Raw genomic sequence first — 144,179 nt, 5'->3', positions numbered from 1 at the left:
AAGCTGTCGTCTCTGATGGACATATATATGTATATATATATATATAAATATATAAAATGTCACTTGTCAAGTTTTTAGTCACTAATAAAGTTTAAAAAACCTTTAAATTTTTCAAATAAAAAAAACTACTGTAGAACAGAGCCCAGATCAACAGTTACTTTAATGCTGTCCTCCCTGGTTTAGTGAGTAGGTTTATTATTGATTTTACGTCTTCATTTCTTTTAACAAACTGAGTTCTAATGAAATTTTGCAACTAATTTTTCTTTCTTTCTTGATCTTCGATTTTAAAATATTTTATGTTTTCATGCTTATGTTTATTTAATGTCACATTTTAAATTGGATATTTTCTGATGAGGCATGGCGTTATGGAATTAATCTGATATTGGATCTACAATTAAATGTTGGGCATACGGGCACCCTGCGGGGGTGTCAAGAGGTCTGAGCCAGCTTCAGGCTGTGACTTGACACAGAAAAGATTCAATGTGTGGATCTAAATCCTTGAGAAGATGTTCTGAGATGAATCGAATAATTAAAGGTTCATTTCAGTTAAGACAAGATCAGTACTGATTCTGTGTCGGGCGGGACAGTAAGACTCTGATTATTTAGAATAATTCCTCCTAATTTAAATAAATAATAAGACCCCACACTATTTACTACGTACGTTAAGTTACATAGGTACAGAGAGAGAGAGAGAGATAGAGAGAGAAGATCAAACATAACTGGCCGCGTATAAAACTGTAATGTTTGAAGTGTTTGCTGTATGTTTTTTGTTGATTGTTACTGTTCTGGTTTTTGTTTTTAACTCAGTAAAACACTTTGAATTGCTCTTTGTATGAATGGAGCTTTATAAAGAAACTTGCCTTGCCTTGATTTATGTAAAATAAAGTGTCTGATCATCAGTCTGGTATCAAACTCATAAAACAGTAAACACCATGTACTCTCTTTGACAACTGCCCTCAGCCTCCCCCCTCGGAGTCATATCTACACAAACATCTGACAAGAAGAACAAGTCAGTGCCAACTCTCCCTGCATGCTCCTTCACGTCTCTGGGTCAGACGCCCTTGTGCATAGATATGCGAGTGGAGCAGACGGGTGCGCAGTTTGTTTATTTTGCCTCCTCCCACCGAGAGTTATGCAAGAGCACACGGTTGTGCAACTCTAGATAGACTTGAGTGTCGAGACCCTTGCCAGCCCTACCGGACTAATTATAGTCACATTTTAGATGGCAGCGGGCATGGCGATGGAAATATCCTGCCCTGGTTTTTCCATCCACAACACAGCTGACCCTGCCGTGTAAAAACACTGACACTGGAGCAGAGCGAGGATTATCAACGCTGAGAGATTATTTTTAAAAGGCTGCAACAGCAACAAGCTCTGTGAACAACTCTTTACGAAGCTTGCTTACATACTCATAGACACGTAATGGATTTAGTTATAACTGAAGCAGATCTGTATCTCCTGCTGTTGTACATCAATAAGCTAACCCTCACAGTCAAAGAATGACCTTTGTACAGAACAGCAGCACTGTTGTTTCTTTTCGCCTTGCATGTTTTGTGCAGCACTGTCTCTTTCCCCCTCATGACACTTTAAAGTGACTTAATATAACTCTTTGTGAGTTTTCATTCACTTTCTGCATGGAGAAAAATCAAACGCTTAATTGTGGGAAAACACAGGAAGCCTTGTGGGAACATTTATTTCTGCAGCTTGCAAGTCCTTCTGCTATGATGAGCTGCCTCGCTTAATCCACTAAGCAGCCTAAACTGGCAGCCGGGGGCCGCTCCAGCCACACTCAGCCATCATGCAGTGTCGCTGTATGTGTTTATCTGTGCATGCACATATAGTACGTGCCAATAACAATTCAGTCTCTGAAATAGAGCGGTGAGAGGACACCGTGCTGTGCGTCACTCTAGGTCACAACCAGTACTGGAGGCTCAGTTGCAGCGCCCACACTGAGAACCTTACGCTCAGACTCAGGCTTAACTCAAACTACCCACAGGCTTTTATGTAACTACACTGACACTGAAGCTGAAGGCCTTACATAACCCAAACAACGCTGGAATATTTGAACAAACTCGATGCAAAAACATGAACTATTAGTTAGGTATTACCTCTGAAGTGGAGGCTTTCTGTTTGGTGGTCTGTTATTGCAACGTTGCATAACATGCAAGTCCTCATTTGCTCCACTACCCTTGTTTATGAGCAGTGTCAGTGACCTCTGAACCAGACACACCCCTGAAATACTCTCTCCTACTCTGAAGGTATCGCAGCAGATAAGAGATAATCTGCACAGTGTATGGAAAAAGTTCAGCTTTGAGGAAATGTCTTACAGAATGTGCGAACCACTCGTACGGCTCTTTAAACTTCAACTTGTGTTGCAGTTCCTGTTAAACCACTAAGCCTGCATTGCTGAAATAGAAACAGTAATGTTTTCACGCACCTCCCCTCTGCAACCTGCATGCAATCCCCCCACCCAACCTCGGCTAATGCTGTGTTTGTGTTTATCTATGCAAAACCCTGGTGACGACTGTGTCAGTCAGCTGCAAACACTGCATACAAGAAACCTGCAAAGCCTCAGTTTCCCCCTGATATGAAAGCTTCTGTTTGTTCTGTTTAAAATGTAGCAGCATGTATTTGAGAAGGGAGCTCAGGTGTTAAGGTTGCAACATAAGCTGTGACCGTTACCTGCCAAGGATGCGAGACTCTCCCATTTCAACACACAGCCGGGAGTTGAGGGCTTCAAAGCTGGAGTTTTCCAACAGTTTCATCGCGATCTATAATGAGAAAAAAACAGAGAAACATGAAGTCAATTTGGACGCATATGTAGTTTGTCTATTTACTTTTTTTTAACATCTTATCTGTTTTATATATTATTTTGTACCATGCTGATCAAATCTGAAAAGTTACAACAACCTCATTCTGCAAAAAAACAGCCACTGACTCTTTGTGCACATTTAAGGAAGTAGGTCAAACAAATATTACCACATGCAAAAGTAATGGATACTATGTTTAAAATATATCATAGAAATATGCTTCTCAGTTTAATGTCTTTAAATACCTTATAAAATAATACTGAAACTCTATGTGAAGATACTGTAACTACTGCTTGTCATGTTTACATTACATGTACTTGTGTCATGTTATTTTTTTAACCCCTACAATCCTCTTTGAAGATATATCACTGGTGGACTTATCAGAGACTATAAAAAGCATGATTTGTGTTCTCTTTGGAAAATCTTATAAACACACATCCAAGTAAATGAAAGTGAAACCAAATTTCTGTGCAATTAAGTCATGGAAACTGTCATCAATCTTATCCTTTCATTTTCATTCTCTGTCTTGGATGTGAACCTGTGAAATGTACATACTGCCAAAATAATGTAAATCTCCTATAATCACTTTGCACTAGTGTACTGTATAGTCTAATGTATACAATAACCATAATCATAGTCTGTACTTTTAGCAATAGTCACTCATGTAGATACATATTATATTATAATAATAATAATAATATGTTCTTAATGTTTTGAAGTGTGGAAAAATAGTAACATTTTGTATTTATTTTTATTGTATTTTGAGTTCAGGTTAACACAAAGGCTTCTAGTGGTTGTCAATTTTCTACTCCACACTGACAGCAGGCATGTGATGTTAATGTTAAAATGTGTTTTATGTTTCTGAAAAATAAATATTAGATCTTCCCGAGGAAATATTACATTCACTCTTGTGATTCTTTTTTTTTTTTGTTTTTTTTTTGTTTTTTTCCCCGGGATGTAAAACCATGTTATATTTTATTTGTCTTTTAATGGGTCATGGGGTAACGCAGGTGGGGTTATAACAATGTTGTAGAGTTGGCTGTGGTCAGGGGCATCAACAGGAATTCTGGGCCCCCTGAAAAGATATATCAGTGGGCCCCATCACCACAGCCAACCTTACAAAATATAACATTGCTGCTATGATACTTTTATCTTGTTAATTTGCATTAAACAAAAGTATATGCTTAAAACTATCCTGGTTAACTGACACAAATCTAAGCTACAGAAATTAACAACATGAGAAAACTATAAACCGTCCAGTAGAGACTGAAACAATTCATCATTCATAACTCTGTATATTCTGTATTATTCATTTAATTTACTGCTAAAGCACTTCTGGTTAGATGCAATCTATGTCATTGCTTGTACCTGTGACATGCCCACTGACAATACATTGAATCTAATGTAAACTTGTACCCTTGTGTACATTTGGCTTATATGAAAATATAATGACAAGTGTTATTGCTAAATAATAAGGTCAGTAAATAAAAACAACATGATTATGGGGCTACAGCGCCCCGTGAGGGACATTTTTAAGCCAAAACACAATCCGCTTTTCTGCCCCTCCCCCACCCCGAGTTGACAAATCGTCTTCCTGGTTCAGTACATCGATAATAACGTTACACAATTCACTCACCGAGCAGTTCTTTCACCACTGGTACACAATAAATGGTTCCAACGTCAATCCGTGGACTGTAAACACTCGTTTAGTCGACCTAACTGGTAACTTGGTGAAGCTTAAAGATGAACGACCCGCTTTGTTGTTGACCAGCTAACGGAGGGCTAACTAGCTCCTGTCTCTAACTCACAGCTGAGCGATTAATGCGTACTCAAACTTAAGCATCTTCCACAAGAACTCGGTCGAGGATGAGTTATTCTGAGGCCTTTCAAATTTATAGAAAAACTGCTCTTCCCGATTAAATGCGATGAGATTAAATCCAAAGACTGTTGGCGTCCGTCGGAGTCTGTCTGCAGCGGCATCCCTTTCGACCTGATTTCACAAACAGCTTGGATTCGGATAATCAAGTCGCTCGTTTCTAAGCGACTCGATCGGGAAGTAGCAACTAACGAGCTACCAAGAGTAAAAATTCACGGAATGTTTCTAGCTTCCAGCAAAAAACGTCAATTTCCTCAGCAACGCATCTATTCACATCAAAACAACGGGATCTACTGTACGGGGAAGCCCAGCCCCCTTTGCTTTATACTGCCCTACAAGAAGCACACGCCCACTTTCAGTAAAGCCCTTTCCTGATTGGCTGTTCGTCATGTCAGTTTAAACGACAACTAATGTGATTGGTTAATACTCGCTCGATCAGTACCATGGTGAAAGATATGTCAAATATCTCGACTGGGTGTCAAAACCTTAGATTGAAACAAGACCAGCAGACCCAGAGCCGTGTTAACAGTGTCTTAAGTCATATTTGCTATCTTCTTAGGTTCTCTATTTTATGAAGTTACTTAAAAAAAAAAAACATGAATAATTTTAAGCTTTAATTTTAATTTTAATAAATTTTAAGCCTGAAAATACAATTTTACAAAAAAAACCCCAAATCAATCAGTTCCATTGGCAAACACTGAAACATCTTACTTAATGTGCAAAAAGGAGTAGGAAGAAGTTAAATTTTATCTAATCTTACCCCTTTATTCACTATTTTCTGGCATTATACAAGTGCATTCCCACAAAACAAATTTTCATATTTACATGTGCACTCTGGCTTAGGCTAAATTGAACTTATTTCATGTCTTTAAAAGTACTTCTTTACCTTTCTTTGTACAGATAGTATTTTTAGTTTTATTTAGAATTTTTGGATGTGTTTAGGTTTCTATATGTATTGCCCTTACTGTCTTGTTGTATCCTTACTGTCATGTTAAGTACCAGTGTTCCATTCACCATGTCAAATTCCTTGTGTGCAAGCTCACTTGCCAATAAAGCTTTCTTGAATCTTGAATCGTATCTTCATATTTTCTCCTACAATCAAAAGCAAACCCCTCATGATTCAACACACTTGTCTTCATCCTTGTACCTCATGAAAATTACTTCTTTATACCTCTTCCTGATCTGGATTATGTTCTTGCACTGCCAGTTTCACCTGCCAGGATCAATTTGAATAATAACCTTGTGTTAACACATGACATTTCTGGATTTTATTTGTGTAGTTTTGAACTTTGCAATAATCTTGTGTTTACAGTGTGCTGACCTCTTTATAGCTCATTCACTTTTATAGCTCAACAATTTTTATAAGGTTTAGCATCGTCTCAATACTAAGTGATAGCATACTGGTCTTTTGAAATAGTAGCTTAAAAAATTAGGTGAAACTTGTCACTACATACCATCACCACTGTTTGCTTTTATCAAGCTATACATGAAATATTATTTGAGATATTGGCCAAATGGCTAAATTAAAAGAGTATCAGCCTCCATCGTGTTTTTTAAAAGCAAAAGTAAAAAAAAGGTGTTTTATTGACAGATAATAATGACACACTTATGTACAGTCAGAATATTGAAAACATCAGTTGCTGATGAATCAGGTTTGCGTGATATATTCAGAAACGTCCTCCAGGCCTGTGCTCTCATTGTCCAGGTATTCCAGGATCACATTTCCACCATTGTACAGTGGAGTGTCTGGGTGAGCCAGCAGCAGGAGTAGGGTGTCATCCATCTGGAGAGCTTCACCTGTCAGAGGGTGACACAACCGCAGCTTCTGCAGATGCAGACAAGAGACAAAATGAAGACGTGTTTTTCAGAAATATCTAAATGCTCACAACTTCTGAATATTTGAAGAAAACTTGGCTTGTTAGATAAGTAAATACAACAGCCATGTTTGTTATATGTAAAATAAGTTCATTCAGGGAAGTGGTCATTTATGTGGAAACAGGGATTATTGTGAGAGAAGATGGTAAAATCAGGGAAATTAATACAATGTTGAGTGGTTTTGTGTTCGATTCATGTACCTCCTCCTATATTTTTCACATCTGTTGCATCAAGTCTTTCGTTTCCTTTAATCTCTCTCATTTTGCTTTTGTTTAGTTGCACAGTTTTACTTTTACTTTTTCTATTTTAAGCCACGGTGAACATGCTGATACAACATGTACCATACTTCTTTCTGAGGATTCAAATGATAGACCTAGTTTCCCCAAGTCTGGTATCAGAACTGTGTCTGCAGCAATGGTCTCTTATCTTTGAATGTCGTTGTTTTTAGTGTACCTTGTTATAACTGCCTCCTAGTTAACGGCTCCTTCTGCAACAAACGTTGTGCTTGTAAATTGTACTTCGGTTCTCTGTGTATCTGTGTCTGTAACTTTGTGTTTTTTGCTGCTGACTGTCTTGGCCAGGTCACCCTTGGAAAAGAGATCTTTGATCTCAATGGGACCAACCTGGTTAAATAAAGGTTGAATAAATAAATAAATCTATTAGTTGCAGTCTGCTATACCAAAATAACAGACAGTAGCAAGCTGTTATTGTCCAATCAGAGTCAAGTATTCATGCAGAATCTGAATATCAGCATAATATACACTTATTAACACTGTCTGGATAAACAGAAATTTAGTTTTTGCACTGATTTAAATAAAAAAAAGAAACAGCTGTTTGGCCCACTTTTTAAACTTACTGCATTATGATGATATAGGGCTTCTTTTTTCTGACTGTCAACCATCAGTGACAGATGATAGTATCATTATTTGGCTACAGCCTAGTTCATACTAAACAACTGCATGTTTTTAAAGTTATACTTTTTGGCCATTTGCACCTTTATTAGAGGGGTGACGACAGTGGATAGAGCTGGAAACAGGCAGAGAGAGTGGGGGAGTGACCTGTGGGAAAGTGGCCGCAGGCTGAAATTGAACCTGGGCCAACCGCGATTCAGCCAATCGGCCAAATCGTGCACCCAATAACTGCATGTTTAATGTGCATGAAAAGGTTAAAATGGGCCTAGATGTGGAGGAAACAGATGTGTTGTCAGAAAAATAGTTTCTCTAGAAACAAGAAAAGGTGACTTAGAGGTGGTGAAGGGAATACATTTAGTAGATATTTTACCTTAGCTGTGAGTATGTTATTGTTGTTCTTCAGGCTAGCTAGAGAGGCTGCATAATCCACCACTTTGCCCACACTCCATTTGGAGCAGAAGAACATGGGTTTGCTGGAGTCTTTGGATTCTTTAGGAAGGTACACCTGAAAATAACTTCTTTCTGTCTGGAAAGCAAAAACAAAAGAGAGGAGGTGGTCAGCTAGACAAAATCAAATATCAACTGATACACCAGGGTACAGTGAATACCAATAAGTGTCATTATTTGGTGAATCATGCTACCTGTGAATAAAATAAAGGCAGCTGAATTCTTACCTGAGGCAGTCCCTTATCTCCTGCAGCATGCAGCTTTAGTTTCATTAATGCTACCTTCGCAGCAGTTGCACTGTTCTTTGCTCCCTTGCGTCCTTTACTTTTCGATTTGTCCTTTGACTCTGGTTGGTAACAAGTGTACAAACATAATGCAAGTGTTAAAATGATGAGGAATAAAAACAGACATGAATAAGTTATGACAAAGAGGACAGCATCAACATGAATACTGAACCCAAGTGGACAAATATGGGACAACAGAAGTGCCAGATAACCAGTCTTCTATACTATAACTAACCAACAATCTTCTGAACCAGCTCCTTGGTGGCTGCCATTCGAGGCTTTTGGACTTCCAATTTCTCACACTTGTGATCATCTTGATGACGGTGGCTGTTAAGCAAAGTCAAGAGAAATTTGATGTATTAAAACAAGAAGGAGAGGAAGTGATACTAATATAATGAAAAAATCACTCCTTCTGTATTAAGTCTATGAACAAGAATGTCAATACAATATATGTTGCTATTGAACATGTTAATAAAAAGATTAAAATCTATTAACTTACGCCAAACAGAAATGTTTTTCACACTGTGGACAAATTACTGGTAACAATTCTTTCCCCTTGCAGTCTTGAAACGAGCATGGATAACTTGTGCTGCCCCCCTCTGTCCTGGGTTCCCTTTTCACAGGCTCCTAAACAAAATGAAAGGAGAAAACAAACTTACCCAGAATCTAAGTTACAGGACAAAGTAGTAAACTCATCAGAAAAGGAAATAAGGGAATCAATATTACATGCCTCTGAACACGAATGGGCCTCTCTGTTTCTGTGCTCAAGGCTGCAAAAGACAAAGAGAAAGTACATTTATGATAAGCTTTATTTGACTATAAGTAAATGCATGATAATACATTTACTTTATTATATTTCAGTGATGAACATTCGATAATTTACTCCAATGCCATCACCTGATAGCTGGAACTACAAGAGCCAGCCTGGTACTGATCTACATCATAGCACAACAAGAACCTAAGATTTTTACCTTGACCTTAATAGGGATGCACCACTTGAGAAAACATCATGACATTGTGTTTTATTTACGTATCTTTTTATTATTGTTGCTTATTTTGTTTTTGTTGTTTTAAATTCCCCCATCAGGAGCCGGATTACAAATAATTCTTTATTAAAAAAAATATATAGAACATTTATGAAGCCATTCAGGCCATGATAACACTGTCTTTCAATGAGTACAAAATGGAATCACACAGATTTGAAAGACAGCCTTTAATTTATCATTCTAAAATATATAAAAACAATTATTTAAAGAACTGTTTCAAAAGCCTCTTAAGCTGGCTTAACAATTACTAACTCAATGAGAAGCACTCTTCAATATTCTCAGCAGAAACAAGGGCTTTTTGAAAACATGAATGCTGTTTTATTAAACTTCAATAACATGCACAAGTCCTGCAAAAGCTGTATAATTTAAAAAAAAAGTATGATTAATGGATAATTACAGCCATGATTAGGGTTTTCATGCAGCTCATCTTGTTCTTCATACACAATATGTTTTTGTTTAAAAAAGTAAACACTTAACAGTTCCTAAAAATATGAGCCCTACTGTTTTCCATCATTAAATTGGTATGAGGGAACAGATTTGTATCAGTAATCAGTGAATGCCCAGTTATTCTGAGATAGGTATTTGTTAACAAGGTTGATACAGCCACTTAATTGATACATCCCTTGGTATTAATTCAACCTAAACTAACATTCATATTTGATAAGCACAGCTTTGACTGATTAAAATACTGTTACCAATATATGTACTGCTCAAAGTTTCTGTATATTTGAGTATATCTACTTCATAATGATAAGTTACTGATGGGAATATTTTCTCTGTCTTTAGAAAGATGGTGAATCTTACCAGAAAACACCGCTGCAGGTGTCACAAACAAATGGAAGGAAATCTAAATGTGAAATAAGGACATTGAATTAGTTACAGTAGTGCTAAGTAGCACAACAATTCAGAAACACAGACAACAAATTTTTATCCAATTAAAAGTGCCTAAACATGTTCTGTTGTGCTCATAAGTTTACATACCCTGGCAGATTTATTTTTATTTTTTTATAACTTTATTTTTCAAGTGTTACACCAATGTGACATACAACAAGGTAATCCCCTTGTACACAACAGTTACAAAGTAGACCACCTAAACAGAAAAACAAAAAAAGAAACAAGACAGATTAATCAAGCATACAGATAAACAGATTTAAAGTTTTGTACTGACAATTACACACACAAAAAATCCATAAACTTTTTTATCATACTCCATCCTTTCTCAGGGTTCCCACTCTTTTCCAGAGATCATTTTCCAGGACATTTTTATTGATGATCAAGCTGGTATGACAGTCTAAATTTAGTTCCTAAATAGTCTAATATGTTCCTCTCAGTGGAAGTCTACATTGAAAGACATGTAGTCTAGGAGTCTAGGAGTTTCTGTGCAGCTGTGTCGCTCTTTTCGTTCTGTTTGTTTTCACTATAGGGAGTTTGCACTCCTATTAGCTAGAGCAGGGGTTCTCAAACTTTTTGGAGCCAGGGACCCCTTACAGGTGAGAAAATTGTCCATGGCCCCCTCATAATAGTAACACAAATTAAGCACATTAGTGATGTGTCATGATCAAAAGCTGCGGCTCTGAGAGCCGATGCTTTATAGTGAATCAGAAGAGCTGGCTCACATCGAGAGAGAGCCGGCTCCCAGTTTTTTCCTTTCGTTTTTTTCTCACAGTGCTCAGCCCCAGCTCTGCTCACAGCAGAACTTTGTGTTGATTGGTCAGCTTGGCAGCCATGCAGCCAAATCACATGTGAGGATATAGGATACAGGTGATGGAGGGGAGGCTGTGTATCGTGGCTTCATCTGTTCCTTCCAAGAGAGTCTTCTTGAAGACCGGGCAAATATTCACTGAGAGGAGAAATCAGATCAGCCCATCCAAGCTGAGGCATCAGATTTTTCTCAATGCCTACCTGAGGACATTAATAATGTTTGCTCCAGTTTGATTCTGGTTCTGTTTGCTTGAGTTCGGTTCTGGTTCTGGTTCTGGTTCGGTTCTGGTTAAGTTCTGGTTCGGTTCTGGTTCGGTTCTGGTTCGGTTCTTGTACGGGTCTGGTTCGGTTTGGTTCTTGTTCGGTTCTGGTTAAGTTCTTGTACGGTTCTGGCACGGTTCTGGTTCGGTGCGGTTCTGGTTCGGTTCTACTTCGGGTTAAGTTCTGGTTCAGTTCTGGTTCGATTCTGGTTCGGTTCTGGTTCGGTTCTGGTTCGGTTCTTGTGTGGTTCTGGCACAGTTCTGATTCGGTTCGGTTCTGGTTCGGTTCTGGTTTAGTTCTGGTTCGGTTCTGGTTTGGTTCTGGCACAGTTCTGGCTCGGTTTGATTCGGTTCTGGTTCAGTTCTGGTACGTTCTGGTTCGGGTCTGGTTCGGTTCTGGTGCTGTTTGCTTGAGTTCGGTTCGGTTCTGGTTAAGTTCTGGTTCGGTTCTGGTTTGGTTCTGGTTCGGTTCTGGTTCGGTTCTTGTACGGTTCTGGCACGGTTCTGGTTCGGTTTGGTTCTTGTTCAGTTCTGGTTAAGTTCTAGTTAAGATCTGGTTCAGTTCTGGTTCGGCTCTGGTTCGGTTCTTGTACGGTTCTGGCACGGTTCTGTTTCGGTTCGGTGAGGTTCTGGTTCGGTTCGGTTCTGGTTCGGGTTCAGTTCTGGTTAAGTTCTGGTTCGATTCTGGTTCGGTTCTGATTTAGTTCTGGTTTAGTTTGGTTCGGTTCTGGTTCGGTTCTGGCACGGTTCTGGTTCGGTTCGCTTCGGTTCTGGTTCAGTTCTGGTACGTTCTGGTTCGGGTCTGGTTCGGTTCTGGTGCTGTTTGCTTGAGTTTGGTTCTGGTTCTGTTTGCATGAGTTTGGTTCTGGTTGTGTTTGCTTGAGTTTGGTTCTGGTTCTGTTTACTTAAGTTTAGTTCTGGTTAACCCTAACCCTAATCCGAACCCTAACCCTAATCCTAACCCTAACCCTAACCCTAATCCTAACCCTAACCCTAACCCTAACCCTAATCCTAACCCTAACCCTAATCCTAACCCTAACCCTAATCCTAACCCTAACCCTAATCCTAACCCTAATCTGAACCCTAACCTTAACCCTAATCCTAATCCTAACCCTAACCCTAACCCTAATCCTAACCCTAATCCTAACCCTAATCTGAACCCTAACCTTAACCCTAATCCTAACCCTAACCCTAATCCTAACCCTAACCCTAACCCTAATCCTAACCCTAACCCTAATCCTAACCCTAACCCTAATCCTAACCCTAACCCTAACCCTAACCCTAATCCTAACCCTAACCCTAATCCTAACCCTAATCTGAACCCTAACCTTAACCCTAATCTAAACCCTAACCCTAACCCCAACCCTAACCCTAACCCTAACCCTAACCCTAATCCTAACCCTAACCCTAATCTGAACCCTAACCCTAATCCTAATCTGAACCCTAACCCTAACCCTAAAATGAACCCTAACCCTAACCCTAACTTAACCCTAACTTGAACCCTAACCCTAACCCTAACCCTAATCCTAACCCTAATCCTAACCCTAACCCTAACCCTAATCCTAACCCTAACCCTAACCCCAACCCTAATTCCTAACCCTAATCCTAACCCTAATCCTAACCCTAACCCTAATCCTAACCCTAACCCTAACCCTAACCCCAACCCTAATCCTAACCCTAATCCTAACCCTAATCTGAACCCTTACGCTAATCCTAACCCTAACCCTAATCTGAATGCTAACCCTAACCCTAAACCTAATCCTAACCCTAATCCTAACCCTAATCTGAACCCTAACCCTAACCCTAACCCCTAACCCTAACCCTAACCCTAACACCCTAACCCTAACCCCAACCCCAACCCCAACCCCAACCCTAACCCTAACCCTAACCCTAACCCCAACCCCTAACCCTAACCCTAACCCTAACCCTAACCCTAATCACAACCCTAACCCTATCCCTAACCCTAACCCTAACCCTAACCCTAATCCTAACCCCAACCCTAACCCTAACCCTAATCCTAACCCTAACCCCAATCCTAACCCTAACCCTATCCCTTATCACAACCCTAACCCTAATCACAACCCTAACCCTATCACTAACCCTAATCCTAACCCTAACCCTAACCCTAACCCTAATCACAACCCTAACCCTAACCCTAATCCTAACCCTAATCACAATCCTAACCCTAATCCTAACCCTAATCTGAACCCTAACCTTAACCCTAATCCTAACCCTAACCCTAATCCTAACCCTAACCCTAACCCTAATCCTAACCCTAACCCTAACCCTAATCCTAACCCTAACCCTAATCCTAACCCTAACCCTAATCCTAACCCTAACCCTAACCCTAACCCTAACCCTAACCCTAATCCTAACCCTAATCTGAACCCTAACCTTAACCCTAATCTAAACCCTAACCCTAACCCCAACCCTAACCCTAACCCTAATCCTAACCCTAACCCTAATCTGAACCCTAACCCTAATCCTAATCTGAACCCTAACCCTAACCCTAAAATGAACCCTAACCCTAACCCTAACTTAACCCTAACCCTAATCCTAACCCCAACCCTAACCCTAACCCTAATCCTAACCCTAACCCCAATCCTAACCCTAACCCTATCCCTTATCACAACCCTAACCCTAATCACAACCCTAACCCTATCACTAACCCTAATCCTAACCCTAACCCTAACCCTAACCCTAATCCTAACCCTAATCACAACCCTAACCCTAACCCTAATCCTAACCCTAACCCTAACCCTAACCCTAATCCTAACCCTAATCCTAACCCTAACCCTAACCCTAACCCTAACCCTAACCCCAACCCTAATTCCTAACCCTAACCCTAACCCTAATCCTAACCCTAATCCTAACCCTAACCCTAACCCTAACCCCAACCCTAATCCTAACCCTAATCCTAACCCTAATCTGAACCCTTACGCTAATCCTAATCCTAACCCTAACCCTAATCTGAATGCTAACCCTAACCCTAAACCTAATCCTAACCCTAATCCTAACCCTAATCTGAACCCTAACCCTAACCCTAACCCCTAACCCTAACCCTAACCCTAACCCTAACACCCTAACCCTAACCCCAACCCCAACCCCAACCCTAACCCTAACCCTAACCCTAACCCTAACCCTAATCACAACCCTAACCCTATCCCTAACCCTAACCCTAACCCTAATCCTAACCCCAACCCTAACCCTAACCCTAATCCTAACCCTAACCCCAATCCTAACCCTAACCCTATCCCTTATCACAACCCTAACCCTAATCACAACCCTAACCCTATCACTAACCCTAATCCTAACCCTAACCCTAACCCTAATCCTAACCCTAATCACAACCCTAACCCTAACCCTAATCCTAACCCTAATCACAACCCTAACCCTAGGATCAGGGTGAGAATGGTTTTGTAACAGAAATGCACAAAATTGGGCAATTATAAGGCTGCTCATAAAAACACGGTACGCTAAAGGGTGTTTCAACACAAACCATTAGTTTTTTCAAAGTTAAGGTAAAATATACGGCAACAAAAGGTCCTAAATTAAGTCGAAAGAGCCGGCTCTTCTTTGGGAGCTGAGTTAAAAGAGACGGCTCTCTGAAAAGAGCTGAACTTCCCATCACTAAAGCACATGCTTACTACCATTTGCACTCTTCGTTTCCCGTGGAACTATTTGTATTGTAAAACGTATCAATGTAAATACTTCAGACCTGTACCATAGTGATAAACAGATAACAATTTGAATCAAGTAAATACCACTTGTGTACTTTAAAACAGAGGGTCATTTCATTACATGTGGACTCAACATGACAGCATTTATACTTTTCAAGTAATTGATCTTAAACGCTTTCAGAAAATTAACAGTAGCAAGACTCACATATCCCTGCGAGCCACCAAATGGTATCATAACAATGGTGTATGCTGTTTTGTAATGACAGCACAATTTTATAATTTATTAGAAATTTATTCAAATTGTTTCACAGGCCCCCACGCTATGGTTCACGGACCCCCAGGGGTCCCAGGACCTCACTTTGAGAACAACTGAGCTAGAGTACGGTAATTGAGCTCTCAGCCTGCAGAGAAAGTTGTGAGGCACAGACCCCCAAGCTCTCTGCCCGACTCCACTGGTCACACTATAACTTAAATATAAGACTCTTTGAATCAATAGAGCACTCTACAAGGTTAATGTACCATAAAACATAAACAACACACAGCCATGTTGGAATAATTTTCCAGGACTATATGTGCTTTTCCAGGACATATTACTTTTTCTCCCATTTTCCATGTGTTTTCCAGTACTGGAAAACTGGTCAACTGTTTTCCAGGTTTTCCAGGTTTTCCAGGACGCGTGGGAACCCTGCTTTCTATTGTTCATCCCCACATGCAGTACCTCAACTGAGGGGCATAGCATGAGATAAGTAAATGGAAAAATATAGATAAATAAACAGAAAGCAACAACAAAAAACAAACAAACAGAAAAAAAAAAAACTTTTTTTTCACTCTTTCTTTCTTTGTTAAACCAGGTAAGAGACTTATTGAGATTTAAAACCTCTTTTTCAAGAGTGACCAGGCCAAGATGGCAGCACTCATGGTTAATGGTTGGGTGAAGCCATTTATTGTCGAACAACTGTGCTTACTCTTTTTATTTCATAATGACAACAGAAACTACCCAAGAAATCATCAATTCTGCAAGGGTATGTAGACTTATGAGCACAACTGTATAATGCGTTAAAAAAGGTGAAAGTTAAGGTAGACAGAAGTCGAACAACAGTTACTGCGTTGTATAAAATAATGATGATTCTTCTAATAATAATTTACAGCTGGACAGAATATGACAGCTCATGTGCTGAGAACTACTATTCACATTTTCCTTACAATGATATGCGCTACATAGAACATTTTTAATTCAATACAGTAACTGGAAACTGATGTCGGACACAGTAAAAAATAACAAGTTAGCAGGTAACACTTTAGATGACAGCGAGGATGCTTTTTAAGTTGAATTTTGCTAACGTCAGCGAGCTAGCTGGTTGGCTAGCAGTGCTAAAGAGTGCTCGGCTTAATAACAGAATCAAACTCGGCTTAATATTTCTCTTTTCTTTGTGGTTCGGATGGAAACATAAACTGACCGTTCTGGCTGCAGGAGTCAATCTGACAGTGCTTCCCAATGTCGAATTCTGCCATTAGAAATCCGAGTGTCTGAAGCATGAACTGTATGAAACTGGTGAAGTTGTCAACACGAACTTTGACCCCGGAAGTGACGTCAGATGGCCGATATTTTTCCTTTTTTTGTTCGTTCGCTTTTTTTTTTTAAGTTATAATTTCAACAAAACCTAACCAACAGATGAAATAGAGAATCAAGGTCAAACATTTTTATTTGAATTCTTTAAATATATTTAGCATATTATTAAAACATAACACAATTATAAAGGGGGGTTAGGGGAAGTGCAGCGTTATTTTAATTATTTTAATTATTATTTTAATCATCGCTTTAATATTTATTTATCTTATTTAATTATTTATGTATCTATTTATTTCTTGTATTCTTCTGATCTTGTTAACGCTACCTTATTTGTATTAACTTTTCTTTCCACTACTACTTGGCTCACTCAAGCCATCAGGTCTGCTGAGTCTGTTGATAGCTTCAGAAAATTACTCATAACACATTTGTCTACTCAGACCTTCATGGAACCTCCCCTCTACTCTGTCTATTGCTTTGTTTGTCTGATTAATTCTGCATATGTGTTTTGTTTCTATCTTGCTTGTTTTATTGTTTTGTGCCTGTGAAGCACTTTGTAACCGAGCGTTTTAAAAGTGCTATATAAATAAATGTTTACTTACTTTTTTTATACTTACTTATTTTATCAATTTTACTGTATTAATTGTATTTTATTTTTAAGTATTTTATTTATAATCATGCCTTTTATAATTTTACCATTGCTGTTGTTTCCTGTCTCTCTTTTATTCTGTGAATCACTTTGGGCTTCATGTTTTTATTATTTTAATGCATTGATTTTATTTTACTTTTAAGCATTTTATTCATTATCATGCCTTTTATCATTTTACCATTGCTGTTGTTTTCTGTCTCTGTTATTCTGTGAAGCACTTTGGGCTGCATGTTTTTATGTATGAAAGGTGCTATATAAATAAAGTTGAGTTGAATAGTTGGTTATCTAACTTCAGCCGAAAATATGTGACAGTGAAAGGCGGGAGTCAAGTGTCACTACGTCACGCAGGTGTGCTGAAAGGTGCGTTCACTGGCTGTTTTGAATTGAAAGCACAAAGCCGTCGAACAGGAACTTCTGCTCATTACACACCCGCCTGGTGAATAGCTGTAAAGTTGTCCCCGCAGCCTTGGAGAGTCGGTGCGTACTTTAGTGACCTACGCAGTTTCCACCTAAAACTGCACCAAAATGAGCAAAATTTCAAAGTTATTCAAGGGCAGCTCCAGCTCGAGCTCTTCGAGCTCGTCTAAGTCCAAACACCATAAGTCACGAGGAGGACCTTCGGCCCAGGAGGCCATCCACAAACTTCGGGAAACGGAAGAAATGCTGACAAAGAAACAAGACTACCTGGAGAAGAAGATCGAGCAGGAACTAATGACCGCCAAGAAACATGGAACCAAAAACAAGCGAGGTATGAGTTTCTGTTCGTCTGGAAATAAATCTGTGCGTGTAGATTTGGTATTATTTGTAGTATGTTTTAATCATATGCACCTTACTTTCAATTGTATGGAAGAGGATTAGGGCCACTGAAAATAAAAAATTTAGGTCCAATATATTTTTTTATGTTTTAGTTCTGAGAAAAAAGTCAGAATTCTGAGATTAAAGTCAGAATTCTGACTTTTTTCTCAGACTAATAATAAAATATATTTGAATTTTATTTATTTATTTTTCCAGTGGCCCTAATCCTCCTCCATACAATTTGATCTTTTAAACAGTTTATTTATTATAAGGAAAATATCACATTAAAACCCTTCAGAATTATGATAGAGAAAATATAAATTCTCTGAGGCATCTGAACCTACAGCCACACATACAGCCCTGTGTGATCACTGGCCTGTCTGTGGTTGTTCTTTAAAGTAGTGATGTTTTTCAAGTTCTATTGCTTCAGCAAGTGTAACAAGTTTGTTACAATTGAGCCAACACTGTTTATACAGGCCGTCAGTGTCCTAACACACAACAAAAGCATTTAATCAAAAAGTGTTCCTCCTCTTGTTAGAGACATTTTGTGTTTGGTGTGTTTCTCTCATGAAACCCTGAAGTGCTGCATAGCTTGTTGAATCACCTCAGCCTATAAATAAACATTGTCTTGTTAGTAGGAGGAACCTTGTGTCTTTTAGTTTGTCAACGCCCAACTTTAAAAGTTCTTAATCACATAGCAACAGGTGGAAGTGGAGGAAACGTGTGAAAGTATCAGAGGGTTAAAGACTCTTCTCCCATCTTTCTGTGTCAGCTGCCCTGCAGGCCCTGAAGAGGAAGAAGCGTTGCGAGCAGCAGCTCACCCAGATCGATGGCACACTCTCCACCATCGAGTTTCAGAGGGAAGCTTTGGAGAACTCGCACACCAACACGGAGGTCCTGAAGAACATGGGCTTTGCTGCCAAGGCCATGAAGAAAGTCCATGAAAACATGTAAGAGGATGGCTTTCTACTAAAAGTTCTGGCATATTTCTGTTTATGTACCTTAAATATAAGTGACATTTCATAGAAAACCTAATGAACTGGTACAGAAATTCATTTAAAAGTCATTTTGTATTATACTTTCTTGACTGAACCAAATTTTTCTTGAATTTAAATCATTAATGTTTATTTAATAAAGGGGGAGTCTTTTTAGATATTTTTTTTTGAACTCTGATTTCTGTCTCCTCCCTCTTTTAGGGACATTGACAAGATAGATGACCTGATGCAGGACATCAATGAGCAACAGGATGTTGCCAGAGAGATCAGCGATGCAATCTCCGGACCTTTCGGGGAGACATTTGATGAGGTTGATAACTTCATTAACTCTCTCTGTCTGCCAACTATTTATCATTTCTGTGTCAACTTACTTTTTGGCAACACTGTCTGTACGTTCTGTGTATCACCTGGTAATCGATATCCAGCTCTACTGGGACTGGAGGGTTGACAAAAATGCATTGGGCAACACTAAATCCTGTGTCCTCTTGTGTTTGAAGGATGAGCTGATGGCAGAGCTGGAAGAGCTGGAGCAAGAGGAGCTTGAAGACAATATGATGAGTATGGGCGGATTACCCAGCGTGCCGAGCTCCAGAATGCCCTCTGCGCCATCCGGTCATCGTGCAAGTAAGTTCAACACGTATGAAAGACAACACATATGAAATTCCTTTTTGTCAAATGCATTACAGTCTCAAGAAAGATGGGGCAAGTTTGTTACATCAACATATTGTCATTGTAAAGCACTGATGAGATGCTTCTGTCTTTCACAGCTACCAAGAAGAGGGTTGAAGAAGATGACGACATGAAAATGCTGGCATCGTGGGGCACTTAACTTCACTAACAGAGCTTCTTGTTTAGTGAAAGACACACACTCAGAAAGAACTTAATGTTTTTTAAGCTTTTTGTATTAATTTGAAGGTTTCTAGGGAAAATGAAGATAGTTATAGTTAAATATGTTTGTGCTTCTCGTATCATAATGCCACTTTACAGGTTATATTTATCAAGAAATAAAAATGTTTAAGTGAAGGGACCCACAAAGTGCGTTTTACATGTTCTCATACTTCTTTCATGTTAATTTCTACTTTTCTTTCATTACGGTTGTCTTTCTTACTGAGCCCGTACAGAGGCTTAATGAAGAAATAAAGATATGACTGTATTGTTTTAACACACTGTACAGAATGCTCAACTGTATGTAATGTAGATGTAAATAAAGCCTTAATTTGCATATATACTGTAAATAAACTTAAAATAACATCAATTAAAAAAAGTCCCCTACATATTGTCAAATAGAATTTTCTTGATTATTCATTTAGCATCCTGTTTCTGGTATGTAGGCTTGTTGCACCTGGGATTGGAGTTTCAAAATGAACCACCATGTTCTTTGTTTCTATAATATTGATGTGAGTGGTAGGTATCATGTCTGCTTGTTTTTTGTTGTTGTTTTTAATCAGCAGTTTATACAACAAGATTGAGACAAAAAAACAAGATTTCCTCTTCAGTCATCGTTTTTTTAAGGAAATAATAACATACTAAAATATGTGGGAGATAATGTGTGTACACAAAATATTAAAATATTAGGGAGGGACGAGAAAAGAAAGAAGTTAACAAGATTTGGGAAGAAAAGACATTGATGGTTACCTAAAGGGGCGTCACCAGGAATTCTGGGCCCCCTGAAAAGATATATTAGTGGGCCCCGTCACCACAGCCAACCCTACACAATATGACATTGCTGCTATAATACTGGTTTATTTGCATTAAACAAAAATAAATGCTTAAATCTAACCTGGTTAACTGACTGTATAAAATATGGACGTAGTATCCGTGACATCATCTGTTCCTGAGAGCTGTTTTGAAGCAAATCGACGGCAGCAGCCATATTGGAAATGTGGAACTCAACCAGGCAGAGTGTGACGTAGTGTGAGCCTCCTAGCCAATAGCTATGTGTTCCCGACCTGGAGTCACGTCAGTCATGTCCTTATTTGGGCAAAACTGGTAATCTTAATATCTTCTGAACAGTCACGTTAGAAAAAAATTCACCCCCCGTACAGTGTGTGCCATTAGAGAGATTAGCTTCATAGGGCCAAGCCGTTTTTTAAACCAGGCTGTAAACATGTTTATTAATGCTGCAAAGATTGTCTTTTTCCCATTCATGTCTATGTGGTTTCCGGTGTTTCTGCAGCCAGCTTCAAGCAGATTTTCGATGTATTGCAGTTTATAGCACTTCCACATTGGCTTCATTGTTTGAGACCGGAGGTTGCCGCTTGTATAGAACACAGTAGTATAGTATATAGGGATGCACTGATGTTATGCCAGTTTGTTCTCAGCCAGTCCTCGCCCTTCTCAGTCTCTTTTGTCATGGTTGAATGTGTCCCTCTGGCAACACCTTTGGCCCCAGCCGGGGCCCCCCAGTAAAATTAGTCTAGAACCGCCACTGCCCCCCCAGTCAGTCATCTATCTGTGGGAGCCGTTCCTGCGGTTCCGGAAGTCGCCATCGCCTGGCAGTTGCTTTTTTAGACAAAGAATCAGAAATTGCAAAAATGTACATCAGATCCCTAGAATGACATCTACATATCCCCTGATTAAGATGGTAAACTGCAACTGTAGATCCACGTACCTTTACTAGATGTTCTTTTTAGTTATGTTTTTTTTATTTAATGTTTTATTTTGAAGGAGTTTACCGGAAACAACGTCATGAAACTTCTGCTAGCTTGTCCCTTCTGTCACCAGGTAGGAGGAAGTCCTTGTCCGCCCAAAGACATATTAAAACTTAATAAAAACCTGGATCAGGATTGAAACTTAATATGGACTCGAATAGAGCACTTCCAACGACAGGTGAGAGTTAACTTTATCATCTTTATAAATTCTGGTTCACCTGATAAAACTCAAACAACTTTCATCTCTGCGAAATCGAGATAGCGAAGTTAGCAAACAGTGTTTCCAGGCTAAACACTGCCCACAAACCCGGAATCTGACACGTTTCACTGCTTTACTCTGTAACAAGGAAGCTCAGTAATATCAGGAGTTCTTCTGGATCATTATTTCATTGTTATTATCGAGTTATAGTGCAGATATTACCATTAAGATATGACTTGTAACCGCTTTAATGAGTTGCATCATTAGCAATGCGGGCCAACCTTAAAGTAAAAAGTTAGGAAAGTCTCATTATAAACACCTGTTTTATGACCTTATTCTAATTTAAAAAATGAATTAATTACACCACTATAACACTTGATTTGAGTCCCATTTAAAAAAAAAGGAATGAACTTAAAATCACAAGCTTGACTTCTTAAAGTATGAGTCATTTCATGAAGTATAAAGGCCTTCCTCTTTCTTTTATCCTGAAGTTTAGTTCTCAACTTGTTAAAACAAGAGCATTTTACATTTTATACGCAGCTGATAATATTCAACAGACTACTCAACTCAACTTTATTTATGTAGCACCTTTCATACATAAAAACATGCAGCCCAAAGTGCTTCACAGAATAACAGAGAGAAGGAAAACAACAGCAATGGTAAAATGATAAAAGGCATGAATATAAATAAAATACTTAAATAAATCAGTACAGTAAAATTAATAAAATAAGTAATAGTGGAAAGAAAAGTTGAAAATAAGGTAGCATTAACAAGATCAGATGAATACAAGAAATAAATAGATTAATAAATAATTAAATAAGATAAATAAATGTTAAAGCAATGATTCAAATAATACTAATTCAAAGAATAACAAATAATAATGCAGTCCAGGGCTAAAATTAAATTACTCCAAATTAAAAGCTAGATAATAATAATAATAATACTTTATTTATATAGCACTTTTCAATTCAGGTAACAAAGTGCTTCACAGTGGGCAATAAAAACAAGAAGAAGTGCAAAGCAAAATGGAGCGATAAAAAATAAAATGAAATAAAAACTAAAAAGCATGCAAGCTTATAAAAGAGACCCTTAAAACCAGAGTTATAATTAAATACAATCACTCAATATAAGCTTTTCTGTAAAAATGTGTCTTGAGTAATGGCCTAAAAAAAGGGACTGATTATGCAAGTCTGATCTCCTAGATCCCTTCAGACTACATGTTGTATGAAGGGAAATTTAAAGTGTTTAAGGAGGACACTACAGCCTGTACCTACAATGTAATAAACACACTTAATGATAGTAGTTGGAGAAGAAGAAGAGAGAAAATGCAAAATAAAAGCATTAGGGATGACGGTATTATGAGAGAGTTCTCTGTTAAGCTTGAACATAAACTGGATAACTTACACCCTTTTAAAAAGTAGAGAAAAAGTTGTACTGTGAACCCAAGATCAAGAATCGTATCCAATGGCGAGTTGAGTGTATCGTTACATCCTATTCATAGGGGACATTTGCATCTACCTCTGTGAAAGCATTCTTTGATCTGTCAGCCTATCTCACCCTTCATCTGCTAGTTTAGTTTCACCTTCGTCCAAAGATCACCCGGCAGTGATCCCAAGTTTGGTGTTAACTGAAACGCAAATCAAACATGTTAATTGACTGTAAACATGTTTGTTTACATTGTGTATTTACTCTGACAGCAACTGAAGGTGCCTCTGGATCCGAAGAAGAGACCAAGAAGAAAGCAGCAGCAGCCGCAGCAGCAGCCAAGGCAGCCAATCGTTTGCCTGAGATCCGGCTGGTGGTGCTGGGCTGGAGGTGGCCCGGGAAGAGCCTGACAGGAAACACCATCATTGGCCGTGAGGAGTTTCGCTTGGAGCGAGCGGCCGAGTTCTGCGTTAAAAGACAGACTGAAGTGGAGGAGCGGCAGGTAACTGTGGTGGACACTCCAGGCTGGTTCTCCGCCCAGGATACACCACCCTCCTATAAACAAGAGATAGTGAGGGGGGCTTCTCTTTGCCCTCCAGGTCCACATGCCTTCCTGCTGGTCATCCCAGTGGGAATGTTCACAGAGGTGGACCGTGCTCGAATTGAGGAGCACGTAAGCCTCTTTGGTGAGCGAGTGTGGAAGCACACCATTGTGGTTTTCAGCTGGGCCGAGGTGTTGAGGACCATCTCAATTGAGAGATACATCCGCAGAGAGGGCAAGGATTTGCAGTGGGTGCTGGAAAAGTGTAAGCGAAGATACTTTGTCATTAACAACTGCATATTTGGGGAGCACCCCCAGGTGGGACGCTTGCTGGAGAAAATAGAAAAGCTGGTGGCAGAGGAAGGAGGCTTCTACAACCCAGAGGAGGTGGAGAAAGAGAAGAAACCTGTGGATGAGAATCAGAATCAAGCCAGAGAGGGGCGGGAGCTGGGGGCAAGACCCAAACAGAACTCTGGACTGGGTTTGTCTAAAGCAATGGAGGTGGACTCGCTTTCCAGTGAGTAATGTGTTTGTCTTGGTTCATGAGGAAGTTAAAAATAAGTGAAAGAATGTTATGTTGTCTTTTTTTAGACTTAAATGTAGCTAAAAATAACAGTTCTATGAGAACAGTTGACTTCTTAAATACTCACTTGAGGGGGGATCACATGTAGTGATGAACTGGGACGATCATCTGACTCTGCACTGCAAAAAAAGGGTAGCTTAAATATAGCGTAAAAAAACTTATTTCAAGGTGAAGATTTCTTAAAAGTAGTGCAATTATCTGTCCATGCAGCGAGTTAATTCTACTTGACAAGAAATCTTAAAATGAGATTGTTAAATCTAGAAATAAGCAGGCTCTGAAAAGTATTAAAAAGGGTTGAAATAAATAGAATATGCTGATTTTTAGCTCAAACTACTTGAAAACAAACTTCCTACAGCACAGTTATAACTGAAATGTACTGAATATAAGCAACGAAAGTCTCATTTTTTTTTTTTTGTATACTTAATTTGAGCAAATTAAGGCCTGGGGACAAGAAAAACACCAATTTAAGTAAAAAAATGACTTACTTTTAGAAAACTATGATTACTCTGTTTCTTGATATAAGCTGGCTCATCTTAAAATAAACCCTAATCCATCTTAAAACTAAAACTAAAATCTTTAAACCAGCTCTTATTCTTAGAATATACCTCTTAAATGTTTCTACAGAAACCATAACAGCAAGCCAGATTACTGGAACATTTAATAAATGTCAGGATTAACAACATATAACATCAACAACACTATTAAAAGGGCCTCAGGGTTGATGCATACTTCAAGACATTTAAAACAGTCTTTAGAGCCAAACCAAAACTAATATATCACCATACAGCAGAACTATGAACAATCAATAAGACACAAGCTGAACTGTGTCTTGAATAGATGCCTTATGTGTAATTCTTAAATCAAGCAACTTGAAGTTGTTACTCAATGTTGAAACAAGTTTTGTTTTGATGAGACTTTAGGGGAGACAGCCAATGTAGCTTAACTTAACAGTCATTCACTCAATTTAAGATTCCCAGACTAATTGAGACAAAAAAGACATGCTCATAATCAATTTAAGATTCAACCAAAGATTAAAAACAAGTAAAGAACTCTAAAAACAAGGTCATTCATCTAACATGTCTCAATCTAAGAATTAAAATCTTGGCAAGTGCCAAATTGTTTGTAGTGTGTAGTTTACCTCAATCCAGCTTAAATTAGTCCTTCATTTTGGACCAGCTTCTCACATCTTTTTTTTAATTTTTAAATTTTTTAAAGTTATATTTTTGGCCTTTTTGCCTTTTATTTTATAGGACAGCTGAAGAGAGACAGGAAATGTGGGGAGTAGAGAGTGGGGGAAGACATGCAGGAAATGGTCAACCAGCCGGGAATCGAACCAGTGACCCCTGTGATGAGGGCTGTAGCCTCTGTACGTGGGGCGCTTAGACCGCGAGGTCACCAGTGCCCCTTCTCACATCTTTTTTTAGCACCCGGCGTTTCCCGCCTTGCTTTTAAATCGAACAAAAGCTTCAAGCAGACAAACAGCCATGTAAACAAATCACAGACATAAACTGCAAAGTCACTATGACAAATGTGTTTGCAAACACTTGATATTTCCATGTTTCTGAGTCTCCACAAACTCCTGGGAGAAGTACCTGTCCCAGTACTCATCCCTTTGCTCTGGTGGTTACAGCAGCTTAGTGCTGCCTTTCTCTGAGTTGGAAGTGACAGCTTGTTGCTGGAAACAACACCAGGAAACGGGTGAGAGGGAATCAAAACAGAAGCTGCTGTGGGCTGTAGAACCAAAAGAGTGAGTTAAAGCTGCAGCAGCACTCAAAATCACTTCTACTTCTACTGCAGAGACAGATTGTGAAGTTGTGAGACTTTCACTGTGATTAAACCATTCACTCATAATATCCTCAAACACAGATAATCCCCCTCAAACACAGATAATCCACAGTGAGTATGAAAACAGTGGTAATTAGCCGTCACTCGTGATAGCAAACAGGCTTAAGAATGAAAGTAAACCTTTTCTCTCTCTTTTTTTTTTTTAAATGTATTTATTAGTTTATTTGACAGGGGCCATGCAAAACAAAAACCGTCAAGCAAGAGTTAGCTATAAGCTAATTTTCATCTATGGTCCCTGGGCAGGAAGATGTAAAATAATGTACAATCCAAATGATACAAAACATACTAGCATTTAAAACAATACATAGGCTACTCAACAGTCTATCCCTTATAAAAACACATTTAAAATTGCATTTAATTGTCTCTAGTTTGATGCATTCAGATGATCACATGATTGTTTTTCCTTGAGCCATAATTTCAGTTCACTTTTAAAAACACTGAGGCTTGTACAGTCTCTAATGTGAGTTGGGATTGAGTTCCATTTTCCTGCTGCTCTGACTGAAAATGCAGACTGTCCAAATGCAGTCTTTCTAAGTTTAGTTGAACAGTCTCCTCTTGCTGATGCCCTGGTCTCCTTAAGATTGTTCCTGCAGAGTAACACACATTGTTTAGGTGGTGGTGAGCCCTGATCATTAATTAGTTTATACATCAGACACATATCTGCATAACAAAGAACACCTTAACACCGCTGTAACAACATGTATCACAGTATTTAGCATGCATACATGCGAATTAAGAATGACCTGGTAATAATATTATGCTTCCTTCTAGACTAACAAGACCCTCCTGCTGACGGCCCCCTCTGTATGCCACCTAAAGGAACCTCTGTACTGACGGCAATGCATGGAATCTGACAAGAAACAAAAAAAAGGGCAATTACCAGAAATTTGCTGAATGTAAAAAAAAGTGATTAATTTTATTTATTTTTTAAATCAGACATGTTAATGAGTGTTTTTGGTTGTGTGCCTTTATGATGCTGTTTCTTTTCACTGTAATGATATTTGAGGCGTTTTCTTTTCATGCTGTCCAAAACGACCCTTTTGTAAGAAATGATATTTTCTCAGCTTTCTGACAGTGTTGTGATGGTTGTTTGTTGGAACAGATTTAATGTAAACTTTAGTAAGAGAGTAAAAGCTGTTACACAGGTAGCCGTTGTTTTTTAGCCCAGTGTGTCCACTCCTTAGTCATAGGCCTCTGACAGAGATGCACTACTAAACTGTTATGATGTTCTGTCAGTGACTTTTCAGGGAATTGCTTTTATGATAATTCCCATTTGTTGTGACCAAACTGTAAATGCTCCTTTCATGTTGTATTGCTTATCACACTTTGAGTGTACAGTCATAAAGCACTGAAAAATAATTTGATTTTCTCTGTGACTGACTTCATAAAATGACTTTCAGCTTAAATGGACCTCTGGAATGTTTGTATGAGAATAGACACTGACCAGCCATAACATTATGACCACCTGCCTAATATTATATACAGTAGGTCCTCCTCTTGGCACCAAAACGGCCCTGACCCCTCAAGGCCCTGTGTGTTCTGTAAGCTTCGGCCGCTCATGACCCGGTCACGGATTCACTGGCTTTCCTTACTTGGACCACTTTTGGAAGGTATGACTTCTGCATACAGGTAACACCACACAAGAGCTGCTAAGTTGAAGCCGTCTCAATTGTCTACCCATCACAATATGGCCCTCGTTTAAGTCCCTCACATCCTTACCCTTGCCCATATTTCCCTGCTTCCAACACATCAGCTTAAAAGACAAAATGTTTTCTTGCAGCCTTACATATCTCTGCCACTGTAACAAGATGATCAATGTAATTCACTTAATCTGTCCGTGGTGGTCAAAATGTTCTGGCTGATGAGTGCATTTTGTGTACTAGGATGTAGAGCAACAATGACTTGTTGATCAACTATTTATACAATCCATAAAACATCTGTATCTCTAAAAAAAAGGATAATCAGCTTTTCCTTGTTTAAACATCATAATTAAATATGTTTCAACATTTCTTCTTTAGCTTTTAGACACTGGTATATATGAAGAGTTCATTTGCAAAAACAGACAACTCACTTTTTAAAAAATGTCAAAATGTTTCAAAAAACATTTTTTCTAATACTAGCTTTAGGTATTATCAATCAACTGAAGTTGGGTGGCTTTGATTATGTCAAATAACATGACTAATTGAAGCATCTTAAAAATGTAAATATTAAATATGTATACTCAGAAGAAATATGTTTTTTGAAATTTTCAAAAAACAGAGTTATCTGTTTTTGCAAATTAACTCTTCATATGTATTTGTACCACTTCTTTACATTTATGTCATCATGAGTTATTGTTTACAAGTACACTCCAATATGACTCCATATGAGGACATGACATTCTGGCTTTCCTGAGACACAATAAGAAATTCTGCACAACTCAGACCCCTTGGCCTCACTCATGGACACTTGAACTGCCACCTTGTGGTCAAAAGAGCAAATTAAACTGATTAGTGTTCATTCAAGATGGTGGCAAAATCAGCTCTTCTTAAATACAGTTGGAGGGGCTCCAAGGAGAGCATTTGGGAACCACTAACCTCCCTGACTGACTGATCTATAATCCATCTGCTGGACTGACTGACTAACTGATACCCTACCCAGTGACTGATACCCAACCTGACTGACAGACACCAAACCTGACTGACTGATACCCTACCTGAATAACTGGCTGCTCCTTTAGCAAAACAAAGGGGACATTCAGTAGATAATTGTGATTGTTTACTTTTCTAGTTGCGCAAAGCACTGGTCAAAAACGTATTCAGCAGACACACAAGATAATGCAGAGATGTGTTGGATTTTTTTTTTAGGCCAATCATGTTTAGGCATTAAAACAAACCCGTATTATTTCTGAAAACTACAATTCCTTCTTTTTTTTCCACAGCAATTGTTTTATAATATGTTACACATTGATGACTCTTTTGTGTTATACAGTAACTAAAACTGATTTTCAAGGTATGAGGATATCATTTTTGTGGAAACTACTTCCTGTTTAACGAAAATGTTCAGGTTTTATACTTATTAGTTTAGCATTAGGAAATTAAAAACAGACAAAAGCTCGGGTCTCAGGAGCTTAACTGTTTTTGACAAGAAGCTCTGAAAGTTGTGTCGTCCTTGACATTCAGCACAATGCAAGACACACCTAGTCTCATGACTGTAAAACAGTTGTGCTGTACGGTGAAATGAACAGCTCTTCTGTTAGCAGACAGCTGAGACTCAAATAGATCATTTGCAGGAGTAGGGTCACATGCAACAGTGTTTTTATAGGTCAGATGAATCAGGTAGTGTTCCACCGACAATAACATTTACACTGTAAGTGGATATTGGTGTATGACCCAGTTGAATGACCTAACTCATGTCTTTCTCAGGGGCGTATCTGAATGTGGCCAGGGGTGACCAGGGACCCCCTTAAAATCTGATTGCTGCCCCCCCCCAAAAAAAATCCTAAACAATGATTGGGCATTTGTCTTGTCAGAGGAAGTACTTAAGTTTAATAAACTATTTAGGCTGTGTTGCAACCAAGCATGCCGGATACGGCCCTGGTGGTGAGGCTTTCAGCAGTGTGACTGCCCCCTGGTGGCTGGCTGCAGTATAGGTCAAAAAATCTGTCTCGCAGTCAAACTTTAAAAAATAAATACACGTTGTACGAATGTTTCTCACATCCGTATTCTGTGGTTATATGTAGTTAGTATTTGACTGTTTTGTGTCCAAGGCCTCTTTTTTCTGAAAAGTTTATTTTTCGTTAGTTATTAGAGTTTAAAAACTGGGTTTTACTTCCTGGTTTCCTTTGATTCACAGCCGCCGTAGAACGAAACTTCAAAGGGCACACAGCGTCTTGTGACGTTACGCTGTAGGGCAGAGCTTATTACAAAGGCTTCACAGGCTCTGGCTGCACAATGGCTGCGCCCAGGAGAGGGATTTTTTGGCTTCAGAACTGTTCAACGGGAAGAGGCGGAGCAACACTGTCCATTTTTATTTACAGTCTATGGTTGCAACAGGTGTTGGTGAGAGTCCAGTAAAAAAGTGATTAACACATTAATGTGTTAATCACACTCCCCTTTTTTCCAGAAAGGAATTCTGAATGTTTGTTTATTTCTGACAGTTTTAGTTATCTTATTGCAGTTATAACAAAACAAAAGAAAAGCGTAGTAGAAAACTTTCAGAGCCATTTGGGTCCCCCCTCCCCAATTGGGCCCTAGGTAGTCAGTCTCACTTTTCCCCCCATTAGGACCAGTGGTGGACAGTAACAGGGTACATTTACCTGAGTACTGTACTTAAGTAAATTTTTTGAGTATCTGTACTTTACTTGAGTATTATTTTTTTGGTGGAACTTATTACTTTTACTCCACTACATTCAGATGACAATCATTGTACTTTTGTACTCCACTACATTTCTATCAGTGCTCTAGTTACTCACTACTTTTGCTTTGAAGTCAGCTCCTGAATGTCCTTCTCTTTTCTGAAATCTGATCCTTAAGACAGTAAAATGTGTTTGTGTAGTTCTGTTTGTCTCAGTGGTTTAGTCTTACTTGTATATCGTGCGTCTCCACGGTTGAACGTGGAGCAAACACAGAGCAAATTTCACTCAGATCAGGCTGGTCATTTAGAGGTGGTAATGATGGCTATAATTCTCCACCTGATCTCCCACGGCCATACCTTCAGCTGGTGTTAGAGGTTTTTGAAATGAAGAATGATACCTTTCTTTTGAAATGTTCCCCTTGTTTCTGCACAAACATACAAAAATTCACAGTCCAACCTGAGAAATTGTGTTGAGCTATGTAACATTTGTTTTATTCCAGATGAACATTTCAAACTAAGTTGTCTGTGCTTGGAGTGACTTCGTGTCTGTTTTTATTCCATGGTATAGTTTTTAGAGATTTCAAGTAATGGTTTCTAAATAAACATAATGTAACAGAATGTACTCCTATGGATTCTTGACTGCACTTATGTATTGTGAAAATACAATGTTTTGAGAGTTTTTAAAAAGTACTTCAGGACTTTACTCAAGTAATAATTTGACAGAGCAACTTTCATTTGTATTGGAGTAATATTTGACCTGGAGGATCTATACTTTGACTTAAGTAATGAGGCTGTAGACTTTGTCCACCACTGACTGCGACGCCCCTGCTTTGAGGTATCTTCCTTGTCTACCTTCAAGGTCGTCTAATCGATCTCTGCACAGCTCTGTTGCTCTGGCATCTTTATTTATCAGCCTTGCCTGGCCCTGAAGCGCAGGCTGCTGCCACTCTACCTCTGCTGTCGGCGCTAGCTAGCTTTGAATCAGCTGTATGCTTTCAGTAATGCCTTCCAACATCTCTCTACCTCAGTGACAATCCAGGCAGTGATAACACCACGCACCTGCTAAAGGCCATGGGTCTGCCACAGAGCTCCTTTCTGACGGACGGGGGGACTAACTATGGATATCATGTGCACGGGGTGAGTTCCTGCAAGGTTACAACACAGACCTGACTGTCCCTCACATTTCAGCCTGGGGTTAATGGCTAATTTACTTACTAACCATGCTTTCACTTGATAGTTATTGTTTTTTCACTTATTGCAGAAGAGACTTACATGCTAGTTTGTGACTGTCATGTCATTCTTAAAGTGTAGTATACGTCGTGGTCAGCTGTAATGGTGCACGCCCATGATGAGGTGGCATTTGGCACGCACCCAAGCTGTATATCATCACTTAAGGCTGTGGCTGTCTCTATCCTGAATCAGAAACTTACAGAATTAATTATAAAGTTATATGTAGTCCCATTCATGCTGCTGTGGTGGTGCAGGAATCTCGCTTTGAGGAACCCCAAATTCTGGACTCTGCAATGTCTTTACTTGAACACTAGAGGGCGACGACACACTCACTTTAACACCAAATCAACTTGTTTTTGTTTTTATATTTCAGATTCAAGAGGACTCCCCTGCTCTGAGAGCTGGGCTGGAGCCTTTCTTTGACTTCATTCTCTCCATTGGAAATACAAGACTTGTGAGTAGAGTCCCATGATGCTTTTGTTGAAGTTAGTTTTACACTAACAATAAGCAGAAGTGGAAATATCACTGAACATGACAATATAAGATAAGATAAGATAAGATATACTTTATTTGATCTCCCATTGGGGGAAATTCTTTTGTTACAGCAGTTTATTACACAGGGCAGGGGAATCAAACAATGTACTCACATATTTAAAAATATAATAAAAATAATAATGATAAAATAAAATAGAATCAAATATAAATAGAATCAAATACAATATGGCAAATATTACAGATATATACACACTATATAAGAAAAGACAAGATAAGATGAGATAGTCCTTTACTCGTCCCACAACTGGGAAATTCAAGTGTCACAGTAACAAAGTAGACAGTGAAAGAAAATAAATATATAAAGCAAACAAGAGCCTATAAAGTAACACTTATTAAAAAGTTAGTAGCAATTCAAATTCAAATTCAAATTAAAGAGGTAAAACATAAGCATAGCTACAACATATATATATTATTGGTTATATTATTGGTTATATAGTCTGACCACTGCAGGAAGAAAAGACCTGTGGTGTATATATATATGTATATATATATACACCGCAGGTCTTTTATATATGTACACTTATATCTGATGAATAGATGGTGATGTAAGTTATTGCACAGATAAAATTGCACCAGGTTATAAAAAAAACATACACAGTATGAAGAATCAGTGCGATTCAAAAGGAAGATTGGTAGAATAGTTTGTCGGTGTGAATCATAAACAGTGACCTGGCAAGACAGAGACATATTGCCAAGTCACACAGTAACTGCCATGTAGTGAAAAGAAGATGATAACAGATAATTAGCGGGTAATTAAAGGGACATTGCGGTGCTGGTGTTAAATAGTCTGATTGCAGACGGGATGAAGGACTTGTGGTAGCGCTCCGTCCTGCAGGATGGGAGTCTTATAGGTATGTCAACATAGGTATGTATTGAATGCAGAACCGGCCCTAAACGACTTGGTGCCCTAGGCAAGATTTCAACTGATGCCCCTTGTGTTGTAGACAACTCCACCAACAATCACATCACATATACACTTAAAGAAAACTGACATACTGCTTTATGTTTTACAGGTTTTCTTTCTTTTAAAATAAAAATAACCTCAAAAAGAACATTGATAAAGTGTGATAACCCTGATATTTAGCAGGAACTAAATTACACAATTTCAAAATATTTATTCAGTCATTATATAACAATAACTTTCAAAGTACAGACACTTTCAACAAAGCAACAGTAATGTATTAAGTGATGACTGAAAAGGATGAATCAAATGCTTATTTAAGCCTAGCCTACATTTTCTATCTAATTAAGCTTCCAAAGTGTAAAACAAACAAAATAAAAACAGTAAATCATGAAAATAACCTTCAAAAACTGCTTTGCAAACAATTAAAAAAACAAACAAAAGTGAAACACAAGCCTTTAAAATGATACTGGCACCATTTTAACCCAGCAATTTAACCCCAAATTATAGTATAAAAAAATATTATTTTTCCTATTAACTTCAAATTTTCTTCCTCACTCATTTAGGGTGCAAGATATTCTTTAACTATTATGTCTTTACAGTAATTAAATAAAAAGAGGAATAATGTTGTTTAGAATTAGTATTTTAAAGTCCCAGAATGTGAACAGTAGACCAAAGTTTCAAAATGTAATCAGATTTATTCAGTGAACCAGTTTGTCATTCCTTTTTTAGGTGTGTGATATTTTGAAAAATGTGAATTTGTTGCAATGAAGATGGAGAAGATGTTATCATCTCAGCTGTACCTTTTAAAACGATTTTTATGACTTTAAAACAATATTTTGTGGGAAAACAAACATTAACTCCTCTGTTTTGTCTTGGTCCTGACTCGCTTTTGATTCCCTTTTTTCTCTGATATGACTCAGTTTATCTTTTTAACACTGTCTTATATTGATGGTTGCTTCTGTGCCATGTTTTTACCACAAAACCAGTTCAACAAAACAATCCCCCCCCCCCCCCCCCCCCCCCCCCCCCCACAATGACAATGAGACATCAGGCCTGAGTTGCAGCCCAAACATAGAAAAGTGACCACACTGCCCGCTATGATCTCATTTCATATTTTCTTACATGACAGCTGTTTCCAGATCTCTCTCTGTCACAGCTGAAACAGTCCACAAATCTCTATTCCTCTAGAACAAAGAGAGCGACTTGCTGAAAGACCTGCTCAAAGCCAATATGGAGAAAGCAGTCAAACTGGAAGTGTACAACTCTAAAACCCAGCGGGTGAGGGAGCTGGAGGTCACGCCCAGTAACATGTGGGGCGGTCAGGGTCTGCTGGGTGCGAGTGTCCGGTTCTGCAGTTTTGAGGGAGCCAATGAGAATGTTTGGCATGTCTTGGTAAGTCACATGTAGCCTGAATGTTGGCTACTCTTCAACTTTTAAGGTTTATAAAGAAGTTACTGGCAGATTTGAGACAGTAGCCAGCTTCATTTGATTTTGTACTTTCTTTTAAGTTTAATCCATTTAAAGAGGCACATGCATAGCAGTCTATGTTATTACAGGGACATTTGTTAGGAGTTTATTAAGTTTTATAAAAGTCATATTCATGTAGGGGTTGTGGCACCAAACTGGCAAGATTTGATGTGTCCTCCTTGTACTTAAAATCTAATTGAACAGCATAATTTGGGCTGATTTAATCCATTCAGTGTACAAATAAATGTAATCTCTTTCAGGATGTTGAATCCAGTTCTCCCGCAGCTCTGGCCGGCCTTAATGCTCACAGTGACTTCATTGTGGGAGCTGACCAGGTGTTACAAGATGTAAGCTGCCCTGTTTTTCTTATCTGTAAAGTAATGTATTGAAAGTATAACAGAAGGATATCTTGTATGACTCTTTTTCCCTTATGTGTGACTCCTGCAGTCTGAGGATTTCTTCTCCTTGATTGAAGTCAACGAGGGCAAACCCCTGAAGCTGCTGGTGTACAACACGCAGACTGACCAGTGCAGAGAGGTGGTGGTGACTCCAAATGGAGCGTGGGGAGGAGAGGGAAGGTAGGTGTTTCAGTACTTCACCTGAATATGAACAGGCTCATGAAAAATTCATCGTAATACCCTTGTTGCATTTGTGTTATAAATTAGTTTAGGCTGTGGCATTGGCTATGGCTACTTGCACAGAATCCCGACTCGTCTGGCTCAACCCAGCACCCCCGAAAAGACAGCTCAGCAATCGCCTGTGATTCTTCACGACAGTGAAGAGCCGGTTCCAAGTGAACAGACCGAGGTGCATATCATTACATCTCTTGTATGAAATGTTCTTTGGCAGAGACTTCTGTTGACACAATTTTTTTTTTACTCCAAACACATTTTCTGTTTTCAGGTGCCTTCAGCAGCTGAGCTCAGCCCGTCCAGCGCCAGTGAAATAGATTTGAATCAAATCAAAGAAGCTGAGCAGGGCTTGTGTGAAACCTCAACCACACAGCCAGACGTAGACTTGGATAGACTAGGTAACATCATCTAATTTAAGATGGACAAATTTGTTCTCTGCTCCTGATTCAGTTGTCCCACTCTGTCTGTCAACACAGAATAAAATACACATTTGTCTTTTTGTGAATTACAGATCTCTCCAACATACCCGAAACTAAGTCTCCAGATTTGTCAGACATCGACATGGGCCAGATCTCCATGTTTGCTAATCATGGAGATGACTCTTGTGATCAGAGTAGCCTGGGTAAGTACCTCTAAAGCATCTAAAAGCGACAGATTGTGCACCTAAGTGACACATTTATATATTTTTAATAGGGATAGACTGATTATCGACCGGGCCAATTATCAGCGCCGATATTCGTCCTTTTGACGCATATCAGCATCTGCCTTTTTTTAAAATCCGACGGCTGATAAGAGATCAATTTAAAACTGGGTTATTTTGGCACTGATGCAGCCGCACCTCTCTGTCTGCTGTCACTACTCTGTCTCCAGCATTGTCCCACTCACAACACCATCTGATTGGTTACACACAGAGCAAGGGTACGGGTAGCAGTCAATCAGCCAATGAGAAACTGGAAATGGAACGCAGGGCTACCGTTTTTGCAGACGGTCTCATTTCTGCCACATGATTTAGCGAATTTTGACAGATTCCGACCCGAGCACTCACTTCTGTTTAGGTGTACGCTCTACTTGGAGTACTTTACTTTGCCACCAGAAAGTCAGTTTCGTTTTTGCACTATTTACGGTTGCAACACAGACGTGCTCTTCCGCCTGCGGTGCACTGATCAGTTTGGAATCTTTCAAAATTCACTAAATCACTTGGCAGAAATGACACAGTCTGCAGAAACCGTAGCCTAGGTTGCGTTCCGTTGCGTTCTGCAGTTTCTCATTACAGGAGACGAGCTGAGCGGCATCCGTTGTGGCCCCTACAATTACTTGTGATTTAAAACTCATACAACCCTACTTCAAAAAAACTGAAATATCCCCATAAAACAAAGATAAGTGAAAGATTAATATTTCAGTTATATTGACATTTTGGAAAACTGTATTTACTGTAGAAAACTTTAGAGAGCTATTTATTTGTTTAAGTTTTCATTTAAGTTTATAAGACATGCTGGGAGCTCACCGCACTTTTTGTTAGAATTTTAAAACAATATTTTCTAAGATAAAAAACAACCTTTAACATGTTGCAAATCTGAAAGGCTGTTTAATAAACATATGCTTAAAGGTATTTAAACAAAGTTAAGTGTTTGAGTTTGTATTATTCAAAATTTTGACTCCAATATTTTCCCTTTTACTACAAATGAATATCGGCTCCAAATATCGGTTATCGGCCTCCTTGACTACTAATAATCGGTATCGGTATCGGCCCTAAAAAATCATATCGGTCTATCTCTAATTTTTAATGTCATTCTGCTTGAAAAGAAAAGAAAAGCAGTCAAGTCTTCTTTCAGTTATCTCTTTTTTCTCCTAATATTTCTATTCCAGTCACATGAAAGAAGTGTCCCACATGAATCAGTGCAATTCAATAATTCAATTGCACTTGTGTATGTAACTGTTTTTTTACAGAAACCTCATCGGTTGACCAAAGACCACCGTCTCCAGAGAGAGAAGAAGAATCAGAGACCCAGGAGGCAGAGCAGGGAGGTGTAAGTGACACGATCACTACCACTTCTCCAAGCACAGAAACAGCGAGCAACCTCGTAGGCCTTGAAGATGCCACAGAGAACCCGAGTGACTCGAGCATCCCGGTGTCGCAGGATACTATTTCTGAGCCTGCCAGCTCTGCCGGTGTTGTCGATGACACGCCAGAGACTGCAGAGGCACAAAGCTAAGAACACAGCAGTACCACAGCATATGTGAGCAGTTAAGACTCATAACGGATTATTGTTGCATTAGATAGGATGTAGAGCACATTCTGATAGAGAGCACTTCCATCATGATCGTACGCTTCATAACTGGAATGTTTTTATTTTAGTTTCAGAGTTTTGTTTGTATTCAGGTACCATCCCTGCATGCTTGATTGCACATTGAAGGAAGCTCATATGTTAAACTTGAAAAGAGGCAGGTAGTTCTGAGCTGAATGTATACTAACGTTTATGCATATTGAATGTAAAGCAGGATGAAGCCTTAGCTGAGTGTTCGCTGCTGTTAAAAGTCATCCTAGTTTGCACTAAAAGCCAAAGGTAGGAATCATGTTATGTCTTCTGCTCTTGCCTTTATCACCTGCTAATGATTAAACACTGTAAGAAGAAGAAAGTTAGAGCTGGACTTCATACAAATCCATCATGAGGATTGTTTATTTACACTTGGGGTTTGGGGTTTGTTTTTATTAGATAAGTTCGCAGAAAGAAAATGTTAAAGAGCTTTTTTCCTTTAATCTCAGGCAGTTAACCCTTTCAGCCTCTTTGCCTTATGTCTCATTTTAATACTGTCATAAATTATATTTTCTATTGGTGTTAATGGGTGAGCTGTGTGTGATACTGCTCTCTGATTACTTTCTGTTCAGTCTATATCTGTACATTTTAATTAGATTTATGTTTTAGATTTTTATTGTTGGACGAGATTATTCAAATATTTATAAAAGAATACAAATGTTGAAGACAAACCTGAAGCTGTGTAATCTTTTTTAAGATAAGATTTATGTCTGTTATGCCCGTCTGTGAGTAACTATTTGATATAGAATGTATCTATCTATCTATCTATCTATCTATCTATCTATCTATCTATCTATCTATCTATCTATCTATCTATCTATCTATCTATCTATCTATCTATCTATCTATCTATCTATCATTCTATCTATCTATCTATCTATCTATCATTCTATCTATCTATCTATCTATCTATCTATCTATCTATCTATCTATCTATCTATCTATCTATCTATCTATCTATCTATCTATCTATCTATCTATCATTCTGTATGTATGAAACTTAGAAAAAGAAAGAGAAAGATACATGTACAGTTGTGCTCATAAGTTTACATACCCTTGCAGAATTTGTGATTTATTTTGGCCATTTTTCAGAGAATATGAATGATAAGAGAAAAAACAAATTTCACTCATGGTTAGTGATTGGGTGAAACAAATTTTTTATCAAACAACTGTGTTTATTTTTTTCATATCATAAAGACAACAGAAACTACTGAAGAAACCATAAATTCTGCCAGGGTATGTTAACTTGTGAGCACAACTGTATATCTAAGTGCATGTGTGTAAATATATATATATGGGTGTATATCTACATGTATATCCATAACAACATACATATCTATATATCTTTCTATCTATATATGTATGTGCACATACAAATCTATGTATATAAATATATATATGTATATGTTTATACAACTCTATATAAATATATATGTGTATGCATATGTGTATATAAATGGGTGTGTATATCTATATTTATATCTATAACTATACATATAGATCTATCTATATATATATGTAAATATATGTATGTATATATATGCGTGTATATATATGCGTGTATATGTATATCCATGTGTATATATATGCATATTTATATATATATACAAATCTACATAAATATATTTGTATATATATAGATATATATATACACAGACAGAGAGAGAAAGAGATATAGATTGCTTATATGTGTGTATTTGTTTGCCTCAAACATCTAAGTATTGATGTAATTATATATGTGTACACATGTATTCTCATTTACTATGTTTGTTTGTAGAAATGGGACTTCTTGTGTTCAGACAGCAGGTGTCAGTAAACACCTCATTATACATCGAGTCACTTTTGTTCCATTCTAAATTCAAATTTCCTCTTGATTCGGTTTGTTGTATTAATCCATGAATGTATCGGGACATGAAAGGTCTCTGTGCAGTTCATTACAAAGACATCTTCTCTCAGAAGTGTTGAGTAAAGTATGTGATTTGTTTGATATGTTTAGCAGAGCAGGAGAAGCTGTTAGTGAGAGAAAGTTAACGACACTGATGCCTCTGAACCGTTCATTTCTAATGCTGCTTATACTCAGCTTGAGCTGGAAAATCCCTTTCCAAAAACAGAAGGAAGTAGGGCACATCAAATATTAACAATCAGAAATTTCCCTTTTTAGAAATGATATTGATGATACCCAGAAAATGGGAGAAAATAAAAATCTGAGGGAAGCTCCAGTGGCAGAGAGGGAGTATACCTCAATTATTAACCAGGGCCCTCCGCGGAGTGGGGGGGATGGGCGTGAAAGGAAAGACTGTGGGGGAAGAAAGATGTGAGGGAGATGCATTTGTCTGTATTCACCACAGAGTGAGTGCTGCTCTTCCAGAAGCCTTATGCTGACACACCTGTGTGTGCGTGTGTCAAATGAGAGATTGTGTAAGGCTCTGCTTCTTCCTGTGCACAGAATTAACAGAGGCAGGGTTCTGCCTAGGCTTGTCAAATCAACATAGGGATTGATTGAGGGATTTTTATGATTTCTTGGGGGTATGGTTTTTGGTTGCCTCTGTGTTTGCTTTGCCACATGGTAGCTTTACCCGAAGAAGAAGCAGCCTTAGCAGAGGCCAGCAGCTGGGTGCAAAGGAGGAGCCAAGAGGTGAAGTGTAGAGGGGGCCACCTCCGGACGTAACATGCCTCGCCTTCATTTTCTTCCTTTCTGAGGCTGTTTCAAAAGACACTGTGACGCAGCCGAACCCACTTGTCAGCTTAGCTTTATCTCAGCCCCCGAGAGGCTCAGCTCACAGGCACCAGCATAGTGCCCGTTGCCTCAGCGTGTCGTTGCGGCATGACAAATCGTGAAATAGAATAACTACAGAGGAGGCGGGGGGTTGTGGATGGATGGGAAGGGGTGAAAAAAGGTATAGAGATAAGATAGGGCTTGATGTTGGCCACACAGCTCCACACAGAACTGCATCCTGCTTTTATTGGCTGATTGGTGTATGACATTTGTACAGAGTAAATGCGGCAGTCAACTGATATGTTTATGGCATGTCGGTGAGAAATACACCACCACTAGCTTCATATATGTTGGCAGATTTCCCCACTAGACTCTGAGACTTCTTTTCCCTGCTTCTGTCACCTTCCCTCCCCACTCACAGATTTCTTGGTGTAAAGTATCCTATATTTAGAAGTGCTGGAAACTGTATTTGCATACAGGTTTCACACTGTTCTGTGCACATGGAGCCTGTGAATAATCTCAGTAAGTGCCTGTCTGTGTTATACCACCAATGTAATACAAGCTGTAATTACATTCATTCATGAGACAGGACTGACTCTCTGGGGAACTTGAATTTATTAGTAAGCTGTTTCTATCATCTGTACTTTACTGTATTTTTTCTCAGTATACTCTAAAATTGTTGTTGTGTAGTTGTTAAAAGAAGCTGTAGTTGGGAAAGATGGGATCAACGGTGAATTATCTCATTTTGTAGTGATGACTATCTCCAACAAAAAGCATGGAAGCCCTATATGGAGACACCAAGAGTCCACAGCTCATGGCTCAGAGAAGCTGTACGAAGGCAAAGTGATGCTTTTATCTAAATGCAAACATCAGCATGTTACCAGGTTCACAACAAGGGCGGCTAATGTATGTGCCGAGAGTTAAATGTACTCGGTATCCTCGTCATGTGACACATAAAGAAGAACTTTCTCAGGATTATGCTCTCAAAGATGTGATTTCCCCTGATAGTGTTCTGTTTATGTTTCACTAAGAAAAAAATAACTACAGCTTACAGCCTGCTGATTTTATGACCCTTGAGACGCGAGGGCGATTCAACCTGACTTTGAATCGGTATTCCTTCATTCTTTTTGCATTTGAATAGAAAAAAAGCCAAAGACCCCACAACAACAAGGCTAACATGCTTATACCTGTCGGGTATGATGGCATTTTCTAGTGTTGTAGTACTCAAGACCAGTCTTGGTCTCAAGGCCGCTTATTTCAGGTCTTGGTCTCGTCTTGGAATCTAAAGCGTTTTCACACGGTCTTGTCTCGGACTGGGCGGACTCCATATTTAATATCAAGACTGGTCAAAACTACCACTGATGCTCTCTGTGTCCCTGTCATTACTGTCATTAGAGAAAAAACTAAACTTAAGGAGTCAAAAGAAACACAACAAAGACTAAACCAAACCTTGTTTGTTGCTGTCAATAGTATTCCAAGCAAACTTAAATAAAATAAACAGAAGTCTTTAAGTCCCCAGACTACACCTTACCCCAGCACTAAAAGGTTCCTGTGCCCCCATTGTTGTCTGCGTTTCCACCGCGGGCTGAAGTCCCGGGTAGATTGTGCAAATCAGGCCAGTGACGTATGGAGAAAAAAAATGATGTTGAATAATAATTTAAAATCTTAATAAAAAACTAAACTAGCATGCATTCCCAGGAACTCCCTCTGTGTTTCAACAACTGTGTTACGTTCAGCCGAAAGTCCCAGGACCTTTGAAAAGTACTAACCCCCAAGCAGGGGCTTTTCAGGGGGGAGATTATCTACCCTGAACTAAACTTAGACCCCGGTTCCTCCGGTCGAAACTCACATAGTCCAGGGGTAACATCCCTAGTTTTGGAGTAAAGTTCCTCCGGTCGAAAAACGCCTAAAGTGAGACGATTCATCTTCTGGGGACCATGAACGTTTGGACCAAATTTTTTGCCAAATCAGATTTTTGAGTCCTGTTAGACCAAGCAGTTAACTTTGCTATAATACAAGATTAAAAACACCTCCAAAAACATTAACAAGCATCATTGTTCTGTACAAAAAGCAGGATCCCCAGAATTCACGGTCAAATCATTGTCTGTTTTTTTGCACTTTCTTTTTAAAGTTTTTCATCTCTCCATTTGGGTTCCTGTCGGTTACAGAACAAAGGATGAGGGAAATAGAATAAAGCTGCCAATAAGGAGGTTAAGTGAGAGCGCCCTGCTTTATTTCCTGTACTAATTGCCATACAGCAGGGGTGAGGAGCAGGACAGACAAGACAGCACACATTGTTCTGCTGTCAGGATGACCCTGCTGATGTCAAGACTGCATCCAACTGCTTTTCAGCTTCCTGTCTCCCTAACAGAACAACATGGCGCCAATTTTCTTTCTTCCATCGTGCTTCATGAACATAAGTACAAGGCGTGCAATTTGTCAGAATCAGTTTGCTCTGTTAATCCATTGTTTGTCAGAGCCTTAGCTGCTTTCATTAACTTGTCTTCTATCATGGGAGGAAATTAATTTGATATTTTGCCATGAGCTGTTTTCTTGTAGATGCTCGATATATTTGTTCTCCTAACAGCTCGGAAGTAAAGGTTTTAATCCTGTTTTGTCCCGGGGAAATCCCTTTGAAATAACAGAAATATTCCTTTGACGCTACTTGGAAGGCTGCAGCTTTCATCCACCTAAGTTAACATGAATTGTTTTGGCAGCTGTGTATATATACTGTACACAGATTGCTGGAAAAATGTCAAGCTTCTGCAACTTCAAAATTTCTCCCACTTTTTCTCTCTGTTTCACTGCAAGAGCTCAAAAAGTGTTTCTGTCTCATTTCCAAGCGGCAACCTCCGGTCTAAAAATATGAGTCCAATGCGGAATGCTAAAAACTGTAATTCATGGAGGATCAGCTTGAGGCTGGCTCCAGAAGTACAGGAAACCACATACACATGAATGGGAAAAAGACGATATTTACAGCAGAAATAAACATGTTTACAGTCTGGTACAAAAGAGGAGTGTAGTCTGGATAGCTCATTTTTCGATCGGCACACACTGTATGGGGGGGTGCATTTTTTTGTAACGCGGCAATTTCGAAGCTTTTGAGATTACAAGTCTTCCAATGAGAGGCACAGCTGACTGCGGGAACACTGTAGCTGTTGGCTAGGAGGCTCAAACTCCGCCTCTTTACGTCACACTGGCTTGACAGCAGCAATATGGCTGCCGCCGCCGATTGGTCTCAAACAGCTCTTCAGAAATAGAAGGGTGACGTCACGGATCCTATGTCCATATTTTATACAGTCTATGTCTCATTTCAGGTAAAAAATATCTTCTTAGACAAAAATTAAGCCACATTCATCTGAGAAGTTAAGAGAAATGTCTTATTTGAAGACTGTACAAGCCATAATTAAGGCCTGAATTGCATCTAATGGGTAAAAAGATCTCTGCCAATGGAATAAGACTAGTGAACTTTAAGTTTCTTGAAATAAAACATTATTCTTATTTCAAGAAACTTTAATGGTACATTTTTCTGATTCCATTGGCAGATGTTTTTGCTCATTACAAGCAAGTCAGGTCTTATTTATGGCTTTTAGTATCTTAAAATAATATATTTTTCTGGACTTGTTTGGAGAATGTGGCTCATTAAGTCTAAAAAATCATTTTTTACTAGAAACAAGATTCTTAGTGTTGAGTTTTTACAGTGTTTGTCTTACTGATCATTTTGTTCTGCAGCAGATGAGACAGCTGGATAAAGGTTTGGCTTAGCCTCTCATATTCAGTATGAGAAGAAAACGACAACTCAGCACCTTCCCTGCTGTTTGTATTTGTCCCTGACATATTTGCTGTGACTTCCTCGCCACTACAGAGGCTCGGTTGTGAGCCGATAGGGAGCTGTCTCTTTGCATTATCCTCATTAACCAGTTAACCGTATCCCCCACAGGGCAGTTCATGCTTTGACCCTCCTCTCTCAACATATATAAACTTGGACACGCTATAGCATGCTTTGCACTGAAGGACCCACAAAAGCATGAAAATCTGAATTTTCAGGATTAGCTCAAACGACAGAAACACGGGGATGAAGTTAGGTAATGCCGAAAACGTAGGCTGTCTGCAGTTTTCAAATATAGCAGCTGAAGTAACAGCATCAATTTCCTATATTGATGAATACAATCAGTCATATGATTTATTACCCACTTACACAAACAGCTCCCGCTCCTCTATTTCCAATTGTAGCTCCTTCAATCAGCTGCTCTGTGTGTGTGTGTGTACCTGTGTGTGTTTCCAAACAGATGACAGCCTGAATTTAAAAACACAGCAGGTGCATCTTTCACTTCGTGTCAAGCCAGAAATGCACTGATCTACCTCACAGCCCTGGAGAGGTGTATGACTGCTGGGTGGCACTGTCAGTATGGTTCAGGGGGAATGAACTGTGTCAGCTCTTCAGATGAAAATGGAGGGAACATGTCAGAGAGCCTGGAGAGAGAGAGGGATTACAGGCAGATAAAACATGCGGGAATATGATTCAGTGGATCTGTCGGAGGTGTGCAGATGGGTTGTGAAAAATGTATTTTTTTGCTACTTCTGCAAATCAAAATTAAAAAAAAGAAGTTGACCCACTAAATCAATTCTTTTCACACAGAATGTGCAACATTTTGAGGTATATAATGCTCATCAGGTTGCAGCAGATGGCTTAACTTGCTCATTAATGTGGGCAATGGAAGCATGGTATGTCTACATCAGGAACATAGACTTTAAAAACATGGCAGCACAACAGCTCTGCAGCAGTGAAGCCAAAACTTCTAGAGCTCCCTCTGGTGGCTGGCTTCAGTATGGCTGGCCTCATCCATTATAACAGATGGGACATGGGTCAAACGCATAGACTGTATAAAATATGGACATAGTCTCCGTGACGTCACCCATCTGTTTCTGAAGCGCTGTTTTGAGGCCAATTGACATCGGCAGCCATATTGCTGCTGTCGAGTGATTGTGACGTAAAGAGGCGAAGTTTGAGCCTCCTAGCCAACAGCTACAGTGTTCCTGCAGTCAGCTGTGCCTCTCATTGGAAGACTCATAATCTCAATATCTTCGAAATTGCAGCGTTAGACAAAAAAATCACCCCCGTACAGTGTGTGCCGATTGAGAAACAAGCTATCCAGACTACACTTGTCTTTTGTACCAGGCTGTAAACATGTTTATTTCTGCTGTAAAGATCGTCTTTTTTGAATTGGTGTGTATGTGGTTTCCTGTACTTCCGGAGCCAGCCTCAAGCGGCATTGGACTCATATTTTTAGACCGGAGGTTGCCGCTTGGTCAAACGAGAAAATTAATATATGCATCAAATAAATTGTTCACAGACATGTGTTACACACTTGGACACAAAAAGTGGTTTTCCAGGCGTGCATGGGTTGTTTTGATACTTTTACTCACTTGCAGGATTTATACAACAGTACGAGTACAACAGCCCAGCTTGGCTGCGTACAGCATAAACACTTTGGCCGCTCTCTAAACTGCGCATGTGCACCTCCAAAAGACCCCAAAGCTGCTCCAAAGCTGCCCCAAACTGCCTGCTTGAGCCTTGCTCCTCCTAATTACACATAACACATAAGGATAACACAAATACCTGTGTACCTGACTATTGCACAATTATGAATTAGACAGATTATGTATAAAATAACAAAATAAACATTAGAGTGGGGGGTGTCAGTGTCCATATCAATGCGTGACATTTTTCTTTTTAGAAGTAGTTAGCTCACCTAGAGCTTCAGAAATACATTAATACAATTTGATTGATTGACTGTATTATATATGGATAGTGGGGATGTAACAGTATCGTCAGTATATGGGTATAGTGACAACAAAAGTCTGTCAATACTGTTTTTGAAAATGAAAGTGTAGTTTTGTTTCAGCCGCAGTGAAGCAAAACAGAGGGACGAGGGAACTACAGAATCCATCATCCCATGTCTGCTTCCTTTGTGCTAGGCAGGGCATAAAATTAACTTTTAACCTCACCTGCCATTGGCTAGTAACCTCCAAAAATGTACCGGCCAAAAATATTTTTCACCAGCCAAATAAAAAAATCATGCCTTAGCCTTAGCTGCCTGTTCCTCTTCTTGATCGTCTCCTGCCTCTCTGTTTATCCTTTTTGTTTGTGGTGGCTTCACGCCGGGAATTTGTTGCCACATCTTCCTCGAAACGCTCTTTCCGCCGTGCTTCTTCAAGGAAAGGGAATGAATAGAACTCCAGTAGCTGACGTCGCGCCGTTCCCAGCGTACCAAATCACAACACAAGTACAGTGGGCTGCGAGGGTCAAAATAACCTGACAGTTGGCAGAAATGGGCGAAGTATGAAAACAAAACCTCACATGCAATACAACATTTTCCATCGGCCACTGGCTGGTGTGTGTTTTTGTTTTACACGCCAAACAAATTTTTTACCCGCCAGTGGCGCTTAGCGGGTGTTAATTTTAAGCCCTGGTGCTAGGCATGCCGCCTCAGTGTAGTTGAGCAAATACGACGGACTCCTGCGTTAGTAGCGAGCAACAGAGAGGCGATTTTGAAGTTGCAGATGCTCTAGCGGCTTTCAAATCATGGAAGCATTTCGGTTTCCTCTTGTGAAGAAATGAGAACAGAGAAAAGGTGACGGCCAAACAAAAAACAATATGCAGACACTGCCAGACTGTGTTGACCTCAACGACGGGGATTACAAGCATTATAAGAAGCCCCTTTGCAAATCGTCACCCAGAAATGATTTGACAAGATGCAATGAAAAGAAATCCAGCCAAGCCCGGAGACTCTAAAGGAAGTGTTTCCAGCCTCACTTCCCCAAAACAGTGCGAGAGATCAGATGTATCACCGAATATAATACTAGCTTTCTATGAAGAGAGACTGAAGTTGCGCAGAGCCTCAAGCAAGCAGAGCGCATCTTCCTCGCCGTGGTGAGGATGACTTCACAAGCTACTCAGAGCTATATTACCATCACAGCACATGTTATGACAAGTGAACAGGAAATGACAGGTTTTGTTCTTCAGTCTCTTTCAATCACTCACCGCTTGCAACAAAGGCGAGGTGTTATAATCTGTTGTTGAATAGATGTGAGCATGACTTGTTTTGTTTACGAGGTCCAGATGATGCAGTTATTTTATTTTAGAAATTTGAGTTTTAAGTCATAAGGACACATCTCATACCTCGTCTTAATGTTTAATACTTGTTTAATAAATGGCTGTTTTAACATATTTTTAAATATCACAATAAATATTGTATTCTGGACTTAACATGATATTATTGGGAGATTTTGATATGGTTACATTCCTAACCCAGAGGAAAATTTAACTGCTCAAGGCTTTCTCTTCTAAGTCTCAAAATTGAGATTCTCACTTCAGCCTCATTCAAGTTTTAAATTGTTCTCATTAGTTTCTCATTAGTTTCTCCTAAAATTCACTAGGATAAATAGTTGAGACCATGACATGAGTCTTATTTGAGACTTAAATGAGAGATCTCATTAATGGCTAATTTTCTTCTCTTTTTTAAAAATGTATTTTTGGCCTTTTTGCCTTTATTTGACAGGACAGCTGAAGAGAGACAGGAAATGTGGGGTGTAGTGAGCGGGGGAAGACATGCAGGAAATGGTCGACTGGCTGGGAATCAAACCAGCGACCCCTGCGACGAGGACTGTAGCTTCTGTATGTGGGGCACTTAGACCGCTAGGCCACCAGCGCCCAACAGAATCTCCCTCTTTAATTGTAATTAATCTGGCTAAATCTGGTCGGCCCTTTTGCGGCCCATATTTTAAATAAATGGTCTGTCATACCTGGTATGAAATCTCCATCTTTTACAATTTCTCTCAAATCCACTAAATCTTTGTGAAGAGTTTTGTTCCAAACAGACTTGTAAAGGAAGGACCATAATGTGAAGTCAAAGAAGAGATCCTTTGACATCTAAATAGTTGATCTTGAAGTGGTTCAAATGTTTTAATGAGAATTGTAAGTTTGTGGATAATTACATTGAAATCTTAATTTTGCAGGGCACTATAAGCGTAATGAAAAGATGAGCTCAGGCTCTTTCTTTGCTCCATCTGAGCTCAACTTGAGACACAAAAACTGAGTCTGACAAAAACAAATGGATGAGGTTAGATTGAGAGAGCTCCCTGATTTCTCCACCTGAGCTCAAAAGGAATCACAACACCTGAGAAATACCTGAGAATCATTTCAGATTCTGACCAGATCTCCTTTTGAACTGAAAGGGAGACTAAGCTGAGACTTTTTGCAACTTTTTTTCTGGAGGCAAGAATGAGAAACAGGAGACATAAGCTATAGTCTCATTTTGCTTTCAAACAGATCTCATTGTTGTCTAGGAGACATAAATGAAACACTTTTGAGATCTCCTCTCTAAAATTATTTTCCTGTGGGACTGGATAGTTCTCCTGAAATGACAAACCTAATTCAGTCTCAGAGTTAAGTTAACTGATGTCTTTTATAACCCGAAGACTGGGACTTCTCCATGGGGCGCTGTTTGTAAAGCTGAAAATAACAGCAACGATTCTCCACATTTAGCTCCAAAACGTCATAAAAATGTAGAGTTAATTTTTAAAAGTCACTTTTTTATCACATTTAGAGGAATATTTGTGATCTTCTTCACATTTAATTTTCTTGTGAAACATATATTAAGTTAAAATCATTGTTAAATCCAAATGCTTAATATAAATCTAAATGTTAAATATAAAGCTAAATGTTAAATCAAAATGTTGAAGAAACATTTAACCTTTATATTTAATATGAACATTTATATTTAACATTTAACATTTATATTTAACATTTAACATTTATGTTTAACATTTAACATTTAGATTTAACATTTAACATTTAGATTTAAAATTTAGATTTAACATTTAGATTTATTGTTGATCATTTAGATTTATATTTAACATTTAGATTAAGATTTAACATTTATATATCTCGTTGAGCATTTAGATTTATATTTAACATTTCAACATTTAGATTTATATTTAACATTTAGATTAAGATTTAATATTTAGATTTATTGTTGAACATTTAGATTTAATGTTGAACATTTAGATTTAGATTCAACATTTAGATTTAGATTCAACATTTAGATTTATATTTAATATTTATATTTATATTTAACATTTATATTTATATTTAACATTTATATTTAACATTTATATTTATTGTTGATCATTTAAATTTATGTTTAACATTTAGATTTATATTTAACATTTAGATTTATATTTAACATTTAGATTTATATTTAACATTTAGATTTATATTCAGCATTTAGATTCATCGCTGATCATTTAGACTAATCGTTGAACATTTAGATTTAATGTTTAATGTTTATATTTAGCATTGGATTTTTATTTTTTTTTACTTAATATATTTTTCACAACAAAATTAAATGTGCAGAAGATCAAAAATATTCCTCTAAATGTGATTTTAAAAAAAGTGACTTTTAAAAATTCACTCTACATTGTTATGAGGTTTTGGAGCTAACTGTGGAGAAATATTTCTGTTATTTTCAGTGTGCACAACTTTACAAACGGCGCCCCATACTTCTCAGCTCTGCTCAGTCAGCTTTACACAAACATAAAGTTAAATATATCAGAAACATTATTTCAGACACATGACTAATATTTGTGCTTCGGTTGGCCAGTTATTCTTATGTAAACATCCAAAGCCTGATCGAGTTCGCTTTTCCTCCTGAGCCTCCGTTCTGTGGCTCTTGTGTACACATTATTTTGAAAAACCTGAGCCCCCCCCCCCAGACATGCTGAGTGTTATAATATTCACACACAGGAGCGAGGGGGTGAAAATTGAAGGGGGACACAAAATAGAGAGAGCCTATGAAAACAATGTGGAAAACTAGAGCAACCCAGTGGAAAATTCTGTGTCTGTGTGGGTGTGTGGGATATGTACTGCATTAAAGTGGAAATGTGCTGTTATCAGGTTAAGCCAGATTCACATTCTGTATCAACAGCTGAGCTGCACACACACACACACACACACACACTCAGCTTCCCTCTTGAGATTTCCCTTTTTTTGTAATTACAAGGTTGGTGAAGACGTCTCTGCCTTCCTCCTGCTGTGTAAAAAGCCTAACCTTCCTCTTCCTCCTGCTTTTAATTGCTCTGCTTTCTGTCAAGAGCTTTCTAATTCAGCCTGCAATCCACATTACTAAAGCACCCCTAAACGCAGCATGAATCAAGGACCATTTGTTATGCAAGTCATTAAATTTCTATTAGGTCTTGACGTGGATGGCTATCAGTCGGTGACATTAACAATCTATCATAATTAAAGTCATTGTATGAACGGGCAGGCATCGAGCTTCTGAGATAGTGTAATACAGACTTTCAGAGTCTGTGTGGACAAGCAGCGGCTGTCTGTGTTTTAAAGCCAACGCATGAAATGAAGACTTTATTTACCTAGCTGGAGGCAAACAGAGAGTGGCAGGTGGGTCCGGCCCTCTGCTTCTACCTGTGACTGCAATTACGGTGATAGATGGAGAACAGAACACTCAGGTGACTCAGAAAAAGCAAAAGGGATCACTTATCTTATCTTATCTGCGCAAATTCAACATCAACGCAAGAGACTGAGGAAGGCATTACGTACGTATACACTGGAAAAAATGCCCCTCCAAAAACAAGAACAAAAATGTATTTCAGGGTACTTTTACCTTGAAATAAGCAAAAACAATCTGCCAATAGAACAAGGGAAATTTGCTTGGTAAGATTTCTTAAGATCAGACGTAATATTTAGAAAACTGTGATCTTAAAATTAATAGGGAAAACATATTTTAAGCAATATTTTACCAGTATTTTAAAGCTTAGTGTCTTAGAATAAGCAAGGAATGCTAGCAATTAGTATTTCTTCACTCTACTCTACACAAATTTCATGTCAAGTTCTTCATTTGAGATATATTCACCTTAATTTGAGTTGTTTTATAGGGGCACTTCTCTAGGTTTAAGGCCATCTTGTACTTGAAATAAGTTTGATTTGTTTAAAGTTTAAAAGTTTAAAGTTTAATTTGAGCATTTTGAGATATAATGTCTTCTCATGGTTAGCTGGATATACTAATATTCACTCATGTTGTTTTTTAGGATAAGCCAGCTATGCTCAAAAGTATTTGTTTCATTGTGTGCATGTAGTTTGAGGATGTATATTTTTAACTGATTTAGAAGAAACAGTGCCTGAAAACTGAAACCCACCCTTAAAAAAAAAAAATCTTTCTTTCTTTCTTTCTTTTATCAATGGAGCTGTTTTCTGATAGATTATCCGTCTTGTACAAATAAGATCTAAGCTTGAAAATGTATGAAATGTAAAATAAACCTTGTTTCTTCTAAATTACAACTCAAAACAAGATCATTTCAAGATTGTTTGACTTAACAAGATATTTAAGATGTCTTAAAACAAGTCCCTCTATCTTGCTCAAATGTTACTTGTTAAGTAAATGTATCTTAAATCAAATGGGATAAGACATTTTGACTAAAAATTAGAGCATTTCAAGTGGTAAGATGTTGAGTTTTTGCAGTGTATGCGTGTGTCTGGATTTGGTGTGTGTATGTTTGCATTATCGTGAGTGGGTGAGTGAGTGGGTGGGTTCAAAGCTCTGATGGTAAGTTTCCATTGTGGTCATCCAGTGTCCTCTGACAAGGTTTTCCATCTCTGCCTGCAGACACATGTGTGACACAAACATGTACAGTACATAAAGACACACGGAAGGGCTTCTTGCTTCACTGATTACGTTGGTAAGCTCTCCTGAGTACATCGTGTTCCCAGCATGCACTTGACCTGTCAGAGTAAGGCTTCATTATAAGGAGAGAGCTTCAGATAAAACAAAGGTGAGTAGGTTAATTAAAGCCTTTGCATCCACATAAAAACTCTCTGACGTCTAAATGAGTCTTTCAGGCAGACATAATTTCAGGTTGGAAAGTTTTAGCAGCACATTAGGACAATGCGAATAAAAATAGAGTGTTTTGTTTGATTGCACTGTTTCCAGTTAAGTGCAGCGTTCACACCCTAAAAGTCTGCCTCTAATCGTTCAATATTTATTACACCTTTGTCTCCAGCAGGCCAATACGGGTGCCCTAATTGATTGTGTTGCCTCTGTTCCTATGGAAACTAGAAATTACCATGGAGGATATAATTACAATGTGCAGCACACATCTAAAATTTGTCTTTTTTTTTTGCACCTCCTCCTTATTTTTCCTTCTGTGTTGCGCTCACATTGATTTAGTGATTGATTTTTCAGGAGCTAGCATTGAAAGTGCACAGTGTTTCTAAAGGGCAATACTAGAGGAAGGGCAAAGTGGAACCTTTAGGTGTTCCTGGTGTACATGGCGGTATATGATCCAAGCTAATTTTTTTCCTCCAGTAACACCATAATGCAGCTCATCATGTAGGCGTGACTCCAGCTCTGTGCCCTGAAGTTAGCCAGCTGGCGGCTGCTTCTGCTTCTCTCCCTTTCATTGCTGTTTTCCTGTCCTAGATTACTGCCATGACATTTCAGACAGCGTGCAATTCCACCAAGACATGTGAAAAAATAAATCTGTTCTCATGTTAAATTCGGGCTGTTACCAAGCTGTAATATGTGCAGATATCTGCTGCTGGTTTGATGTGGTGTGGTGCATTCATACAATCCTGTGACACAAATTAAACTGAAACAGATTGGATTAATGAAAGTCAGCTTCTCCTCCAGCAGAAGATCAATTTTCTGTTCCCACAAAAAAAAGGCTCTGATCCATTATCCCCATGACTTCATTAAAAAAAGGCTAAATATCTTCAAAATGTTGTATGATTTCAACAAAAAACCCAAATTGTATAACCAGCACTAGAGTACTGACTCCATGTGCTGCTTTAACATTTACCATTGAACTGTGGTTACCTCTACTTCCCTTTCCTGCTGACCCGTTGATAACCTCCAAGAACTGCCTGTGCTCTAGTCACAAAGAATCAATTGATTGAAAAGGCTAAGTAAGATCCATTTGTGGCCAGCTAATGGCTTCTGGCAGATTGCAGTGGTCTTACTTCTGCATGTTCCTCAGCAGTGGGCTGCTTGACGCTGCATCAAACGGTGTGTGGTTAAAAATGTAACATGAACAGCTGGATGCAGACTCAGAGGGCTCAGAAATGCTGGGCCATAAGCAATCCATGTAGGATTCAAAATGCCTGTGTGATTTCATTATGAGCTGTTGTTTTAGAGAGAAAGAAAGAAATCAAAAGCCATTTGAATGGTCTTATCTCTGATATCCTCCTCAACATTTTTAGAATATTTTTAAAAAATGTTTTTTCTTTGTCAAGAATTTTCCACCAATCTGTTACCCGTACGATAAAGCATTTTAGCTAAGCTTTGTTTAGTTTAGCACAACTTAGCTTAAAGCTGGGGTTGGTAGTCAGATTTAGATACACTTTTTGTTATACTGGTTAAAATGATCTTTATGTCCCGATGGCAATCAATACATAATGTGTTCTTAAAAAAGAGTGAAAAAAGGCTGCTATCTACAGCCGGAGTAAACCTGGGAAAAAAAACAACAACCAATCCCTGCCATCAGGAGCCAAATTATGAAACCAATCCAATCCTGTCCTGCCGTTCTGCCCGCCTCCTGCGCGTACATTTCATGTTTGTTTGTGTTTTTAACTTTCACTGTGATAATGTTTTGGTGTTTTCTTACTGCTGAGTGAGACATGAGTTGACATAGTGCAAAACACAAACGATGTTCTGGGGACCGGTTTTGAATCAGTCACGATCATGATCACGAATCAGCGGCGCTCGTGCATGTGAGCAGGGGCGTCGTTTGGAGGAACTCCGAGGGGAGGGGTTAGACGGAGTCCTGAGGAAATGCTACATTCAAATTCATGCTAGTTTTCCGTGACTACCAACCCTAGCTTTAAGTGATTTTGTTCAACATTCACAAAATAACACTTCTTGCACTTTTTTTTGGGCCAATAGACTTGAAGTCACCAATCTCAAATCTGTAGTCCATATCCTAGCTATGTTAGCCTAGCTTAGCATGATGACTGGCAATGAAGGAAACAAGCTTCAGTGGTTTGACTCCGCAAATATATTGTAACGTCTGTCCGGACGCTGTAACAACAAGCCGATTCGTAACAACTGCTATTATTCACAGGTCACTGACGACTGTGACCACGCCAGTTCCAACAAGAGCACAACAAACAATCTCTTACTCAATGAATAAACTCATTCTCCTTTCTCCTGCTCGCACACTCTCTCCTTCACCTCCACCCCCTTCCTGATGCCTTCACTAACTCAACACTGTAGGAATTAACAGCATCTACACTGAACACAACCAACAAACAGTAGAGCTGTTACAATATATTAACAGGCATTATGTAGTATGTTCTTAAGCTAATAGCAGCTTCCCCTGTTTTCAGTCTTCTTACTAAGCTCAGCCAGAACAACAGACTCACCATCTTTTCATCAAAGTCACTTATTACATGTGAAAATAGTCGTGTTCAAAGATTCTTTCAAAACGGCATTCTGGCAATACAACACATCACATGGAAAGAGACTCATAATCGCTCCTCTTTGTAAGATTTGAAAGGATTTTTCTGACAATCAAAACAGTTCCCTCTTATTTCCCCGATGGTAAAAGCATCATTATGTTCTTTTTTGTATGAGCAATTTTCTAAATGTAAGACAGGTTCTTAGAAAATATTCAATACACTTGTATTGCAACTTAATTATTTATTTGGCTTTCACTTTTTCATCTTTACACCCAACGAGTGAATAAAGAAGACATCACATTCAAATGTCTGGAGATGGCTCATGTTAATTGCCTGTGATTGGATTTGTGTTCTCTGATAATGTTGCTTTCAGAGTGCTGTCAGGGGCTTTTATCTCCAGCTGCGATTCAATGTGGGCAACGGAGCCTTTTATCTTCCCTGTTGATTTAATAATAAAAAATGACTGTAATGTTGTCTCACTGCTACACACATGCAAACACAGAAATGAGCGGTGGAGAATCCATATCTGCAGCCCAATACTGAAGAGATGCATCACACACTGAAAAAATGTGGCACAGTAGCAAAGCCAAACCAAAGAGATGCATGGCTGTTTTTTTTTTTTTCATATTTAATCTAATTTACATTTTTTTGCTTAATTCATCATAAGAAAAATATCAACACGCAATGATTTCCTCAGATCAATAAGTGTTTGATCTATACAGGCTCCTGCTTTGAATTTAAACAGGACAATAACGGCTCCTCAGAGGAACACACTGTTATAAGCTGATTAACTCTTTGCCTGTGATTCACTTCATTAGATTCAGTCCATGTGTCAGCTGCGTTTCAGATCACAATCATTTTCCATTTTCAGGCATCCACTGTGTTGTCTCCTAAATCTATGAAGATCTGTAGCAAGGATAAATTAACATGAAATTGAAATTATGACAACTCGTATACGTTATGGTTAGAAAATGGTTATGAACATGTTTGAAGTTATAATTGAAATGTCGTTTTTTCTGTAACTGACTCACAGCTTATCTTTTGAATGTTCCTGGAAAAAAAATACAAAACCACTCATCATTCTTCCTCAAATAAGCCCCTCGTAATACATGGAAGCAGTTTTATTCCCTATCTGTTGAATTTCACCACATGCACACCTCATTCTGCATAATAAGGTACTGATTTGGGGATCTGTCATAAGCCATTGAACAAAGCAGAGTAGCTTAAATTTTTGTGTCACCCAAAACAGCAGTGTAACAGTCTGGTCGAGAACATGCCAAGGCATGTGAAAGCTGTAGCAAAAATCAGGGTTTCAGGGTTATTCCAACAAATATTAACTCCTGAACTCTTCCTGTGTTAAAACATGAGTGTCATATCTTAACAGCCTGTGGTGTGTAGATGTAGAAGGAAGCCTTGTGACACTGGCTAGCTTGGATAGTAATTAGATTTATTACAATCAAACAGCACAAGTATCAGACAAGCATCGCGAATGCTGGGAGGACGACCGGGCCAGATGAAGTTGCCTCTCCTCTGTCTCCACGTTCTGACTTATATACCATGAAGGTGCCCTCAAAATAGAATGAGGGTGTCCTCAAAACACACACATATATGGAATCTTCAACCCAAGTTTCACGTTAGCTGCTATTTGACTCCATTTCTGAAAACCTTGTTTTGAACATGTCAAAGACGTCAACTGTCACTGTCAATCACATTTTTTGTCAGGGTGAAGGTGATCTTCTTATAGACCTTCCTGAAGCCTCTTGGATCCATTCTACAATAACACATTATTGTGTGCTATGAGTTAAACATGAGATACTTCATGAGTATTCATTTTTATATATATATATATTTTGGGGCATTTTTGCCTTTAATGGATAGGACAGCTGAAGAGAGACAGGAAATGCTGGGAGCAGAGTGTGGGGGAAGACATGCAGCAAACGACCGAGGCCGGGAGTTGAACCCTTGACCGCTGCGACGAGGACTATAGCCTCTGTACATGGGGTGCACTCTTAGACCGCTAGGCCAATGGCGCCCCCCGAGAGTATTCTGTTGTTTAGAAATGAATTGTTAATTTCTTTGCATTATTCACAGTCTGAAAAATACTGCTTTTGTTATCCTAACCAGTCACAATTTTCTGCAAATAAAAGACCTAATCAAGATTTTTTTATTTGGAAGTAAGGAACAAAGGAGGGGAGCTTTATATAAAATATCATTTTGAATGGTAAGACTTAATCTGCATATACAGTGTATTGATCCATCCCTGTTAAATGGGTGCTCAAGAACACAGCACTGGTATATATAACCACCTTATAACGTCTGTATGGTTGATATGTGTTTCTTTTATTATAACTCTATCTATCTTGAGGGGAATTGCTGTGTAGGTGTTGCAATACAACGTAGGAAAGAGAGCAAATATAGATTAAAATAAACATTGTCAATGAGCTGCTTATAGAATATTGATCGAAGCAGATTTGGAAACTTGGACTCAGCCAAGGGTGGTAGGTAGGTGTTGATTCCAACCTCAGGTATGCAGTGTTTGCTATAGGTATTGTAAAAATTTGCTGTGTCAAAATGCATCTCACGCCACGTAGATTGAAAAAGGCAGCAGTGCCTTTTCATGTTTGAACATTCAGCTATCATTCTACAGACGTCTGCCATGTTTAAAACAAAGGCATGCACAGAATTGCAACAAAACCACCCTCAACAATGAAATACATTAAAAAGACATGGGGATAAATAAATTCTGCCAGAGGAACATAACTGCTCGTCCAACATCCAGTGAAATGGCCCATAAAAATGACAAGACTCAACACAGTTATCGATCCAGGATTCCTGCGTCTGTTTATCGCCCAGATGATTTCACATGTTCTCCTGGTGGGTCAGTGATTACATGACTCGAGGGCTGCTTACCTGACCCATCCACTACCTACGTCACCAGTCGTCATGACTCATGCCTCTTTTTGTCGTGACTATCTATCAATTCTCCCTCTCTAATGCTCCCTTTATCACTCCCCCTCCTCCCTTTTCATCACAGTGTCTCTGTCTCCCTCATGAAACCATTCGTAAACATAATATAGCACAGTTCAACACACACGCACACACACACACACACACACACTCTCTCTCTCTCTCTCTCTCTCTCTCTCTCTGCTCTCTTTTCATTACATATTTTTGAAAAACAGTAAGCCATAGAATTATAGAAAATTGTGTACTGAGATAGGGGTGTAACTGGAGACATTTTCAGATACATGGTTGTTTTTTTTGGTGAGAGCATAACAAAGCAGCATGACCTGATTACACACCCACTGTGCGTCTACTCCGTTCTGTGTGTGGCATGACTTATTCTCTCCTGAGCTTCGTTTTTGTATTCTGTGGAGTCCCAGAAATAGCATTTCACATATCAGGCTCCTCTGCAGTCTGCCAGGCAGGCTGCCCTGTTGACAGCTGCCTGGTCACGTAAATGGATCCCCCCAGCCAGATCAAACGAGTGAGAGAATATCAGACAGAAACAGGATGATAACAGTTGGTAAGGCGTGGTGGATCCATCTTGGTTAAACATGTGCTCAAGTCGCTTTGTGGCACTTAGAGAAGGTGTGCCAGAAATGAGGGTAGGCAGTACCTCCAAAGCCTCTTTAGCAAAGCCCAACACTTGTTTTTGTTGTGAGTCGGTATGAGGAGGAATGTGTCTGCCAGGAAGGAGACACTCTAATGAGGCCATTTTGAGCTGAAGAGGCGGATAAATCAACAAATCCCATCACAAACACACAGGAGTTGAGCCATCAATAGCTTCAGTGACGGTAGGATTCCTTTCGGCCGCTCTGAAACATCTTGAACTTTTTGAAGCGTCTGTTCAAACTAAACGATAACACTGACAGAGAGCACTGCCACCATGATTTGCTGTGTTCCAGATTACAGCATATTTAATGAGAGTGAGTGGGAAGAAACTAATCTACACATTCAGGGCGAAAGAAAACAAACCTTGAAGAAGCAGAAAGCTGCTAAAGGATATTCCCTGACTGTTAAAGATAAAATAAAGTCCTTAAAGCTGCTGTTGGTAGGAATGGTGTAACAAACGTTACTTTTTTTCTGCTGGGTTTGGAGAAAGGGTCATAATACCCATCGGTACTCATTGGTAAGTGGAGTAATTTGAGACTATCGCAAAATCTCTGCGTTTTCCAATGCCTTTGTATCAAGCAATGTTATTATTCCCCCTGTTCCCATTATGACGGACCAATCACAGCTAATCTCCAATCCTCTGTCCTGATTGGTTAAGGGGCGGCCCCTAGTACGTCCTCTGATTGGTTATGAGTCCGGCACTATCATGACTGCACACGCCGATCTGTGTTGGGGGGCTAAGAAGAAAGCTGGTTGGGAGGGATAGTGTTGACATTCAAAGTCCCTCTCTCTGAACAGATGTTTACTCTGTGAATACCAACAGCAGCTTTAAGTTCAGTTTTGCCGGGAAATTATTTAATTTCATCAAACACATTTTGTCAGCAGGGCCGTTAACTAACATTTTTGCCACTGGAGCTTTTAGCTATGTGCTAAAGTTAGCATGCTAAAATGCTAATTAACAAAAGCACAGCTGAATCTAATTTTAATGCTATTTGCTTAGAAGGTATTTTGTCATAGAGAAAACTAATTACAACTTTCACCTTGACATGGTATTAGACAGGAATCCTGCACAAACCTAGCATCTGGTGTATTAGTTAATGATGTCTTCCCACTTTGAAATGGCATTGAGGCAAAAAAGCTGTTTTTCGATGCTCCCTTCCAGCTATATTTACACGGCAACATTTCCCCTCCAAAATTACGCTCAGGGTGTGAAGCTTGAGTATTGGTAAAATTCTATACTAGTGTGTCCCAAGTTGTTAAATAAATGTTTGAGCAAATTTGTGATTTCAGCATTTCAACTGTGACTGAACCTGAAAAGTAATTATTTGTAAAAATCTAACGGGCCATAGCGAGACAACAAACCCATCAACAATGATGCAATAGTTCAGCATTAGCTAAGGTAGGCCGTTCATTTGTATCAAGAACCACTTCTAAATGCTAATAAGAGCTTTCAAGCTTCTTAGCTAGTAATCATTTTGATATCAGTTGTTAGCTGTTGTTTAACTTTAGCTAACTCATTTTCTAATATGTACTTTTTAGCTTCTAATACATCAGATTTCCCTCTGGATAATCACTGTTCATTGTGTTGAGAAAGATTCAACATGGCAATACAGCATTAAAGCAGTGTTCCAGCTTTCTCCCATCATGGCATCTCAGGAGAATGGCAGATGTGTGAGTAGGCCCATGGTCACTTGTAAAAGGATTCCACTTCAATATTAAAGTTTTTTTTTCTGCCTGTCATCTGGAGACATATTTGTTTTTTGTGAACCCAATGAATAAGAACTAGCAAGGAATAGTGAGGGCAGCTAATATGCTATTACCACCAGGTTGATAGCAGTCCAGCAGGCCAAGCATCTCCTGTCCTTTTGGATGTCTGGGCATGTGACCCCCATCATTCAGTCTTCTTCTAATCATGTCATTGCTCAATCTCTGTTCCCTCCTTTCTCATTTTACTGCTAAGTTGCACTCAGCTAGTGAGCCTGCCTGCACCATCGCTCTGCGTGATATCACCCATCTCCTCATGGTCCATCTGCTTGCACAAAGGAGCTGTTTCAGGCTGTTTTGTGTGCCAGTGCTGACCGGCTCCATCTGGTAACAAGGCAGTAAAGATAATGACCACCAGGAGAGGTAGCCAGTCAATAAAGGCTCTAGCTTGTGCTGCTGGTCGATGAGGGTTTTCTGCTGGCTCTGAGGCAGAGACGTGGGAACAATGACAGAGTGCAGTGGGCTGTTGGGGCCCTTCAGTGACTGCTAGTAAGCTATCATGGGAAAATCGCATTACTGGAGGGCTGCAATTCAATTTATTCTTACTTGTGTGCAGAAATTATGACTTTATTTCCAACTGGAGCTTGAGGTGCTTTTAATGTCACACTTCTTGGAGCACATTTTTCCTGCTGTTAGCATGAAAACCTCACTATTATTGAGCTTTCTATCAGCCCTGCTCTTGCCTCCCTCCACTGGCTCCCTGTCCATTTTAGAATTAATTTTAATATTTTAATGTTTGTTTTTAAGTTACTAAAGGGTCTGGCACCTCAGATCTCTGACATCTCTGACCTCATACACATCTAAGCCCCCTTCAGAGCTCCTAGACTGTAGAATGAGCTACCTTCGTCTCTTGACCGCCCATGATGTGTGGATGTAGAAGGAATCTTCGTGACACTGGCTTGCTTGCATAGTAATACGTTTATTACAAGAATCAAAACCAGTATCGAACAAGCACAGCTGAATGCTTGGGAGAACAGCTCTGCAAATCTGCTGACTCCCAGAATGCTGTTGACCAAGACCCTTTATAGGTTTGAGAGTCAATGACATAGCCTACCACAGAGCACAAACTTATCATAACATCTGGTCTTTTATTGTACTGTCCTTCAGCTCTGCTTACTTAAGGGTCTCAAAACTTATCCCTGCAAGTCACAAAACAGGAAAGGGTCTCTATCTAAATGTCCTGGAGAGTCTGAGACAACATAGATTTCTCCTTGACTTGTTTTATGTCAGATACTTCCCTACCCACCCATGTCAAAATGGCCCCCACCCTGGACACTTTTAAACCACGTCCTAAAGGTGACATATCATGCAAAATCGACCTTTTAATGCTTCTCTACCTGAAATATGTTTCCCTGGCATGTCTACAAACCCCAGAAAATGAAAAAAATCCATTCTGCCCCTGTTCTGATTTCTCCACCTTTCTATAAATGTGTGCTGAAACGAGCCGTTTCAGTTTTCAGTGTTTTTCATATGTCACAACGACATCCGGTCTGTAAAGGAAGTCAAAGCTCGGAGCTTGTTCAGCCCATAGTCTGTATAAAATACAACTCAACTCCTCCTCCATTTTTCATTACTTGCGCACATGTGTGCTAACAAGGAGCTTAGGAGGGAGGCATGCTAGTTGTAGGCTGTCTTAATAAACACAAAGGTCGGTTTTACTCCCCACGTCTGCAGATTTGAAGATCTAGTGGATGATTTTTATTTTTCATGGAAAAGTGCTAGCGCTAGTTAGCATAGCTACATGATCGTCGCTGTGTACCAAGACACACGTCGAACATACTGACAAATAAAACAACAAGAAACACAAAATCTGTTACCAATCGTTCAGAAAGGTCCTGCTGCAGGCGCCTCTCCGTCAGGATCAGATTCTGGATCAAATTCAGAGGGTTGAAGTAACGTGGGTCTGTTAGCAGCCGTTTATATTCAGCCAAAATGTAAACATTAGATCAACGTGCTGGAGAGCCGAGGCCACATCCACTTCCCGTGGGAGCGTGGTCAGAGAGCTCATTCTCATTTAAAGGCACAGACACAGAAAACAGCCTGTTCTGAGCAGGGCTGAAAAAGAGGGGTTTACAGGCAGACCAAAATCTGATTTCAAAGTGTTTTTTTGAGCATAAACTTTAAAGACATGTTTTGGAGACCTCTTAGACCAATATATTTTGATGAAAAAGAGCATAATATGTCACCTTTAAAACTAATTTTTACTCCTTGGCTTTTAATACAGCATGAGCGTTTGTGTTGCTCTCTGTTTGTCTTTTAATTTACAGCATTTTAAACGTTGCTATTATTTATTTCTACTGTTTGTATTTGTTGTGCAGCACTTTGGTAACCTTGTTGTTTTTAAAATGTGCTATATAAATAAAATGGATTGGATTGGATTTCTAGCTCTAACATATACTCAGTATGATTTATATCCTTCCTCCCATGCCATTATTCCCTGTTTAATATGCATCAGTCCACATGGCTCTTTTAATCTTCTTCATCTTGACATAGAGAAGACATTTAGCATTTTATTACCGTATCTTAAGCTCTCAATCCCTCCCTGACAAAACAGTTGTTTCACAGCTGATTGGAACTTTGCTGTTAGCAGTCTCTGTTATCTCACATCCCTTTACCTCCTCCTCCTCTCTTTCTCATTATCTCACTCTTGTCAACCTTTTCGGCACAAATGCAAAATTAGCTTGGCAACAGGCTTCATGTCATGGCAACTGTGTTTGCAGAGATAAATTTAATGGGCTTTACCTGGCTGCTCAAATCATTGTTCTGTAGTATCTAGCGACGAGGAGTGTTTGAAGAAAAAGTCCCCTTGAACCAAATTCAAAAGAAACGGCCCCTTTTAATGGTCTAATACAACAAGATGATAGGCATTACAAGGAGGCTCTCTGCGGCCATAATGGAAAATGAAGGTGGTCTCACTGAATTTCAATGCTGAAACGAAAATACATTTAGCCAGAGGTAACAAAGACATGGCATACTACAACCCTCTCTGCATTTTTGGGGGAGATATATCCTGGTAAATGGGAAGCTAAAAGAGAAAGGGCTTGAGTTGTTTTGATTGAAAACATTTAACAAATACATGTTAGGTTATTATTTGTCTTCCTTATGACTGTAAATCATCCCACAGAGACCAAAATGAAAAGTTTGTTTCTGTGTAACTTCTGACTCTCCTCCCCTACTTGCCTCGGCTCCCAACACATTTATTCCTACTTTATTTTTAAGACTCTTTTATGTCTCATATCTCTGATGGCTCTGTGGTTCTCTAGAACCCCAGGGTGCAGTAACACAAATTATTCAAACAGGGAATAAGAATGGATTTTTAGTGGAAGTGGTATTGGCCAATCATGTTTAATTTTCTGAAAATCAGAAATTTGTCCTTTTAAAAAAAAAATCTATTTTCCAATTGATCTGAATTAATTTAGAGATATCTGTTTATAGGAATATAAGCAAACAGAACCAGAGCTAAACTCAAGCTAACAGAAACAAAACCAAGTCAAGCTAACAGAACCAGAACCACCTGAAGCAAACAGAACCAGAACCAAACTCAAGCAAACAGAACCAAACTCAAGCTAACAGAACCAGAACTGAGTCAAGCAAACAGAACCAGAATCAAACTCAAGCAAACAGAACCAAACTTGAGCTAACAGAATCAGAACACAACTCAAGCAACCAGAACCAAGGCAAGCAAACAGAACCAGAACCAAACTCAAGCAAACAGAACCAAACTCAAGCAAACAGAACCAGAACCAACTCAACCAAACAGAACCAGAACCAAACTCAAGCTAACAGAACCAGAACCAAACTCAACCAAACAGAAGCAGAACCAAACTCAAGCTAACAGAACCAGAACCAAACTCAACCAAACAGAAGCAGAACCAAACTCAAGCAAACAGAACCAGAACCAAAATCAAGAAAACAGAACCAGAACCAACTCAAGCAAACAGAACCAGAACCAACCGACTCAAGCAAACAGAACCAGAACCAAACTGGAGCAAACATTATAAATGTCCTCAGTTCAGGTTGGCATTGAGAAAAATCAGATGCCTCAGCTTGGATGGGCTGATCTGATTTCTCCTCTCAGTGAGTATTTGCCTGGTCTTCAAGAAGACTCTCTCAGAAGGAACAGATACACAGCCTCCCCTCCATCACCTGTATCCTATATCCTCACATGTGATTGGCCGCATGGCCGCCATGCTGACCAATCAAAACAAAGTTCTGCTGTGAGCAGAGCTGGGTCTGAGCACTGTGAGAGCTAAGCAGCGAAAGGAAAAAACTGGGAGCCGGCTCTCTCTTGATGGGAGCCGGCTCTTCTGATTCACTACAAAGCATCAGCTTTAGAGTCCCCTCAATGTGGGTGGGGTTTGCTCACGGGAACAGAGAAGGTTCCCGTCAAAAGTCATGCCAACACCTTCATTCTCGCACTTTACAGATGAGGTCAAGAGATAGGGAGAGGGAGTGTGTGTGTATCTGTGTGTGTGTACGTGATTGGGGTGAAATATGTCACACAGTTGAAAAGAAACAATTAGTATTTGACACTTCTGACTCCTTTGAGCCTCCACTTTGACTGCTGGGTCAAATTGACCCACGAACAGTATCTATGCAATATAAACATGCAGGGGGGGTTGCAAATATGTGAAAGGAACCATTTTTATTTTATATGTTGATTACGCTAATTAAGACAAGCAGAAGAAGTTTCATACCGAAAAAACACTTGACAATTTTTTTGAATTTTTGAACTTTGAAAAGGGTCAATCTGACCCTGACCATAACAGGAGGGTTAACTGTGACTAAGTACAGAGTATAAGAGTTGTGTAGTCATTCTATTTTGTCATGTTTGTTGGAGATTTGAGGTAACATTGCAGCTCTTTGACAGAGATTAATACACCATCAGGCAGGACTTGTTAATAGGATAAAGTTGTTGTTGGTGTTGTTGTTCTTATTGGATTAAATAACATTAAGAAAGGTATGTGATATCACAAAACCTGTCCTTTATTAAGTGCTGCAAGGGATTAAAATAATACAATGAGAGCCCGATCCATATTCAGCTTTGGCCTCCACATAAAGCAGCCTGTCTTTAAAGTCTACGCTGTGTCAACATATATTGTCAATTTATGGATTTGCATTACCAGCAAGAGCTCACAGGATGATGGGTTTGAGGATTTCTATTTAAGCCTTGCTTTCACATGGGGGCCCCAGTGGACCAATAATCTCACCAATAAATCACCTTTCTCTCAGACCACTCCATCACCCATGACTCTATCTTTAGACATCACTGTTATGATGAAGATGATGATTAATCCTCCATTCAATAATGGGCTGTATTCCTCTGATAATTGGTTGCAGTTTTGGGTGTAATTATGGGTGTGTATCACACTGATGTCACTGCAGAGATAGGCCACCTCCTGCATGTCTCCTCGACCACAGTTACGCTTTGAAAATGATAAATGAGTCAGATTCTGGACAGCTTGTTTTGTAGCAGGCTGGTGACTCTGCAGAGGACTCTGAAGGGCACGTTTATTCTCAGGTGCAGCAGTCAATCTGATTCTCATGCGTCGTTGTTTGAGATTGATTTTATTCAGACTCTCTGTGGCGGCGGTGTACGCCTCAGTGGACTTCTCATGAGCTGAGGTGTAAAACAGAATATCCTATTGATCCATTTCCATCTTTTATGGCTTTGTACAGAGGCAAGGGAAAGTGATACTACAGTTTCACCTATGAAACACAAAGCTGGAAGGTTATTAGATTATCTCTGCTGACTTGCGTTTACTCTGAACTGTGATTTATTCAAACAAAGCACAAAGGCAGTGTGTGTACATGCAGAGTAAGCAAAGCAGACTTGAACAGTTATATTTCCTCCTTACCTGCAATCTAAAGCAGGAATAGTATCCCTCAGGTGTCTGTGCCCTTTATAACTGACTCAGAACATCTGAATAAAAACCCTCAGATGATATATTAAATGTCAGTGCAGGGTGAAAATGGTTTAACAAGACATTCAGGTGAAAAAATATATTAAGATATGTAATCTTTGAGACAGTCTCAGGCGGTCAGATAGACATTTTTCAGTGAAAACCACTTCTTAAGATGTCTGTGACTAATTAACAGCCTGCTGTCTGCAAGCGTTCAAATGTGTCTGCATATCATTTACATCCTTCTGACAGTATTTTTCCAAAGTGAGAAAATCTAATGAAAGTGAGGGCAGTTTTGTACCAGAACAACATGATAATGGGCTCAGAGTAAAACACCTTTTTAGGGGCATTGGTGGTCTAGCGGTCTAAGCGCCCCATGTACAGAGGCTACAGTCCTCGTTGCAGGGGTCACCGGTTTGATTCCAGGCCGCTACCATTTCCTGCACGTCTTCCCCAGCTCTCTGCTCCCCACATTTCCTGTCTCTCTTCAGCTGTCCTATCAAATAAAGGCAAAAAAAAAGCCCAAAACATACCTTTAAAAAAATAAACACCTTTTAACAAAGATCCAAAAAGCATGAGGTTGCAAATAAGGATTATTTCTTTAATGAGCTTCACACCATGTTTAGTTCTGAAATCAGTCATTAAATTTTTGGGACCATCAAAAGTCTGGCAATAATAAAAAAATGCCAAGAAGCATAAGTTTGATTTTGACATTGGTGGGGACATACCGTCAACACTGGCAAAACCTTCAAGCGAAACAGCCTACAGGGAACTAAGCCAATGAAAAGACAGACCGGTATCAAAAATGTATTCGTGAGGCGGTGCCTAAGTGAGTTAAGATTTCACCCTTTGTGTGCCGCATGAAGCGCATTTATTTCCCCTTCAACCTTAATATTCTTAATATTGGTGGGGACATTTCAGCCATCGTTTGAGATTGGTAGGGACACGTCCGTACGGTCCATACACAGTTGTACACCTTTGCTAAGAATTAAATGTAATGTGCAGCCTTTTCTCTTCATAGCCTGTAAAACACTCTTAAACATTTCAGAAACTTTTATTTGGAAATTTTAGAATCAATCGTTAAGTGTTTTGTATTGTTTGGTAAAAATGTTTTAGAACACTTGTGGGGCTGTTTTCTTTTCTGTTTCTTGGAAACTGCCACTAACTTGCATTTGGAAATTTTTGGAAACTATTGTCACAAATTTTCATTAAACTTTTCCAAAGTAGATTTTTTTTTTTCATTTTTTTCCTTTCTTTTTTAATCTTCGGTTGGCAATTTTACGTCAATGCTCTTACCTATTACACTTTTTTTGGTCCCATTATTTAGTACAAATACATTAGACATCAGCCCTTGTCATAGTGGAAGTTTAAGGCACAACATTTTTTCGAAAAAAATTGTAATGCCCCTTTAACGTTTCACCTTTAATGTAAATGTCACAGAGGTGTAATGATGTGTGAAGTTATCCCACCCCTGTGCTGTAACAGGGTGCGACAGGATCACTGTAATCCGGCATAGCAGGGCTTTATGTGTGTGTGTGTGTGTGTGTGTGTGTGTGTGTGTGTGTGTGTGTGTGTGTGTGTGTGTGTGTGTGTGTGTGTGTGTGTGTGTGTGTGTGTGTATGTGGCTCCTGCTGTGTTCACACTGCTCTATCACATTGTGAAATCACACGCTGGGACATCAACAATACACCACTGCAGGATCAATATAAAAAGCACAAGGGTGTAATGATGGTGGAGCTTTAGGGCTGTTAATTATCTAATACATATTAATTGTCTAATTGTTTCAGCCAGCCAAAAAGGAGCAGTGCAACATTTTGTTTTATGTACAGCTTAACTTTATTTTAATTATCTAAATTCGTTGCCTACATGTCAATGAAGGATCAAAAGATGGACAACAAACTAATTCTACTCAGTGGGAATAAATATTTAAGGATTAGCTCTTTAAATTGATCTTCACTTGAGACAGGTACATGCTTTACTGGCCTTAGATTTGTTTATTGGACACATTCATCTTTTCTCAAGCCGACTGCTGGCTTTACAATCAATACTACTATTGATGTGGATGAATTTACTCTGAACTGCAGGTGTGAGCTGCTGAATTACGCCATCACACCCCAGCTTCTGCAGCACCTACAGTCATAAAACACTTTGATCAGCATTGTTATTTTCTGTGTTTCTGCTGCATTTACTGCCTGCAGCGGTCTCTCTCACACAGCGAGAGTGTGATTTATGTGCTTCAGTCGCTGTTTGGTTCGTTTTACACCTCATAATTTGACTGACGCATCCTTTGTGCTCTCCAGCATGATGGATGCAACTCAAGTTTGACTCATGCTTTTGTAGCCCCTGAACTGGGGTGGCTCTAAAAAACAACACAGCTGCCTCCTGTGTTTGCATACTATGTTGGTCTATATCTCCTCCTATCTAGGTTTAAGAGAGCAGATAGGAATTGAAGGCAGCATAATGATCCATTAAGACATTTACCTAATTGAACATCTGATAAATTGAGCAGAACGTTTCTTCATGATTAGGGATCAGAGGAGATGTAATGTTTTAATAGGAGAACAGACGCAGGGGAAAGAGCAATCTTAGGAGAGGAGGCGTGTTGTCAAAAATGCCACATGCATTATGGATCACCACGCACATATTAGCACACACTCGCACAGACAAGGGCTGCTGTATCAAGCCTCACCGAGCCCGTCTGTGGCAGAAGTAAGGAGGTTAATGAAAACTAGAAATGGCCTTGTCCTAATCACATAATCTGATCTAAGGTTGGAGCACCTGAGGCAGAACAGGATGTTTCAGCTCCAGATGGTCTGAGGGACCATATTTAGAGATAAATGTGTTCTAGTATGGAACATTTCCTTTCAGGCATGGTAGTTTTTTTGGGGTATACAATTTTAAATAGACTGGATTCAGTTTTGGAGAGCCTAAATAAAGGTGTCCTGTATGACAAAGCAGAATTACTCACTCTTGAACAAGCACAGAGGTACCGTGCCCACCTTCTCTACTTGTATCCGCTGAAACAATGCTTGGCAAGCTGTAGAGTTTGGGGTTTTTGTTCATGCCCACTCATAACAAAAAAATTACACTTCGCTGTAACTCCAGGACTCTCTGCTCTCTTAGAATATCACTGAACCCAACTATTCAGCTGGAATCTGCACATGCAGAAAGGTGTTGAGAACCTGCTCATAAAAAAAATGTTACCTATCACATTGATTTCCACATAGTGATGTGAAAGTGTTACATTTTGGGTGTATCTCATATTCACATGTTGACAGCACAGTGCAATTTTCAATCTGCTTTGTGAGAGGTTCCAGAGTTTAATTCTCTAACTGCAGATGGATCCTCAAGCTAAATTTCCTGCCTTATTTAAACAGAATATTCACCCCTTTGTCAGCTCAAGTGTCTCCAGAGTGTTTCCAGAATCTATGATCTAAGCAACCGCGTGTCGTAGTTCATCCTAGTTACAGTTTAATGCGGGGGTTTTAGCGGGGAGAAAATACATTTGAGGCAGATTGCTCATCCCTATCATGCTTAACAAGATAAAAATAGAATAATAAGAGAGAAGCTCTATTAGCATCTGTTTTATGTTTAAAAAAAAAATTCTCAGGGAGCTCCTAAGTCCTGTCCTTGCCTATTTATATAAAAAAAAGCAAACGATAGCAGCAAATTTATTGTAATGAATAACTCCTTTTGCAAGAGATAGCAAGCCAATTTAAATACAATATGCAAATATGCCTCTGAATCTCACAAACATTATTGCGATCTAAAAATGAATACTTTCTGTACACTTGTATTCTTGAAGTTGACCCTTTTAGCTTAAACCTTTTTAAGTTTTAGCTTGTAGCCAGGCTATGTCTGAGGTAGCTAGGTAGCAAAATAGCATATGAATAGTTAACTGTAGACCCCATCAACCCAGGTTTAATGGCATACTTGCATGAAAACTATGAGACATGGTTTTGAAATTTTACATTTAGTCCCCACACTGAAAAGATTCTTATAAAAAGAATGAGAAGTAAATATGAAGGTGGCATGCTCTACTAGCTTAACCTGGCTGTTCAAGCTAAAGCATGTAAGCGGTGCAAGATTGCTGTCTGGCCAAAGTTGCTCAATTTAGTCTAATGTGGTTTTTAGGTGGTTTTAGTGAGAAATAGTTTCCTCGACAGTGTCAGTCAAGTTTGCTGTGTGGATAAGACTTGGGAGCTTTACAATTAATAGTTGGAAGATATGTTGAAATATGCCCACTGTTTAGCCTTTTTTTCTGTGTCAATGGTGAACGAAGCTAACTGCAAGGACATCCAAGAAATGGCAATACTTTCAAGAAAGTCTTTCTGTAAAGCTAGGGTTGGTAGTCACGGAAAACTAGCATGAATTTGAATGTAGCATGTCCTCAGGACTCCATCATGTCCCCATGGAGCTCCTCCAAAACGACGCCCCCGCTCACATTCACGAGCGCCGCTGATTCGCGACCTTATGATTGTGGCTGATTGAAGACCGGTCCTCAGCCCATCGTTTGTGTTTCACACTACATCAACTCATGTCTCACTCTGAGGTAAGAAAACACCAAAACATAATCATAGTGAAAGTTAAAAACACAAACAAACATGGCTGTTGTTAGTACTCACAACTGTCATACTAGCATTATACGATAGGATATGATACGATATACAATGCGATATACTTTATTGTCACAATAGGGAGATTTGTCTTTGACATTAGTGCTGCAGATGTTACCTGCTCCTTCAAAAATAACCACAATGACACAAGAACACATAAATAAATAAGAAGAAAAATCCAGTTGTACAGGTGACACAATATCAGGAGAAAAGATATCATACATATAATACCTGTACATTTTCTGTAGGACTTTCTAAATGTCATTAATATTTTTTACTTGTCAGAGCCCCCGTGGTGAGAGCTTTTTAGACCCTGATCTGGACTACAGTCCTGAGCAAAGCACCTCATCGGGTCAGAGGGGACAGACCCGAGGTCGAGCAAGAGGGGCAGTAAATAGAGGCAGGGGAAGCAGAGACAGGGGACACGGAGTGCACACCTAGGAGAAGGGGATTTAATTGGTTTTATAAATTGGACCCCAAAATCGGGGATTGGTTGTTTTTTCGCAGGTTAACTCTGGCTGTAGATAGCAGCTTTTTTTTCACTCTTTTTTAAGAACACATTATGTATTGATTACCATTGGGACATAAAGATCATTTTAACCAGTATAACAAAAAGTGTATCTAAATCTGACTACCAACCCCAGCTTTAAGTGAAGTTGACTTTCATAAACCATTAAAGGTACAGCATAGCTTTTACATGAAAGCTTATTAGCTGTTATCATGGCAACCTCATCACGTTTGCATTTCACAGGTTGTCACACTAACAAAGTTCATTCACACATTAAAGCCTGAAAAAGAAAAACCCACAGACGCACACTCACAAACTAAATGACAGAACTTCCCTCAGGCCAATTACCAAAAGCAGAAAAACAGAAATAAATGGGACAAATTTTGAGTCCCATCTGCTGCTCACACTTAATCACGCTAATCAAAGTCTCAAGGTACAGCCGCAAGCTAGCTTTGAGACATCAGACCACACGTCACGTCTTGCATATTGGTGAAGTGATTCAAAATTCTCCAAGAAAGAAATGATAAGTTTAACTGAAGGCTCCCTGTAGTCTTACTTAAAAAAAAGTGAAAAGAATGAAAATTATCAGCTGCTGGAGCTTCAGGATCCAATTATTATGGCAGGCCTGTGCAGCTCTGAGAAGCTGATAATATCACAGCAAGTAAAAAAAAAAATAAAGAAGAAGAAGCGTTAAAACTCATTATCAGCTGGAGTCAGTGCAAGTTTAATGAAGAGTGTGGAGAGGATGCCGGAAGAGTATGAACAGCTTTTCAATTTTATAACTAACGCACACACACACTGTTAGAACTGATATTTTAGATTCTTATCGGATAAATAATTACCCAGCATAATACTTTCAATTTAGAGTACATTTTCTTAAACTGATTCATTTGATAGAAGTACAGAAAACTTTAAATTCACACAGTAGTACCACATGGTCAGTTTTCTCCCCCTTTAGCCACCTTTCTCTGGTGCGTTACAACTTTATGTTCAGTCGTATCCCTGAGTTCTTGTGACTGTAACCATGGTATGTTGAAGATATTTGCTTTAATCAATTCAATTCAATTCAATTTTGCTTTATTGGCATGAACACAGACATGTTAGTTATTTGCTCTAATCTATGTCATAGTTTTCTACCAAGTGTTTTTTGGATGAAGCAAAGACCATGTTTTACATGAAAACAGATTTCCATCCTAGTGTTTCAGCCATGCTAGCATCAGTGCACCACTTTGGTCCATAAAGAATTATGATCTTGTAATAGTATAATGCTAGCTTTAGCTTTTAGCCCCCTTAATTTCAGCAGCCACATTAAGACAATTACAAAGTCAGCCTACTATCACCTTAATAATATATCAAGGATTAAAGGACTCATGTCTCAGCAGGATGCAGAAAAACTCGTCCACACATTTATCTTTAGCAGACTAGACTACTGTAACGGTGTCTTTACAGTACTCCCTAAAAAGTCCATCAGATGACTGCAGCTCATACAGAATGCTGCTGCCCGAGTTCTAACAAGGACCAAAAAAGTAGATCACATCACTCCAGTTCTTAGATTTCTACACTGGCTTTCTGTCTGTCAGAGAATAGACTTTAAAATCCTGCTGATGGTTTATAAAGCACTGAATGGTTTAGGCCCAAAATACATTGCTGATCTGCTACTACTTTATGAACCATCTGGACCTCTGAGGTCATCAGGTACTGGTCTGCTTTCAGTCCCGAGAGTCAGAACGAAACATGGTGAAGCAGCGTTTAGTCATTATGCACCACATATCTGGAACACACTCCCTGAAAGCTGCAGGTCTGTTCCAGCTCTCACCTCTTTTAAATTAAAGATCAAGACTTTTTTATTTGCCACTGCCTTCCTATCTTAGCTTATTTTAACTCACTTCAAATTTTAAATTTACTTTTAATATATTTCCAATTTTCCTTTTCTTTTCTTTTTTTAATTATATTTGTCATTTTAATTATGCTCTTTTATGCTTGTCTGAATGTTTCCTATGCTTTTAATGTTTTAATTTAAAGCGCATTGAGTTGCCCTTGTACATGAAATGCACTATACAAATAAAGTTGCCTTGCCTTGCCTTGTCTTGCCTTACTGTCATTACCTTTAAGCTCACTGTTTTCCCTTGGTAAAGCCTTAAGTGTTAGCCTTCAGCTCACTGTTTTGCCTGAGTATATATGCTGGCATGTTGCTACCTTTTGTTAAATGAGTATCTGTAGGCTACAAAATCTGAAAGTAAAGAAACATTATTCTGCTGTATGATCTATTTTACTCATTTTTATAATAAATATGTGCGACCACATAGTTTTGATAAAGGTAAACACTCATTTTGTTTTCTCATTTCTTGTTTAACTCAGTGTGAAAGCGAGAATCAAAACCAAAAGGGACGCTCCTCTTTACAAAAGTGGAATCTTCCTCAGCTCATAAATAATGAAACACCTCGACCCAGAACAAACTGCTGTGATGGTCCATTTATGATTCATGAAATATGGGGCAGTATTTGGTTTTCAGTTCTGCACATAGAAAACAAGAGTGTGAATAGCTTCCCAAGATGAGCTTTTCCCCAAGCAACTAATACAGGTTGCATCATGATGGAAGAAGTTTGGCTTGGCACTCTGAACAAATGAAAGTCAAACAACCTGAAGCACATCTAATAAGGCCTTTCAACAACTGATAAGTAATCTTTAATAACTGTTTATTTGTTCAGGTATTAGCTTTTAATTCGTGAGTCAATATTTAACCTGTGTCTTGTTGAAAGATGTCAGGTTGTTTTAAATTCACTCTTTGGAGTTCAGTTCTATTTCCCTGAAGCTGAACAATACAAGAACCCCATCTTTTCTCTAACATCTCATACATGAAAGTCTCATTTATGCCACCATTTCACATTTATTCTGCTTTATTTGCTCCATGTCAGTGACAGCTATGCTCCCACCCTTCCTATTCTACAAGTCCTCAAACTGCTGTATAGGCCTGCCAGTCACTGTACCATTGACATAGTAGCTTGATGTTTTCTGTTATCTCTTTATTACAGCTTTAATATAACTGCTTAATCGATGACAGATAGTCTAAGCCCCCAGACAGAAAATAAATGTGCCACATGAAGTCTGTTAGAGAGATGAGACAATAGGAGAAAAAAGCAGATGATCAATAGAAAAAAACACCTCCAGGCTTTCATATATTCTCCAACGTGCTCAGCAAAAAGTAATGCAAAACTCAGTTATTTTTGTAGAAAACAACTTATTGAAAGAAAATGAAGAAAAGCTGAAGACTAGGTGAGAGTTGAAGAGACAAGGAATGCCAAAGTGTGCGCTCTTTTGCATACCGAGCAAAGATTTAGCCACAAGTGAAAATATGTGATGGATAACAAAAAGCTTGCAGATATGAAAATGCTGGAAATGTCGACCTTGCACACATTTCTGTATGAATTCTTGAGATTGTTCGTTCACTCAGCTGCCCCTTGTAATTTAATGAACGGCTGAAAAAGAAAATGTAATTAGACAACCGACAGGGCGTCATTTCCTTTCCAATCTCAAAGCGCTGAGCACAAATATGTCAGTGTGATCACAGAAAAATTACAAACTGTCGCACACAACTTGAGGTCTATTCTCTGCTTTACCACATCTACTGTTAATAGAGTGTTTGCAGACTTGATGCAAATTCACAAATTGTCAGTTACTGCATACATGCTGATATCACTGGCTGCATATAAATGTGGACAAATTACTTCCACCCCCTACCACTGTACAGAGATGAAGCCAAAACACCACTACAACGGGTGCTGACATGTTGCCCTACTGATAAAACAGCAAAGATTCCACAGATGGTTCAGTCTAGCAGAACAGATTGCTGTGTTGGTTGGAAACAGATACTCCTGTTTCTGCAAAGTTCAGTGACTCTTGTGTTAGCATGTTTCCCCTTATTATGCCTCCTCTGATCTGCTGATCTGGTAGTGGACACTGTACAAGCCTCATTTATCAACAGAGCTGTCAATCATGACGTCACACTCCATAGCATCAAATAACTCATTAAAACTAAACCTCTCAAAAAAATGAACACTTGAACATAAATCAGCATGATAAGAATTGACTGTCATGACAGAAAGTATGTTTCAGAAAATGTATTTGATGCATATTTTAAGTTTCTAGTTTGAACCATGTTCCATCTGTTTTAATGGACAAGCTTTATGACCTATAGCAGCCAGTCACTAAGGGGAGCTCTTAATGTTTTAGCTTCATTTTTGTAGAGCTGTTGTTTCAACCTTACTTTATAGAGTCTCTGAGGTTGTTAATATATATTTTTGTCACGCAAGTCTGTTTCAACACATGAAGTCAAGTACATGAGACTGCAAAAGACTAGCACCCACCATCCTAGCTGAAACTGAATACAATCAAAATAGGTTTAATATATGGAGAGATTCTGGAAGTGGAGCCTCTGCTAAAGATGTCTGACATAAAATCAGTGGAGTCAGGATTAAAGAAGTGTAATGTGTTGCCCTCTCCCAGGAGAAAATTAATAGAGCACATTCATTCTCCTGTGTGGTGAGATAATGAAACACCTCCAGCATTTCACTTCCTTGAAGTTCCCCTCAACTGTCTGAATTCTTCCATCTAGTAAATCATTAAAACCAAAGCCATGAATTTCTTATGTCGAGATTATGCACCCTGGATGGTAAATTGAAAGGACATGCAGTTACTGCATCCCAGTTTCACTGTGGTATAATAAGCTGTTATGTGGTTTAGGTTTCTAGGGTGTCTTTTTAATCCCTTGACTCATGTTATGGCTCTGACTCGGGATAAAAAAGCAGTCACAGCTTAATACAAAGTCATTCTGTTTATCAAATATTGTATGAACATCGAATTATCTCTTATTTTGGGAGAAAAGCTAACAAACAAACAAACAGTGATGGACTGTAACAAAGTAAATTTACTTGAGTACTGTACTTAAGTACATTTTTTGAGTATCTGTACTTTACTTGAGTATTATTTTTGGGGGAACTTATTACTTTACTCCACTTCATTCAGAAGACAATTATTGTACTTTTGACTCCACTACATTTCTGTCAATACTATCGATACTCACTACTTTTGCTTTGACGTCATGAATGTCCTTCTCTTTTCTGAAATCTGATTCCTACGGCAGTAAAATGTGTTTGTGTAGTTCTGTTTGTCTCAGTGGTTTAGTCATACTTGTATATGGTGCGTCTCCACGGTTGAACATGGAGCAAACACAGAGCATGTTTGACTCAGATCAGGCAGTTCATTTAGAGGTGGTAATGATGGCTATACTTCTCCACCTGAGCACCCATGGTCATATCTTCAGCCCGTGTTAGAGGTTTTTGAAATGAAGAATGATACGTATCGTTTGAAATGTTCTCCCTGTTTCTGCCCAAACATACAAACATTCACAGTCCAACCTGAGAAAGCGTGTTGAGCTACGTAACATTTGTTTCATTCCAGATGAACATTTCAAACTAAGTTGTCTGTGCTTGGAGTAACTTAGTTTCTGTTTTTATTCCATGGTATAGTTTTTAGAGATTTCAAGTAATGGTTTCTAAATAAACATAATGTAACAGAATGTGCTCCTATGTATTCTTGACTGTCATCATGCTTTGGGAAAATACAATGTTTTAAGATATTTTAAAAAGTACTTTGAATACTTAAGTATTTTTTAAAAGCAAGTACTTCAATACTTTAACTGAAGTAATAATTTGACAGAGCAACTTTCACTTGTATTGGAGTAATATTTGACCTGGAGTATCTATACTTTGACTTAAGTAATGAAGACATGTACTTTGTCCACCACTGCAAACAAAGACTCAAGAAAGGACAGCAGAAGCACAGGAAATACTCTAAAGGAGAGAGGTAATTATCATGAACAACATTACAGCACTAAGTCTTGTCATATTCGAGTTAGATGAGTACCACCTTCATGAGTGTGCATTAGAGATGCAAGTTAGCTTTGCATCGGGCGGGAGACTTTAGGACACTGCTAGGTTGGCTTAATTAACGATTTAACAAATGTGCTAATCAATGCAACATTTAGCACTACTGACTGATGATTTGTTTTACCCTTTTACACCCAGTCTTAATACAAAGCTAACCAATCTAAAGCACCATACAACAGTGTTTCCCAAAACGTCATTGTGTTCATTTTGTGTAACAGATTAGGACTCATTCTGCAACATCTCAATTAAGCAACTCATTTTCTGAGGATGGAAATCATGGATAAATGTTGCTTTTAATCGAGCAAATTGAAGAAACATTAACTGACATGTTCACCACACATATTAACCTATAAATATTAAAAGCCCCGGTTGTTGCTTGCCCATAATTCTAAGCATCATGACAACAATGGCGTCTATAATAGGTCAATTATATTCCCTTAGAGTCAACCTTCCCTGCAGTCTGATTTACATTAGCTGTAAATAGCTGGACATAAATGTTGACATTGAGTTAATTGTCTTGGCATCACAAATCACCCTCCACAGTATCAATTAAAGTCAGGTCACAGAGGCAGTGTTCACAAGTGGCAGAGTGATCTATATCATACCAGATGAGCATCCTGTTGCATCGCCTCAGGGTTCAACTCCACAATCTAATTTTAAGTGCTTTAAACCTCCCTCATGTTTGTTTGACTATAACTGTGTGCCTGCCTTTCATCACCAAGGAACTTCCTTTTCTCAAAATGGATAATTGTATTAGTAGTGAACCGATCTTCTGAAAGATAGACAGAATGTTTATTGTGCTCTGGCTGTTGGGAATAAGTAGATAAATGAGTACTGCATGCTATAGAGAACCACGAGTCTCAAGGGGGTGTTTTTGTAGCTAATGAGAGGATCCCAGAGAGGATTACATGAATCTCTATCACTTTCTCCTGCAACATTGAATAAGAGAAACAGCTTGTTGATCTAGTATCTATTTGCAGATGTAGGCCAAACAAGAGTGTATAGATCAGAGTTGTTGCATAAGATTGACACCGACCTTAAGGCATGATATGATGCTTTATTACCCAGATTAGGGGTGGATTAGGGGTCATTTTGGGACAAGATATGATATGTTACAACGTGACACAACACGATACGTTACATTCTGTTATGTTACGTTATAATGGATGTAGTATCCGTGACGTCACCCATCTCTTCCTGAGTGCTGTTTTGAAGCCAATCGACAGCGGCAGCCATATCGGAAATGCGTAACTCAACCAGGCATAATGTGACGTCAAGAGGCAGAGTTTGAGCCTCCTAGCCAACAGCTATGTGTTCCTGTCCGGGGGTCAAGTCAGTCATATCCTTATTTGGGCAAAAACTTGTAATCTTAATATCTTCTGAACCGTCACGTTAGAAAAGAATTCACCCCCCGTACAGTGTGTGCCGATAGAGAAATTACCTACGTAGAGCCAAGCCGTTTTTTGAACCAGGCTGTAAACATGTTTATTAATGCTGCAAAGATCGTCCTTTATGAATTGGTTTCTATGTGGTTTCCAGTTTATAACACTTCCGCATGGGCTTCATACTTTGAGACCGGAGGTTGCTGTTTGGTAGAGTCGGCCGTCTATCAATTGGTAGGTTGGCGGTTTGATCCCAGCTTCAGCAGTCACATGCCGCAGTGTCCTTGAACAAGACACTGAACCCCGAATTGTTGCCTCTGTTGTTCTGAGGTGTGTGAATGTGAACGAATGAGATTAGCCAACACTGATGGTCCAGTGGTGGTTCAGTGCCGGGGCCAAGGGTGTTGTCAGAGGGACACATTCAACCCTGACAAAAGAGACTGAGAAGGGCGAGGACCGGCTGAGAACAAACTGGCAAAACATCAGTGCATCCCTATATACTAGACATATATACTACTGTGTACTATATCAAAATGCAGACTGACAGCAGCTGTTTGGCTGTTTACAGTCAACATGAGTCCGTTAGCGCTCTAAGGGACTGGAACCAAGTGCCACACACGTGTTCTGCCTGTAACATCAGCGCGATACGGGAGCTTTTTTAATTGCATAATATTATTTTGGTGGGGGGGGGGGGGGTGTCCAGGTTCAATTTTACAGGGGCACTGGCCCCTGTTGGCCCCTCCCCAGAACCGCCACTGTGATGGTCCCTCACTACACAGCAGCCTCTATCATCAGTGAGTGAATGGGTGAATGGGACGAGTAGTGCAAAAGCGCTTTGAGTGGTCAGAAAGAATAGAAAAGTGCTATATATGTAGAAGTCCATTTACCGTTTACCATTTACAATGTAATCTGATAAAATGTGATACAAAACAGTGTGTGTGGTTGGTGAAATTTAAAAGGTATAAGTGAACTTTGGAAAGGAAATCTTTTCATCATGCTGTAATATATATATATATATATATATATATAATTTTTTTTTTTTTTAAGTTACATTTTTGGCCTTTTTGCCCTTATTTTATAGGACAGCTGAAGAGTGACAGGATATATGGGGAGTAGATAGTGGGGGTAAGACATGCAGGAGATGGTCGACCGGCAGGGAATCGAACCAACGACCCCTGCGACAGGACAGCAGCCTCTGTATGTGGGGCGCTTAGACTGTTAGGCCACCGGCACCCCATGCTGTAGTATTTTTAATTAATGAATCAATCTTTGCACTATTGATACAATAAATGAATTGCATAAATTGGGACTACACTTAATTGCCATATGAATATTTTATCCCTCCCCCAAATTGCCATGAAGAACAACTAGGTCAGTAATTATGTATTTAGATAGGACTGTCATTTTTTTTTTTTCATTGCAGCCTAATTAATTCTGAGGGGACCAACACATCTTCTCAAAGTTTGAATCAAATGAACATGATGAATGTGGTGATGCTGATGATGACTGACCAACGCACTTCCCCTTTCCCTCCTGAGAGATGACGAATATGAGCGGCTGGAAGTGGAAATCAGTCTCGAGGAGGAAAAAGAGGAGGAGGAGGAGGAGGAGGAGAAACCACTGGCTGTGACAGTGACAGTTGCTTCTCTCTCTGGATTTTTTTTCTCTCCCTCCTTCCCCCCACTTCTTCACTTGAGCTTCATCATCATCATCATCCTCATCATCACCCTCAGCAACAGCAGCTTCTCCAGCAGTAGACGAGAAATCCGCGTCCATCGGCAGCGTGGAGAGCAAATTGGCAGCAAGAGGCGCTCCAGTCGAAGAGGAAGATGGGGAAATGGCAGATAAGCGAATGTAAGGATGAAGAAATGAAACGAGATATTTATTTATGATAAGGAAAGTCCTCTATGCAACATAGGAACTATCAAAGGAACAAACGGTAAGATGAAATGTGTTTTTTCTCTCTCTAGCTGCACTCAGTTTCATGCAAACACGTCAGTATTCATTGATAAGGATTTTTACAGAAGGTAGTGAGGAAGACTATCCAACCCACCACTTTCAATCTAAATTAACTACATTTTTTTTTTTTTTTTTAGCATTTACAGACTTTTATTCCGCTATTTTAGTGACAAACACAAACAGAAACTGTAATTTATTTCCCGCGAATTCCAGGAAATAATTTTATGTCGACTGGTTTTGTCAAAAGGTCCTAAACCTTTGTAAAAATGGCTTTATGTGCTTACAGTATTCTTTAATCCCGGGTATTGGCTTCGAAAACGTCAAATGTGTCTTTTTTATGAAGGGGGTATCCCTCATTCTGTTTTCCAACTACATCGTTTATTATTCAGAATCAAGTTCTATTAATGTGCATTTCAAAAAAGGAAGGGAAGCCGCATGTTAGAGGCAAATGTGAGTGTCTATCTGCCCCCTTGTGGTTTTGAACCATGCTGTGTTTCAGGAAATTGAATAAATTAGTGCAATAGTGATGATAATCTTAATCTTAATCTTAAACTTGATCGTGTCTTTAGTTATAGTATGGCTTTTACTGGTAATCTCATCCTTACACTTAATGGCATCGCTGTTGAGAAAATCCAATCTTTCAATCTCTCCAGATAAGGGACCTTCCAAACTACTCAACACTGTTTAACCCTTTCATGCTTTTCTCCTTCCCCATGTTTTGCCATTTTCTGCTGTGCAACTCCATCCTTCTCACAAGTGGCCCACATTCATGTATTGTCCCCTGTGTGGTTTCCTGTTATGTAATTTCATCCCCATCAGACTGCATCAGCCTCACAGTGTGTGCTGCTCGGTTTTATACGAGCTTGCATGGGATATATATAGAAGTAACACAATACAAGTGTTCTGTAAGGCTACAGGCAGGGTAGTAAGGTAAGTGAGATAGGGGTGATAAGTGTGTGCTTTGACTGTGTGCATCCAAGTGTGTGCCAGCATGTGTGTACGTGTGGGTGGGTGTTAGGGGTGGATAGTGTGAAAATATAAGGATTGAATCATGCAAACATTTCCCTTAAGAAAGACTGTCTTGGCTCATTAGTGGAATATAATCTCACCACAGGGTAGTAATATTTGCGTATAATTTCTAACTCATTAACACTGCAACCGTTTCCATTTTATTCCTAGATTCTGACACATAAAGAAACATGGATTTATCCTCATCCTCCCTGCAGTACGGATCAAAGAAGCGGGTTAAGATCCACCCAGACACAGTGACAGTGAAATATGCCACTCACTTCCCCCAGCCTGGGGATGAAGGCTACGATGATGCGCCCTCTTTCGAGGATTTTGGCGCCTTTGCTGAAGCAAATGTGGGAAAGAGACTGGTGTCGGACAGCAAAGGAGGCAGGACTTTCTTTGGCACCATGGAGACCCCGCCTCGGCCGCCAAGTGTGCAAAAAGACAAGGGGGTAGGGGGTCAACTGGCCAGCTTCGGTGAGGCGAATGTGTTGGCCTCCAGGGTGACTTGGATGGCGTTGTTCGGGGCGGCTGTGGCTCACGGTTGTGTTGCATTGATTACTCGTTTAGCAGCCGACCGCTCTAAAGTGCCCTCCCTGGAGCTGCTCTTCATCCGCTCTGTGATACAAGTGCTGTCTATCCTGGTGGTCTTCTACTACCATGAGGCCCCGTTTGGCCCCAAGGGCTACCGGCTGCGGCTCTTCTTCTACGGCGTGTGTAACGTAATCTCCATCACCTGCGCATACACCTCTTTCGCCATAGTTCCACCTAGTAATGGCACCATCATGTGGCGGGCCTCCACCACGGTCTTCAGCGCAGTTCTGGCCTTCCTGCTGCTGGATGAGCGGCTTGGTTACACGGACGTGGTCACAGTGGTGGGGAGCGTGTTCGGCTTGTGCCTGGTGATGGTGCCCAACGTAGCAGACGAGGAGAAGTCCAGGTTGGGGTTTTGGAAGGAGGCCTTTGGCTACACAATGACAGTAATGGCCGGTTTAACGGCCGCCCTCTCCATGATCGTCTACAGAGCCATCAAGGAGCGCGTCAGCATGTGGACGGCCCTCTTTACTTTCGGCTGGACGGGCACAGTGTGGGGGGCGTCCACCATGTTCGTCATGCAGGAGCCAATCATCCCTCTGGATGGGGAAACCTGGGGCTATTTAATCGGGATCTGTATCTGCTCCACTGTGGCGTTCCTCGGAGTCTACTATGCTCTTAACAGGTTTCATCCAGCCTTAGTTAGCACCGTGCAGCACCTGGAGATCGTAGTCGCCATGTTCCTCCAGCTCATTGTTCTGAGGATGGTCCCGTCTATCTATGATGTCATTGGAGGCCTGGTCATCATGGTCAGTGTGTTCACACTCACAGGAGTCAAGCTGTACAGGGTGAGCAGGGCCATCAGACAGGATTATCAAGAGATCCTCGACTCGCCCATCAAATGAGTTTGGATTTTCGTCAGTGTGTTTGTTTACAATGTTGCTTGGTTGTGCAATTTAAAGAATGTCTGATGATTTTGTATTGTTGTGTTGTGGGAAGGGTGCCAGTTTTGTGTAACTAATGTCTTAATATGTGTGTGTGAAATAAAAGACAAGTGTAATATGGTGACAGTTTCTACCTGTTAGTACTGCTTTAATGTTACAGTGTCAACGACCAAAATGTCAGCAAAAAGCAAGGGTTGGTTTATTTTTCTGTGATTTCTTTTGGTCCAGCACAGTAGCTTTTGTAATAGTAACATCAACAAGGTCTGTTGTCACACTGCCACACTTGTCATAATGTGTAAATGTCAGCCCAGAAATCATTTGCACAACGTACAAGGAATGAAACAATAAACAAAAAATACCACCTACGTTCCATTCATGCGTTTGAGCCTTAATTTATTGCTCACAGGGAAGGTGCAATGTGTTTAATAAAAACCCTTACAGAGAAGCCAGCATATGAGCAGGGGTGGACTTCTGTGCATGTCATTGAGGCCCGGTCATGTGCAGCATAACTTGGACAGTTCTTATTATTTAGATCTCAACTTCATGGCAGACTCTAAAAGCTTTCAGTGCTTTCTTACTGCCTCTCTCGTGGTTCTGGCCCCAGCAGCAGTTTGATATTCAACACTAGTGATTACATCTCTGGACGTGGCTTCTGTTTACTTTCAGACGCATATCAGACTAATGCCCAGAGGCAGGTGCTCTGTATTGAATTAAAGTCCTCTTTAACAACGACTGACCCTTCTGCTTTTCTGTGTTGACTCACCAGCACTGCGTAGAAAACCAAGTCAGACTCTGATTCCCCTGAGGCATGGCAAAACAGCACTGGGTCGAAATAAAGGGATAATGAGAATGCAGAGAGGATGAAAGGGGAAGTGTTGCATGTTGGTTTTAAAATTGAAAAGACACTGATGTTCCACTAACAGCCCAGCAGGTGGCATTCACAATCCACTTTAGTACTTGCAGAGCGACAACAGAACTCTAACTGAAATTGTTCTGACCAAAGCATCCTGTGGTTAACAACGTGCAGCTAAGGAAAATTAATGCATTGCTATTGTTTGAAAAGATTATATACTGTTCATCCGGGCTCTTTTCATTTTCTTAGCAGGAGTAGTAATTGGACAAATTTACAGCTCATTGTAAACACATTATCACCTGATAAAGTGTTACTAATTCATAACACTCTGTTGAATGTTAAACATATTTTATTGAAACAGGAAATAATAAAATGTTGTGTGATAACCACAGTCATAATAGAGGTGTTTCTTGCCACGACCAATACATTCATGACAAGCACAATTGATTTTCAACCAGAGGCTGAACCACAGCCAAACTCATAATAATGTGACATTTTCTTGATGTCATGAGTTGCTTTTGTTTTGTGTTTCTTTGTTGTGTTCTGTCTGATTTCTGGTTTATTTTAAGTCTGCATCTTTGGTCCTCCTTCCTTTCTCCACACATGACACTCTAACTGCAAAGGTGCACTCTGTCCACCATGTTTTTTTAATTTATTGTCAGTAGTTACAGATAACTTTCAACCTTAAAACGTTGAATAAACAGAGATAAAGTGAGTGCAGTCTCAGTTGCATGTCTTGTTTATTACTGTATCATGTATGTGTAGTATTACAGTCTTGTTTTCAAAAGGGGTTTTGGGTGCAGAAAGCAGAATACCTGCAGGGGAGGCCCATCTGTTTGAGCAGGAAATAGACTGCATCCTGCAGCGCACTGCAAAACCTTCCAAATTACACTGCAACTCTATTCACCGCAGACATGTTTATTAGAATATAACTTCCCTGGAGGGGCCTGAATGGAATTTGATGATGAGTTTTTCAATGTGTGTCTATGTGTATCTTTGCTGCAGAGTAAAGATGACTGAGCAATTTTATGAAAGGCTCAAAGCCACAAAGCTTTTTATCACCAGTTCAACTTTAAGGCCATCATTGATTAAGTAAGGACAAGATTTAAATAATGCCAGTCAACATTTAGGCTTATCATTGTGAAAAGAAGTTGCAAATCACTTTTAATGTAATCTAATTACTGACAGACGCATCCTTTCACTTGTTCAGATTAAGTAATTGGCTTAAAATAGACTTGTATAAACATGCATTTCTTTTTGTTTTCAAAAATTTAAACAGGGATATAGATGAGCCCCATTCAGGGCTTGGAAAGACTTGCGTCCAACTTTTCTGTGGGACAGCTGATTGTGAGCTGAATCACTAGGTTAAAACAGGGGTTCCAAAAGTGTGGGTCGGGACCAGGGACACCCTTGAGGATGGCGAGACAAAAATAGGGGGTCTTGAGGTGTCTTCCAGAATGTTTTTTTTTTTAAAGTTATCTAAAAATAGTACATTTTACCAATTAGAGTAAAAAAAAACAAACAAAAATAGTAGCTAAACTTAAAAAAACATCAACTTGAAAATAGAAAAGGTAATTCGTTTTCTGCCTTTCTTTTTGCCAGATGAGTCCTAAGTTTAGGGTCAGTGAACAGTTACTTATCAAAAGCATCAGTAGCAGTAGGTTAATGCTCTTGCTTGTTTTCTCTTTTTTAATTGTGTGTCTTATTGTGGCCTTATACCATACTTTATACCATCCCATCTCATGTGACAGCTTGTGTTGGTATGACAATAAAAAAACCTTGAATCCTTGAACCTTGAATTCATGATGGCACAGGAAAAACAGCCACATGCTTTATCCCAGTTTTAGAAACTGGGAAAAAGTATCATCTGATCAGCTTGTGCACATGTTTTAGAGCTTAACAATGCTAACTTATAAATTGATGCATTAGTTACTTGTCACTATAAGTTTTGTCTTGTTCTCTTTGGGAAACTTTTTATGCTCCTTGTAAAAGAGACTTTGCATCTCAAAGGGGCTATTCCTGGTAAAATAAAGGTGAAATCAAAATAAATAATGCTCATATGGGTAGACTAATTTTCTGCAGACCAGCTAAATGAAGCCACATTAAATCACTTTGAGGGACAGTGGGGGTCTCAAGTCTTTGTCACCTATAATTTTTGGGGTCACAGGCTGAAAAGTTTGGGAACCCCTGGGTTAAAACGTGGAATATAGCAGTATTCAATGACACAACAATGCTCCTATCTTCCTTTCATGAATATGTGTCTATAAAAAGACAAGATAAGATAAGATAAGATATACTTTATTTGTCCCCGGTTGAGGGAAATTCTTTTGTTACAACAGCTTACAACACAGGACAGGGGAATACAACAATGTACTAACAGTTTAAAATTATAATAACAATAATTATAGCAATGACAAGGGTAAAATATAATAAAATAAAATAAAATAAAATAAAAAATAAAAATAAAAATAAAAATAAAATAAAATAAAACAGAATAAAATAAAATAAAATAAAATAAAATAAAATAAAATAAAATAAAATAAAATAAAGTAAGTGATTAGTTTCACTCACTGGCCTTTCACTTCGAAAATCATGATGGATGCTCATCATGGGAACTCAAAACATCAGCAGCTGCAGTGTGATTCAATGACAACGCCCTCAGCCAATCATAACACAGCATTTTCTTCCACAGCCAATCAGACGCGAGTAGGCGGGACCTGGAGCCTCAACAGCTTGTGCAGTTTGCTGTTAGCCTAGCTGTGCTGCTGCTGAGCAATGACATGCTTTGATACAGAAATGCTATTCCAACGGGGCACAGCGTCTCATCAGCTAGGCTAGCTCTCTGGAGTGGAACATTAACTGGCTGCTTGCTAGGAGTCTGGATACCATTAGAGAGCATCCAGGTCTAGTTTGATTCTTCACGTTGATTACCCCCCACCCCCCCAAAAGGAGGACAAGAAGAGGTGGCCATCATCAGATATCGGGTAAGAAGACGTGGTGTGACTGAGCAGGGGATGAATCCAAGCTGAGAGGGGGGAAGCTTTTCAGAGACAGGCTGCCATACTAATGTTTTCTCACCACAGCTACAGGCTAGCTGGTTCCCTTCAATTCACCGAGTAACGTTACAAGTCAGGTCGGCTAGCAGCTAACTGTTCACCCAGACAAAACCCAGTCTGTGCCAACATGGCCAACACTCTGTTCCCCCAGCTGCCCGTAAATCAGATATCTGAGACTACTGGGACTATTTTCTGAATCATCTGAGTCAGGCTAGCCAAGTTAGATAGCATGACAGCGTGTCACACTCTAAGTTATCTGATAAAACTGCAACACCAACCAAGTAAAATGGGGTTACACTTCATTTCGTGCACTGCACCACGTTAAGGCGTTAATTCCTGGGAGGGGGGGGGAATGGCCTGAACTCGTTGTCATGAATCGTTTTACAAATGGAAATACCGTCATTACATCCGAGGCTGGGCTGTATCTTTTGTTGCTTTTATGATCTCTGCTACATTGGCTCCATTGGCTCAGACTCAAGTCGCCGGGTGTTGCTTGATCCAGCTTGCTTATGGTCACGATGGAAGCATTCCTTGACATTCATCTCCTCCTGTATCAAACAGGCTGTTTGTTGGCTTTGATTGTAAATGCATGAACTGGTATTATTGTGACTGTACTTTTTTTTTTTGCATACTCACAAGGGATTTTGTTGCTGCATTTTGTTGCTGCATTAGATTTAGAGAATAATTGGTGGGGATTGCAGGGTAGCTCATGATATGATCCCTCATACATTGCCCATGATATAGATAACATCATATCCAGCTAGACCAGGGGCGTCAAACTTATTTCAGCTCAGGGGCCACATACAGCCCAAGTTGATCTGAAGTGGGCCGGACCAGTAAAATCCTAACATAACATATAAACTCCAAATTCTTCCCTTTGTTTTACTGCAAAAAAGTGCATTCTGAAAATGTTTACATTTGAGGAACTAACTTTTTTACAAAAACAGCTGTTGTATTTTTCACCATGATGAGTCTCATAGTGGGGCCAAATACTATATTCTTTAAGCACTGAAACCTGCTGTGAACACACCAAACTAGTGATAGACTGATATGTTTTTTTCAGGGCCGATACTGATACTGATTATTAGTAGTCAAGGAGGCCGATAACTGATATTTGGAGCCTATACTCATTTGCAGTAAAGGGGAAATATTGGCGGCAAAATTTTGAATAATACAAACTCCAAACTTAACTTTGTTTAAATGCCTTTAAGTATATGTTTATTAAACAGCTTTCAGATCACATATCTTTGTTTTATGGGGATATTCCAGTGTTTTTGAAGTGGGGTTGTATGAGTTTTAAATCACTAGTAATTGTAGGGGCCACAACAGATGCTGCTCAGCTCGTCCCCTGCAATGAGAAACTGCGGAGAGAAATGGAACCTAACCTAGGCTACGGTTTCTGCGGACAATGTCATTTCTGCCACGTGATTTAGTGAATTTCGAGACAATATAAACCAGTTTTAAATTGATCTCTTATCGGCCGTAAGATTTTTAAAAAAGGCTGATGCCGATACACGTCAAAATGCCGAATATCGGCGCCAATAATTGGCCCGGCCGATAATCGGTCTATCCCTACACCAAACACAAAGGTTACCCATTTACAGCAAAAGAACAGATAAATTATAATAATGAAGAAGGTTAAGTTGACTATTAAGGACCCCCCAGCTCCAGCATGAGCAGTTCGCTTGCTGGACAGTGTGGTATGCAGGGGTCCAAAAAGTCTATGAATTTCTACTGGAGTATGCAAACTGCAAATATTCTTTTTCCTCACATTGAGAAAAAAAAGTCTCTGAGTGCTGTTCAGGTGAGCTCAGTCAGCTGTTTGATTTTAGGACAAACTTGAAATAGTAGTTACTTTAATTGAAAAATTGCAGTTAATGACTTTTCTGTAATTTTTTCACTTTGCAAAGTCATCCCGCGGGCCGGATTGGAACCTCTTGCAGGACGGTTTAGGCCCGAGGGCCGCATGTTTGACACCCCAGAGCTATAGGCTATGAGATAATGAGTTAATATGATGACTTTACTGAAGAATACAAAATGCCTCTGAAAGGTGGAGCTTGGGATTAGTGCCTCTGCAGGTTGTCATGATTAGAAGGGAAATATGTAGGGGTGTAACGAGACACTCAAACCACTGATTTTTGGGTCACTATACGATTCACTCAGTAAACTGGATTGAACTCAAAATTTAAATAACTATTCATTTTATTTCAATGCTCAGATATGGACAGTTGCAATGTATATTTTTCTCTTTTATTTCTTTGTAAACAAAGTAATCCTTTTTAATTTCTAAGGTATGTTGTAACTCGCATAAAACCACTGAACACTTTTTTTTCCCACAGCTTGCAAAAAAACTAAAATGACCACACAAAAATACCCTGTGTGGAAATTTCAGAACAATTATAGAGAAATGAAAAGTGAAAGATTCCCAGATTAAAGTATTAAAAACAAATACGGTAAATCTCTTTAAATTAGGGATGTCAATTTATTGGTAACTAAAATACAGATAAATTGAATTGCAGAAGTCAGGACAGAGATATGTTGCTGGACCTCATTTTCATTGTATTTCCTGAAAGCCTAAAGTGATGCTTTGGATATCTAATAAGAGTTACTGTTCTTATTCAAAGACAGAAACTCACACCTGCACAACCTCAGGGAAATGTCTGAACTTTTGTCTACCAAGGGACACCAGTAATAGTAAGAAACGGTTTCACACACACGGTATTTGCCTGTTTTGGTGTGTGTGTGTGTGTTTGTACTTCCTCCCTCTGATTATCTCCTAACATTGTTTCTACCTCACACAACCAGAGCCAGACTAAATGTCATGCTTCAGCAGCACAATAGGCGATAAGGTTTTGTAATTGTTGGCAAGCTCTTCTGGCTTATGTTTGTTACAAAACTTGCTCAACAGCGCCATGGAACAATCAGCACATTAATACGGCTGGGGGGGGGGATTTTATCTCACTGATTTAAATTTGGAGATACGCGGTGGGTTAAATGTGGATGATTTAGAGGGGGTTAGCACCATATGTGCCTTTAAGGGGGGTCTTTTTTTTTACTGCAGCTGCTGAATAGTACAGCTTCTGTAATTATTGTCACACTGACAGACCTCTTCACAGTCTCTCATTTAGGTTTCAGGGAGGTGAGGGGGAGGAAGACATTTGGTGTGCTCTCTGTGGAGAGGAGACCTGCTTGTTGGTGAAGAGAGGCCAGTTTGATGAAACCTATGGCGAAAAAGCTGTTACCCCTCAAATGCTGATACACTATTTAGCTTTGCATGTGAATATTATGGTGATGTGGCCTTATTTCTGTGTCCTATTTATAGATACTGTTGACTCAGATTACCCCTCATGCTCTTTTTGTGATAATATTACTCTGTAGGCTTATGAAGCAGGGATGAGCCCTCTTGGTTTAACATCCTGGCCCTCGCCTCTTCCTCGCTGCCTGTCTGTATGATACCGGCGGCCTCAAGCAGCCAAATCTGTTGCCACAGCCTGCGGGAAAATACCAACTGTGCATATCCTTAATAGCCAAAAAGCTACTGCGGCTGAAAATGTCCCCAGTCCAAAGACAAGCACAGGAATCTCATCTGTTTAGGTTCTCTAGGTTTCTACTGAAGATCAGAAAAAAAGGTGATTTTCGTTGCAATTGTCCCACCCTTATTTATCTCAGTTATTACATTTCCATTTCCTCTTTTTCTTTCATGGTTCCATTTTTTCAGCCTGACATGTTTCCCCTTCACTGCTCATGCATGCTCCGATGTTTAAAGAGTCAATAACAAAGGTACTTTCTATATATATGATACCTCAGGTCACCTCCTGAAATAGGTATTCAACCTTTCAGTTCATACACAAAGACCAGGGTAAAAAAAGAGGAAGAATGAAAAAAAACTGCATATTTTGATTTACCTCAGTGTTGTCACAGTGAAGTCTAAAAACAAAAGCAAAGTCATCACCGAGCATCGCACAGACAACTCTGTGATGACATCTCCTCCCACTTCTGTAAAAAATGTCCATCGAGGCTGTTTGTGGTTGATATATTTGCTATCATTTCTCATATGGAGTGAGTGATTTGACTTCCTCATTCTGTAGAAAAGATGTGTGAAGTTTCAGTGGTGCTTTTCTTTATTAGTTCATAATGGTTGGGGGGGGGTTTCTTTTATTGGTTATGGCAGTGTGAAAATGAGGATGTGTACCTGTGACTTGACCGCAGCAGTCTGTCAAGGCTCAAAAAGGCAACACTATGGAACACATTTATTAAGTGCTGGTTTCTTTCTTGAAAAAAGTAGATTTTTTTTTCTTTCTTTCACAATTCTTTTTATTGATTTTGTTATTACAGTGCATGTAAGCTTGACAGTGTAGAAAAGTAGGTACAAAGAGTCTGTGCACAAATGACAAATGGTAACACCCACCACCTCAATGACCATGGTTACATGATGTTTTTTAATACGGAATTAATTATTTAGAATTAAATAATTTGGAATTAAAGTATTCTCCTTCGTGTTTACATGAAATAGTAATCCTGAATTGAGGTTTACATGGAAAACACGTTTAATCGTCTTTATTCAATTCAGCTTAAGGTGGGGGTTGGGAAAAAAGAAAGAAAGAAATGTACTTTATTAATCTCCAGGGGGAAATTCAATTTTTTTCACTCGTGTTATTTTTCAGACATGCATACATGTACAGTTTTTGGTATATACATACAATCATGCACACACATGCAGTGGACATGCACTTAGGGAGAGATGTCAGAGTGAGGATGCTGCCATCAACCAGCGCACCCCGAGCAGTTGGGGGTTTGGTGCCTTGCTCAAGGGCACCTCGGCAAGTGAACCAGCACCTCTCCAGCCACCAGTCCACTTGCCAAACTTCGTTCATACTGGGACTCGAACCGGCAACCCTTCGGTTCCCAAGCCAAGTCCCTATGGACTGAGCTACTGCCGCCCAGGGAAGGGTTCTGATTGGACAGTAGCGTGCAATTAGTCCAATTTACATTTACCGGAAAAAACAGACTCCAGTTCCTGCTTCTTTTATTTTCGGTTACAACATGGAAGACCACACAATAAGTACAACTTTCGCTTTGATTTTGATTATAGTTTTGAATAAGCAGCTCAATACAAACATACTGCTTCACTTTCGTCGGCTGAGGAGGAGAAGAGAGTTAGAGTACCGGTTAGTGCAACAGCTGCTCTACCTCAGCCTGAAATATATGTCCGCCAGCACGGAATATGTGCTTCATCGCGACAGGACAAGGGAACGAGCATGCGCAGAACGAACGGAATTAATTTAAAGCGGAATGAACGTATACATGATCAAGGAATTATTCAATTCGGATTTAAAATCTGAATAAACCAGACACTTACTTCAGATTTAAGTTAAATTTGGAATTAGGTGTTTACATGGTCGTTTTTATTCTTTTTAAAGAGGATTTAATTTTTATTCTGAATTGGAGAGGAATTAAAAGTCTCATGTAAATGTAGCCAATGTCAGATAGCTTCTCTTTGGCACTTAGGGCTGGTTGATACTTCTGCATCTCCCCTACGCAGCAGTGTTCGACGCGGACATGAGCACTACACACTTCTACGTCGATGTGTCTGTGACACGCAGCAAAACTCCTCCGAAACGCTTGAGGGCAGTGTGGTCTCTCTGATAGTCGGGTCGCCTGTTTCTGGTCCCGCTAAGTTGTCTGATTTACTTTTTCACAGTGATTCAGAGCGTGTTATGTTAATCTACAGCTGATACATGTTGCTGTTTATCATACAGGGAAGAATAAAGAGCAGACGTCGGAGGAGTTTGCATGTTTGCTTTCAATTGACGACATGTTACGGAGAAAACGTTACGCAAGTGATCCAAATAATGTTGTAGCTTTACTAGCAGTTCTAGACCTGACATTTGTACCCCTAAAAAACAAGTGTGGCTAGTTTGTCTTCTGTATGGATGTCGACCATGTTGTTGACAAAGCTGGTTGAACATATGAGTGTTATTGGTCCCACATGAAGAACCATTCAACTGATCACCCATATAACTGTGTTATAAGACAATTCACATTCAAACATCCATAGAACCAAATTCAGATCAATTGAGCTTCAACTATGGTTTTGATTACTTTAGATTAAGCTTCTAATGTATAGTGACAGTTTCAGTAGTGCAAACAAACAAACCATGTCTTGAACTTGAACTGAAAAACAGAGAGAAGCATTCCTTTTTTCAGTTCTCTAAAAAGCAGACACAAATGAAGCTTGAAAATGCAAAATACACTGTCTGTCTGTCTGTCTGTTACAAAGTATATGACAGCTGTACAGGTAAAGACCAGAGTTACAGTCCCAACACATAAGGTACTTTTCAGATGATTAAATCTCTGAAAATAGAGCTTCTTCATAAGATTTTGTCTTCTGACAGCACGTTGGAAATTTGACCAACAAGCTATTAATACTGCAAACAGGCTTAGCCGTCAGATATGACAGAAAGACAACAAAAATCTGAGATTATTCAGACCATTTATCTGACGTTATGAACACAGTCCAATCTGTCAGAACTCGAGAGTCAGAATTCAGTCTCTACTAAATCTGCCGTAGATTGTTCTCATTTGTTATGACAGAACCATAGACTGTATAAATAATGGACGTAGTATCCGTGACGTCACCCATCTGTTCCTGAACACTGTTTTGAAGACAATCGTCGGTGGCAGCCATGTTGGAAATGCAGAACTCAACCAGGCAGAGTGTGACGTAAAGAGGCGGAGTTTGAGGCTCCTAGCCAACAGCTATGTGTTTCCGTCTGGGAGTCAAGTCAGTCGTGTCTTCATTTGGGCAAAAACTCGTAATCTTAATATCTTCTGAACCATTGCGTTAGAAAAAATTCACGCCCCGTACAGTGTGTGCCGATAGAGAAACTAGCTATGTAGGGCCAAGCCGTTTTTGAACCAGGCTGTAAACATGTTTATTAATGCTGCAAAGATTGTCTTTTTTAAATTGGTGTCTATGTGATTTCCGGTGTTTCTGCAGCCAACCTCAAGCGGATTCTCGATGAATTGCAGTTTATAGCACTTCCGCATGGGCTTCATAGTTTGAGACCGGAGGTTGCCGCTTGGACAGAACTGACTGCTGGTGTCAAAATCAGCCTAGTCTTTTTTTTTAATTGAGGTGGGATTATTATATCAATTTGTGGGCACATTTTAAAAATATTACACGATTTCCAGAAGTTTTAAATCCTTCTGTACCCTCCAGTCCATGCATCTGAGTTTCAATGAGGTCTGTAACTTGCATTGTCATCTGTAAGCGTCTCGACTGGCACTGAAAGAACTCCCTGTGTATTCCATCAGAGTCCTCTCAGTGTGAGGACCGTGAGTGTGCTGTTTGTCAGCGATGAGGCTTTTTTTCCTTTCTTGTTTCTCCTCTATCGTATATCTCGCTGATTCGTGCAGATTTCCATGGCATCGCCGTGCAACCTGGAATGCACTCAAGATGCTCATACACAAGTCCCAACACGTGGCTCTCCCAGAGGTCCCAAGTGGCTTGTTTAGTCCTATTGTGACAGCACCCTGAGGCTCATATTTGCCAGGATGTACGGAAACCAAGAGGAAGCTGGTGTATCCATTTCACCTCCCTGACACAGGCTGTCTGGGGTTATTATCTTGCGGTTTACAAATGATCTGCTATTTTGACTGCAACAATAATTTTTTCCAGAAGGCTGCAGTTACAACAAGGTTTACAGCTCCATTACACTGCATGGCCTGATTTAGATTTGATTCAGATCGTCTCTTTTACTGACTCCTTAATGCCATGATGGCCCGGCACCACACACAACCAAACCACAGACAGATTTAATGTACAGTAGTAGTCCACGTTAGGAGTCCTCCTGCTTTGTAAACTTGGATTAGTCATTAGGAAATCCCCCCCAGGCTCTCAGAGACTGTGAGGTAACCTGAAAGCTCGTTTTGCTGCTTTCTTGATCCCAGGTTGCTTGGATGTGGCCACAGCTAGAGCTGGTAGCTGTAAGCAAAAAAGGCCACCCAGAACAACAACTGAAAACTCCAGCAACAGGCAGGGCGTGGATGCGGAGGTGTAGGCTCTTCCTATTTAGGTGGGGTCTGAGAAAAGTGATCCGTTCTTCCACAGAGGTATTATGTTCTGGTGTGTATTTGCTTACAGAGAAGATGGGAGGGTTTTCAGGCTGAGGAGGGGACACTTGTCATCTTTGTTGAAGTCATTCAGTGTAAATAGTGGAAGGCAGTAATAAGATAATGTGGATCTGGCTTACGCTCAATTTAATTCCTCAAATGCAGGGGTCTTATTTCTAAATTTAGACTTCATGAAGGCAAGCGGCACAATGGAGTTTGAGGATGTTTTAGTCTGTCATTCCTCCCTTTTTATCTTTTAGTTCAAGTAGCTAGAGCATCACTTTGTCTCGTGTTCATGTCATCTGTTCTCATGCGATGCTGGTGTCACCATTGCACAAAAGAAGGAGCCAAAAGAGGAACGGTGGATGATTACATCAGACATTTGTGAGACCACAGAGAAAGGTGCTGCTAAATCTGGATTTTTCATCAGATGTTCAATGCTGAGTGGAAGAGTTCTGTATTGTCAGGTGACTCACGATATGATACGATACAATGTGATGCAATGCACGGCCCACGATGCGGTGACTCAGCAGTAAAACTTCTGCCCCTGTATAAGCTTTGAAGCACATTTTCCACTTTTTGTCAATAAAACAGGCAGTAGAGTGTTACAAAGTGGCTAACTCTGGTCTCAAAATATGAAGCCCATTGTGGAAGTGCCAAAAACTGCAGTTCATCAAGTGTCCACTTGAGGCTGGCTGCAGAAACACCAGAAACCACATAGACACCCATTTAAAAAAGACAATCTTTGCAGCAATAATAAACATGTTCACAGCCTGCTTCAAACATGGTTTATGTCTGAATAGCTAATTTCTCTATGGACACACACTGTAATAGGGGGCAAATTTTATTATAACTCTTTATTTTTTAAGATATATTTAAGATTAGTTTTACCTAACCTCACACTAGCTTGGATGAAGTTAGGTTGAGTTCAGCATTTCCAATATGGCACCCATCGACGATTGGCTTCAAAACAGCGCTTCAGAAACAGATGGGTGAAGCCACGAACACTACGTCTATTTCATATACAGTCTGAGTGTTACATAGGTCTCCATGGTTTTTGAAGTCCACCCATCACAGGCAAGTGCATCACTCAGACTTGAGTGCCTTCTAAGTCTTCTTACTTTCCTTTTGGTTTTAAACGTGACGAGTGCATCTCCTAACTTCTTCCATCATAGTTCGACATTATCCTGCTGTCTTCTTCTTCCATTGTGCTGCTGTGAACATCTTCTTTAGCCAGTTAAAGCTGCTGTTGGTAGGAATGGTGTAAAAAACGTTACTTTTTTTCTGCTGGGTTTGGAGAAAAGGTCATAATACCCGTCTGTACTCATCGGTAAGTGGAGTAATTTGAGACTATTGCTAAAATCTCTGCGTTTTCCAATGTCTTTGTATCAAGCAATGTTATTATTCCCCTTGTTCCCGTTATGACGGACCAATCATAGCTAATCTCCAATCCTCTGTTCTGATTGGTTAAGGGGCGGCCCCTACTACGTCCTCTGATTGGTTATGAGTCCGGCACTGTCATGATTGCACACGCCGATCTGTGATGAGGGGCTATTTTGAATTGACATTCAAAGTCTCTCTCTCTCTGAAAAGATGTTTACTCCGTGACTACCAACAGCAGCTTTAACCTCCGTGTACATTCCCCTCATTCATTTCATAAATGCTACCATGAGGTGTCAGGAAGTTGTGTCGTGGTGGGTCAAATTTGCCGGGAAATCTGGAAAGAAAAATATTGATATTTGGCACCGGAGTAACCAATTATAATCTCACACGGCCTACCTCTAAAGTTCAGCATCTTCAGGCCCCCCCAAAAAATATTTAAAGTGTCTTCTCTCTCTCTCTCTCTCTCTCTCTCTCTCTCTCTCTCTCTCTCTCTCTCTCTCTCTCTCTCTCTCTCTCTCTCTCTCTCTCTCTCTCTCTCTCTCTCTCTCTCTCTCTCCCCTACACAACAAATTTCAGCCTCGTGTGTGTAAAATGATTAATATGCAGTTTCACAATATGCCTCTGACTAGTAGTAGTAAAGTAGGAAGTGAAAACAGGGAAGTGAAAACCGCTTGAGCAACCGTTGTGTTTAGAAATTATATCACTTTATAATGGGTGCCAAATCAGTCTTTACATCTAATAAAAATCCAAGCCATAGATCAGATTAGATCAGTCTATAGCTAAGTGGTATTTAGCATGGGAATCCTCACCACATATCTCACACTGTGGCGGTTGTTTACGCTTCTCATAGATTTGTTTTGCACTCTGAGTGGGCCTTTTGATGTGAAGTTGGCCTTAAAAGAGCGCCTCAAACTTTTTGGTGTTTGTCGTTGCTATGAGAGTAAATCTCTGGCGGTTCTCAAAGGACATGAGCCCCGGTCTATTTTAGGCCATTCCCAACTGCTGAGGGTGATCCCGAGGGGTGAGCAACCAACTGCTTTCACACACTCATGCTAAGCCCCTAAACACCAGAGGCCCCTCTGCCTTTAATAAAGTCTGATGTGGTTTTGAAACGAGGAGCATCCTCCATTTATAAGGCGTTCAAGTCCAAACTGCTGAGAGCATGATCTCCCGTCTCCTAATTGAGGCCCATTACTTGCATCAATGCAAAGTAGAGATATGTTATCTGCACTCCATCACGAGGTCAAGCCTGCTCTCTGTCAGATTGCATCACTTTCCCATCATCCGGTCACCCTTGTGTCCACACTTCCTGTCTCACAGCTGGCCTGCCAAGTCTCTCATGACCCTTTGCTTCCATGCTGCTGTTTTGTTTTGTTTTGAGAGAATCTAGGACAGCTGGGATGAGAGTTTGCAGTCTCACGGGTTTGAGCTGTCGTGGTTTAATGTGGAAAAAATAAGAGAGTACACACTAGCATGTTTCCGTCACTCCTGCAACTCTCTGTTTCCTGTGAAGACAGACTAACCGACAGTACCCCCCCAGCCCCCCCCCACCCTGTTTGCCAAAATGTGAGTTTTGGTGTCATGTTGGAGGAAGTGCAGCAGTGCCAGAGGGGCTGAGTGAGCAGTGAGCATACAGAGCACATTCCACAAGGCAGCAGAGGCTGTGATTTTAGCAGGCTGTCACAGGGATTAGGTTACTCTGTCTGCCTCTGTGAGCTCATGCTGTTGCTGTCTCAGTGCCTCAGCAATCCTGTAGAGGAGCGGGACACTGTTTGCTCCTCCCTAAGGCAAGGATCCATAATTATTCTTTTGGACTTGTATAGAGTATCCAGTCATTAATACATCTTTACAAAGAACTTGAAGCGTCAGTCTGATCAATAAAGCCAACATTTCATTGGAATCCACACTGAACACTTATGCTATTCCAGTCATTTCCTCCTCATTCATATCTCTGGTATTGCTTCCTGATATCATACATTCCCAAATAAGCCACTGGGCGTGCTCTTTGACTACTTCTTCACGTTTGTGTTTTTTCTTCCTCCTGTACAGAAACTCTGGCTTGTGGCAGCAGCTGTAGTCTGCAGGAAGTGGTGATGAACTTGTCACTGTTGTTTCAAAGTAACTCGCAAACTTGCTCTGCATCTCTGTTCCACCACCAAGGTGCAGTTGTTGTGGTTTGTGGTTTTCAGTCCTGCTGCAGTGAGTCCCTTTTAAAATGTATTTGCAGACGTGAAATACCACTACCCATTATGCCTATGATAACAGTGCCAGGTTCGGGGTAGTTATCTTCTGCTGATGGGAAACAGTTGTGAGCAGTGTTGGCACTCATGAGAACATGAGTGGAGTACTGATAGGACCACTGGGTGACCTGTCACTGGCCTACAGCTGCAGCAGATAAGTGGACCTGCTTTATCAGCTTGGTATTTGGTAGCTTACAGTGCTGCGTATCTACATTACATGGGTACCCATGCTCCTTCACGTCGGGTTACGACTGCAAATAAAGGTCAGTGCTGCACACGGTCAGGGAAATTGTCAGGTTATTTTCTGTGGAAATGTTTACTGGTAAAATCAAATCACAAACAGATGTTTAGAAAGGAAATTGATTTTATTAAACTACTAAGAAAAAACAGTTTCACTACCAAGTACAAAACATAGACTGTATATAAAATGGATGTCGTCTCGCTAGGCTTGAAGTGAAGCTGCCATATAAACTGCTCCCCCTAGTGGCTGGCTGCAGTATAGGTCAAAAACTCAGTCTCCCCCATTCATTTGAATGGGGCTGCGGTCAAACTTTAAAAAATAAATACACATGATAGGAATGTTTCTCACATCTGTATGCTGTGACGATATGTAGTTATTATTTGACTGTTTTGTGTTCAAGGCCTCTTTTTTCTGAAAAGTTTCTTTTTCGTTAGTTATTAGAGGTTAAAAAACGTTTTTACTTCCCGGGTTTGTTTTGATTGACAGCTGCCTTAGAGAGAAACTCTGTAGGACCTCGGGACGGTACGCTGTAGGGCGGAGCTTGTAACTCTGGAAACACACACATTTCCTACTGTGCAGACTCAGGCTGCAGAACATGTACAAGATGTCTGCATTCTGCAAAGGGATATTTTGACTTCAAAACCGTACAATTGGAAAAGGCAGAGCAACACTGTCCATTATACAGTCTATGGTACAAAACTGTAATGGGTGTTAAACACAACATTATGAAACTTTGTAGTTAAAAAAAGGCCTGAAGTGAAGGATTGAGAATAACATACAATTTGCAATTACTTTGTTCAGTATTAGGATATGAAGTGCAAGGAATACAAATACTAAATGCACAGTAGTCATATTTATGGATGGGATTTCAATCCAAAATACTATGCGATAATCGCTGGCATCTACTCGATGATTATTCGTAATCGAGCCCCCCTGCGCTGCAGATTTAGACAGTAAACGTAAACACTCCACAGGACACCCGTCCCATTAAAGGTCTGTTTGTGTGGCAGTTGTGTTATCCAGTGCCAGGCAAGGTGCTGCTAGTAGTGGGCACTGGCAGCATCTGTCTCGACCATAGACTGTATAAATAATGGACGTAGTATCCATGAAGTCACCCAAGCGCTGTTCTGTTATCGTCAGCGGGTGTCATATTGGAAATGCTGAACTCAACCTAACTTCTGTCGAGCTAGTGTGAGGTAAAGAGCTACATTGTTTTCGCCTGTCAGTCAAGTCGGTCATTTTTTTAAATAGGCAAAACTAGGGGCGCTGGTGGCCTAGCGGTCTAAGTGCCCCACATATAGAGGCTATAGTCCTCGTTGCAGAGGTCACTGGTTCGATTCCCGGCCATGACCATGTCCTTTTTATTTTTTATTTAACCAGATAAGTCCCATTGAGATCAAGACCTCATTTTCAAGGGCGACCTGGCCAAGAGGTCAGCAGCACACGTCAGAATAAATGGCACAACTCAACAACATGGAACATATATGCAGACAGTATGTAGAAGCAAACAATAATAATTTAAAGAGTGCAACTTATTTTCAAGTAAAGTGCAGTTTGTGAATATAAAACAGCATTTCAAAACACAGGCACTGTTCTGGGGTCTTTCTTTCATTTAAGATAGACTTAAAGGTGTCCAGAGAGATGAGATCCGACAGATTCAAGTCCTTCTGGAGTTTATTCCAAGCAGTAGGAGCAGCAAAACTGAACGCTCTCTTACCGAACTCTGTCCGAACACGGGGAACACACATCCGCAAGGTGTCGCAGGAGCGCAAGGCATAGTGACTTCCTGATCTCTGAAGATAAACACATAAATACATTGGGATCAAGCCAAGTAGACATTTGTAAATTAGATGAGGCCAATGTGTTTGCCTGCGCACACTCAGGGATGGCCAGTCGGCTCTGACCTGCATGCCCCCCCCCCCTCTCTGCTCCCCACATTTCCTGTCTCTCTCCAGCTGTCCTATCATAAAGGAACAAAAGCCCAAAAGTATAACTTTTTAAAAAAAAGGGCAAAACTTGTAATCTTAATATATTCTGAGCTGTCAAGTTAGAAAAAAATTCACCTCCTGTACAGTGTAGATAGAGAAATTAGCGCTTCAGATCAAGCTGTTTTTTAAACTAGAGCATGTATTTGGGGAACTTGCTTAAACCGCTAGACCAACAGCGCCCAACACTATACCAGCTTTGGTATAGTGTAGGGACTATCACCATCCCCTGCATGAAACCTGGAAACTTGTCCCAATTCATTGTGTGTTGCAGGCGATAAAAAGCTAGCTGCTAGCTGCACCACTTTTAAAGCTTTGCTCCATCATTTCATAACAGGCATGCATTTCAAGAAATCAGTGATATACTATTGAGTAAATAAACCTTGTGGAATGTAGGTCGGATTGAAGATACTCTGTGGAATCAGTCTGGAGTTGCGTTAGTGGCCAATGGATCTGTTCCTCACAGGTATCAGAAATAACGTTGGCCGAGCTCAACTGCTGAACCAGTAACTATAAGGATGCTAACTCCACATGGTGAAAACATATCTCATTAGAACTGCACAGAAACTGCTTGTTGTGGACTTATATTCTGGATATTACTGTAGTTTGTATCAATGAAGGAGTGTGAGTCAGCTGAGTTACAGGTCTACAGTTAGCTGCCTTTAAGGGTGATATTACTGTAAATGAAATACCCTCTGCTGCTTTAACTTGCTGCACGCTTCTAAAAGGAGTTGTCTCAGTTAGTGGGGAATCCCACAGTTACTATTAGCACACAACTTGACCACCTGTCTAAACCTCCATGTGGTCAGCTCACTGTTGTTGACAGCCACAGTGTGTGCACACAGATTCTGCTTGTTAGTTTTTTTTTTCTCTGGTATTTGAGTTTATTTTCAGAGCTGGACTTTCTTCATCTATAGGAGCAGTTACTCATTACACAGGTCACATGACAGTGAGCAGTGAATCATGACATGATACAAGCTGTGACTGACTTCTCATGATTTCAAAATAACACATGTTGACTAAAAATCTATAGCAACAACACAGACTGACCTTACTGCAGGAGAACAAACCCACACTTGTTGCTACTTTTTAAAAAGGGTATTAAGACCATCTCATCGTAGCCTGTTTGCTAAAATCCTAAACATTTCTTATTAACTTTTTTAAATCTGGGGAAGTTTTGATTATTTTTTCAGGAAGAATTTTACACAAATGATCACACAAAAGCTGGCACACTTGGATCAGACATGCTCGCCTGTGCTGTTATATCTTAATGCCGGGGTTCTCAAACTTTTTGGGACCAGGGACCCCTTACAAGTGTGAACATTTTTGAAGGACACCCTCATAATTGTAACATAGATTAAACACATGCTTACTACCATTTGCATTCTTAGATGCTCTTGGAACAATTTCAGGGTTCCCACGTGTCCTGGAAAACCTGGAAAACCCGGAAAACAGTTGACCACTTTTCCAGTCCTGGAAAACACCTGGAAAATGGCAGAAAAAGTAAAATGTCCTGGGAAATCACAGATTGTCCTGGAAAATTATTCCAATGTGACTGCATGCGACCTGACAAGGTTAAAAAAAACACATCCCCATTCAACATTTGTGGCCATTTTTGTCATTCAGTTCTATTTAGGTCAATCAATGCACTGATCCTCTGATCCTTCAGTAAGGCAGCTTCCAGAGTCCTTTGCTTGCTCTTTTGTTTTTTACTTAGCTCATTTTATATTTTTTGAGAAAAGAGAAAGCTGAGATGAGAGTTGGCCATCATTGTTACTTGGTTGCACAAATAAAGTGCTGTACATCTGTGGTTGCATTGTTCTGTAATTAATTTGCCATAATTTTTAAGCATGTAAGAGATGCTTTCATGGATAGCCATAGACTGCATGTCTTTCAATGTAGACTTCCACTGAGAGGAACATATTAGACTATTTAAGAACTAAATTAGGAACTCAATTTAGACTGTCATACCAGCTTGATCATCATGGAAAATGTCCTGGAAAATGATCTCTGGAAAAGAGTGGGAACCCTGAATTTGTATTTTAAAACGTATCAATCTAAATACTTCAAACCTGTTCCATAGTGATAAACAGAAAACACTTCACCATCTGTGTTTTCTGGCGGATGTATACCTTGCTCTTTCGCTGGAAAAAGTCTTGAGTTCTGTCCTTATATTCCGGGTGCTTTGTGATCAGATGTCCCTTTTAGCTTGGCTGGCTTCATAGCTTCGTTTGCTTGCATCTGAAGACACATGACGCATTTTGGTCTCCCATCACTGTTCTCAATAAAACCAAACTCTATATATATATTGTCTTAATTTAGCTAGCTTGGGCTTAGCATCACTTGACGATGTGAACTGATTTAGAAATGGCTCCATGCTTGCGAGCTACTAGGCAAAGCTAAGTAGTGGCAGGAACAGACCGAGTGAAGTGTGAATGAGTGATACGTGACAGATAGATGTGAAGTGTCAGAATCATATCAGTTTCTATTGGCCCAAAGTCAACTAGGGTAGGAGTAATGGGTACAATATGCTGGTTTCATTGGCTCAAATCGGTGTTCATTTTGTCAACTAAATTATGCTGATAAATGTTCGTCAATGACTAATTTTTTCATGACGAAAACGAGACTATGACGAGCTAAAGTGCTTCACTGATAATAAAAGCTAAGACAAACGTAGGTTTTGATTTCGTTGACAAGACGTTGACGAGATGAAAACATTAGTGGCGGATCGTCGGACATTCAAATTCCATGTTTCCCCCGCTGTGCGTCTAATCTTTAGAAATAAAAGTGTTAAATAAAAATTCCTGTGACAGGCTGAGTTATTATCTGAGGGGTTCAGTGTTAGCTTGGTCTCTACCTGCAGCAGGTGTGCTTCATGAACCAGCTCTCCCCACCTCCATGCATCTGTCTCATCTTCATTCAGGATTTGTACCCCCGGTGTGCGTTAGTGACAAAGACGCAACCGAGCGACGTCTGTTTAATATTTGATGTTTGACGTTGTTGCCTTGATCACCGTGAAAAGCTCAATACATCTGGAGCTTGATTTATTCCAGTTTGGTGAAACATCAGATACCTTCAGTAAGTTTTGATCAACTCCTTGTTGAAAGATGCAGATGCATTTCAGAGTGCCGTGAACTGACTGACTGTCCAGTGCCTCTGTTGCTGCGAGGTGCATTCAGGGACCGTCGTAAATGTGCAATACAGTCCTTTCATGGCATTTTTCTGTGAATCTAGAGAATCGAGATACAGGGACAGGCTGAATTATTTAACTTAAAATGTTTTGAGTTTTCGTCGACTAAAACTAGAGTAAAACTATAAAGGGCTGAAAAGACTAAAATGTGATTAAAACTAACAGGCATTTTCATCTAAAGACTAAATCTAAAATAACCGCCAAAATTAACATTGGCGCAAATGATCCTCATCTGTAAACATGCTGTTTTTAATGACGCAGCACAATTTTATAATTTATTAGAACTGTATTATAACTATTTCACGGACCTCCACGCTATGGTTTGCGTCCTAGGACCCCACTTTGAGAATCACTGTCTTAATGTGCAGTGTGGGTGAGGTCAGTGAAGGGTTTGGTACCTGTATTTCTGCCAGACAGCAGAGTGAGCAGAGCTCCGCTGCGGATACGCCATCATCTGAGCAGTTTGACCCGTCTGACCTCGCGTTTAGTGCTTTGGAGCGACTCGTGGCCTCGGCTCAGTCTGGAGCTGCGGCACGATTAGCTCCGAGCATCTGTCGCCCAACTTTTTTTTTTGTGATCCTCCCTCACATCTGCACCATTGTAAGTCACGGTCGGTGTTAATGTGCACTTAGTGCTCAGCCGGCCTGGGGGGTGGTGACACTTTAAAGACAGTCAGACGTGGGATGCAGCGTGCTTTCTAAAAATGGGACACAGCTGAACGAGTCCTACATTGAGGATTCTATTATGCATTGATGGAAAGAGAATGAAGTGGGGGAAAAAAAAAAAAGATAGCAAGGGAGGGATGTTGTAAAAGGAGAGGCAGCAGAAGCACATATACACACTCGTCAGCCTCTTTGGCAGACTGTTCTCCAGCCCAGCCCAGGGAGTGGAGAGATTGTTGCCTTTGTCTTTGTGAAAGAGGCAGCACTCGAGGAGAGTAAATCAGCTCTTTGTTTTTGTGTGCCGCTCCCTAACATGTCTCCCAGTGTTCATTAATTAAATTGGACATGGAAAAGAAGCAGGCAATAACATGCCATGAGATAAAACCACAGCATACACCCAAGTGTTCATGGTAAACAAAGTCAACAACACCACATGAGAGGAAAACACCCCAGACCACAGGTGTCCCCTTTTCCACTTCTTAGTTTTCTTACACATTTTAGCTTCTCAGCTCTTGATACGGTCTCATTCCCCTCTCATCCAATGAGAAAAGGACAATCAGACATTGGGCGATCGTTCTGTGTCCTCATCAATCTCTTGGCTGTTCGTCTCAGGTCTTAGCTGATGCTTATTTGCTTGTTTGTTTTACTCCTCTTGGCTAATCGCGCTGAAAGTAAAGCTCAGCTCCGTATGTTTGCCTAAGATCAGGTTCGGGGCCCTATCTCAAGGCCAGCTGCAGCTGAAACTTAAACTCTACTGCTTCAAATAAAAACCAAGAGCCCTCGATCAATGAGGTCACTGTCTGGCCCCCGAAGACGGCCTGGGAAGAGGAGGGGGTGAAACTCCATCTACTCCCATGACATCAGAGCGGCTAAGCACTGCCTCACTCCTCCTGTGCTGCCGTATTAACCTAAGCATAGCTTGGCTGTGCTGAACGCCACACGAGTCATAAGACCAGTTGTTGTGAATGTGCTCATTGTTTGCTTGTGGATCACTGAACTCTCAAATCATACTTTTAAAACAACCGGCGGGAGGGAGGGAGGGTTGAAAGTTCTTGTGATAAGCAACTCTGCAGACAATGGGGCCACGCTTATAATGCAGATCACATAATCACTGCATTTGCATAGGCAGCACACTCAGGAATATTTATAGGCCTGTGCTGCTAAATTTAAAGCAATATCCCACATCATTAGTGCAGAGTGAGAGCTCCTCTCCCTGATGGAGCTGCAGCGCTGACGCACAGTGCCCCTCTTCTTCACTTCCCCACGTGTACAGTAATCTTTGCCATCTTCCGGGCTCCCAGGTTTGGGTTTTGATACTTACAATAGACAATCGCTGGACTGCTTCTGAGAGGAAATCATCCCCTCCGTACATTTCTTAAGAATGTGGATACTTCAGAGATTGGCTTTGTACTCTCTGGCAGCTGTGAGTGTTGGAAAGCGAAGAGAATAGTAATTTATGTCTGTTATTCTAAGAGTACAATTGGTTTCAGGGGGAATTATGTTGAACTAGACTAAACCTTGGAAATGGTGGCTGGCATTGCATCAAGAGTCTTGCCCAGCTGAAGTAGGTTTGGATAACACAGGCCACATAAAGGCATGCATATACCATTACACGGGAGTTCCACCAGATCCATGTCCGGTCCGTCTTCGATCCACTCTGTGTTCTCTCGTCCGTCAACACCCACCGGTTGCGTTTTCGGAACTCAGCACAGAGCAGGACCGCCGGACAACTGGAGTCATGTGACCAAGGTTTTCCCACGGCAATCACTGAATCAAGGATTCTCCTCCTCCTCTCCTCGTCCATGTTGTCTTTAAGGGTCCTCTAAAAACATCTGAATTGATGACTCCAGGCCTGGTCCTGCTCTAAATGACATTTTTGTTGTAATAGTTCAGTTAACACAGTGTTCTATTCTGAAATTTAACCAGGTTTTTATTTTGTTTTGGTGACTGACTTCCTGTCCCGCTCCATCTGCTCTGTTGAGATTGATGCGTCGTGCTCCGGCATCCAGCAAAAATAGAAGTCTTGCATATCTGATCCGTTGTGTTCCGACCTGCTGGATCAGAGACGCAGCCGGAACGCAACGGAGCGGATCAAGTGGAAGTTAACACATTGACTAGAATAGAAACCTATCAGATCCGGTGCCATGACGGATCATAGACGGAACGGACACGGATCTGGTGGAATTTGGCCTTTAGAGCTGCACCACATTGTCTTTTACTTCCATGCCATTTTAGTATGAGATACAGATACAGAGTGTTCTGAGAAGTGTTCAGAAATCTTCAGATGAGTTGATTTGTAATTCTTCCGTGTTGTCTCTGCTCTCCTCCTAGGTCTACTGAGACGCACCAGAACCCTTGAAGTTCTCAGCTTTGATGCAGTACAGGTAGAGCTATTTATTCCCAAACACAGTTTCTAAATTTACCTCGTCGTTGTGTCTGCAGCAGACGGCAAGAGCTGGAGGATGAGATACAGATGCAGGCAGGGTAGATGAAGAGGGGCAAATGTTATCTTCATGCAGAAATACGCAAGATGTGTCGGAGGAAGAGAGGCTCTGTGAAAACTGAGTTCTCAATAAGCGTATGACTTGATTTATATCCTTTATTCAAGTTGAAAGAAATGACTCATCAGTATTGCAGAAGTAGAAGAAAAATGCCAGTATTGCTCACTACTTCTGCTTACCATATTACAGGGGGGAACCCTGATTATTTAGATTACAGCTGAAATCTGTGTCATGCTGTCCTCATCATTCATGGCTAGTGTTAACTACATCACTGCTTGTTCTGCCAGACACAAACTGACCCAGATTACGTAGATTAGTAAAAGTTTTTTCTGTCTCTTTTACATTATTCCAGCCATTCTCACGTCCCTTTACCTCCCTCTCTCCATCAGTGAACCCGGTTCAAGATGACGGAAGAGGTGATTGTCATCGCCAAGTTCGACTACTTGGCCCAGCAGGACCAGGAGCTGGACATCAAGAAGAACGAGCGCCTCTGGCTCCTCGACGACTCCAAGTCCTGGTGGAGGGTTCGGAACGCCACCAACAAGACGGGCTTCGTGCCGTCCAACTACGTGGAGAGGAAAAACAGCGCCAGGAAAGCTTCTATCGTCAAGAATCTTAAAGACACACTAGGTAACGATATCAGTGTTTATGGGGTGGAATGCTGCATGTGATGGTTTTAGATGCGTTGGCTGAAGTTTCCAGTGAACCTGTGTGGAGGCTTGCAGTGAACACATCAAGCCACAACCTCCGGTCTAAAAATATGAGTCCAATGCGGAAGTGCTAAAAACTGCAGTTCAGCGAGGATCTGCTTGAGGCTGGCTCCAGAAGTACTGGAAACCACATACACACCAATTCAAAAAAGACGATCTTTACAGCAGAAATAAACATGTTTACAGCCTGGTACAAAAGACGAGTGTAGTCTGGATACCTCATTTCTCGATTGGCACACACTGTACGGGGGTGATTTTTTTTCTAACGCGGCAATTTCGAAGATATTGAGATTACGAGTCTTCCAATGAGAGGCACAACTGACTTGATTGACAGGCGGGAACACTGTAGCTGTTGGCTAGGAGGCTCAAAGCCCGCCTCTTTACGTCACAATCGCTCGACAGCAGCAATATGGCTGCCGCCGTCGATTGGCCTCAAAACAGCGCTTCAGAAACAGATGGGTGACGTCATGGATACTACGTCCATATTTTATACAGTCTATGGTAAACATCAGTGTAATCTGACAATGATTTCATGGAGAAACATTTTGTAGTATTTTGGCTACAACTACCTCAATTTGCCTCAGACCACATCACATCTAATGTAGCGTATGATTGGCTTAAATGCTGAGAGCTCCGTGCGTCTCACTGAGCACTTACTCTGAAACTACCCAATCTGTTTTATGTTAAAAAAATCGACATCTCTGCTTTCTGTTTGCGTATGAGCGATTGCAACCGTGTGTGTCCTCCTGCCCCATTCTATCCATCATTCTCAGGACTGCACAGGTGATGTCTGCTGCTCTGACAACAATAGTTATATTTCTGGGCACTGCTGTTTGCCAAGGGGGCCTCGCTCGAGCCAAACGTAACCGCGTTTATAAGCCAAGGTTACCATTTGTCTTTGCTTAATTCCTCTTGATGACAGACGCTCATGATAATTTGGGATCTACACTGACCGCTGGCATCCAGTCTGAATCCCAGTCAGAGTAATTCATCCAGCTTCTGATCTCACTTTATGATCATTTATCCTATGTTTATTTTTCCTTCAGTTTCTGATGCTTTGACACTCTAATCTCTTGAGTTGTTCTGCTCTGCAGGGCATCATTGTCCCAGCTAAGAGTATTATGGGATAACCACGTTTGTTAGTGTGCTTCGGCCATGTTTGTTTGGCACAGATCTCATTAGATTAGGTTAAAGGTTTGTGTTGTACGACAGTATTTGTTACAGAGACTTAAAAGCACACCAAACAGGCCTGTGTGCTAATGTCATTGTTTTATACAGGCTTAGGGTTGCTCTGGCTGTGATGATAACACATCACTGTTTCTTTCTCACTCTCTCAGGCCTGCTCCCTCTGTTTATGGGGCTCCTTTGACAATAACAAAACATGTAACCACACTTGCGAGACCGCCCAACACTTGTAGTCTTATCTCATTCATCATATTTGTTGTGGTGGTGGTAATGAGGTTCTGTAGTGGTGGGGTGACCCGAGAGAGGAAGCCCTGCGCCCCCCAAGATGCTTTTCTCTGCACAGAAGACTGAAAAGCGAAATAGTTGTTCTCTTTGGGTACGCCTAACCAGTGTGTGTCATCAATTTCTGGCTTTATCACACACCGCAGTGTCTGCAGAAGACTTTATCAGTCGGACTCGTGAAGTGTGGCTTCCTGTTGGCTGCTCAGTGTTTCTATTTACGTGTGTGTTGTGACACCAGAGCAGAGCGGCGTTGTTGTGTGCCAGAATGCCCCTGATGAAATATGATCCAAGGGTTTTAATGCATGTTTTTTTTTTTTTTTTTTTTTTGCCATAGTATTTTTATTGAAGTTTATAACCACAAAAACACAGCTTTATCATTCATCTTTTTCCACTTTCACAGCTGTATGGCTGTATCTCAAGGTTTAACAAATGGACAAACAAGACACTGGCTATGTTTACATGAGACTTTTAATTCCTCTTTAATTCAGAATAAAAGTTAAATCCTCTTTAAAAAGATTAAAAATGACCTTGTAAACACCTAATTCCGAATGAAAATGACCATGCCGAATTAAACTTAAATCTGAAGTAAGTGGCTGGTGTATTCCGATTTTAAATCTGAATTGAATAATTCCTCGATCATGTATACGTTTATTCCACTTTAAATTAATTCCGGTCGTTCTGCGCATGCTCGTTCCCTTGTCCTGTCGCGATGACGCATATATTCCAGGATGGCCGTCCAAAGCAAGCGTTGGATTCGAGCCGAGACTATTTATTTAATAGGAGCCTTAGAAGAAATGGATATCATGAAAAGAGTTTATAAGATAAGATACTGATTTATTCGTCCCACAGTGGGGAAATTTATGGAGTTACAGCAGCAAACAAGAAGGTGTACAGTACAATAATTTCAAGAAGAATATTTATATATCTGTATCTATATCTATATAGATACAGATATATAGATATAGATATATATATATATATATATATATATATAGACGACTGCTTGGCCATAACTCTCCTGTCAACCACCACCTCCACAGGGTCCAGGACTGAGCTGGCCTTCTTCACCAGTTAGTTCAGTCTTGCTCTCCTGTGTCCTGTCCGCCCACAGCAGGTGTAATCCTTCCAATGTGGCATTGGTGTCCGTTGTTAGCTCTGTTAGTATGATGCTACTCTGCCAGTTTTCCCTCTGGTGCTGGGTTAGCTCGTCCACCTTATCGTAGATAGATCTTACATCCCCCATAACGGTGGTTGGAAGGACAGGTCGATGTCGTCTTTTTTAGCTTGCACCTCAGTACCAGCACGTCATCCTTGCCTCCTTAGCATCGTTTAGCATCGACATGCGATGGGCTGCTAACAGCTGATCTCGTATGTAAACAATGCGACCATGGTTACACGTAGGACACACTCTCTGGACACACACAGGAACAAAAATAGTAAAAACACTATCATGGAGGGAAGCATACAAATGTGGACCTTTTTTAAAGCTGTAGCGTCCAAGTTAATCGAGGGACTTGTCACTTTTGTGGTCTTCCATGTTGTAACCGAAAATAAAAGAAGCAGGAACTGGAGTCTGTTTTCTTTCGGTAGACGTAAATACGTCACGCCCGCCCCTGTCCAATCAGAACCCTTCCCAGACCTTAAGCGGAATTTAATAAAGATGATTCCATGTGTTTTCTATGTAAACCTCAATTCGGAATTACTATTTCCATGTAAATGCGAAGGAGAATACTTTAATTCTGAATTAGTTAATTCTGAATAATTAATTCAGAATTAAAAAACATCATGTAACCGTGGCCAATAACAACTAAACAAAAATGAAAGAATAAAAAAAGAAAAAAATGTAGTAAATAGAATGAACAAAGCTTCTCTAAATCAAACAAGGCTATTCAATTTGAAATAATTAAAATAAAGGTCAGTTGGCATATATTAAGACAACATGAAATAATCTACATTTCTACATGGATTTTAATCCATTTTTCTAAAAACAATGACTCCATCTTACAAGACTTCACTGAGCTGAAGTGTAGAAGCTGTTTATCTGCTGCTCTTACAGCCTGTTCTGCTCTCAGGTGTGCAGGTTTATTTGTTATGTGTAGTGTGTGTGTCTGCGTGTGTGAGGCTAGTAGGTGGGGGGGTTTGTGTTGTTATGAACCACATTCACAGAACCTCCCAACAACTTCCCACCTGTCACTGCCTCTTGATCAAATATCCTCAGGTGAGCAGCTGCAGGAATGAAATGACACACAAGCGCGCACACACACACACACACTCAGTCTCAGGTCTCTTAAACCTAATAAAACACACACTAATGTAAAACACGAGTGAAGGCTAAAAAACAAGCCTCGTAAAATGCTAATACAATAAGACACAGCTTGTAAATCCGTCACCTTCACTCGTACTTCTTCATGATGTATTCGCAGACTATATGTCAGGTTGTGGGTGGTTGTATTGTAACAGTGAGATGAGCACACTTTCATATATTCTGTTGGAGGAAACCTCCTTTTTTTCAGTTGCTGGGTGTGGAGCGGTGTCATCATTTGGAAGAATGTGTGAGGCTATGAGTCCTCAGTCAGAGGATTCATGTTTCCTGGGTTTGTTGTACAGTTATGAGTGTGTCTCTACAAACAACTGCAGTCATGTGACACTTGAGCTCTTTCTGACTCACTCAGCCGTTGAAGCGTCCCTGCAGCTCCCTGCTGACTGAATTTATTCAGCTCCCTACCCTTTAAAAAATACAAATCAGTCTAAATGGAGACGAAAAAGCTGCTTCACTTTCCCATCTCTTTTCTTTCATCTCTTTTTCTTTCTCTGAGTCTGAACTTCACCCCTCCTCCTCCTCCCTCCCTCCCTCCTTCTTCTTCCCCTTTCCATGAGGCCTCTGCACTCTGCCTTCCAGAGCTGCACCAGAGGCCCTCTCTCTCTGTCCCGCGCTCCCATTGGCTTAACCTCGACCACATGGTTCCCGGAGTGGGCCGCCCTGCTCCGCTATCCGCCCCACCAGCTCTTCTGGGTGTTCACATGGAATAACTCCACAGCTGCAGTGGGAAGAGAGCGAGGGGGCCGGGAGAGAGAGAGAGAGACGGCGAGCCCAAAATGGACATGGCTAACCTATTCAAACATTTCTTTCGTGAGTTCTCAAAACTGTTTCTGCTCTTTGGAAGAAGTTGTGCTGACTTGTTTTGTCATTTACAAGAAGTGGAGAGCACTTGAGTCTCTTTTTCTCTCCCTCTCTGACCGTGCGGTAGCAGTTGTCAGCTTTTTTTTTCTCTCTCTCATCTTCCTTCTCTCTGATTTCTCACTTTGCTTCTGTCGGTTTTCGGCATCAGGTTATAGCTGAAAGACTGTTATAATTAGAGCAAGAGGAAACTGACTTATTTGTGCTAACATGTTGAGAGAGAAGTGGAGAGGGTGTCTTCACAGTCTTTTGAGGCGGTTTGCATATGTGTGTGTGTGTGTGCGTGTATGTGTATGTGTGTGTGTGAGCGGCAGCAAGGACTGGGTGGATATGCGTTTGAAAGCCTTCTGCTGAGCTGAAGCCTGTAATTGCCACAGCAATCCTTCTCTGTCTCTTCCTTTCAAGCACACACACACACACACACACACACACACACACACACACACACACACACACACACACACACACACACACACACACACACAGTAATCCTACTTCATTTTTTACTTGAGCTTGTCCTAGTAAGTGGGCTGTGACTCGATGGATTATCATGCTTGAAGACCCCTCTCTCAACTCTCTTTTTTTAAAGGAGTATCTCAAGACGTAGCCAGAGTCTGTTTTCCTTTATTCCACCCTCAGGGCGAGCTCTATGGGAGGCTCCTCCAACCCCTCCACCCTTCTGCCACTCATGGGTTACAGTCGAGGGGACGCAGTGGGTGCTCATGTAGAACAGTGTTGTCATTGTGCTGGATAGGGGAGGGGGGTCCGCGCTGATTGATGGGACCCGGGCGCCCATCTCCTGCACCTAGCTCGGCTATCAGAGGAATGTCATTACCTCGGCAGCTTCGAGGGCCGAGGATACTTTACAGCCACGCTCGCACACTTTTTTCAAAAGGCCTGTCGCAAGCCCCTGCTGTAATCTCACCTTGTAATTGTTGAGTGGTATCTCCTGTCTCTTCACACCATGTAGAGTGTGTGTGTGTGTGTTGACAAGAAGCCTTGTGCAAACTCAGAGCAGTTAGCCTCCTCTCTTTCTCTCTCCACCCTCTGTTTTCCTGTTTCTCAGCCTCCCCAGCGAGCGGAAACTCTAATTTGAGCCACATTTCTCCCTGAGCCTTTATGGAGGAGCGCTGGCTACAGAGGAAGTGAGAAGTTAGCAGGAAGTTGAATCATGGTGCCGGGATCTGTCTGTTGGATTCTCTGGCAGGTTCTGTCCCTTCGCTTTTCCAACTCCCGCTTCTTTTTCCTTAAACCGCCGCTTAACCTTCCTCTTCCAGAAAAGACATAATTGTAATTTTAACATTGGCAGGAGAGTCATCATGACAGTTAGGGCGTCTTGTAATGCTGTCAGCTTTGTTTCTCTGTCTTTTTGTTTTCCTGTGTCCTCTGTCGTTAAGAGTTGCTTCAGAGGAAGTGAGCTGTGGTCTTAGCTTGTTGAGGATGAGCTAGCGTTTTAAACATGTGAACAGATAAGAGTTGAAACATCAACAGAGCATCCCGACATGTGTGTTGAACCTTGACTGTTTTCATTATCCGTTCATTTACTCATTTTATTCTTTTTATTGTGCAAGAAATGTGTTTTACAAGAAAGGGTGACCAAGTGATATTAGATAGAGTAACACGTAAACAAGGCACGAATATGGACAACAATTTAAAAAAAAGAAAGAAAAACAGAGAAACAGAGAAGTGGTAATAATAGTAATACTAATAATAAGAGGAAAACCAAGGCAAAAAGAAAACAAACAAGAGACAAACAAAGAAAATCAATTGATGTTTAAAAAAACTAAAAAACAGAGCAGAAATAACCTATACAAAATAAGCCATGACAGAGGGAGAAAACCAAAATAATAATAATAATAGAAATGTAAATAAATATATTATATCAATAATGATAATGAAACAGATCAGGCTTGATGACAAAGTGCTAATTGCTCATTTCAGGGGGTTAATACATTCAATAAATAGATCAATAAAATAATAATATATATATATAAACACGTGTAAAAATGAATAAATAAACAAAAAGTCTGTCTTGTGAGGGTTAATGTTGTTTGTGTGGGAAGATTGAATTCACTGATTCACTCATTTTATTCTTGACTGTTTAAGTTGTTTTGTTAGCAGTCAAGCTGAGGTGTGACGTTGATTTCCTTGACAGAAAAACATTAAGCAGTAACATTGATATTAAAATAATAACGGTAGTCATATTTCCATCATTGACTCAAATATAAGACTTTTTTTTCCCTCATTGACCCACATCTGAAAAGGTGGAATTGTTGTTACACCCTTGAAAATGCGAATAAATAATCAGGAGTGTGATCGTTTTGTGTTTCCTCATCAAGAGCGTTTAATAGAATGCAGAAAAAAAAACTTAATCTCCCCGCTCTGCAGGTGGAGACCGAAGCAACTGATCACAGATGAATATCTGACACAGATCAACATGAATAAATCTTACTTTTGAACAATATAAAACATAGTAAAACAGTATATTTAAACACCCTTAGTGTCATTACTGTTTGTTTTTAAACATTAACGGATTTTAAATGACTTGAATGTTTCTAGAGGATTTTTAATCACTCTCTAAAACTTATGAAATCATTTTGTTTTTATCCCCAATGTAGATTTTAGCTTTGTTATAAACAATGAACTAAGCAAACTGTTTTTAAACTTATATAATACTTTTCAACCTGTCACAGGATGACCTTCTATTCTGGGTCTAGACTTTTCAGTGACAGTAGATTTTAACAACAGTGGACCGTGCCACTCATCTGAAGAGTGAGTGTTCTCCTCACTACTGAGGACAGCCGTCACTCACAACCACAGCGTCAGAGCGATGAAAGACGGAGAGACACTATATGATGCAAAATGGCTCAAAAGCACGCCAAGCTAACCAACAACCGAGGCGGAGTTATGATGCTGATTTTAAGATGATGGTTAACTATGCAGAAGAGACATTCAACAACCGTGAAGCAGCCTTGAAATATATTATCATAGATGGTGACCTCAGACCTAAGAATGTTAATGGTAGATGTTTTTCTTGAAAAGTCAAAAATGTAATGGTTCTAGCTTTCTAAATGAATAAATAAATATATAATAAATAATAAATTGACATATCTGAAAATGTCTAAACTTTGCAGTTACAAAAGTCTTCAAAGTGGCTCAAAAGTATGCCAAGACCGCTAGGGCACTGGTGGCAAAGCGGTCTAAGCGCCCCACATACAGAGGCTATAGTCCTTGACGCAGAGGTCGCCGGTTCAACTCCTGGCCACTGGATTTCGTCCCCCACTCTCTACTCCCCACACTTCCTGTCTCTCTTCAGCTGTACTATCATAAAGGCAAAAAGCCCAAAAATATAACTTAAAGAAAGAAAAAAAAGTGTGCCAAGCTAGCTAACAATTGAGGCGGAGTTGTGATGCGGATTTTAACGATGCAGCAGAGACCTTAAACAACCGCCAAACAGCTTTGAGATAGGTTGTACTGTACGAAGAAGTTGAGTCCTAAAAATGCAACCAATCAGAGAAACCATAACATGATCCTCACAGGATTGACAGGTGGTTATGTGTGTGTGTATGTGTGTGTGTGTATGTCAACTGAAAACCTGATCAAAGTTTGACCATAATCAGAGATGTCATCCAAGTACTTCATTTATGCAAATAATTACATAAAATATAACACTAGAATCCAAAAGATAATGAAAATATAATTGTATTTTTTATTATCATTATTCAAGAAAATGTTCTTTTTATAAAAATAAGATTTGGTCTTCAAAAAGTATTTTTCAAAAAATGAATTGTCATATATGTGGACCATTTCTATATTTAAATCTCTCATTGTACTTTGTGCCTGAGTGTCTGTGGACAAAACGAGACATTTGAAAGACTCACCTTGGAATGTAAAAAACTCTAACAAGCCGTTTTTAACATTTCTTTTTAACATTTAAAAGCCGAAACAGGGAAATGATTAACTAAAAAAAAAAGGAAGAGTAATTGATAATGAAAGTGGTCGTTAGTTGTCTATAAAAGATCAAACTAAAGTCTATCACAAGTTCCTAGAGACCATGGCCATGTCTGACAAGGTTTAGATTTTTGTAAACTTTTTTAGATTTCAGTTTTAGAAAACTTTAATGTCCTCAAAGAAGCAATTTGTGGTACAGCCCAGCATATAAACATTAAATGCAAATCAGATACAAAACAAAGATCCAAAAAATCCAGCTGTTATCATTACTGCAATAAGACCACATTGTTTACTCAAAGTACAGTCCAAAACCATAAAGATACACATTTTTGTGTCATAAACTGATAGAAAACATAAAAATGTGCATTTGACATTCAAATATGTTTTGCTTAAGAAGATACTGAAGCAGTAATTGTGCATCAAGTAGTTATTAACCTGCTGTTTTATAAACTTTACTGGCAATTTCAACACCAAACTTGTTTGTCACTGATTAAGATGCATTGTTGAATATGAATCTACTACTTCTATTTAATCAGTTGATCCTGAATCTATTTTCAAAGCATCTATTTGGACAATTCAATGTTTCAAATCAGTGGCTGTCATGGTAGAACAGAAGAAACTTCTCTCCCTGTGTATTAAATTATTTGCAGTTGTTTATCAGGGTTCAGTGCAGTAGAACAATGCTGTCTTATTGGTGCCGAAGTAGGAAGAGGCTGACAGAAAAGTAGCTGTAGATTTGGGTCACCAGAATAGAGGTGAAGAAAAATAGGTCAAGTGAAAAAAAGTTAGCACAGACATCTCAACGGATCCAAGTGCTGCCGTTTGAGGGTGAGATAATCGTGCTGGTTTTTCTGCAGTGACACTCAAGAAGGAGTATCTGTATTTGAGCCAATTAGGTTCTAATTGTTTTTCAATAATTCAGCTACCTGTTGGTTTCCCTGTCAGCAGGGTTACACTTGGTGCAGCTTCTAACAGTAATCCTGACCTGTCCGGATCTTTAAAGACCTAAACAGAGCCCTGTGTCTCTGTTTTCCTCCCCTCTCTCACTCCGTCACAGAGTCGATGCCTGCCTGTGTTTGATGTCTCACACGGCTGAAGTTGAAAGAGCTTTCTGCACGTTTCCTGCACCGCCATCATCAGTCAGCCGTGATGCAGCAGCTCGATTGAAGCTGTCAGCCAAAACCTCCCCAATTGAAGCCTTTGCCAGCGCAGTGTTGTGCGTGTTCCCTTTACTTTGTTTGACTCACCCTTTCTGACTTCACCCGTTGTCATTACATTTAATGTGCGAGTCTACTACCAGACCATATGGCTAAGGGCTGCTGTGTTGCATCACACGTCTGCTGGATGCGGGTGACACATTAGTGTCGGACTTTGAATTGCCATGGACACATGAAAGTCTCACCACTGATTTCACGGCTGTTGCTTCATAGTGCTTAGGCAACCAGGTGAAATCAGCTGCTTTAAACACGACTCTTTTCAGTCGCAGCACATTTTGCTCTGAAACAAAACAATCCGCTGATAGACTCGCCCCGGTGACCATGTTGCGTTCAAGTGCAGGGATGTTCCGACGCTGTCAGACAGCCTGACGCGGGGTGTTGTCGCCCACAGAGGAAGAGCCGTGGAATGGAGGGAAGCCGAGGGGTCGAAGGGTCCTTGCAGACAATGGCAGGCCAGCTCGCATGCTGGAGGCCACAGTCAAAAAACAAAACTACTTCCTGTCTGTCACTGGCAGCCAAACAAACTCCCCGCCACTTTCTTCTCCTCCTGCTGGCTCACTTCATCTGTAAACAAAAAGTGAAGTTTCCAGAGGGCTCTAACAAAATACTGCATTACACTCTTTTGTCATTCTTGGTTGTGATTTAGTGCAATCTGACTCAACGTGACTTCCTTCCTCCGCATCCTTCTCTCAGGAAGTGCACAGGAAAAAGCATGTGACGTCAAAGTTTCCAGCTCACACTGCTGCTTCATTTCTCTTCAGCCATTAAGACGTTTCCCAGGTAGCAGCAGAGCGACGGCAGGGTTTGTGGGTTTCAAGGGAAGGCACTGAGCTACAACACACCCATGCACATGCACAGATTTCATATGGTTTCATACAGTCGGCTTCAGGTGGAGGGTTTCAGAGGAGGACTGTAATTCCTTTAGCCAGCGTGGAGTTTGAGGTGGGGGCAAAATTGTGTTTATTTTTAGGTTTTTACCTTCCAGAGCTGCCAATCATTGTAGAGTTAGCTATTTGAGATATTTGTGTGCAGGATCTAAGGCTTGACATTTGTTCAGATACAGTTGTCTGAGTATAGTCTGAACTTTTGCGTACTTCTTCACTTCTTATTTAGAGCTCACATTGTTGTTTTTTAGTAAAGGTGGAGGATCTTAACAGTACTGGGGCCTGATTTTCTCAGATTGAAACACTCACGGCTTCAGTTCTTATAGCTGATGATGTCAGTCACAACAACTATGAGTCCTGTCTGAAGAGGCCGACCTCAGACTGTGTCTTAATCAGGGTTCATTTAGCAGCTACTTTACATGTAGTCTGAACCTCTAGATGAAAATACCTCTCAGCTTTAGAGCCCCTTCAGAGTTTTAGTCAATGACAAATCAACACATGAGTCCCATTGATAAATAGAAAAGATGACATGTCAGTGATTACTTTTAGCTGTAACTCTTTCTCTCTTTAAAACAGTTCAATTGTTAGATATTGGTTTCAAGAAAGGAAATTGGTGAAGCAACATTTCACTCTCTTGATGCTTTTCTTGTGTAATATCCAGATTCCTTCCCTCACTTTAATAATCCAGCTGAAATTCCCACAATGCAATGCTGCTGTGCTGTACCTGTTGATCTACTAAATCAATTAATCAAGCTTTATTTATATAGCACCTTTCATACAAGTCAAATGCAACCAAAAGTGCTTTACAGCGATTGAAAACAAGAAAGAAGCAGAAATAAAACAATGGCAAGACATATTCAAAAAATAAAAAGGATTTTAAAATAGAGACTAATGCACACCAACAACAATAAAATGTGTTATTAACATTAGTCAAAGCATCAAATTAATATTAAGAATATAAATAGTTAAAATAAATACATTTAAAACGGGTAAGGATAAAAGTTAAAAATGTCAATAAAACTGAGTAGATAAATTAAAATAAATAAATGAATGAATAGATAAATACAAATAAAATAAACCGTTAAAATTTGTAAGATAATAAAGCAACATATAAATCAACCGTAAAAAGTGAGTCATAACATTTTTAAACCCTACAGCTTTATTTGTTTTCTTAGACTTTAAATGCAGGTGCAGTGAACACACTAGAGCAGTGGTTCCCAAAGTGTGGGTCGGGACCCCCTGGGGGATTGCGAGACGCAAATAGGTGGTCGTGAGATGTCTTCCAGATTATTTTTTTCTAAGTTATCCTAGAAAAAAGTACATTTTACCCATTGTAGTAAAAAATAACAACAAAAATAGTAGCCAAATTAGCTAAATTTGAAATAAAACCTTGAAAATAGAAAAAGTAATGAGTTTTCTGCCTTTCTTTTTGCCAGATGACTCCTAAGTTTAGTGTTAGTGAACAGTTAATTATCAAAAGCATCAGTAGCGGCAGGTTAATTCATAATGGCACAGGAAACACAGCAACATGCTCATATAGGTAGGCTTATTTTCTGCAGACCGGCTAAATGAGGCCACATTAAATCACTTCTAGGGACTGTGGAACGAGTCTTTGGAACTTATGTTTTGTGGGTGGTGGGCTGAAAAGTTTGGGAACCCCTGCACTAGAGGACACGCATCTCTGACTTGACCTTGTCTGCAAGTGCAAGAATGAAGAGGTCTGTGGTAGACTTTCACAACGGTGACAACCACTCTCAACATCTTTGATGCACAGTTGATCAAAAATGTGAAATGTCACACTAGATATGTTCTCTAACACCCTCAAACCTTTATAAATCAGTGCTTTGACACGAAGCTACAGCCACGAAAGAAAGAAACAGTAGACTGGCGTCACCTCGGTAGCTACTTTGAGGCTTTGTGGCTGATTTGCATCATGAAAAAAGTTATCAATGACAATAGAGGAGATGCATGATGGTAGTGAGAGTTTGTTCCCGACAAACACTTGTTGCTTGTTCAACCAATACTAATGGTTACAAGAATGCAACTTGTAATTTGACAGATTAGACTGACATTGGGGGAAAATGATGGATTTCCCATCGCTTACATTTTACTCCTGACTCCTCTTTTCTCATTAAAGGCAACAAAGCAAAACCATCAGAATCTTTATCATCAAAGATGGATTTTAAGCTTGTCAAGGTCTTGTCTTAGGCATGGAAAAAAAGTTGCGGAAGACGGGTAATCATCATAGTTTGGGTCTCAATATTTAGCGCTGTCCTTTTTCATTTTTCATTTCAAGAAACTGTAAATCTAGAGGATGTAATATGAAGAGGAAAAAGTGTTTTCACCAACTTTAAATGAAGTTTAAAGTTGGTGAAAAGTAGTTTTTTTTAAGTTGTGTTTTTAGGCATTTGGTCCTTTGTATTTGATAACACAGCTGAAGAGAGACAGGAAATGTGGGAGCAGAGAGGGGGAGTCTAACCTGCGACACCTTAAAACCCATCCTTAAAACGCTAAGCCAATAGCGCTCCTTCGTAGGATGTCTTGTGGAAACCTCCACACCTAGATGGTTTGGCATTAAACACTCTTTTTTTTCATGTATTTTTAACTCTGTACTCGATTAGCTCCTCATTACCTCTTGTTTGAAATCAAATGTGTTTCCTGCAGACGTTAAGCTCCTTGTTAATACCACAGTGCCACCAAACATGCCATGTCAAGGCCCCTTATACTTTGAACACGGTCCCCTCAGTGCAGCTCCATCGGATCACCAACCTGGCTGAAAACCTTGGCAGAATATCAAAGACGTTTCTGCCAGAATCCGTCACCGTCAGTGGAGCAGCTGCGTCCAGCGGTGAAGACGGTGGCCTTTTACTCTGAGCAGCACCTCGCTGTGTGTGTTTGGTGTGACAGTCTGATAAGAGAAGAGCGGAAACACAAACTCCCTGTGGTGTTTTTGGCCTCCACACAGGTGAACTCTCTGCAATTAAGTTTCAGCAGCCTGACAGATGGGCCCTTAGAGAAGCAGATGCCCTCAACAACAACCCCTTTATCTTTCAGTATCACTCACTGAAGCTGTGCAGGCAAATCCCAGCTTCCTTATTTAACCTCGGCTGAGATTGAACATCTAGTCAAATGCAAAAGTCCTGGTTGTTTAACTTTTTTCATGCAAAGTGAGACCGAAGCAGGAAGCAGCAAATAAATCCAGTGACGGGGGAACTGATAAGAGCTGTGTGGGCCTGTGTTACCTGGTCAGGGAGATAAAATATGACACTCTCGCTTGTCTCTGTTCTCAGCTGGAGCTGGAGACTTTGTATTTATGCAGGGTTGACCTTTAACCTTTGTTTGGAGCTAACTAGGTCATTTCCAACTGTGCAGAAAACACATCCTGGGGCCTGCACCTGCACGAACATGTTTGCTTCCTCAACAGGCTCATGAAGAAGCTGATTTTTGTCATTTTGTATCATTTTAAACTCTGAAAAGGAAAGAGCAGTTTGTTTGTTTGACTAATTCTAACTTTTGGTGTCATTTATAAAAGTGTAGATTTTTTTAAATCTTGTCTTTTTGCACTTCTCCCTTAAGGCAGCTCAGAGGCATAACCAGACCTCAGCTCCTTGCTCAGACATCAGTTCTTAACACCCCGTCTGGACTCTGTAGTTATGTACAGTGCTGTGAGTAATAACAGGCTCTACCTGGAAGCAATTTGACGTCGGACTCTGGTCGCTACCATGAAATTTGTCTGCACCCCCTGAGTCATGGATGCGTTTCGATTACAACTGACCCACGGTGAAACGGATTCAGCATAGCTTGTGACCAATTAGTCACGTTCACTGCTCAGAAAACAAACACACACACACAAACCATCATCACAGCAGAGACCTGGAGACCACACCCTGCCTGTCTGTGTAATTTCAAATCGCTGACTCTTGATAATGTAAGCAATAGATTTGCAAATGTAGTCATAAATAGAGACGCGAGTAAAGTCTGCTGACTTTGTCTGATGATGCAGACAGACCAGACGAAAGCTAAGACAGACGCTGATACCAGCTCAGCCACAGGTCAGCCTGAACGCCAGTAAGGGGGCAACAATTAGTCGACTAATATCGATGAAGTACTGCAGACAGATTTGTATCAACAATTTAGAGAATATGTAATCATGGGGGTTTTTTATGCCGAGTGGACAAAACATAAGTTTGCATCGCTATGTTTTCCAGGAGTGATCCATCTCACTCCCTTACTATCTCTGCTCAATGCCCTGGAAGCCACAAGTAAACAAAACCTAGCAGAATGGCTGCGGCTGCTGCAACCAAGCAACAACCTCCGGTCTAAAATTATGAGTCCTATGCGGAAGTGCTAAAAACTGCAGTTCATCAAGGATCCGCTTGAGGCTGGCTCCAGAAACACCGGAAACATGTTTACAGCCTGGTTCAAAAAAGGCTTGGCTCTATGTAGGTAATTTCTCTTTTGGCACACACTGTACAGGGGGTGGATTTTTTTCTAACGCGACGGTTCAGAAGATATTAAGATTACGAGTTTTTGCCCAAATAAGGACATGACTGACTTGACTCCCGGGCGGGAACACATAGCTGTTTGCAAGGAGGCTCAAACTCCGCCTCTTTACGTCACACTATGCCTGGTTGAGTTCCGCATTTCCAATATGGCTGCCGCCGTCGATTGGCTTCAAAACAGCACTCAGGAACAGATGGGTGACGTCACAGATACTAAGTCCACTATTTATACAGTCTATGGGTGCAACACTACCAAAGTCGTTTGGTCCATTTATTTAAAAAAAAGGGATTATCTGCAAAATTTGTAAAAGGCTACTGTTGGTGCACAACAGAAATGTGCAAGGCCCTTGCAGTAGATGCAACTTCAAATATCGTCCTCTCAGGAGCCCCTTCAGTGAATAAAACTCATGAGTTCCAGTGTTTGTAGAAATGTTCTGAAACCATGTTTTCTTCCTGATACTGTACCCCTCTGTAACTAACGCCATTCTACCTTTGGTTAATGTTAGACTCCCTTACGCGTCTCTTGTTCTCTTTTACCTAAACCAACTTATAAAACCAACATCTGATCTGGATTTTTATTGTCATGATTGCTTGGTCTGTTCAAAGTTTTCTTTTGGTGATTTTTGGCTATTCTTGTTTCAAGTCAGGTTTATTTAGTTTTTAGTGTATTTTACTCCTTGCCTTGGTGTTATAATTCAGGCAACTGGTAACATAAAGTTTCCCTCACCTGCTCCGCTGCTGCCTGACGATTTAGCATGGCTGACTTTTTAGCCACATTGTTTTGATGTGAACAGAAACGGTCTATGGCGTCATCAAGCAGAAGCAAATTATGCCGGGACTCTTTTCTGCGGATTGATTTGACATGACGTGTTATCAGTTTGCCTCTAGCACTGCACCGGTAGGGAAAGTTAATAACTGTTGTCAAGGGGCTTTGACCAATCAGAATCAAGCATCTTACACAGCCGGAAGATCAGTAAGAAAGCCGGGTACGAGTACTATAGAAATTATTTTGTGTCACTTTATTCTCTCATTGATTTACCTTAAAGCACTCTGTTTTAAAATGACCATATAAAAAAATGAGCTTAATGCAGGAAGTAGAACCCACGTTTTGTTGATTATGCATCAATAGTTTTTTTTCCCTTTCACATAAATAATATCAAACACTAATTGTTGCGTAAGTATTCACCAGAATGCAGAGAAAAGAGAGCTTCATGCTCAAAATCTCCTTGGGGAGGAGGGGCGCTGGTTTGGCCAAGAGGTGAAGTTGCATCTCACACACAGAGTCTGAGCTCCCTCTCTCTCTCTCTCTCTCTCTCTCTCTCTCTCTCTCTCTCTCTCTCTCTCTCTCTCTCTCTCTCTCTCTCTCTCTCTCTCTCTCTCTCTCTCTCTCTCTCTCTCTCTCTCTCTCTCTCTCTCTCTCTCTCTCTCTCTCTCTCTCTCTCTCTCTCTCTCTACCACTCTCCCAGTTTCCTGCTCTAGCCACTGTCCTGTTCTCTCTGACTAAAGGCATTAAGGGCTGAAAAATACACTCTGAAAAAATCCCCTGGACCCCCCTCTTATTACTGTTTCAATGAATCCTCTATTGTATGAATCAGGAATTTGAAAAACTATTCAAACTCTGTAACCTCTGGGCAGTCTACTGCCCAGATTGTCTGCCTAAAATTTTTGCCAGCCCTTCCTTTTGACAGGCCAGAACCCGGCCTGTTGTGCAACTAATGATTACAGAACGCCAAGGAGAGACAGAAAAACTGAAGAGCTTACAAAACACTCTTTATAATGCTGCAAGAGGCTGATCTTTCTGTGCTCTGGTGCCTCATGGCAAACGACAGGCACCTTCCATTTTTTTGTCTCCTCTGCCCCTCTGAGTGAGACACTGCTTTTAAACATGAACTGTGACATTCAGCTTAACTAGAGCTGGGCGATATTGAAAATTACGTTATCAAGATAAAATTTTTCATATCAGTCGATATCAATAATTATCACGGTAAATATCAAATCATTGTTTCATTTAAATGTAAAGTCAGATTTTTCCTCCTGAGTGAAATTTGAAGGAACCAGACAGTTTGTTAGTTTGTATCTTTGATTTAGTTTTCTGATAAGCTTCTAAGGTATTAGATACCCAACATTAAATAATTATAATAATAGATAAATACATTTGGAAAAAAAGGAGCTCATTAGCGCCCCCATTTCAAGGGGGCAGTGTAATAACATTTTTATTTATATCAAATTTTTATCCAACTTTTGTCATATTTATATTGAGAAAAATTAGATTGCGATAATTATCTTTATCGAATTATCGCCCAGCCCTAAGCTTAACCACTCAAAGTTACATTTCTGGTCCCTCATTCTAAAGTATTTCAAAGATTTCATCTTTTTCAGCCTGTTCTCCTAACCTCTAACCAGTGGAGCAAACTCTCATCAGACCAGTTACTTACCATACTACACATGAAGATATAATCATCCAATTCAATAAAACATACTCAATAGTTCTAAAATCTATCTTGTTGCTGGTGAGGTAATGCCACAAAACAAATCAAATCAAGTCCAGATAAAAAACTTAACTATAAAACACCAAACCCATTCTGTAAGAATTTCCTGAAATGCACCCAAACAGACTCCACCCTCAATGTATTTACTCTTTTTTGCTTCTCCCTCACTCAATCTCTATTTTTCTCTTCTTCTCGTCAATTGAGTTATTATTCCCTTTTCTTCCCCTTTGGTCTTGGAGTTATTTTACTTATTGATTACTCTTATTATACTATATTGCAATATTACTACTCTTATTGATTGCTTATATTATTTATTTTTAATTTTTGTTTTTGTTTTGGGTTCCTTTTTTCCCCCTCTCTTCTGTTCTGTCTTCTCTCTCTTCACAAGTGTATAAATGTGTCCTTCCATGTTTTGTAATGTTTGTACTTGTTAGTATGTCTGTATCGACTACATGTATATACACTAATTGGTGAATTAAAACAAATAAATAAATATATATACATATAGATTCAGATTCAGATTCAGAATACTTCATTATTCCCAGAAGGGCAATTCAGTTTGACAGTCAACCTGTCCATAGTACCAAATATACATTAAAGGAAACAAGGAAATAAATAACACCACATCCCATCCCAGATTAACACTGGTATTGTTTGACTCTGAGATAAAAATATGGCTGAACGTAGGATTTTTAATGGCACTGTATGAACTCTCCAACAGCCAGACTGTATTTCTGCCTTCTGGTCCTTTTTAGAAAGTTGTGAGTATGTGTGATCTCTCCCCTCTGCTAGCTCCACATGTGTTTCATACAACTTGTTACCTCACCAGTCTGCCAAGTGTAAATTCTCCTTCAGTAAAGACGATGACCTCCTGTCACAGCTCTGCCTCCGGACTACATAACCCAGAAAGCAGTCTAAAGAGCCCTGGTAATCCCCCCTTCTGTTAGCCTCTGGGCTCCCTCTGAGATGCCAGAAGGTTAACTCCAAATACGCTCACATTCATCGTGTAGTCGCTCCCCGTCTGACCGCCCGACATTTAGCCGAAAGGAAGAAGCTCGACCACAGCCGATAAGGTCTTGCGAAATAAGCACTTTTAATCATCCCGGCTCTGGGCTGAAGTCAAACGGTCAGCTTGGCGGGGTGCTCAGGGGTGTGATGGATTTTGAGGAGGGATGGGGGGAGTGTGTGTGTGTGTTTGTTTGTGTGTGTGTGTGTGTGTGTGTGTGTGTGTGGACGGAGGAGAAGGAGGAGAAATTGGACGGGGTTTTGTATCCAGCTGCTGTGCATGCGAGGCCACAGGTGTCAGGACAGCAGAGGTGATTAGTGCAATGTGATTAGCAACAATGAAATGTGACTGAGCTCTCTCTCCTGCGTGGCTGAGTTCACGGCGAGGTTGCAGGACTTTTATGAGCTAATGTACGTTTTCTTTCTTAGTTTCCAAAGGATTTATACTCCCATGCCAAAACAAGTTTCATCCCACTCTTTTTATTTTTACCACACCAGCATTGCTTTTTTTTTGTTTCCTCAGCACCTCCATCTAATCCCCAAGAATGTATCAGGGCTTGGAGTGTGGGGGTGAGCACGCTGCAGTGAGGAAAAGGACTGATTTTTTTTTAGCCCTACTTACCCACCCTCCCTGTATTTCAGCAGAGCTCTAATGCTTATTACCGCCGCCTGGTATTTGTCTGGGTTTTTTTTTCTCCTCCCTTAAACATTGGAGGTGTTTTTTAGTGCTGTGTTGGTGTGGTTTCTGTTTTTCTGTTGAAACTTGTTCCACATCAATGGAAAGATGTTGAAAATTGGGTCTCCAGGGTCTTGTTGTTCAGTAAAATGTTGACTTTAAAGTTTAAATTGAAACACAGATCTGTTCTGCAGATTCAGAATGTCAGCTGCCTTGTTATTAAGTCCCAGACCTTATCTCCTGGACTTTGTTTTATTGTTAATAATACTGATGTAGTCTACGTGAGCTCTTACCCCTTTCCTTCATTCTTTCCTTCATTCTTTCCTTCAGGAATCGGGAAGGTAAAGAGCAGAAAAGGAGGGATGAGGGACACGGCCTCCAACGCAGACACAGACATGTACGCAGACAACGGCGAGCGGCTGTACGACCTCAACCTCCCCGCCCTGGTCAAGTTCAGCTACACAGCTGAGCGAGAGGACGAGCTGTCGCTGGTGAAAGGCACGCGCGTGGTGGTGATGGAGAAGTGCAGCGACGGCTGGTGGCGCGGCAGCTACCAAGGCCGCTCTGGCTGGTTTCCGTCCAACTACGTGACGGAGGACATGGATGGGACGGCGGGGGGAGGGGGCATGGGCGGGCTCGGAGACCCGGCGGGATCGCTGACTGAGAAGCTGGCGGCGGTGGTGAACAGCACCACCAACGGAAACAGAGTACTGCACACGGTCCAGGCGCTGTACCCCTTCAGCTCCGGCAACGACGAGGAGCTGAACTTCGAGAAGGGCGAGGTGATGGAGGTGGTGGAGAAGCCGGAGAACGACCCCGAGTGGTGGAAGTGTCGTAAAGCAGACGGACAGCTGGGCTTGGTGCCTAAAAATTACGTCACTGTGCTGGACTCCACCTTCCATAAACCTGGAGCAGGGCCCGCCGGGCCGCCAACACCCGACTGTGACTACATCTCGCCCTCAGGCACCGGGCGCTTCGCAGGGAAGGAGTGGTACTATGGAAAGGTGACACGCCACCAGGCAGAAGTGGCCCTTAACCAGAGAGGCATCGAGGGGGATTTCCTCATTAGAGACAGCGAGTCGTCGGTCAGTAACCTCCACCTGCTTACATCACCATCACTGACTCATCCAACATTAGCTACAGCATCAGGGCCCTGTTTACTGGGGCGGTCTGAGGTTATGAAGACTGTCAGCCCTGAAAAAAATGTGACCAGATTTAAAGCTTTTGAACATTTATGGCTTGGCTGCATTCAAATGTAATGCACAGACTTCACTTGTTTCAAATTCATACTTTGAAAGGAAAACTGTTATTTTTCTAAGGACGACATGAGCTCAGAAATGACTTCAGATGTGACTTTATCTCTTAACTCAACTCAACTTTATTTATAAAGCACCTTTCATACAAAAAAACATGCAGCCCAAAGTGCTTCACAGAATAACAGAGACACAGAAAACAACAGAAATGGTAAAATTTTAAAAGGCATGATTATAAATAAAATATTTAAAAATAAAATAAAGTAAAAAATAAGCATTAACAAGATCAGATGAATACAAGAAATAAATAGATAAATAATTAGATAAGATAAATAAATGTTAAAGCAATGATTCAGATAATAATGGTTAAAATAATAATAAAAGGAATCAGGAAAAATGACATGTTCTTATAATGTTGAGCACTAAGAATTGATCAAAAATCAAACTGTAGCCTGAGATTGGATGTTTTTAAGGAATGAAATATTTTAGACTACCAAAAAAAAGAAATAAAATTAGTTAAATTTCTCCAATATGCAAGAAAACAAAATCAGTGTGGTATTAGAACTCTCTCAGAATGTCAGTATTTTGTTGTTTTGTACCCTGTATAATCTTTATAATGCCAAGTATGCCAAGCTCCATTTTCAAGAGAGCGTATAGTGTTGCTATACAGTGTTTGTAATTTAGGCCTACAGCTGTTGAATAATGAGTTATATACTTATTTTTTTATGACCATTTTTAAAATTAATTTTCACATTTTTACAACATCATAGCACAATAACTGACAGATTGATTTCATTTTCATCACTGTTGATTGTCCTGTGTGGATAATGTGTTCTGACAAAAACAAAGGAATACAATTACAAATATACAAGTGACTATGTATATAAATAAAAATAATAACAATAATAGAATAGCTAAATAAAAATAATAACAATACATAACTTAAAGAAAGGTACACCGACCTTAGCATACAATGTGTTTTCTACTATTTAAAGATTTGTAGTACAAACATCAAAATACAGGGGGCTGTTAGTTTACACCACCAAACCAACATTAGACCAGTTTCTTACATTTAGATGGTCTGCAGGATGTTTACATTTTTTCATTCAGGGTTTGTTGGGGTTGGTCAACCTAAAATATTATATTAATAAAACAAAATTAAAAGTGTAGCTCTTAACTCAATTAGGTTCTATAGTCCTGTGTTCTATAGTCAAGCTCTTCGTCGGCTCCAACTACACTTAATTGAGTAACCATAGGCTAGATGGAGGGAGATCCACTGTTTTCCATTCCCCAACCAGGATCTTAAGACCCAGCATGATGGCTGTGTGAATTCATCTTGTGTGGGGTTCAGGGACCCCCTTTAAGGGTGTGTGATCACCCAAAATGTATGAGTTATATACTTTTAAGCACTGGAATAGAATGGGACGAAGTATCAGCAGATGCAGTTTCAGGTATTGGACTCTGTATTTGTGAGGAAACCTGTCCTGGAACATCTCTGACTGTGTCTTTTTATAGCACAGTGTAAAAAGTCTGTTTGTTAAAAACAAACTGAACACTGATAACAACACCTGCTGTTTCCTCTTCTCTCCACAGCCAAACGACTTCTCCATCTCCCTGAAGGCGCAGAGCAAGAACAAGCATTTCAAAGTGCAGCTGAAGGAAGACCTTTACTGCATCGGACAGCGCAAGTTCAACTCCATGGAGGAGCTTGTCGAACACTACAAAAAGGCGCCCATCTTCACCAGCGAGCAGGGAGACAAACTGTACCTGATCAAGGCCCTGGCTGCCTCCTGATCCCTCTCTGCCGCACACACTCACACATACACGCACTTACACACACACACACGAATATAGATCGTTAACTGCATCCATATATATACAGATACTTAACGCCAGAACACACACTAACATTCAGACTCCCAGCCTGAGGACTTAACACATCATCAGGACTTTAACGCCCGATTTGTGAGCATTCCAAGAGGAGGGATGGAAAAAGGATGGGAGAGGAGGACACTGAGGGGAGACAAAGAGACTATGGACTCCAGAGAGACGACTACAGACCTCTTGGTCGCCTATTTTAAATTATCCAGATGTGTTAGGTCATAGGCAACGCCATGTATTTCCACCTTTATCTATTAGAGTCGCATTTAGTTTCCTCTTTTTTTTTTTTTTTGTTGATAATATATAATCTTTTTAACAGTTTCTTTTTAAAATGTGATTTTTAACTATCCAACACACAACAACAACAACAACACAGGAATTTTTCAGACGTTAGTCCAACCCATGGAAGTCTACACTGCAACTCATTCTTGTGTCATCTGCTTGTGGACACGCTAATCCATGACTTCCGCCTAACTGCTAATCATGAATAAAAAAACAAGTGACCAAAATATATTTATTGATAAAGTTCTGTCGGGATCACAGTCGCAGAAACACTCGTCTGATTCTACGGAGAGTAGTCGTTCATTTTTCTTTCTTTCTTTTTTTTTTTTTTTTTACAACAGAACTGCTTGTCTCACATATTGCTGTATCCATATCATGTGAATGTTACAAACCTGAGGCATCACAGGCAGGCGGGGGAGGCGGGCTTAAGTAAATCCCATGACTTTGCATGCATGCACGCTAACGGGATAGCGTCCTCCTCACGCCTTCGCTGCATCTCCTAAAAGGAAAGATTGACGGTCTGCGTTTAGTGACGGGGGGTGTGTATCCGTGCGTTTGGAGGTTGCAAAGTTTTCTTTGATAGTCTGGAGACTCCCCTTCCCTCCTCTTGTTGGATTGTGGCTGACAGCTGATGTGTCCTTGCAGACGCTTTTGCCAAAGGGTACGTTTTTTTCTGGAGATGAACAGAGCAATCGGGCGAGGTTATTGGGGGTGAACCCTGCTTGCTGGGAAAGAAAGATGGGAGGGGAATTGATGGACCGGTCCAGGCAGTCCAGAGAATGATGTCACTTCTCCAGAATTAGTGATCACTGGAGGGAACAGAGGGTCACAAAGGGGTCACATTCGTGTGGTTGCAGCGCACATACATGAAGCTAGGAAACGCCCTCTTCCTTTAGGGATTTTCAGACACAACTCTGAACAGTCAAGAAAAGAAAAGCAACCTCGTCTAGTACCTCTGCGTTCATTCAAGAGAGGAAATCTCTCCGTTTGTATTTCCCAGAAGAACACATGGTTTGTATTTACAGTATAGGTCCCTAGTGAGTGGGTGTTTGTTGAGTGGAAACGGACCAAGTAGAGTTGAATGTCGAGGGGGCAGCTCGCATTAGCGCCTGCAATCAGAGCTGCGGCAGCGCCTGGCAGGGAGCCGCTCGAGCAGTGAGGCTCAGGGAAGAAGAGGAGGATGATGTTGAAGCTCTCCGTGATGAGTTCTCCAGCTGTTGGATGGAGCGCAGAGAGAAAAAGAGACCGAGAGAGAGGAAAGGAAAGGAAGGAATGGAAAAGTGGACCCTTAAAAACAAAAGTAGGATCTATTGGGAGGAGAGCAGTATCTGGATTACCACTCCCAGTCATGAAGGGGTGGGGGAATCTGAGCGCAGGCCAATGCTAATGTATCACAGCAGAGAGGAAAAGGATTTCTGCATGGCAGTGTGTTCAGAGAGCTTTGAAGGTCTCTTAAGGACGGGCGTGAAAGAGTAGAAAACACGGGTGTGAACTTTTTGACGTTCTCCCTCTCCTCCCCGAGATGATTGACAGATCTATTCAAACCAGAGCTGTGTGATGACTGAGTGTTCTGGAGCTTTAAATGATGGATTACGAACAGTGGAACAATTAGCTTTCAGTTTGAGTTATGATGAGATAAAAAAAAGGCGAGTTCTAATTATTCATCTTCTGGGATGAGATTGTGAATTATGTCAGATTACCAGTTAAAAGAAAAAAACACATTCCAGGATTTAAAAAGCGTCTGTTTTCAACGACATGGTTCAAATGTAAACACAGGATTGTTTATCAGCGTGTAATGATTTTTTTTTTCTTTCTTTTTTTTTTTTAAGTTTTGGTCCCTGAATTTTCAGATTCCTCTCAGTGTAAGCTGACTGTTCTGTCTGACGTCTGTGCCTGTTATGTCCCCTCTGTTATAACTCACCACACGAGTATTTGGGTTATACCAATCCTGTTACGTGTCGTTTATTGCACTCGACCCACCCAGCTGTTTTTATCTGTGCCATTTTTTTTGTTCTGACAATTAACACGAGATACTGTTTGCTTCCAGACAAATACTATCAGCAACCTTTTTCTTTTTTGGAAATCCTCCTCGACCATGCTTCCAGCTCTGCAGCATCTGCGACATTACGCAGCATGAAAACGCCAACTCTATGTGCCCCAGTTTGAAGGATTTAGGAGATTTTTTTCATGTGCCTTCACAGCTTTCTGTCAACCAAAGGTTTTATGTCCCCCCTTTATTTCCCACCCCCCCTTTTGTCATCGCCATGCACTATTTGGTTAAAGCTTTGCATGTGCGTGAGTTATGTTTGATTTGTGAGCTCCATGTTGAAGGGTGTCAAACAACATCCTGAGATAAAAGGAAGGGGTATTTCCTTATTCAGTTGACAAAGGCTCAACCTCTTTTTTATTTTTGTTGTCATGCATAAAATGCCCATTTTTGAGGTGATGTGTCTAGTTTTCAAGTGACCTTACCTTTACGGATTTCATCACTTTAATTGAACAGTGAATGCTTACATGTACAGTATAAGATATGTGATGTTGATTCAGAAACAGAACTCCCAGGTGTGATGTAATCATGACCTGTATCTCATGTTCGAGCACCTCAAACACAACGGTATCACATGTTGTTGGTTGTGAAGAAACATTTGTGTTTCATACGAGACTAGTGTCACTTTTGCAGTTTAGCCACTCAAATATGTAAAAAGAGTTTTAAAAAAAATCCTCCACACGTCAATGTTTTATTGATTTTCAAACACAGAACTATACGGAGTCTCTGAAGCCCTGCAGAGGTGATTCGTTTTTAGCTTGTGTGCACAATAGTCAGTTGTGCGCATGAGTTATTATATTTTGCAGACAAGTTATCTTGTATAAGATAAAAATGAGTGTGCAGAAATAAAAGGGACTTCAGAGGCTCTGTATGACTGATATCGTCCTTCGTAGATACTCTTACAAATTTGGATTAATGTACACCAATGGAGGCCACATGAGCAGATCCTCGTAGCTGTACAGAAATGATGAAAAGTCTGCTTAAAACAGCATACTCGAGTTTTGACGAACATTCTCAAGAAATCATTTCTGAAACTACAATAATGCACCTGCAACCTTTTTCTTTCTGACCACCAGACAAGCCTGAGACGACCTTTGGTTTCTTGATAATGTTCCGAACAAATGAGCCTGTGTTAAACTTTTGGTGCTTTAGTGCTGCTTACATTTCTATGGTGTTCTTTGTCTCAAAAAAAAGCTTCTGTTTTTGTTGTTTCTTCCCCCCCCCCCCCCCCCCTGTATGAAAGAGAGTGAAGAAAACAGACCCATGCTGTGGAATGAGAAAAGGCAGTGCTGTGAAATTTAATGTCATGCTCTTAATACTGTTTTATGGAGGGGAGACCGTCTTCAGGTGTAATAATTTAGAAGAGTTTATTAGAGTGTTCAAAAGATGTAATAAACAATGAGAAAAGGAGAATTGCAGTTTTATCTGTCTCTTCAAAATGAGGTAACAATGTTGGAATTTTCACTTTCATTTTGTTCTATTGCTGGGTTTTAACAGATTTACACAACAGAGCATGTGCCTCAATGTTTTTAGGAACAGACGAGTTTCTAGCTACAAGTCCTCGCTGTTTAAAAATAGCTCCTTTTTTAAAATCTCTTTGCTTCACTCAGATATATTTCATAGCAAAGCAGCTTAAATTGAGACATACATTTCATCTGATAGGCAGCAGATGATACTTTTATGAAGCCTGCGGTAGTCTTCTTCTACAGTACATGACTGCCCCCTGGTGGTCATTTATCTCATTTCACTCACAGGCAACACCCCAGCTTACCTCAAATGAAACTTTTTACAAATCAGTCACTTTTTGGATGCTTTATTGAATTAATTCTTGAAAAATTATTTCTTAATATTAACGGCGTTTAACGGCTTAAAAGGCTCTACTCTTTCATTTCATTGTATACAAAATACTTTTCGGGTTACAAACATTGGGATGGATGAGGGGGGGATTTTTTGTGCCCATTAATTACATCAATCAACCTCACCCACACATGATCTTGCAGCACATTTCAGACAAAGTGTGTTTGTGTTGTCGTTATGTAACTTTTTGGACAAGTCCAGCCAGATCTCACCACGGCATTACAGCAGCTGACCTCGGTTTGTTCCGGCGTCCATCACAACAGAACAGCAGGCGGCTCCTCTCTTGAGTTCTCTTGGTCCTCACACCAGTTAAACTCTGAAGGATTTGTTGGAAGCAATAACTATAAGTATCAGGAAGGGGGGGGGGGGATGGATTAGGAGATGGGACATAATATCACAGCAAGCAATAAAGAGGCATTATTTTAAAACTACAAGTATATCCTAACCCTGCTGATATCTAACACAAGGTAGTAACTACACAGTACAGAATTTGTCTCAATGTATTAAGTTATTGCTCATAGAGAAAGACTGATATGTTTTTTTCGGGGCCGATACCGATCATTAGAAGTCAAGGAGGCCGATAACCGATATTTGGAGCCGATAGTCATTTGCAGTAAAAGGGGAAATATTGGTGTCAAAATTTTGAATACAAACTCCAACACTTAACTTTGTTTGAATGCCTTAAAGCAAATGTTAATGAAACAGCTTTTCAGATTTGCAACCAGGGGTGCAGCTCGCTTGGCTGCCCCCTAGTGGCTGGCTGCAGTATAGGTCAAAAACTCTGTCTACCCCATACATTTGAATGGGGCTGCAGTCAAACTTTAAAAAATAAATACACGTGGTATGAATGTTTCTCACATCTTTATGCTGTGGTGATATGTAGTTATTATTTCACTGTTTTGTGTTCAAGGCCTCTTTTTTCTGAAAACGTTCTTTTTCGTTCGTTATCAGAGGTTAAAAAACAGGGTTTTACTTCCGGGTTTGCTTTGATTGACAGCTTTTTGGCTTCAGAACCGTACCGTAACGGGAAAAGGCAGAGCAACGCTGTCCATTTTTATTTACAGTCTATGATTGCAACATGTTAAAGGTTTTTTTTTTTTATCTTAGACAATAGACATCTTTGTTTTAAAATTCTAACACAAAGTGCATGGAGCTCCCAGGCTCAGCAGCATCTATTATAAAGTTAAATGAAAACTTAAACAAATAAATAACTCCCTAAAGTTTTACAAAATGTAAAAATAACTGAAATGTAAATCTTTCACTTGTCTTTTTTTTGTGGGGATATTTCAGTTTTCTTGAAGTGGGGTTGTATGAGTTTTAAATCACTAGTAATTGTCGGGGCCACAACAGATGCCACTCAGCCTGCTCCTGTCATGAGAAACTGCAGGGAGAAATGGAACGCAAGCTAGACTACAGTTTCTGCAGATGGTGTCATTTCTGTCAAGTGATTTAGCGAATTTTGTAAGATTCCGACCTGAGCAGGAGCTGCATCAGAGCCAAAATAACCCAGTTTTAAATATATCTCTTATCGGCGGTCGGATTTTTTAAAAAGGCCCATGCCGATATGTGTCAAAATGCCGAATATCTTATCGGCGCCGATAATCAGTCTATCCCTATTTGCTCATGTCAGACATACAAAAAACAATAATTTACAAAGTCTAAAAATATTAGGTTTTAAGGCTTGATCAGTGAATGATTTCAAGTGCTGAGGAATCCAAACAGAGTTCCCTCTCTGTCTGGGTCTGTGCAGTGCTAGAAAGTCTAAATAAATGCTGATATCTTGGATTCAAGGGCAGAAACAGAGGGAGCTAGTTAAAGAAAAGCCTCTCTTTCAGTAGTACAGGAAGTCAGATACAGCGGCAGGCACATGTGTCATCATCTGCATTCTGATCCACCAGTGCGGCTCCATGGGGCTGTATCGTGTGTACGGACGTTTGGACACGAGGGCATCAGTGATATCATCCACAACAGGAGCTAAGTTCTTGTTTCCACTGTTGCAGAGCGAGCGTATCACAGCCATGAGCTGCTCGAAGCGGGCTTTCCCATAATCCTCCTTCACCAGAGGGGGGGCCTCGTTCCACAGCTTGTTGGCCATGCTGGCAACGTTGTCCCGAGTGAGGATGCTGGTAGCCGCACTGAAGTTCCCCGGTTCAACTATGGACACTTTTACGCCCCAGGACTTCATCTCATAGCGGAGGCAGTCGGAAAAAACTTCCACGCCGTATTTGGATACGCAGTAAGACGAGCTCATGGCGTTTCCCATCCTCCCGTACATGCTGGACAGGTTCACGATGCGACCTGCAGAGACATCAGGAACAGAAATGTAGCTGAGCTTTTAAAGACTCCTGCAGTCCACAACCTGAGGACACTTCTTGTACAACAAACGGTTGTTTTGGCAAACTCGTTATATCTCGCCACCAGAGGGCACGGTCTCTTAAATTGGGGTATGGACATTTCCAGAATTAGAATCAGAGCTCACCTACATAGTCTTCTCTGGAGTAAGACAGCTGAACTTGAGGTGAGGGGACTTTTTTGTGTTTTTCATGTCAAATTGTAAATATTCAACTCCTCAGTATTTTTCTTGTATTTATTTATAACAAAACAAGTGTCACCCTTACAAAGTGTGAGGGGAAAGCTATAGTTTAGATTTTTATTAGCTAACTAACTACTTGTTAGATGGTTGTTAGCCTTGATGTTAGCAAAAAAAATCCAGTTGGGGTTGGTCGTCACATTCTCTTTGGGGTTGGTTGTCACATGTAACAACCAACCCCTATGTCGGCAAAATCATGCATGGTGAAATTAGTTGGAGTGTGCAGACCCTACATTTGCCATCACTGTAACTCAGACAGTGACTGCATGTAGCCTAGTTGAGTCGGCCATTATTGTTCAGCCTATTTGTTTTGTTCTTTATGTTGTTATATAGGCTGGACTAAAGATGTGTTTCCTGTTCATGTTCCTTGCTCACTTTATGTTAAAATGCATTAAGTTATGTAGGCCTATCACTTGTCAGTGCAATTAAACATTCAAATTTAGTTCTGCCTTCTTGCCTTTTTTAAAATATTTTTTCCCATAGAAATACCATTGTGACAACCAACCCCATAGTGTGTGACAACCAACCCCATAGTGTGTGACAACCAACCCCATAGTGTGTAACAACCAACCCCATAGTGTGTAACAACCAACCCCATAGTGTGTAACAACCAACCCCATAGTGTGTAACAACCAACCCCATAGTGTGTAACAACCAACCCCATAGTGTGTGACAACCAACCCCATAGTGTGTGACAACCAACCCCATAGTGTGTGACAACCAACCCCATAGTGTGTGACAACCAACCCCATAGTGTGTGACAACCAACCCCATAGTGTGTAACAACCAACCCCATTGTGTGTAACAACCAACCCCATAGTGTGTAACAACCAACCCCATAGTGTGTGACAACCATCCCCGTGATGGGGTTGGTTGTTGTCACAATGTGTCAGAGTGTCTTTGATAGTTAATTGCCTCTTTGTTACAATGAGAGAAAATGAGAGGGATACACATTTCAAGCTAACACCTTAAGCTTCAATTTAATGTAGGAATAACTATTGAAAGATGCTTTGATGATGAGCAATCATCAAAACAGTAAAAAACAATCCCGTTCACCCCTACTAACTTAAAAAAAAAGGAAATTCTGAACTAGCTTTTGGGAGTTTAACATTTATAACTAGATCATACTATTGTAGTCTTATTTTCTTTTTTAAGCACTTAACTGTGCTGAAAAGTGCTTTGCAAATAAATCTATTCATCAATTATATCAATTATCAATTATTATTATTTTGAAAAATTAAGCACAGCTTTGAATTTCTTTCAATTTTCAGTTTGTTTGCAGTGTTAGCATTCCTACCAGAAATCATGGGGCCCTTATTCTTTGCTTACATGTGTTTTTGAATAGGAATTCCAAGAATGCACCTAATCCACCATAGAGACACTAAGAACAATGTTAAATACAAGGCTCCCTGCCCCCTTAAGTGTTTTTTTTTATGTATGGACACTATTTAACTTAACATTTTAATTCCTTGGCTTTCAACCCTGCATGAGACTCTGCTCCTGTTTTAGTGTTTTTATTGTTGTAATTGTTTTTATTGTTTTATTATCCTGTGTTTTAATTGTTTTATGCCTGCGTTGTTTGTCTATTTATGTACAGCACTCTGTCCTGGCTGTGGTCGTTTTAAAGTGCTTTATAAATAAAGTTGAGTTCATCCTGTTGATATCTAACAAGTGAAATAAAGAGTTATCCTTCAGCCTCATACCTTTGGCCCTGCGGATTAGTGGCAGGACCGCTTTGGTAACCCTGATGGTGCCCCACAGGTTGACCTCAGAAACTTGCTTGTAGGTCTCCATAGATGAAAACTCCACTTCTCCAAATGTGGACACGCCAGCGTTGTTCACCACAGCCCACAGACCTGAGTCATGATATGTGACAGACTGTCATAGAGGGAAATAGTCTGTGTATGATCTTCTTACTGAGCAGTGAAAGGAGGTGACAGGGAAGCTCAGAGGGTTTTCACAGTACCTTTCTCTGAGTCCTCCAGGTTGTCTTTAATGTATTCAGCAACCTGGTTCACCTGCTCATCACTGCACACATCCAGCTGGAACACCTTCATGCGATCTGAATGAAACTCCTCCAGCTCCTTTGCACCCTCTCCCCCTTTATCCTGCAAGGAGGGCATTCACTTTTAGTAGCATACATAAATAAAATGCATCTGAAACACATTCTCTTACACATTCTTTGAGTTTCAATCTGTACCTTAAGAAAACATGCTGCAAAGACTGTAAAGCCAAGTTTGTGCAGATGTTTTGCAAGTGCATGACCAAATCCACAGTCACAGCCTGTAATAAACACAGCTTTCCCCTTCACCTGCAGAGAGGGGAAGAAGAGTGTTTTTATTTCCATGAAAGATAATTAACAGACATATTGAATTCAAGTATAAAGTCCAATGCAACAGAACTATTCCACAAGTTTATAATTTTTATATTAAAAGAAGCAGGGTTCAGTACATATGAACATTAACAGGGTGGCAGGTTAAAGTCTAAAACAGTACTGTATTGTATTTTCTTATTACAAGAAAAGTGTAATAACTTATTACACTTGGAGCCTTCCGTTCTATCCAGTGCTTGTGTTTTAAACCTTAAATTATTGTTTGTTGTTTTGTTACAGCCTCCGCACCTCTTATTCCTATTGAAAAACACTATGCATCTATAAATTGTATGTTTTAACTTGTACTGTCATTTTCTTGGAACTGTTTTTTCTGACATGTGCTGCTGACCTCCTGGCCAGGTCACCCTTGGGAAAGAGATCCTGATCTCAATGGGTTTTATCTGGTTAAATAAAGGTTTAATAAAAATATATCAATAATAATTTTGTACTTTTTTTGTACGAGTTCTGCAAATATAAGTCTTTACAGTCTGGTTTCAAATCCCTTCACAGCACTGAAACAGCACTTTTAAGAGTTCTTAATGATCTCCTCCTAACAGTTGATGCTGGGAACTCTGCTGTGCTGTTGCTTTTAGACCTGACTGCCGCATTCGACACAGTTGATCACCAGATATTTCTGTCACGCCTCAAGCTTTGTGTCGGCATTAAAGGTAATGTCTTGAAATGGTTCCAATCCTATTTGTCAGAGAGGACCTTCTCTGTCAACCTTGGCCAACACTCTTCAGAAGAGGTCCCTCTAGTTTGTGTTTCAAGACTCTATTTTAGGGCAAGTACTTTTTTCATTTTATATGCTTCCACTGGGATTCCATCTTTAGAAAACATGGCATCTCCTTCCACTGTTTTGCAGATGATTTGCAAATCTATCTGTCTTTAAAAACAAAGGACTCCATGAAAGCCTTGCTGACCTGTCTTGGAGATGTAAAATCATGGATGGAGATAAACTTCTTGAGTGTGAATGAAAAGAAAACTGAAATCAGTGTTTTTGGTGATTCTGTTCTGCTGGATGGTGTTGACAGTGCCTTTGGTAATTTAGTGTCTCACTGTCATCCCTCAGTCAGGAACCTTGGTTACAGATCAGATTTGTTGTGAGGACAAGCTTCTTCCAGCTGAGACTTCTAGGCAAAATGAAGGTCTATCTTCCCTCTCATGAGTTTGAGAGGGTGATACATATGTTTATCACTTCTCGCCTTGATTATTGTAATTCTTAGTATGTTGGTATTGATCAGTCGTCTCTTCGGCGCCTACACCAGGTTCAGAATGCGGCTGCACGCCCGCTGACTGGGAAGAGACGACGGGATCACATCACGCCTGTTCTGGCCTCTCTTCACTGGCTTCCTGTCAGCTTCAGGATCCAGTATAAAACTGTGTTGTTGGCTTTTAAAAGTCTACATGGGTTGGCACCAACATACCTGAGTGAGTGTTTGAACCTGCATGCTCCAGTCAGAGCACTCAGGTCAACACACCAGATGCTTCTTGATGTCCCATAAGCAAGGCTAAAAACTCGAGGTGAAGGAGCTTTCGCGGTGGCTGCTCAAACACTGTGGAACAGTCTGCCTCTTAATATCAGGACCGCTCATTCGCTTTGAATACCTGTTGAGCGAGACATCCAACTTTTTATTTTGCTTTTATTTATTGTGGCTTTTTCTTGTACTATCTATTGTGTGTGTGTTTTTTTTTTTAAATATCTACTCTTTTAAATTATTTTAACTATTTGTTTTTATTGATTGTGTTTCTAAGCTTGTACAGCACTTTGGTCAAATGCGGTTGTTTTAAAATGTGCTATATAAATAAAGTTTGACTTGACTTGACTATTATATTAATACTGTATGCCTTTCTTTTAAATTCCAAGCCATTCATGCCTTCAGAAGCTACATGGCGTACTAAAGCGATGATGTGACATAATCTTCATCCTAAAGACATACAACTACAGTTCAGACTTGTTTCTACCAGCTGCGCAAAATCTCTCAGATCAGGCCCTTCCTCTCACATCATAACCTAGAAATTGTCATCCATGCATTCATCACTTCCCGATTAGGTTATTGTAACTCACTCTGCACCTGCTTAAGCAAACACAACCTCTCAAAACCAGACATCCCTAACATTGATTCACTTCCCCTATTCAGATCAAAATTCAAAACCCATCTGTTCCAATCCACATTCTCTGTTTAACTTCACTGCCACTTTTTAACTTACGTTACTTTGCTTGTTGTTTTATTTATTTTATCGTGCTGTTTTTATTGTGTTTTATCCTCTCTGTAAAATGTCCTTGAGTGCTTAGAAAGGCGCTTTAAATAAAATGTATTATTATTATTATTAAAACTCCAGTTAGTCCAAAACGCCGCTGCCAGACTCCTCACACACACACCAATAAAAGGGAACACATCACACTGATTTTAGCCTCTCTTCACTGGTTACCTGTGGGTTTTAGAATTGACCTAAGAGAGTGTCTCCTCAACTGCTGATGGTTTTTATTATTGTCTTTTACTTAACTCATTTTAAGTCTCTTAAATGATTGTCATGTGCTTTTGTGTTGTTGTTTTTTTCTCTTGCTATGTTTTGCACTCTGCAAAGCACTTTGTAAACCTGTTTTTAAAAGGTGCTATATAAATAAATGTATTATTATCATTTATTATTGTAGGCAAGGCAAGGCAACTTTATTTGCAAAGCATTTCATACATGAGGGCAACTCAATGTGCTTTACATTAAGATATTAAAAACATTGGACATTTGGAGAGGATCAGTCTAACAGTGAAGGGTAGTTGTAAGAATTAAAAAAAAAATGGAATTGTTTTTTTTTATTATTTTCACTCATTGCCCATCTTTCCTCTAACATAGACCCCCCCCCCAACTTCTCTCTTTTTAAAAATTGTATTCATTTATTTTCTTTCTTTTTCTTTTTCTTTTTAAAATGTAATTAATTTGTGTTTGTTTATTGCATCAGTTCCATTGCCATTTACCTGTTTGGTGACTACTCTATTTAAAACAATGTATCTGATAATCTTGCAGAGGGGGATTTTCTTTGAACGCAGAGACAATGTTCATTGTGTTCTTAGGGGAAGAAAAAAAAGGGGGCATTGTATATTTTGAATTGACATCACTGTATTTTGCTCTGATTGTGTCCCAAATAAAAAGATTAATAAAAAAAGAAAAAAGAAAAAAGAAAAAAAGAAAAGAAAAGAAAAAAACATTGGAAACATTCAGACAATCATAAAAGAGTTAAAATGACAAATAAAATGAAACATACAAACTAAAAGGAAAATTAGAATATATTAAAAAGTACATTTAAAATGTGCATTTAAAGCGAATTAAAATAAGAGCAGTTATAAAAGGATAATATACGGAAGCCTATTTGGGACATTTGTTTCATTTCCGTGTTTGCTATCACAGTCAATACTTTACATTACCTCCACCACTCCTCTTGGAATCCGAGGTGTCGCAACATAAAGCACAAACAGCGCATAGAGCACAACTATGCACTCGGTTACACTGGTCTCCGGTAGTCCTACAACCCTCATGGACGCGTTCAGCAGGGCAGGCAGTCCAAAACCCAGGACCACCGTGAGAAACACTGAAAACGACACCAGCAGAGCCACTCGGAACCCGGAGAGCGGGGCCATCTTGACGGAATGATGCGTTGACTCTCCAGGAGAGGTTTTACATCTCTCTCATCGAGGTCACGGTCTGTGGTCACGGCACGCCCCCTGGATCACATCACCAAACATCCCCGAGCTGCGTTCAAAACCGTGTATGGTTCAAATCCGCAGCTCCAGTTTAGAGAATAAACCACATTAAAAGTTACCTTCTGTTGAGTCAAACTGCAGCTTGGAACAGTGAACCTCACTATGTTACATACGGGTATCTGTGTTCAGGTAACGCTCACCTGTAACCTTCTTTAATGCACATTAATTATGAATATAGTGCAAACAGGAGCCCTATAGAGAGTCTATTATAGGACTCAGGTGCAAACTAACCCCACCACTTCAAGTTACTGCTGTTTTTATGACCACAGTTTTTTATTAGTTTTCACATTTTTACATCTTAACAATAACTGAGAGAACACATTATCAGGATCAGAATCAGCTTTATTGGCCAGGTATGCTTGAACACACAAGGAATTTGACTTTGGTAAACTGTACTCTCTTTGTACAAGGCGTAAGAATAAATGGAAATGGTAAGTGGACTTGTACTTATATAGCGCTTTTCTAGTCTTTCTGACCACTCAAAGTGCTTGTACACTACTTGTCACATTCACCCATTCATACCCATTCACTCACTGATGGTAGAGGCTGCTACAGTAAGGGACCATCAGTGTTAGCTAATCTCATTTGTACACATTCACACAGCTCTGAACAACAGAGGGAGCACTTCGGGGTTCAGTGTCTTGCTCAAGGACACTTCGGCATGTGTCTGTCAGAGCTGGGATCGAACCGCCTCTACCCACTGAGCCACAGCCGCCCCAAAATAAGACATACAAATAAAAATAATAATAACAATGACATCAGCTATAAACACAAAATAACAACAAATAGGCATGACTAGTATGTACAGACTAAAATAATATGATAAAAGTGCAGTGGTGAGTAGAAGAGGTAGTTTTTACATTAAAAAAAATAGTAGTTAAATAATA

The 144,179-nt window shown here is 40.0% G+C and overlaps 8 protein-coding genes across 14 annotated transcripts in view; 5 read left to right on the top strand and 3 right to left on the bottom strand.

Moving 5' to 3' along the window:
- The window catches only part of maf1b (MAF1 homolog, negative regulator of RNA polymerase III b), a 9,234-nt gene extending 4,237 nt beyond the window's left edge, over window positions 1–4,997 (bottom strand). The window contains exons 1-2 of the mRNA XM_034706656.1: window positions 4,447–4,997; window positions 2,683–2,771 (exon numbers count right to left, since the gene is read on the bottom strand). Of these exons, the coding sequence (XP_034562547.1) occupies window positions 2,683–2,765 (83 nt within the window). The 5' untranslated portion in view covers window positions 2,766–2,771; window positions 4,447–4,997. The remainder of the gene's footprint in view (window positions 1–2,682; window positions 2,772–4,446) is intronic.
- A 1,235-nt stretch (window positions 4,998–6,232) lies between these two features.
- On the bottom strand, window positions 6,233–16,481 carry zfand1 (zinc finger, AN1-type domain 1). The gene is made up of 8 exons (XM_034706418.1): window positions 16,348–16,481; window positions 10,054–10,096; window positions 8,934–8,973; window positions 8,703–8,830; window positions 8,439–8,530; window positions 8,147–8,265; window positions 7,843–7,998; window positions 6,233–6,511 (listed from the first exon to the last, which is right to left on the bottom strand). The coding sequence occupies exons 1-8, from the start codon at window positions 16,424–16,426 to the stop codon at window positions 6,335–6,337; spliced, it is 834 nt and encodes a 277-aa protein (XP_034562309.1). The 5' UTR covers window positions 16,427–16,481; the 3' UTR covers window positions 6,233–6,334.
- A 951-nt stretch (window positions 16,482–17,432) lies between these two features.
- On the top strand, window positions 17,433–20,180 carry chmp4c (charged multivesicular body protein 4C). Its single transcript, XM_034706816.1, has 5 exons — window positions 17,433–17,854; window positions 18,674–18,851; window positions 19,098–19,206; window positions 19,394–19,520; window positions 19,664–20,180. Exons 1-5 carry the CDS (start codon window positions 17,632–17,634, stop codon window positions 19,723–19,725), a joined length of 699 nt encoding a protein of 232 aa, XP_034562707.1. The 5' UTR covers window positions 17,433–17,631; the 3' UTR covers window positions 19,726–20,180.
- A 1,401-nt stretch (window positions 20,181–21,581) lies between these two features.
- On the top strand, window positions 21,582–27,546 carry LOC117829421 (GTPase IMAP family member 4). 2 transcript variants are annotated; one of them, XM_034707082.1, is made up of 3 exons: window positions 21,582–21,725; window positions 23,444–24,229; window positions 26,912–27,546. In XM_034707082.1, exons 1-3 carry the CDS (start codon window positions 21,695–21,697, stop codon window positions 26,914–26,916), a joined length of 822 nt encoding a protein of 273 aa, XP_034562973.1. In that variant the 5' UTR covers window positions 21,582–21,694; the 3' UTR covers window positions 26,917–27,546. The 2 variants fall into 2 exon arrangements, with proteins under 2 accessions (XP_034562973.1, XP_034562972.1); XM_034707081.1 differs by lacking the exon at window positions 26,912–27,546 and having other exon boundaries at window positions 23,444–24,237.
- A 3,779-nt stretch (window positions 27,547–31,325) lies between these two features.
- On the top strand, window positions 31,326–37,837 carry LOC117829378 (Golgi reassembly-stacking protein 1-like). The gene is made up of 9 exons (XM_034707029.1): window positions 31,326–31,612; window positions 32,079–32,159; window positions 34,353–34,556; window positions 34,892–34,978; window positions 35,079–35,209; window positions 35,297–35,438; window positions 35,535–35,661; window positions 35,775–35,885; window positions 37,211–37,837. The coding sequence occupies exons 1-9, from the start codon at window positions 31,547–31,549 to the stop codon at window positions 37,474–37,476; spliced, it is 1,215 nt and encodes a 404-aa protein (XP_034562920.1). The 5' UTR covers window positions 31,326–31,546; the 3' UTR covers window positions 37,477–37,837.
- Window positions 37,838–80,016: 42,179 nt separating this feature from the next.
- Window positions 80,017–83,320, top strand: slc35g2b (solute carrier family 35 member G2b). 4 transcript variants are annotated; one of them, XM_034706553.1, is made up of 2 exons: window positions 80,017–80,354; window positions 81,639–83,320. In XM_034706553.1, the coding sequence occupies exon 2, from the start codon at window positions 81,659–81,661 to the stop codon at window positions 82,907–82,909; it is 1,251 nt and encodes a 416-aa protein (XP_034562444.1). In that variant the 5' UTR covers window positions 80,017–80,354; window positions 81,639–81,658; the 3' UTR covers window positions 82,910–83,320. The 4 variants fall into 4 exon arrangements, with proteins under 4 accessions (XP_034562444.1, XP_034562443.1, XP_034562446.1 ...); XM_034706552.1 differs by having other exon boundaries at window positions 80,018–80,439; XM_034706555.1 differs by lacking the exon at window positions 80,017–80,354 and adding an exon at window positions 80,811–80,909.
- Window positions 83,321–86,514: 3,194 nt separating this feature from the next.
- On the top strand, window positions 86,515–134,126 carry nck1b (NCK adaptor protein 1b). 3 transcript variants are annotated; one of them, XM_034706392.1, is made up of 5 exons: window positions 86,515–86,785; window positions 107,005–107,057; window positions 107,564–107,804; window positions 127,584–128,338; window positions 130,100–134,126. In XM_034706392.1, exons 3-5 carry the CDS (start codon window positions 107,579–107,581, stop codon window positions 130,298–130,300), a joined length of 1,182 nt encoding a protein of 393 aa, XP_034562283.1. In that variant the 5' UTR covers window positions 86,515–86,785; window positions 107,005–107,057; window positions 107,564–107,578; the 3' UTR covers window positions 130,301–134,126. The 3 variants fall into 3 exon arrangements, with proteins under 3 accessions (XP_034562283.1, XP_034562284.1, XP_034562285.1); XM_034706393.1 differs by lacking the exon at window positions 107,005–107,057; XM_034706394.1 differs by lacking the exons at window positions 86,515–86,785; window positions 107,005–107,057; window positions 107,564–107,804 and adding an exon at window positions 112,371–112,481.
- A 2,106-nt stretch (window positions 134,127–136,232) lies between these two features.
- On the bottom strand, window positions 136,233–143,296 carry bdh1 (3-hydroxybutyrate dehydrogenase, type 1). Its single transcript, XM_034706396.1, has 5 exons — window positions 142,957–143,296; window positions 139,364–139,474; window positions 139,130–139,271; window positions 138,867–139,019; window positions 136,233–136,871 (listed from the first exon to the last, which is right to left on the bottom strand). Exons 1-5 carry the CDS (start codon window positions 143,167–143,169, stop codon window positions 136,405–136,407), a joined length of 1,086 nt encoding a protein of 361 aa, XP_034562287.1. The 5' UTR covers window positions 143,170–143,296; the 3' UTR covers window positions 136,233–136,404.
- Between the last annotated feature and the right edge of the window lie 883 nt (window positions 143,297–144,179).

Source organism: Notolabrus celidotus, chromosome 17, assembly GCF_009762535.1.
Source record: "Notolabrus celidotus isolate fNotCel1 chromosome 17, fNotCel1.pri, whole genome shotgun sequence".
NCBI classification, from domain to species: Eukaryota; Metazoa; Chordata; class Actinopteri; order Labriformes; family Labridae; genus Notolabrus; species Notolabrus celidotus.
Note: the sequence above shows the minus strand (reverse complement) of the source record. Positions and strands in the feature narration are given on the sequence as shown.

Coding starts and splice junctions, on each gene's coding strand:
- zfand1 (XM_034706418.1), bottom strand. CDS start 16,426: ATGCTTCAGACACTCGGATTTCTAATGGCAGAATTCGACATTGGGAAG. Junction 8,831..8,933: donor AGGCCCATTCGTGTTCAGAG/GCATGTAATATT, acceptor CATTTTGTTTAG/GAGCCTGTGAAAAGGGAACC. Junction 7,999..8,146: donor GAGATAAGGGACTGCCTCAG/GTAAGAATTCAG, acceptor TTTGCTTTCCAG/ACAGAAAGAAGTTATTTTCA.
- chmp4c (XM_034706816.1), top strand. CDS start 17,632: ATGAGCAAAATTTCAAAGTTATTCAAGGGCAGCTCCAGCTCGAGCTCT. Junction 18,852..19,097: donor AAGAAAGTCCATGAAAACAT/GTAAGAGGATGG, acceptor TCCCTCTTTTAG/GGACATTGACAAGATAGATG. Junction 19,207..19,393: donor TCGGGGAGACATTTGATGAG/GTTGATAACTTC, acceptor TTGTGTTTGAAG/GATGAGCTGATGGCAGAGCT.
- LOC117829421 (XM_034707081.1), top strand. CDS start 21,695: ATGGACTCGAATAGAGCACTTCCAACGACAG. Junction 21,726..23,443: donor TAGAGCACTTCCAACGACAG/GTGAGAGTTAAC, acceptor TTACTCTGACAG/CAACTGAAGGTGCCTCTGGA.
- LOC117829378 (XM_034707029.1), top strand. CDS start 31,547: ATGGGTCTGCCACAGAGCTCCTTTCTGACGGACGGGGGGACTAACTAT. Junction 32,160..34,352: donor CCATTGGAAATACAAGACTT/GTGAGTAGAGTC, acceptor CTATTCCTCTAG/AACAAAGAGAGCGACTTGCT. Junction 34,557..34,891: donor AGAATGTTTGGCATGTCTTG/GTAAGTCACATG, acceptor AATCTCTTTCAG/GATGTTGAATCCAGTTCTCC.
- slc35g2b (XM_034706553.1), top strand. CDS start 81,659: ATGGATTTATCCTCATCCTCCCTGCAGTACGGATCAAAGAAGCGGGTT.
- nck1b (XM_034706393.1), top strand. CDS start 107,579: ATGACGGAAGAGGTGATTGTCATCGCCAAGTTCGACTACTTGGCCCAG. Junction 107,805..127,583: donor GAATCTTAAAGACACACTAG/GTAACGATATCA, acceptor TCTTTCCTTCAG/GAATCGGGAAGGTAAAGAGC. Junction 128,339..130,099: donor TTAGAGACAGCGAGTCGTCG/GTCAGTAACCTC, acceptor TTCTCTCCACAG/CCAAACGACTTCTCCATCTC.
- bdh1 (XM_034706396.1), bottom strand. CDS start 143,169: ATGGCCCCGCTCTCCGGGTTCCGAGTGGCTCTGCTGGTGTCGTTTTCA. Junction 139,272..139,363: donor TTGCAGCATGTTTTCTTAAG/GTACAGATTGAA, acceptor CCCTCCTTGCAG/GATAAAGGGGGAGAGGGTGC. Junction 139,020..139,129: donor CCTGGAGGACTCAGAGAAAG/GTACTGTGAAAA, acceptor ATCATGACTCAG/GTCTGTGGGCTGTGGTGAAC.